The sequence below is a fragment of the Lepisma saccharinum genome, chromosome 2 (assembly GCF_977018435.1).
Source record: "Lepisma saccharinum chromosome 2, izLepSacc3.1, whole genome shotgun sequence".
NCBI lineage: Eukaryota > Metazoa > Arthropoda > Insecta > Zygentoma > Lepismatidae > Lepisma > Lepisma saccharinum.
The window spans coordinates 195,687,506-195,831,684 of NC_139230.1; the positions used below are offsets into that span (position 1 = coordinate 195,687,506).

The 144,179-nt window shown below is 37.6% G+C and overlaps 2 protein-coding genes across 5 annotated transcripts; one reads left to right on the plus strand and one right to left on the minus strand.

The window, feature by feature from the left end:
• Positions 1-12,683: 12,683 nt before the first annotated feature.
• LOC145984247 (uncharacterized) lies at positions 12,684-44,953 on the minus strand. Its single transcript, XM_083117840.1, has 4 exons — positions 44,562-44,953; positions 37,317-37,437; positions 34,860-35,000; positions 12,684-17,330 (listed from the first exon to the last, which is right to left on the minus strand). The coding sequence occupies exons 1-4, from the start codon at positions 44,917-44,919 to the stop codon at positions 16,502-16,504; spliced, it is 1,449 nt and encodes a 482-aa protein (XP_082973966.1). The 5' UTR covers positions 44,920-44,953; the 3' UTR covers positions 12,684-16,501.
• Positions 44,954-45,432: 479 nt separating this feature from the next.
• LOC145984248 (intracellular hyaluronan-binding protein 4.S-like) lies at positions 45,433-95,966 on the plus strand. Of its 4 annotated transcripts, none has more exons than XM_083117841.1 (9): positions 45,433-45,806; positions 59,954-60,089; positions 67,252-67,401; positions 70,571-70,642; positions 77,432-77,527; positions 86,953-87,178; positions 90,078-90,263; positions 93,275-93,367; positions 94,066-95,966. In XM_083117841.1, exons 1-9 carry the CDS (start codon positions 45,554-45,556, stop codon positions 94,129-94,131), a joined length of 1,278 nt encoding a protein of 425 aa, XP_082973967.1. In that variant the 5' UTR covers positions 45,433-45,553; the 3' UTR covers positions 94,132-95,966. The 4 variants fall into 4 exon arrangements, with proteins under 4 accessions (XP_082973967.1, XP_082973968.1, XP_082973970.1 ...); XM_083117842.1 differs by having other exon boundaries at positions 59,957-60,089; XM_083117844.1 differs by lacking the exon at positions 93,275-93,367.
• The last annotated feature ends 48,213 nt before the right edge of the window (positions 95,967-144,179 follow it).

Below are 144,179 nucleotides of genomic sequence, written 5' to 3' on the forward strand. Positions count from 1 at the left end.
ATTTGCCTACAAGAATACAGTTTCCAGGGTTAGTGGCGTGCCCAGGATGTTTGAAAGGGAGGGGTTATGTACAGATTTGCTGGTAGTCAGCTCTTATTTTGACATCTTTTCCATTGACATTCCTTTTTTTAGGTATACTGGGCCAAAGGGGGGGGGGGGTTATAAACCCCACCAAGCCCACCTTGGGCACGCCACTGTCCACTGTCCACTGTTGACATTTGAGTGTGTTCGAAAAGGTCACACTTACAGCCCAAATGATCTGTAAAAAATATATGGTGATTAGGTTTGATGAATTTCTTGTATCCAAATAGCTTTCTACACAAGGTAAGAGGGAAATCTCGAGTGAGAGAAAAGGGGGGGCATACGTGTTAGTCAAACTCACTTAATGCCTTACGTTTGTACTGCCCACCCTAATTTATCAATATGCAGCTTCTGCCCACCCGGTCGAAAAATTCTGGCGCTGCCCCTGGGATCAACCCCAGGTCCCTCGCATGGTAGTCAGACACCCTAATGACTGAGTTTCATTATTTCCCGCTCAACAAATGCCGATGGTGCGCACTTAGCTTGGTAATTCAAAACACATCTCGCGCGACAAATACTGAAGATATGTGATGGTAGATATGCACTCCATCTCCTGTTAGAACCCTGCCACTTTGCTCTGTGATGCAAATTGTTTTCATAGAAGTTGAAAAAATCGTGGGAAATACATGATTTAATGTGGCTGTCAGAAGTATTCTGTGTATAACAAGCATTATAGTTTACTCTTGAATAAAATGTTAGAAAACTTGCAAGTTCTATGTACACAAATATGGCACATTTAGGTTCTTTAACCCTAGAAAAGACAAGAATGTTGGATTTCACAGAATTTTTCATTGTTTTAGGACATTTTTAAAAAAAAAATCGCTAAAAAGCCAACAATTCGCATTTTATGCCAAATTTGCTTTATATCGATATTTCGAACGGGCGAAAAATGTGTTCAGACATCACTGCACATTCATAAACACAACTTCGCAGCAATTAACATTTTTCACAGTTTTCACGTTTGTGAAAAATCAAGGTCCCTACTATGTTTGGTCCAAAAAAATCACCACCAAAAAGTTTTATTGAAATCACATGAGAATGAAAACTAACCTAATTCTATTTAAAACAAGGACACAGTATTTTATTATTGGATTAAAACATCTTATTATACACTAGTTTTATAACATATCAGATAGAGGGTGCGGAAGAAAATTAAGGGGTGAGCAAGCAACCGTTCGTGCACCCCTGGCACCGCTCCTGGTTGACATTACTCTGTGCCATGAAGCACATAGGAGATGTTATGACTATAATAGCACCACTGTTGAGCAACTTTTACCCTTAGCGGTTTCCCCCATTTATGAAAGGCTGTGTGTGTGTGTCCCAGATCGACTTATGTAGGGATATAGATGGGAAAAATCCCACCTAAGGTTAACGACCCTGAGAGTCGAACCCGGGCTCCTGTCTTGTGGTCACAGGCTCTTATAGAACACAAAATGTGAGAAATTTCACAACAATTGAAAAATATAATGGATAGTAGAAGAAAATTGATGATAAATAGTGTAGAAAAATACTACCTTGTTTTCAATAGAATTAGGTTAGTTTTCACTCTCATGTGCTTTCAATAAAACCTTTGGGTGGGGATATTTTTTTGGACCAAACTGTAATTGGAAATTACTTTCTGGGCACCCGTCATATAAATCAGTAGATGAAAAGTGAAAATTTAGCAGGGCTGGCAGAGAAAAGTCAAATCTTGAAGAAAGTGATGTGCTTTTATGATTGAATGATTCGAGTAAATATGATATTAGAATATTTACGTATTTATTATTATTTTATTTCATATTATTGGACATTAACTTCACTCAGTGAGAGATTAATGACCATCTCTCACGTGTTTAAACAGACAGGACAGAGAGTGGCGTTAATTTCATTGCAATACTAGTGTTGCAGTAAATTTGAGGTTGGGAGCATGCACTTGCCAAATTTTTATAACGTTTCACTTTTTCGTGATAATATTCAATATACTATATCCAGTTTTGTTGGATTCTCCTTGATATCCAAGAATAGCGCAATGTCATTGTAAATGTATGTTAACTTGTGCGAAACCAGTAATACATCAGGATGATGAAAGAGAACCTTCGTAAGCACTGCTACATTAAATAAGGCGAAGTGAGCCAGAAGAGTAATAAAATTCCATCAGCATATTTGCAGTCTAAAGTTCTTGTTTATGCATGTGATTTTTGTTGGATGTTGCAGTTCAAAGACATCCAACAAAAACCAATATAAGTGTGCCATGCATGCAATTTCTGTCACATGTTGTAGTGAGATACTTTGTCGGGTGGCGATATTTGACAAAAATCGTATGGAGCCTATTTGTTTCCATGTTCCTTCAGTTTGTGCAACAAAATACCTTACTACCACATCTGACAACTATCAGACACAATCCACTCCAATCCCCTCCATCTGTTGACAGTTGTCCCCCATTACTACTCCCATATGGACAAGTTGCATATCTCACATACGTCTCCAATTTAACCCTGCTTTAGGCATGTCTCTGTAACACATTTAGGCACCAAACACTATCTATCTTTAAGGTATGAAATACACCATGAATTATACTGTCCATGTGGGCTAAGGTGCTTTCTTCTAAGATCAGATGCAAATTTCTGCTACTCTGACAAAATAAAAAGTCAACGTCAGTTGATCCCCATGTACCTAAATACGTAACGAAGCAGGGTCATGTTCACTTGTCACTAACACATACCTACGTGTCCTCCCCTACCTCACTAACCCACTTCCCTATAACATCTGAATCTGATCTCTTTCCACGCTTTCATATTTTTCATTATGTATTTAGGAACGTGGGGACCAAGTGTCTCCTAATCATGCGACTGATGTTAACTTTATATTACGTGGCTTAGAAGTGCAAGACACCAACACAGCAGAACTTAGAACAAGGATAGAGAGAGAACATTCAGCCACACAAAAGCATCCATGTGCAGTATAGTTCACAGTGTTACAATCTCACAATAGCTGCATTTGGCAAGCCAAACAACTGCAAGATACATCTGAGAGGAAAGACGTAAGTACTAACTTCCGGCTTAATATCATCTTAGCTGAATTGCTGAAAGATAAAACAAGTCACATGCGGTCTGTGGATGAAACTAGTCAATGCAACATCTAACATACAATCTGTAAAGGGGAAAATTACGGAGATTAAAGGAAAGGATGAAAAAAGTAGCTATGCTACCACGTTAGGTCTCATTCGATATATATATATATATATACAGGGTGTTTCTAAAGGTCGTTTACAACGCTTGGGAGGTGATTCCTCACACGAAAACAAGCAAAAAGTCTAAGTTCCATTTTTACGACTGAGGCTTCGTTTCCGAGATAGGAGCCTCGCAAAAGGTGACAAAGTGAACGTCACACCTAACTGGGACGAATACTATCACAGATAGAGAGGCGGTTCCAAGGGAATCATAAAGGAATCGTATGTGCTCAGTCCGGAAGTCACTATGAAAAGTTCACTGCACGCATGCGCAATGGAGTCCTCAAAGGAATTGGGGATTTCCAGCAACAACAATGCATGGAAAAGGTATGTAACGCAGCAAGAAGGACCGTGACAATGAGAAATGCGTTCAAGACAACACATCCCGACCTCAAACATCAAAACATGACCACCGAACACAAAATTCGAAAAGTTGAGCACGGTTGCATACCCCAGTTACACGCGAGGAATGAACGAATCATGTCATGTGGCATACGAGAGACAGGAGGAGGGAAAGAAAAACACAATATCAGATGATTGCGACAACGTGTATTTTTACACGCGACAACTACGTAATATCCCCCCCCCACACACACACACAACAAACAACAAATGCTACAATATCTTACGCACAGACAGTCCGTGTCACTGTACACCAACTGAAGATGTCACTTTCACCACACAAAGGGGGTGGGGAGCAATACCAAAAGTGTTCGCACGCGATCATTGTGACGTAAAAGAGACCAGTTTTGGAAGCGCTGCACAGGCAAGTCTGGCTCTCGTAGTCTACGTTTGACCTTCATGACTGCTGTTCCCGCGAGAGGAGCTCGAAGGGTTGGTTCTCTCCGGCAGTCGTCCCAATCGTGTTGCAGGTGCTGGGATATGATCAGCAGTTCGCTCTAGGTTGTCATACGCATTGAAGAGTACTAGTATGTTGCATTGAAAGAAGTTGACATGGTGGAGTGGGCAAGTCAAGTATCGCAACAATTGGTCTGTGGTGTTTGTACGGTGATACGGCCAATTTGTGCAGTGTGCCAGTGTTAAACAAAAACAATACTTTGCAGTTCCAGCTCCCTATTACACAGATGGCTGCGTATACGACCCAGCAGCTAGCAGACATGCATCTCATGTATGGGGAGGCACGTGGTAATAGTCGTGAGGCAAGGCGTCTTTATGGAGAACGCTTTCCACATAGACGTTTACCGTCTCACACCTTCTTTCAGGTAGTGGACAGTCGACTGCGTGAAACAGGGTCAGTGTTACCACCGCGACAAGAAGTTGGAAGACCCCGAAGTGTACGCACACATCAGTTTGCAGAAGATGTGTTAAGAGCGGTCGCAGAACATCCTGGCACCAGTACGCGAGTGCTCGCTCGGGCACGAAACACGTCTCATGTGAATGTTTGGCGAGTGTTGTCAGATGAAGGAATGCACCCTTTTAAACTGCAGAAAGTACAAGAACTGTTACCTCATGACTTTCGCCCTCGTATGGAGTTTTGCCAATGGTTGTTGCATCAGCTGGACACAAACCCTCACTTCGGGGCAAACGTATTGTGGACAGATGAAGCCATTTTCACCAGGATGGATGTCTTCAATAGTAGAAACAGTCATGTATGGGACTTTGACAACCCACATGCACTTTTTGTGGCCCATCACCAGCACAGGTTTTCAGTGAATGTGTGGTGCGGGATAGTACATGATCATTTAATTGGACCATACATTCTCCCTGTTCGCCTGAATGGTCGCACGTATCATGCATTTCTTAGTGAGGTTCTGCCTGAACTGTTGGAGACCGTACCTTTGGCACTGCGGCAAGAAATGTGGTACCAACACGATGGTGCACCAGCTCATTTCGATCGTAATGTACGACATTTCCTGCATGACGTGTTTCGCAATAGGTTCATTGGTAGGGATGAGCCTGTGCCTTGGCCACCGAGGTCGCCAGATCTCAACCCTCTCGATTTTTTCTTCTGGGGAGAAATGAAAACCCTCGTATATGACACACCTGTCACATCAGCTGAGGACCTCGTTGCTCGCATCAACGTCGCCGCTGCGACGGTAGCAGATACACCTGGCTTGTTTGCTCGTACTCGACAATCCTTGATTCGTCGCTATCATCTCTGCGTAGAAGTAAACGGCAAAGATTTTGAAAACCGTCTGTGATTATTGCCCTCGGCAAATACCAGTGAGAACACTTTTGGTATTGCTCCCCACTCCCTTTGTGTGGTGAAAGTGACATCTTCAGTTGGTGTACAGTGACACGGACTGTCTGTGCGTAAGATATTGTAGCATTTGTTGTTTGTTGTGTGTGTGTGTGGGGGGGGGGGGGGATATTACGCAGTTGTCGCGTGTAAAAATACACGTTGTCGCAATCATCTGATATTGTGTTTTTCTTTCCCTCCTCCTGTCTCTCGTATGCCACATGACATGATTCGTTCATTCCTCGCGTGTAACTGGGGTATGCAACCGTGCTCAACTTTTCGGATTTTGTGTTCGGTGGTCATGTTTTGATGTTTGAGGTCGGGATGTGTTGTCTTGAACGCATTTCTCATTGTCACGGTCCTTCTTGCTGCGTTACATACCTTTTCCATGCATTGTTGTTGCTGGAAATCCCCAATTCCTTTGAGGACTCCATTGCGCATGCGTGCAGTGAACTTTTCATAGTGACTTCCGGACTGAGCACATACGATTCCTTTATGATTCCCTTGGAACCGCCTCTCTATCTGTGATAGTATTCGTCCCAGTTAGGTGTGACGTTCACTTTGTCACCTTTTGCGAGGCTCCTATCTCGGAAACGAAGCCTCAGTCGTAAAAATGGAACTTAGACTTTTTGCTTGTTTTCGTGTGAGGAATCACCTCCCAAGCGTTGTAAACGACCTTTAGAAACACCCTGTATATACAGGGTGTCATTTTAATGGCGCCCACAGACCACGGAAACGTATAGAGAACATCAAAACAAACAACTTTTCTCAGTAACATTTTTCTCATTGGTGCGTAGTTCCGGCGCTACAGTCGTTCAAAAAAGCCTGTTTTGCCACCTGAATGCTGTCAACCACACACAACATTTGATTGCATTTGTGACGTCATATCCCATCGTGAAGTGATGCATTCCAGGGTTGCCACCAACACACATATTCTATGAAAAATGACAGCTACAATCAGCCACATTATGTACCATAAAACAAAATGAGAAAACACATTCTGTAACCTAACAAAAAGTTGACAAACGATACGAAAAATTGTGGAAAGAAAATAGAATTCAAGTGGAAGTGGTCATATCGAATTTTGTCTCAGCTTACAGGTCAAATATTTGTAAATCTAGTTACCAAGTTGGCATCTACAATTTAGTCTATCCACTTCATCCTTCTGATACTAGTTGTCTGTGACACGCTGAACAGATGACAAAATAGAAATGAAAGAACTCAAAATTCCAAAGGTAAGCAACACACAATATAATGTATATAAGTTACTGATTCATAGAGGCACACATTTTTGGTAAATAAAAAAGCAAAATTTTGGTACAAAAACTGAGTCAATTTCAGGTTCAAAAGTGGTAAATAAAATAGAATATCGGTGTTATAGCGGTGTAAAATTGGATGAAAAGTGGTATATAAAAAGACATATTGGTTTTAAAATTGTGAAAATAATCCTAAATTTGATTTAAAATCTACACTTATTCCACAGAATTAACATTTCACTTCTAATAGCACATTACCAGAGTATTAAGTTTATTTCTGTGTAAAGGAGTCCATTTTTGCTTCTCCAATATTAACAGCAGAATTAATCAATTTTCTGTGAATTGCATAACTCTCAGGATAATTCAGACCTCAGAAGGTGTCGTGCCGGTGAATAAACCCTAAATTTCGTGTTTAAGACTTAATTTCGCTTTTTGCAGTTGATTTCGCATTATACATAAACATGGTCACAAAATGCATCTCACACCTTTCAAAAACATGAAAAATTAACACTACAATGTGTTTTTTCATATTTCGTTTTTTCGTCAAAAATGAAATATGCATGCCCCTACTGATTCATCATTACATTGCTACTGCGGTTGTATGTGTTTTAGTCATAATGTAACAATGTGAACTTCGGATACTTCCGTTATCAGCACAAAAGTACCACAAGGCATCTGGACACAAACCTGTAGATATCAAATTTGCAAATATTTGACATGTAGCTGGGCGTAAACAGCCACATGTAAGCTGCAAGGCCAATAAAATTTATTGTTGTTGATATTTGACATGTAGGCTGAGACAAAATCTGATATTGACACTTCATTTTGAATACTTTTTTACCATTTCTCATATCGTTGGTTCACTTCCCCCTTCCCTTGAGATGACTGCTCATCTTCTAGCTGGTACGCTATGATGTTCGGTCTACTGAACGAGTTTCTCACTTCGTTTTACAGTTAATAATATGGTTGGTAGTTTGTAATTTTTCACAAAATTTGTGTGTTCCTTGCAACCCTGCCATGTCCCGTTTCGCCGCAGGAAATAACGTCACAGATACGATAAAATGTTGTGTTGGGTTGCCAGCATCCAGGTGCGAAACGGTCTTTTTTGAATGGCTGTAGCGTCGAATCGACGCACCAATGAGAAAAATGTTACCGAGAAAAGTTGTTTGTTTTGATGTCCTCTATACAAATCTGTGGTCCGTGGGTGCCATTATAATGACACCCTGTATATATATATATATATATACTTAGCGTTCATTAGATTGTATTGTACATCGAAGTCACGCTCTTTGTTGTTTAAAGCAGAGGAGATATTCAGTGAACGTGGTCCTGATATAAAACAATGACCTTCTCCCTTCTAAAACTTCAAACCAACATTTAAACAATTTAAAGTATAATTTATCTTGAATACAAAGAATGTTGTCAGACATCGCCAAGTATAGTGTCATGCCTGCAATAACTATCCCAAACTGCAAAAATCTCCACGGATGTTGCCATCTTGCAAGATCTTGTGCAGATGAAACAAGGCAACTTTTCCTTGACTTGCTCTGGCTGCAAGATGACTGGAAGCCATCTGAATCCCCGGATGCTCTTAGTGTGTAAAATGTGACTTCAACTTCTGGCCGCCAGACTCTAAACGTGCAAGATCTTTGATGACTTGAAGTTGTCTGGGTAGCCGAACAAGGCTAATGAATATCAGTGGGGGACAATGGTACCCCACATACCTAATGGAGGGCTAATACAATGTTTGGCATGGTTGAGAAGTTCCTTGAAGAGAGTGCAATAAGCATAAAATGTAAAGCCAGGGCTAATTGGGTAGAGCAGTGGAATACTACATCAGAGACTAGTTTAATCCAGAGGGTGCCCCCCCCCCCCAAAGTATTTTTTTTCTCTCATAGCATGCGGCTCCCCCACTCCTTTTTGCTGGCCTTGAGATGCAGTGTGGAAGCTCACATTACATTGAGTGCTTGCTTGCCTCCACAAGTACAAGCCAGTTGCCCAAACCTGGTTTAACCCATTTTTTTACAACTTAATTTAGAGAGACTGGAAGATCCCATACACTCATTACTTCTAATAAAATGCATTTTTTTTATTATTTAGATATAAGTGCTTTTGTGACAATGTTAGTCCTCAGAGATATAAAAATTAGGGCTGAACAATACCTATAGCAGTGCTGGTACTCTTACAGATTCCCACCGATACAGATACTTGAAAATTGTAATTAAAAGTTGTTCAAAATCAGGGGCGGCGCCAGAAATTTTCGACTGGGTGGGTAGAACCTCCGTATTGATAGATTAGGGTGGGCAGTATAATTGTAAGACAATATATAGTATATATGTGTATGTAAGACGTATGTATCCCCCTCTCTTACACTCCCGATTTTCCTCTTCTTGTTTTCCTCTTTATTATTTTCTAATCTATTGTCGCATCTTGTTCCATTTCCTTGCACTTTGTCTCTAATGGACACAATTATTTCAAGGAAGTGTTTACCCATGAGCAGCAGGTTTAAGCTTGTGTTGCAAATACAAGTCACATACTTGATTTTATGTATTCGGCGACAGTGATAGAAAGAGCGACGGTAGACAATCGTGATGTTTCTCGTAATTTAAATGCATGTTCCTGAGCATAGTATTTTCATCGTATGAGTTTTTGACTGAAAGAGTTTTCTTACTCCTTGGGGGTCACTTTTCTTAGCTTACAAGGTTTGTACAACTGAGAAATCTATCTGAATGTTTGTAGTAGCAGCGATTGGGTGCCAACATTTGAGGGGCAAGGACAATATACTTTTTCTTGGTAGAAAAGGCTTCGTATAAGGAGGCCATAGTGCGGGGGCAAAAAGTGGCAAAATTTAGCGAGGGAACTGCACCCCCCACTTCCCGCTCCTCCTAATCGCCGCCACTGCATGTTTGGATTAAAATAAACGTCTTATTAGGAATGATTTAAAACACACGTGGAAATCAAATTCTTTGTTCATTGTCCATGAAGTATTCCTAGGCTAATGAAAGGCTATTTTGACAAAATATCACTCACAAACAGGTAAGATCCAAAAATCTGTTCAGAATTGAAAAGATTATTAGCTAAGTTGCTATTCGTTTTCTGAACTCTCATGTTACTAATGCGGGAGAAGCAACACACGTATGGATGCTTACATGAACATATTTTTTGAGGTAACAAAATGATTTAGGACACAAGGAATTCATCGAAGTTGATCACCGTGCCAGTAATAATTCATATATTTTTCATAATGATATGGGTTGCATGGCGTGACCATTTCGAACACACTATCCTGTGCAGCACACCCTGGAAACTTGATTCTTTCAGGCAATGAGTCCCTGGTGCTTGGAACCACTGTCAAAGTAATAAATTATGAGGGTTTGTATTTTGAATGTCAGCTTGTGTTTGTTTTCGCCCCTTCGTTACTTTCATCTAATCACCATTCAACCTTATTGCGTCATATTTCAGCTTGTATGAGAACTAGAACTTGAAACATGTTTCACTGTGTTGCAAAAGGTCTACTCTTTGAAAACAATGCAAAGGTTTGGGCCCTTTTTCCAAAATAACGGGAGAAGAGGGGGCGAACGCCACATTTTTTTTTCATTGAAATTTGGGGACTTGGCCTCTCCCAACCCCATTTTTCTCAGTTGGGCTTTCTGAATTGTACACGGTCGCGTGATCCGTTTTTGTTTTCAAACAAAAGTTATCCGTAGTAGATTGCTCAAATAATCTGAGAGATATAACATTTTTCTGAAATAAGTGTAAAAATTTAGAAATCGCACGCAAAGGCCGCGGCGAGAGAGGGGTTACTTTCGAAAACCGGCTCCGCTGTTTAAAAACTTACTCTTCCAAAAATGGAGTTGCATTAGTTCATACCTCTTAGAAAGTTGAGATGGTAGTTTCAATTGCACAGCGTTTCATTAGTGGATCAAGTCAAGGCAGCTAATTCCGTGAACAATGATGTTGTTTTCTGAAAGTCTCAAATATTTGTCTCAGGCAATCACCCTCCTAAAATGGACGCATCTTCTGAGGTGATAAAATGCCACATTTGGTGCGAGTTCTTTCTGTATATTTTTCCCCAAAGGCGTAACGCTGTCGCATTATAATGAAGACGTCCCGTGTTCAACTCCACCCTCCTCTGGTGGAAGCACAATGCACACTGGTTCCACGTAAGCTGTAGGTTTAGTCCCGATTAGCGTATCTGAACATAAAAGTGGATTTAAAAACAAACTAATAAAATCGTCTTCTGGATACTTCGTGACATAACTGTTTTCTTTACTTCAGCTGCATCTACAGATTCTGTTGACATTTTCGGCTGATTCATGTGGCAAAATTTATGTATGGAACGAGGATTTCTAAATAGGATAAGCCACTCATTAGCAATTGAATAATTCTGTAGCTTTTTCCTTACATAACTGGTTTATTAAAATTTATTCAGTATCGTAGTGATTCCTTCTTATTAGTAAAATGAATATAAAGTTGATATTTCGCATACCATATTGATATTTGAAGATAACAAGTATATAAAAATTGTAATGAAATAATAAAAGGGACACTTCTGGAATTTTAATGCAGACATAATTAAAACTATATTATACTCTCTGGCATAATTTAACCCGAAGGTTTATGGCTTCAGCAACAGAAACCTTTCATCTGTCCCTATTCGGGGCAAGATCAATCCAATCTTTTCGATCCTTGCCGATTTCTTTTAGGTCCATCTCAACGTTATCCCTCCATCCCCGTCTTGGCCTTCCTACTGGTCTTTTACCATCAGGTTTCCCAACAAAAATCCTGTAAACTATTTTTTCCTCTGCCATTCATGTTACATGGCCTGCCCATCTAAGTCGTCTTGATTAAATTATTCCAATAATAATAATAATAATAATTAAAAAGTCGAAATAATGTATTGTGTTGCCGGAGGAAGTAACGCTAAGATGATGATTTTTATTTGTTTATTTAGATTACATTTTAACCATACCCAGGCCGGAATTTATATGCGTATGTGGAGGCCCGGAGCTGCAGTCCTGAAATTCACCCTAAATTCTGATCTAATCTTGATCATACCCTGTATAATTTTGAGCCTTCTAAGCCTACTAACTGCTTTTAATCATGGAAGTATTCATTTGATCACAGTTTTTGTTTCAATAGCTCTAGTATTTACTTTCACTTTCTAATGACAAAATTGGCTTTTTATGGGTTGATAATATGTGAATATTTCTAGCTTAGATAATATTCACAAGTAAAATATACATGTTATGAACACCAGAATACACTTATTTATCTAATTATTCATATATCCCCAAGTATATGTACTTATTGAATTTTATTGGGTGGGCACAGGAATGTTTTGGTGGGCGCTTGCCACCCCTGGTGTCGTCCCTGTTCAAAATATTGATTAATATATTAGTGGGTGAGCATTCAATTCCAATTATAAGCATCAGAGTTTTGCTTAAAAAAATTTCAATAATTACATTAGAATATTAAAATACCTGTTATGTAATCACAAAATATAGTTTTTAATACAATATCGGGCAAAATAAATGGAAACTTTGAATGAATAATAACCAGCATTGTGCAGCATTTTAGCAGACCCAATGAAAGACCAAAACTCTGGGCAAGTATCGGCCCAGCCCTACTAAAAATACTACAAAATGTTCAATATCAGATGAGTTTCTGAAGAACACTTAGGGAGAAGTAACATTTAATGTGAATAATCCCGAGAATTCAGGACCCCTCCATTACTAAAAATTCTGGCTCACAAATGCTAACTGATCTTAGGAATTAAAATAGCTTTGTTCAACCACTTCCGACACTTGCAAGTGTAATCACATCACCCAAACACCTAATTTATCCATTTTGTTAAAGTGCTACAATGCTAATGTGAAAAAATTGTAAGTGTAGCAGGAAATGGACTTGTTAAAAGAAAAGCTACAGTTGAGGTGCTGTAAAAAACTTTATTTTGAAAAATATAGCTGTACAAGAAAGCAACCCTGAGAATATCCCACACCACTGACAAGGAAGAAGGGTTATCTTTACACAATGTACAAGTCCAATTTACAATTAAAGCTCTTAATGGAATTCATAGAGAATATTAGTTATATACAAGCTCTCGTACATTTTTATATAATCTAAAATTTATCTTTAACAGGTACAAAGATGACTATCAACTTGTTATAAAATAAGCTATGGTAACTAATTTTAAACTGCTGCAGCTACTAACAAAAAAAAAAAAATAGCATCACATTACAAAGCTAGTACACAGCAGTGCGTCACGAAGAAGGCTACGTGAAAACAGACTACATGAGACACAAAATGTATATCATTACATTGGAAATATTTTATAATCACAAGTACATTCCTCAACTAGCCTGCAAAATGTGCCAATGGCATTGTAATACATATTTCTTTCATTCATATTGTCAGTTTTATGTCATAAAGGACTATGCTGCATACAGGCATTTAAAATTCAGGCAACAGCTGGTATACACACACACACACACACAATTTGTAAAGACTGTTTATAGAAATATATTGATACAAAATTTACGTATTCTTGGTTAACACATTGATATAAAATTACAAGACTCGCAGCTATGTTTTCAACAATCAACTTTGGACCCTACAAGATTGTAAACTCCCAGCTTTCATCAACTGACATGTGTTAAATTTTGAATATTAAATTTCCTTTACAGAACACTACAAAACAAGAATGTATGGGAGTGGAAAGTCTGAAGTAATGCTAACATGTGCAACAGGAAAGGTGTATCATAAATCATTGGAAAACAATAGCTGCCATGTACTTATATTCTCTCACACAGGGAGAAACCTAATTCATTAAATACACGTTTATTGTAGAAGAGTTCAATTCATATATTAATACAAGAGAAGAAGAATCACATTAAACTAGAAAAGTAATCACAAATATCAAGTACATAAAGTAAAATCTGATGTTACCTAAACATTGAAAAGTAAAAATAATAGCAAAACTAAAATTACAAAAAAAAAAGTGAATGTTTTCAAACAATACTTAATGTAATGATTTTCAAATCTCTTTGAAATACCGTACATATAAAACAACTTGGTAAAAATTACGGCTGAGTCACTTTCAGTCTGTGCACTGCACTCTGGGTAGTCTCATGTTCTCAATCTCTGCCATAGTGGGGTTGGTGTGATCAACACCAAGCTCCAACAGCTTTATCACCTCTAGTCCTAGAAGACCATCTTAACAACTTGTAAGTATGTGTATTATGTGCATGTGGTGAGCCAATACCACTTTGAATCAACCGCTATACCAATGCTTGAACATTACAACAATTAAAAATGGTTCAAAATTTTGATTAATATTAGTGGGTACACTGATTGTAAGCATACATTTACAAGAGTTTTGCTATGCACAGTTTTGGTGCAAAATAAATGGGAAATTCAAATTTTACATTATTTCCAGAATAATTACACTCCAGTAAGCATTTTTGCGAATCCGACAAAAGACCAAATTCCAACCAATACTTTCCAATTGTCTCAGCTGTAATTGTATTTATAAATGTGTATATGGATAAAAGGAATATATTTCTTAGTATTACAAAACTGAAAAATAATGTTTTATCTCATTTATACATGGGCATTTAGCCATTATTAATATAAGTATAGTTTGACAACTAGGTTTGATGCATTAGGAGCCGAATAGCACCTAAGTGTCAGGTCCAGATACAAACTATGCTCTGTGGGATGCCTGAAATCCAGAAAATATTGGCTGGTATAGGTGATTAAATTCAAACAGATATCAATATCATTGGTATCGGCTCAACCTTAGTACTAAATCCCTTATCTATTTTATTCATCTTAAATAGAACTGATGTTTATACAGATATTGTTGTATTTAAATTGGTGTATATCAGTACTATATAGAATCATAGTTTACAATCATCACAGTAAAGGTGAGTTGAAATACACACACACAAAATATTTGAATCAATGTGAATTTTGTGTTCCAATGGGTCAAATTCAACATCTTTTCATTGTAAATATCTTTACATAAAGGGTGCATACTTGACAACCACTTACATATGTAGCGATATACTTGACTCAACCTCTTGGAGAATGCAAATAATTTATTGTACTTAAATTTACACTGAATAAGAACAATCTGTAAAAGTTAGTTACTGAGTGCAAAGTTGTCATGGAAAAATTTGTGATGCTATCATTATTGATCATTTCATTAGGCATTAACTTCATATACTTTTCACTGTTTAATATATATACATATATCAAATTTCTTAAAACACAACATTAAATACAGAAAACAACACTAGAATATTCTTTGAGACATCATCTTGATGCAATAGAATGGCATAGATCTTCCATGCATTTGTCCTCTCGTCTTTTTCATCTAATCATTAATGAATGCTCTTGAAATTATTTTGTTATTTCAAAAACAGATGCAAGAGAATAGTTTGAAATTAAATCAAGGAATGATTTTGAAATCCTAGAAGTTCAAGACTGCACTGTAATTTTGAACAGATACAAGCTAGTGAAGGTTGAATTGTTGGGGCTTTTAACCACTGCACTTTGTTTATTATATACAGTGGAACATACTGTTTTCAGGGGACCAAGTTGGAAAAACTGCAAATGTAGGAAAATGTAAAATCGAGGAAAATTTTATAACATTTTTCAATGTTGAGAGCATCAATATTGAATGTACACTCCTCACAAAAAGTTTTGAATATTGTTTTATTAGTCAATAGGTGATAGACATGGGCTTGGATTGATTGAATTCGTGTTCCAAGTCCACTATTGAACCAGAGACCCTTGATTAGAAGCTTGGCCATTGCTGGACGTTCTAGTGTTTTTGCCAACATATGCCACAGTGTCTATCACCCATTGCCTAATATAACAACATTCCAAACTTTTTGTGAGGAGTGTATAATGCAGGAAAAAGTAAACTCTGGGAAAGTGAAAGTGTTTACACCAATGTTTCAGTTGGAAAATAAATTATATATATCACCAGCATTACTTATCATCATTCATCCTCATAATTACAATTAACTTAAAGAATTACAGACAGACAAATAACTAAGAATGCAATACACAAAACCATAAAATGGTAAAAAAAAAAAAAAGATTCTTACATCTCTAGTAACTGACATTGTACAAATACAGATCATTCTATGCATTTTTTAACTATTTAAATTGAAGATTCATAATTCATATATGCATGAAATAAAAGGCCAATAACAAAGCAATATCAAAATATAGTTGTCATGTACACAAAATAAGTGTGTATTTCATGAATTTTGTAAAAAAAAAAAAAACACCTGGTGACATAAAATATACATGAGTAACAAGTTTATAACAAATGCGTGTATACAACTGATTTGCAGGAAAAGCCAGGAGCATCAATCATTAATTAGAAAGATGAAAATGATTTAAGATTTCAAAGAAACACAGGCATCATGTTTATAAAATAAGGACAATGTACTTATGCATAATGCATTATCTATGATTCTATCATGCAGGAAAATAGGTCAATAAAGCTATCTGAGCCTAGCAAACAAAAAAACTAAAAAAGTTTCATTATAAAAAAATTGTGGTAATTACTTGCTCACCTGGATCAAGAAATTTGCAATGATCGTAACTCAAGTGACGCACCATTCATCTCACAATAAAATTCATCCATCCAACAATAGTATTTTTGCAATCATTAATACTTATAAAAATCAACATTTTCCAACATTACAATTCATTTAACAGAGCCTTAAAAACATTTCACAATTCAGTGTATTTTGGGGTTGAAAGATTCAAGGGTGCAAACATACTTTTGGATGGGGACTCATCCTCTGTCTCAGCCAGCTGCATAAGGGCCATGGCACCCATCCACTTTTCATTGCAATCCTCCTGGGGAAAAGATTGTGCAGAAGGCACAGGCAAAGACTTTTGCTCAATAACATTCACCTTGTCATCCTCTTTATTGGCCAGCATAAGAACGGACGGCCGTGCCTGATTGGCAGATGTTATCGTGATTGATTTTGTGGCACCGGATCGAACGTGATCATCAAATTCGACAGGTTTCAATTCAGTATATGTAGAATGCTCAAATTCGTCTCCATCATCTTTATCTACCCACCGAAGAGGCTGCGCGAGCTCTTGCTTATCTTCCCACAATGCCTGGTCTTGCGATGCTTCTCTCAGCCATCTTTTCTTTGGCTGTTCCAGCTTATAAATATCTGGCCTCCTACTTTTCAATGACTGCCTGTTCGTCGAACAACTAAATCGCAAAGCACCACCTGTATTGATCCGGTTATTATTTGCCACAGAATCATCATCATCAGGAGTCAGGGGAAGATATTTGAAGGAATTGTTTTCGTTGCTTGGTGTGTGCCACTGTGTATTTCTGGAGTTATGAGTCAATTGAGACTTACTTGGAGACAAGTTTCTGTTCTCCTGCTGTTCCATTTCACTCATCAGACCTTTCCTGACTTTTAACTTTTTAACTGGGCTCTGACCGTCTGAGTTATTCTCCACCTCATCCTTCCTTGCCTTAGATTTCCTTTCTGGCTTTTTGCATGGTGTTCTCTCTTCTCGCTCTCTCTTGTATCTGAAAAAAAAAAGAGGTAAGATTACACTAAATATAGAGAAAAGGTGTTGTATTAGTGAATCAGACAACACAGTGCATGTGGAAGTTTTTCACTAAGATTTTCAAACTTACACCGGAAAATGTATTGCTCATCAATTAATAAAAAAGTTAACCTACTTTTAACTGTCCTATTTCAGCAAGTGGAAATTCAAATTTTCACTTTTGCCTAAAAACCATCATGCACTTAAGGAAGCTTTCATATTAACCCATGATCTGTCATGGTGGGTGCCATGGTCATTTTCAATTTTAATTAAGTGCCATTTAACAGTATTTAAAATATTGACCTGTGGTGCTCTCTAGTTGAGACTCTCAGTGTGCCATGACCCATGAGTGACCTGATAACATTTTAATGAGATGACATAAACAGCAGTAAGAGACCATTGTTGTGAAAGGAGTGTTATCAGAGTGAGAACAGAGCCCACATGCAAATGATTGTTAATTTTTTTATTTAGATTTGTGCATAATTTAGTCAATAAGTCTATACACTGTTTCTAGTGAGTTTTCATCAAATCCTGTCATGAACATGGGTGTTCTTTGCATTGCAATCAGTCAAAAGTGGGAGAAAAGTGACATTAAATAAGAAAAATCTAACGAAACCAAATCCTGGATGAGCCTGCATTTTTCACTTAAATTTCTCCCACAATATATGCATTAAGGTTTTCACATGGAAATTTTGTCATTTAATATTAGTTTAGTGGGATATGAGTTTTCAGTTTGGTAAATTTTATACCAGGCCACCCTAAATATATCAGCTTTATCTTTTTTCCTATAGGAAAAGGACAATTTATTATGTGTAATTATAATAATCAAGTTTGGATCGATTCTCAAGAAATAAAGGCAGTAAAGTAATTTTAGGGCTTGGAAGCTGATGAAAAATCATTTTTCCCCTGAACCTTGGAAACAATCCAAAATCTGATTTCAGTCAATTTCCCTTCAGTTAGAACCAGAAAGTAACGTTCTTAATTTGCATTTTGAGTCTTTTAGGTCATTTTTCAGTATTTGTTGCCATCTCTCTTCATTTTTGAGGTATATTTTTATTCTCATGAATTTTAAATACATTTGCTACCATAACTTACATTTTCAACTGAAATGTTTGACAATGGATTAAATAATTAATTGTGGTGAATTTATTTTCCCCTCTTCACTTTGTGTGAAGCCCACTCTGAGGTTCCCTTGCTGGCCACTATTATCACTTTAATCTGTGGTTTTAAAGTAAAATTAGTCACAATATTAATAAAAATATAATATGATATACACAAAAAAAAATATTTTCAGATACTGACCGACTACTGTATTATGCAAGGTGCACTCTGAAAGGAGGTGAATGACATAGAAAAACATTGTGGTATATATCATGTAACCTCGAAGTTTAAAAAAAAAATACTTAAGGTGCCTAATTGCTTCTTTCCCTTAGTTTCAGAAGTTTAAACAACCCAACAATGGATTTTATTGAATTATTCAATATACTCTCTTGTAGTTTATGAAAAAAATTGAGCTTTGATTCCAAGAGCAAAATTATTTTTAGGTCATTTTTTTAATAATGGGTGAATTCGAGGCTTGTTCGATGCACACATGGCAACACACAGCATCTGCTTGGCAGGGGAAAAAATCTCCCAAACCTGCTTCAAATATTAAATTATTAAAACAGGAACATGCTGTTGATAATAGCTTCCTGAAGCTTTTTAGGAGAGTGCTAGGAGAAAGATGGCAGCTTTCATGTATAATCACCTGCCAACTGCAAGTTATGGTAATAATATTTTTACACGCTCAAGAGTGGATGCCGGTAGAGAGCCACTGTGTGAGGCATATGGACCGGACATCATGAACAACAGTATGGTCAGACGATAGTGCAGACAACTCATGGGAGGCCCTTCCAATGTGTACAACCTCATATAGCCGAGTGCATGTGGGCTTCTTTCCATCACTTCAAGTGAGAGATCTTGGACCACCACATGTTCATCCTCAACCTTTCACATGCAGATTTTAGTCTCTTTCTTCGGCTGAATCGATTTCAGGCAGGGCAACATATTGACAGCAACATGCAGCATAGGCGGTCCAAAGTCTTTGGTGTCAGACATACATGACACGGGGTTTACAATATTTAGTACCACTGGTAAATACATTGAAAAGTATGTTAAGAGTCACTGTAACTAATGCAATAAATGTCAATTACTACTGATGTTCATGTTTTATTTATGGCTAATTGGTAGGGACCTCGACTTTTTGTCATTTTTTTCCCAAATCGATGTTAATTTTTCTTACCATTTGGTATTATTGCCCCCCAAATTCACATTTTTATTTTAGTGCATCTTCTGGCAAAATGCACTATTCCCAAAATCAGCTCTTTTTTTTTTTTTTTTAGCACACCTTTCTGCCAAATATACCAAAACTTATTTTAACTTGTAGGTCACATGGCATACGTATGTTCATGACAGTTTAATACGTTGGAACTGATTTTTGAGTAAGTTATTTTTGCTTGTTAACGCAAAACATTTCTCGAGCAACAAATTCCAATGTTACAGTTCTTGTCTAGGTGAGCACCCAATCTTCACTACAACTGAACCACTTCACCCTGTAATGCAAAACACTTCTAATGCTGCAAATACCTATGATACAGTCCTTTGTGACAGTCTATGCATACTTCATCCCTTGTCAGAACCTTGCCACTTTGCTCTGTGATGCAAAGTGTTCAGAGAGAAGGTGAAAAATCATGGGAACAGTGGCGTATGCTGGTTTTAACTAGTGGGTAATCTCAGACACTTGATTCATCCACCCACTCCTGAAGTCTCCCTGCAAATTTACCTCAACATCCATACAGGATTTATGAATATATATGTGAAAAATTTTACCTTATTGTTGTGACCACTGTCGAATAATTGTTGTGATTGCACTTGCAGTTAATCTACGTTTAGAATTTCAAATGATAAAACAAGAGAATATAATAAATCTATAAGAAAAAACCTGTAACAAAGAATATGAAAGGAATGCGGTAGTGAAATAAAAACCCTCAATATTAATTGAAGTGTAAAATTCAAGTTACCCCAGTACCCAGTCACTTGTGCATTCCCGATTTTTGTTTTTATACAAGGAAGTTTAAGTTCAAGATCTATGGTACAAGAGATGCTACTGACCTACCTACATTAACTATTTGAAATTTCTCCGGAAAAGATCCCGTTCCAAACATTTTCGCACGCAAATATTGTATTATATCCATTCATTGCCTTTAACTTCAGTGAACACAGCACTAGCACAAATACTAAACCACTAACAGCTAAACAAATATTAAATTCTCGAATCGCTACAACACGCATTCAATTCCCTGCCCCAATCTTCTATTGTGGTTCCTTCCTGCTTGACACAGAATTAAATTCCCTATGGATGTTGAAAAATTCCCTTTCCCAGCTTTATATTCCCTGCGATGCGCGAGGTTCTATGAGTTGGAATCATTGCGTTTTTTGTTTATATATTTTACATTCAAACATCTTTTATCATTATGATCATTGTTAATCTAAAGAGGGGGGAAAAGCAACTTAAATTACCTAATATATGTGTACGTATATATATATAATTTATTTCTGATAGCCACCCAGCGTCGAATAACATGGGTACCTGGGGGAAACCCTGGGGGGTAAAGGTGGTCAGGGGCGTGATGCTGATCACATCACCCCCACTCATGACCGGATCAAGAAAGTGTGGGGCGTTACCCCCACATGGTGTAGCGTCAAATCATCGCCGTCAAAACATCGCCAACAAAACATCGACGGTACAAAACATCGACGGTACAAAACATCGACGGTACAAAACATCGACGCCAAAAACATCGACGCCAAAAACATCGACGGCATAAAACATCGACGCCAAAAACATCGACGGCAAAAACATCGACAGTACAAAACATCGACGGCAAAAACATCGACGCCAAAAACATCGACAGCAAAAACATCGACGGCAAAAACATCGACGACAAAAACATCGACACCAAAAACATCGACGACAAAAACATCGACACCAAAAACATCGACAGTACATAATATCAACAGTACATAATATCGACGCCAAAAACATCGACACCAAAAACATCGACGGCAAAAACATCGACGGCAAAAACATCGACAGTACAAAACATCGACGCCAAAAACATCGACACCAAAAACATCGACGGCAAAAACATCGACGGCAAAAACATCGACAGTACAAAACATCGACCCCAAAAACATCGACAGTACGAAACATCGACGGCAAAAACATCGACGGCAAAAACATCGACGGCAAAAACATCGACAGCAAAAACATCGACGACAAAAACATCGACGACAAAAACATCGACAGTACAAAACATCGACGCCAAAAACATCGACACCAAAAACATCGACGGCAAAAACATCGACAGTACAAAACATCGACGAAAAAACATCGACACCAAAAACATCGACGGCAAAAACATCGACAGTACAAAATATCGACAGTACAAAACATCGACCCCAAAAACATCGACGGCAAAAATATCGACAGTACAAACCATCGACGGCAAAAACATCGACACCAAAAACATCGACGCCAAAAACATCGACGGCAAGAACATCGACAGTACAAAACATCGACGGCAAAAACATCGACGGTAAAAACATCGATTGTACAAAACATCGACGGCAAAATCATCGACGCCAAAAACATCGACGGCAAAATCATCGACGCCAAAAACATCCACTGCAAAAACATCAACAGCAAAAACATCGACGGGAAAATCATTTTTTTACAAAGTTTTCCACACTAAGGAATTGAAATCTAATCCCGAATATTTTGAGATGGCTGCCCTAAATTATAAAGTGAAACGAACAATGCGTAATGAGCGAACTTAAGTTGCCAACTTACAGTGCTACCGTGCTACCAATGTACAATGGTCATTGTTGTAAGAACGGCCCGCGAGGTCGAAACACGCCCTCTCAATAAAGACGTTATTGTTATTATTATTATTATTGATAAAATTACAAACAATGAGATTGCGCAGTGAACGTGATTGTTTAGTTTCTGGTAACCATTTATGACTTCTCGCCGGCAGCGTTTGTTGTCGGGGGAAAGGGAAAGAAAGGCTCCTCCGTGTGAAAGATGAAAAGACCACCGACTATTGTTATTCCTTGTTTATTAGATGCAGGAGACTGAAAGGACCAATATACAACTTGACTTCTCCGTAGAGACTTTCTTTCGGTTCATGCACTAGTATAAAACGTGTGCAAGTAATATAACTGCCCCCTTGCAATATTGTCTTGCCCCCTTCCCCTCCAGACATTTTCCCTGGTTGCCGCACCACGAAGCGCCGTCACTGTGTATCGATACCGCTGTTGTATTTGAATCAAGGGGTCCGAAGTTCGATTCCCGGTGGAGGATAGTTGCATAGTGGTATGGATTCTTTAAACTATCGGTTCAGTTCCGATTAACCCTTCGTGGGTCACACGAGAAAAAATTAGCTTGTTTATCGCTCTCGGTGCCAGAGACCGGGCTCTTAATATATGTTAAATTAAAGGTCTAAAACGCCAAATCCTCAATTATTACGGTTAAATATATATTGTTTTTTGTTATAAATATATTTGCAAACAATTGAGATTGTATAAAACTACGAATTGCATGTTTCAGTTTTAAAAAAAATAAATAGGCTATACAGTACAAAATAAATAATAGGCTATTCCAAATACCGAAAATTTCAATGTTACATGTGCACCCATAAAATAATAATAATCGTTTAAGTACTCCTTATGCACAGGGAAGTTAATCGGGACTGGACCCACAGTTTAAAATAGGATCTGAACCACCAAGTGCTTTCACTGGGTATCAAACCCGGGACCCATTGATTACAGGGTAACACTGTGTTTATTGCAGAGACAATTGGAAAAATTAGTTTATTTTGGAAATAAAGTAACTGGTGATTGAAAGTATTTTTAAATTTTTAACTGCACTCTTACAAATGTTACAGTGATGGGTATCAATGACCATCTGAATGAAACTGTCCATCTAGTGAGTCACTTCCCCTCAGAATATTTGCTCTTATTCCCTTATGTCCACCTTATCAGGAACGGCGTTCCAGGCGGGCTAGGGGACTGAAGCCCCACAAAACATCTCTGGCTCCCTTCTCCCCAAGATTATTATAGTAGGTTAGACGCATTTCGACCAAAAATTGGAAAAACTAGAAAATTTCTCACTCAATATTTTCCATTAAAAAACTTCCATTTGGCCAATCATAATTCACCAAACTTGCTACAAAAATTGAATCACTATTTTTAGGAATAGGTCTATAAGGTGCGAAAATATTTTTTTAATAAGTAGGAGGACGTTCAACACCTAACGAACCTTTAAGCTTCATTTTCATAGACGTGCGCACGGGGAGGCAAGGGTGGCAGACTGTCCCACCCCTAATCCTTTACTTAGAAATGCAATATAATCTTATTGCAGTTATAATATTATACTCTAAAAGAATGTTACCTATTTTTAAGCCAATACATGTCCAAGCAACTACGGGAGAGGGGGTTGCTTGTATTACTTTGTATATAATTGAACTATTCCAGTCCTTTTTGTAGGAAATTTCTTGTTATTAACACTCACTCATACTTTATTCGTTAGCTGTGAGTTGTGATCTGTGTTGATTAATGTGGCTGGCGAATGAATGGCTCATACTTGGAAATTAATAAATTATGTGTACTTGTTTTGAATCTGAACCTGAGAGATTAATTTAAAGTCACATATAATTTAAACAGTGTGATCTTTTTTTTAATAATGCAATACATATATAGCTTAATTCCAAGTAGTCCAACAAGGCATGGTATCTTCGAAAGCATCTTAAGAGATGCAGGATAGAAACTTATTCCTTTAAAGATCCTTTCTGTAACAAGATGGGCTTGCTGTGTGAATGCTACGACAATCATAAATTCTTTCCGTAAATATTTGACAACAGGAAATAGTCTCAAATACAAAAGAAACTGAAGTCAAGGCAATAGAAGAGGACTGCTTTCGGAAATGAGAATGACGGAAGCAAGGGTAGCATTGACAGTCTAAAATTTTCAGGTTTATTAAAATTTACAAGTCAATGGTACTTTATTGACCTCTTCGGACCAGAGGAGCAATTTTTATGATTTCACAAATGTGACAGTTGTTTCACAAAATAAAAATAACCTTAAAGCTATTTTTATGGCCTAGAAAACTTTTGAATCCTCCCCAAAAAAGTTAAGCGGCAAGTTCGATTGTGACCCCCTAAAGTTAGATTGCAAGTTACGCCCATGAACTTGGATAGAGAAATTCCTCGTGAAACAAAAAAAAAGATAATACGTGGCAAAATGATGTCTAAAAGTGGCGGCGATTGGTTTCCAAAACTGGGGGGGGGGGGGAGGACGAGGACAGTTTACTTTCCCTTGGTACATAAGGTTTAGCATAGTGCGAAAGATAATGTGGCAAAATGTATGGGGGTGCAACTGCCCCCTCCCACGCTCCCATAATCTCCGCCACTACTTAAATGTGAAAGAACATTTTTCTACTTTGCAGCAAATCATGGGTTACCTTCGTAATGGGATTGGTAACTAGAGGTTGAGTGCTGTATTTATTCCTTCAAATGTAACAGTAATTTAACAAAATAGTCCTGGATAATATTTTTATGGGATGGAAAAACTTTTTGATTATCGATTAGTGCAGTGGCGCAGGGACGGCGACAGGGGTGGGCACGGGTGGGCAAGCGCCTACCCAAAAATTCCTGTGCCCACCCGATTGCCCACCCAATCAAATTCAATAAGTACATATACTTGAGGATATATGAATGATTCAATAAATGAGTGTATTCTGGTGTTCATAACATGTATATTTTACTTGTGAATATTATCTATGCTGAAATGTTTATATATTATCAACCCATAAAAAGCCAATTTTGTCATTAAAAGTGAAAGTAATTACTATAGCTATTGAAACAAAAACTGTGACCAAATGAATACTTCCATGATTAAAAGCCGCTAGTAGGCTTAGGAGGCTCAAAATTAAGCAGGGTATGATCAAAATTAGATCAGAATTTAGGGTGAACTTGAGGACTGCAGCTCCGGGCCTCCACATACGTATATAAATCGCGGCCTGGGTATGGTTAATAAATCTCCAAATAAACAAATAAAAACATCATCTTAGCGTAACTTCCTCCAGCACCACAATAAATTATTTCTACTTTTTAATTATTATTAGAATAATTTAATCAAGAAGACTTGTATGGGCAGGCCATGTGACGTGAATGGCAGAGGAAAGAATAGTTTTCAAGATTCTTGTTGGGAAACCTGATTGTAAGAGACCAGTAGGAAGACCAAGACGAGGATGGAGGGACAACGTTGGGATGGACCTGAAAGAAATCGGTAAGGATGGGAAAGATTAGATTGATCTTGCCCCGGATTGGGACAGATGGAAGGCTTGTGTTGCTGTTGCGATAAACCTTCGGGTATGCTAGAGAGTATAATAAAAAGTAATGTAAAGTGCTTCCCTGTGCTCTGCACCACGCCATGAAGGCGTATAGGGTGTGTGGAGTTAGGGCCCCATACTTTCTTGGTCTCGGCCGAATCTGGAGGTGATGTGTTTTAATTAGCTCTGCATTGAAGTGTCCCATTTTTATTTCTTTATTTATTTCATTACAATTTTTATATACCTGTCATCTTCATATATCAACTTTATATTCGTACTACTAATATGTAGGAATCACAATAATCACTACAATAGCTAAGTAAATAAATTTTAATAAACCAATTATGTGTGGAAAAAGGTGTCACGAAGTATCCATTAAAATTTTTGTTTTTAAGCCCACTTTTATGCTCAGATAGGCTAATCGGGACTAACCCTACAGTTCAACGTGTTGTCCGAACCAGTGTGCATTGTGCTTCCACCAGAGGAGGAGGAGTCGAACACAGGACCTCTCTATTATAACGACAGCGTTATGCAATTGGGGAAAAATATATACAGAAAGAACTCGCACCAAACGTGGCATTTTATCACCACAGAAGATGCGTTCATTTTAAGAGGGTGATTGCCTGAGACAAATATTTGACGCTTTCGGAAAACAATGTCATTGTTCACGTAATTAGCTGCCTTGATCCACTAATGAAACGCTGTGCAATTGAAATGACCACCTCAACTTTCTAAGAGGTATGAACTAATGAAACTCCATTTTTTGGAAGAGTAAGTTGTGGTTGATTTGTTTTATTTTAAGTAATTTCTCTGCTAATTTTGATAATGACGACGGTAAGGTTCAATGGTGATTAGATGAAAGTAACGAAGGGGCGAAAACAACCACACGCTGACACTCAAAGTACAAACCCTCAAAAATTATTACTTTGACAGTGGTTCCAGGCCCCAGGGACTCGTTGCCCTGAAATAATTAAGTTTCCAGGGTATGCTGCACAGGATAGAGGTTGACATTCTAGTGTGTTCGAAATGGTCATGCCATACAACCAAAGACATCTATGAAAAATAGATGAATTATTACTGGTACGGTGATCAACTTCAATGAATTCCTTGTGTCCTAAATCATTTTGTTACCTCAAAAAATATGTTCATGTAATCATACGTATATTATTTCTCCAGCATTACTAACATGACTGTTCAGAAAACGAATAGCAAGTTAGCTAATAATCTCTTCAATTCTGAACAATTTTTTCAATCTTACTTGTTTATTAATTATGAATGATATTTTGTCAAAATAGCCTTTCATTAGCCTAGGAATACTTCATGGACAATGCGTACCATACCCTGTTCGATTAAGAAATATTGACCCTGGCAGACCTTGTCAGCTCCTGTTCAGAAATGTGATGGATAAGCTTTCTACAGGAAATGGTAAGAACACTGGCCTTTGGCAAGAGGTGACGAGAGGCCAAGCGAGGGTTTAAATAGGTGCGCATGAGAGCGACACGAGGTCTTTTAATCTGGAATCATCGGAGAAGCAGGAGCTACTGGTCTTATTTCTAAACCGAACAGGGTAAGCTAGTCTACACCCATTCTGCCATTTGCATTGCTCACTTCAGTCTAGAAACGAATCATGAGTCTATTTTAATGAATAGTTAGATATTTGTACCTGCCCGTTCAGGGCTGTCTCTACCATCAACTAGTACTAATCGGGAGGGGCAAGTTACATCCCTATTTAAGATCCCCGCGTTCAGAGGAACGCTACGAATGAACAAAGAATTGGTTTTCCGTGTGTGTGTGTTAAATCATTCCTAATAAGACGTTCATTTTAATCCAAACATTCAGTGGCGGCGATTAGGAGGAGCGGGAAGTGGGGGATGCAGTTCCCCCATCACATTTGCCACTTTTTGCCCCGGCACTATGGCTTTTTTATGCTAAGCCTTTGTTACCAATAAAAAGTATATTGTCCTTGCCCCTCAAATGTTGGCACCCAATCGCCGCTACTGCAAACATTCAGATAGATTTCTCAGTTGTACAAACCTTATGTGCTAAGAAAAGTGACCCCCAAGGAGTAAGAAAACTCTTTCAGTCAAAAACTCATACTATGAAAATACTATGCTCAGGAACATGCATTTAAATTACGAGAATCTTCACGATTATCTACCATCGCACTTTCTATCATTGTCGCCGAATACATAAAATCAAGTATGTGCCTTTTATTTGCAACACAAGTTTAAACCTAATTCACATTTATTTCACTGTATTAACATGCATGAAAGAATGTAATTAGAATGTATGGCTGCGCATGTGTAAACACTTCCTTGAAATAATTGTGTCCATCAGAGACAAAGCGAAAGGAAATGGAACAAGATGCGAGAATAGATTAGAAAAGACAAAGAGGAAAACAAGAAAAGGAAAGGGAAAAGAAGTAAGAGGAAAATCGGGAGTGTAAGAGAGAGGGGGATACATACGTCTTACATACATATACGTATATACTATATATTGTCTTACATTTTACTGCCCACCCTAATTTATCAATACTTTTTTCCGCTTTTGCCCCCGCATTATGCTAAACTGTATGTACGAGTAGAAAGTAAATTGTTCTTGCCCCCCCCCCCCCCCCCCAAGTTTTGGAACCCAATCGCCTCCACTGCATTTAACTGTTGATGAATAACACAAAGTTTATAAAGTTCGTTAAAGGCAATTTCGAACGTTTCAACCATTGCAGGCAGTTGCTAAAGGGTTCTTATTTCTAATTCCCTTCCATATCACAACAGTAGTGAGCGGCGGAAGATTGTAGTTTTCCATAGTTCATAAATTCGGAACTTTCTGAATTTAAACGGCCAAATCCAATTAACACATCACTTACTGTCCTTAGTAAAGCTGTCCTTTAATTTAGAAATTAATAAATCATAATTTTAATATTCTCTTCACTTCTGCTTTCACATGCTGGAATCGAAATGGGCTACCATGACAGTGCACAAATTATTTTCTAACCTCAGAAATGAGGTTAATATACATCCAACCAACTAAATACTGCAATACGGTGCAAAAATCAGCACGCTTGGGGAATGTAGGCATACTCCTAAGACTCCGAAGAGCATTAACTTGCCCAAGCGTGCTGACGTTTGCACAAATTGCAGTATTTTATAGTGGAATTCGAGTCACTTAATGAAATGTACCCCCACCAGGGATCGAACTCGGGATCACTTGGTTACAAGGCAGAAGTCTTATTGCCAGACTATCTGGGTCTGGAACTCAATTTTAATATTTCTAATTCATAGTTTGTTAACTCCTTGATTTCATAACGTTGTATTTCTCGCTCTCGGAATTTTTAGCGATAAGGATATACGTATGTATACGGTGCCTTTCACGGCCGAGGTGGCCGTTGGACGGCGGCTAGCGCGTCGGAAAGTAAGAGCACATCTACCGGCATTTAAACCCACAACTGTACGCTGACCTTGGCATTAGACACGTATGTGCTTCAGTATCCAGACAGCTGTTGTCCAGTTTGCACGTGTTTGTGAAGTGTTAAATTGTTAACAAGTGTTTTAGATTGTTTTGTTTTAGTTTACGTATTGCCAGTTTTTTTCTGCAGTCTAATAATACCACGCTATCCGTAAAATTTTAAACAACGAATTTTTATATACGACTCTTACGTCATTACGAATTCTTGTAGGGAAGTTAGAATGCGTTTCGAAGTAGAATTCCCAGATGTTCCTGTTTCACACAGAGACATTGTTCTGTTACTTGGGAACAAATTTAGGAAAATAGGGTCTGCTCTTGTTAAGGTAAAATGGCATGTGCTTACTGAGGATAAACTAGACGACGTTGGAACACGATTGAAACATACTCCTCAGAAATCTCTCCGGCGCCTTGCAGAAGAAACGGACATATTTCTAACGTCATCGTGGCGAGCTAAAAAGCTTTTACACCGGACGCCATATATCAGAAGAATTGAAAGAAAATATGAAGAAATAAATTGAAGCAATTTCGGAAGAGGAACTGATACGTGTTAGTGAAAATTTCCTATAAATAGGAAATGTGTTCTTTAGATGTTGAACGTCCTCCTGCTTATAAAAAAATATTTTCTCACCTGTTAGACCTATTCTAAAAATAGCGATTAGATTTTTAGGGGAATTATACACACTTAGCTGTATGCACATATTCTTCGTCACCGTTTGAACCTTCAACAAAAGAACAACCCCACAACCACCAAATACATCCAACTATTAAAAAATAGTACCAGTATATAAATATATGTGTTAAGGAATCACAAAATATAGTTTTCTCACTCAATATTGGCACAAAATCAATGGAAACTTAAATTTTCCTGAACACCCAAGAAACTTAGACTCTGTGAAATTGTCGCGTGGTATTTTTATGGACCCGCCAACTCTCAAAACGCAGGAAAAATATCGGCCAGTATCTGAAAGTAAAATCCAGCCAGTGGTGGCGATTAAGGGGGAGAGCGAGGGGGGCAGTTGCCAACGCCACTTTTGCTCCCGCACTATACTGAATTCTATCTACAAATGGAAATATACTGTCTCCCCCCCTCCCGTTTTGGCACCTTGCCCAACGGTTTTGGAACCCAATCGCCGCCACTGAATCCAGCGGATACTTTCCGATGTCGATACTATTGTTATCAGCCGATACTGATACAACGACATTCGGTATAGTCTCAGCCCTAATAGGTATATATTGTTTTTGTTAATTAGTTTCACTTTTTTGCCACATTTGGTTAATCGTGACAATGAGGATGAGAGATATAATGAAATTGAAGGACACCCACAAAGAATACACATGGCCAGTATATATATATATATATATATTGTGTGCCATTCCCAGAAACAAATTCTAGTTCCGCCTAAGTGTATTTATGTCCAACACAAACTAATACCAAAAATTACAGCTAAATAAATTCCAATGGACGGAATTCCTTAAATTATTCTCCTTATTTTCTTATGTTCATATAAGGCTGTGTATTTTGAAAAAAAAAAACAAACACGTTGTTTGTTAAAAACACCTCATGCACAATCTACATTTGGGACAAAAAATTGTAGCAACCCTTCTGGTGTGCTGGCAGAATTGATATCAGTTGCAGATTAACAAAACCTGATGTTTGGGAGAGAGGCTTCTGTCCAGTGGCTATCACAAGGGGTCTACAGATACCGCTGCGTGAAGGTGGGCGGGGGAGGTAAAGCAAAGGGGCCCCTCAGTCGGTTTCGTACCATAGTCATCAAGGAACATATCTTCCACGTCCACAATATAACGAGCATACAACGATCCCGTCTATGAAGTTAAAAGCAGCTTGCTAGAAAGCAGAAGGAAACATGACACTTCGCATTGCTTACGATTCCTTTATTTGAGCTTTGGGGCAAGAATCAAGTGCTATTAATGATATTGTTTTGATGTCGGAAAGTGCGCATGCAGCGCGAAATTATCGAATCAATGAAAATGGCTGATAAGGAATCTAAAAACATATCGACCAATGTAGGCATGTTTGGTCGAAAGAAAGAAGAGCTGTAGCTTCATGATGCTATTATCACAACACTAAATCCAATTCATGGAACGAATCAAGATATAAATTTCACCTGGACGAGTTGGAGTTCTAGCGCCCCTCTACTTTCCACTCTGTTACTCACCCCAGTCTTTCTACCCTGCTCCTCCTACTTTCCGCCATCCTTCAATAATAATAAAACATGACTGCATTATAAATTAACTGTTTTAATGACAAAAAATAGCGATGTTTTTGGCGTCGATGTTTTTCGTGTCGATATATTTGTCGTCGATGTTTTTGCCGTCGATGTTTTTCGCGTCGATGTTTTTCGCGTCGATGTTTTTCGCGTCGATGTTTTTCGCGTCGATGTTTTTGCTGTCGATGTTTTTGGCGTCGATGTTTTTGCCGTCGATGTTTTTGGTGTCGATGTTTTTGCCGTCGATGTCTTTGCCGTCGATGTTTTTGCCGTCGATGTTTTTGGTGTCGATGTTTTTGCACTCAATGTTTTTCGCGTCGATGTTCTGGGCGTCGATGCTTTTGCCGTCGATGTTTTTGCTGTCGATGTTTTGCCGTCGATGTTTTTGCCGTCGATGTTTTCGGTGTCGATGTTTTTGGCATCGATGTTTTTGGCGTCGATGTTTTTGCCGTCGATGTTTTTGGTGTCGATGTTTTTGGTGTCGATGTTTTTGCCGTCGATGTTTTTGCCGTCGATGTTTTTGTCGTCGATGTTTTTGCCGTCGATGTTTTTGCTGTCGATGTTTTTGGTGTCGATGTTTTTGCCGTCGATGTTTTTGGCGTCGATGTTTTTGGCGTTGATGTTTTTGCCGTCGATGTTTTGTACTGTCGATGTTTTGTGCTGTCGATGTTTTGTACTGTCGATGAAATGTAGGCGATGTTTTTGTTGTCGATGTTTTTGCGTCGATGTTTTGACGTATAACCCCCCACACCCCCTATACGCCTCCATGGCGTGGTGCTAAGCACAGGGGAACACTTTACTTTTTTTTTTTTTTTTTTTTTTTTTTTAGCTTTCCCTTTTAAAAATTATTCATTTCTGTGAAAGAAGTACTCTCACTGGTTTTGAAGGCTACAAAGAAAGTAATCACGCATTTTAAAATACAAAAATGAAAAAAGTAAGCATATAAATAGTTTAATTACTTCATTAATCGATTGATTAAATTGTTATTTGACGTCGCTTTTCTGTCACTTTCGGCTAATCTCTACGAGTGATGATATGACATTGATGAAGGGACATTTACAAAGAACACCCATGCCTAGACCGGTATTCGAACCCTGAAGATCTGGCGTCGAAGGGAGCTGTGCTAACACTCCGCAACGGAGGTCGGTGTAATAGTTTTTTTTTTCCTTTGACAATATCTATTGAAATAGCAGAGATCAGGAAGACAGAAGCAAACGTAAAATGAGAATTTTCATAGAATTGGTTCGCAAATGTTGTTCAGATTTCTCTGTTTCTCGCGCATTTTCAGATGTATTTTCTCTTCTTTCCTTTTCAGTACGTAATTTGTGAACCCAGAAACCTGTTTCCTGATAAATTTCCCTGTCGTAAACAACACAGCTCCTAGGATACAAAGGCCATCGGGGAAGAATGGCAGAAGAGGGTGCCAGCCAAGGGAACGGCAAAGGCTCTGGGGTGGAGAGTGCGACCGATGGACTCTTTCCAGAAGGAGCTTACCCTTGCCACGGAATAACCGCGCCTGAGAAGCAGTGTTTCCTTCCCCTCCCGTCAAGGGTTTTAAAGGGAGCCGGTGGAATCTCACCCTGACGTCACCAGATTCCACCAGCTGGAGAAAAAGCCTCACGGACATTCCGCGGCAAACGGTTGAAAACATTCGCGCGCTGGAAGCAAAGAAATATGTGAATCAAAGATTGGTTCGGAAGAATATTGCGAAGAAATAAAAAATAACTTTTTAAAAAATTATAACCGGGTCATCTCCGATTACCTAGGTGACCCAGAGTATACGCCGCTGCATGGGAAACATCCACTTACACATGCTTTCATATAGCTGTTGGAACAACACACATTGAAGTTTTCTCTTGCATAAAATGTTGGAAAATGTGCATACATATGGTACATTTTGTTGCTTTAAGCCTAAAACACAATAATGTTGAATTTTCATCGTTAAAGCACAAAATGATTTAAATTTGCGAACAATGCCACAATTTCACATTCATTTTATACCAAATTCACATTATTTTGAATGGGTGGAAATGTGATTGTAAACACATGTTAAAGATAACCCATGTGAAAGCAGAATTATGCTGGGAGACGAGAAAAAACCCTTCCTAAGCATTGCTACATTAAATAAGGTAAAGTGAACCAGACAAGTAATAAAATTCCAGCAGCATCTTTGCAGTGGTGCAGCTGTCTAAGGCTCTGCTTATACATGTGATTTTTGTCAGATGCCGCATCTGACAAACATTGTACATGAGTAAAAATGCTATACTGGGAGGAATATTGGATTCATGAGTGCAATGCATGTGATTTTTCGTGGATGTCACAGAATGACAAATGCCAAACTGCTACATCTGGTAAACATTGCATGCATAAACAGAACCTAAAAGTTTGTCCAATAAAGTGTTATACCACATCGAACTTGAAATTATAAGGCTCCATTTATGCATATGATTCTTGTCTGATGTTGCAGTCCAAAGATATCCAACAAAAATTGGTTCCCTGGCATATGTCGCATATCAATATATGACAAAAAGCAGATGGGAGCTTCTTGTTTTTCTGACAAAATGTTGTACATCAGACAAAAAATTGCGTTGCATAAAGGCCCTCATTTGTTTCCAGGTTTCTTCAGAATGTCTGACAAAATGGTGTACTATGATGTCCTACAACTATCGGATGGCGCCAGAGTGGTGGTGCACTGTTACAACTGGCCTCAGAACAAAATCATTGCAGCTCCAGAAACTTCCCTTCCTCCCTCCCCACCTACAATCACTTGTTTCTGATACCGTGGTTGTGTCGTGCATAAAAGGGGCCTAAAAGTTGACACCGAGACTTTGACCGTAAGGTGTGTAGTACATGTAAATTCCGCCATTGTTAGGGCAGCACTGTCAAGTGGCAACAGCGGACCGGTGGGGTCAAATGATTCACATCAGATACTTGCTGTACAGACTGCGAGCGGTGCACGATGTTTGTGTGCAATCCGTGTTTCGAAGTGGGCTGGCTGTTGGCACTTGTAAAGCTGTAGTATTCGTGTACTATGTTTTCTTTTTATTTCCTTTTGTGAAATAAATCTGTAGTTCAGCACAGGAGCTTTCTGTGCAGTGTGGCGATAAGACTTAGCAACAAGATTTCCCATTCCCGTGCAGCACTTCATAATGACCTCTTTCAAAGCAAATGCCTGGTACATTCATTTCATTGCATTAACAATTCAAATAAATTAAATTAAAAAAAAATCCCTGACCCCTCAAGTTCACTGGCTTTTCCTAGTTTGTCGCCACCCTGAAAGTTAAATTAGTACTTAAATGGTATCAGCAAAAATTCCATACTAGTCCATTTCTACTACACATACACACAAATATGATACATTTACAAGACAATTTTATATTAAACTTACCGTTCTAACCACTTAAGAACGTCATGTGAATGTTCAGGATTTGTTACAACTGGCCTCAGAACAAAATCATTGCAACGACGAAGAGTTGCATATGGGTGATCAGGACAATGTCTGTTGGCATGAGTAAATCTACTGTTACACCTATGGAAGAAAAGAATGACCTGTTGTAAAAACTTGAAAAACAATGAACAAAAATTCAAGACATTTTATTATGGAATCAATCTATACATGTCCAAAAATTTGATGATGATAATTTAATACAGTTACCTACAGATAATTAACGTTGGTCCTTGATATGTATGTAAAAGTCAATCAACCAAGGATGATCAAAAATTTCAAGTGTAACAAGATGGTTAACAAAACCAAACTATTACAAGGTTTAGTTGAGAATAGTTAAGAACATTGGAAAGAATTAAGCTACTGGGACTTGACACATCTCAAAGCATGAAAAATTGTGACAATTATGGTGCAATCACATACACACAAGCATAGACAAAACTACAGATAGAGAGCTGTTAGTGGAATGTTGTAGCTGGACCAACATAATGCCACATAGATTAAACACATATACAATCATTGATGTTATACTTTTTATGTACACCATGCATCCATTTTTTTTCCATTTTAAATCAGAACGCTGGGCATTATATAATGCCATGTTCTGTCCAGGATGTACTGCGTGGAAGAGAGGTTGACTTGGGAGAAAGACATATAGGTGTATCAATCAAAAAATATGTACATTGCAGAAGAAGAGTAACAGATTCTTTCAGTTCACAAAATGTAAACTTTGTATCTTTAGCAGCTGAAGCTAAAAATACATGGTGTTCAGTGAATTGTGACCACATCGATATTGAAGGTAGTCAAAAGTAATCTGGGCTCCCTTTCCAGAACTCCAAAACCCATTTCAATGGTAGTAGATATTGTTGACTTAGTCTAACTACTGAATGTTCAAAGTTTATGTTCCAGCCCAGGAATGTATTTAAGTACATCCTTTCATGATTATTACTTAATCATCAACCATCTCAATCACCAAGATTAGCCAAACTAGAAACTGATGACAAATAAAATGCAAATAGTATCACCCTTGAGTGATCTTTTGTTATTTAGCATAGATTTTCTGCCACTTTTGGCAAATTGAGACAACGAAGATGAATTTAAAGAAGGGACACTAAAGAACACCCTGCACAGACCCAAGACTCCTTGCCTTTCACCCTTGAGAGAGGCTGGGGAATATACATACAAGGGTTGTTCAAAGCTGACAGGCCTAATTTTGGGGGGAAAAAATGGAAAATCTTACAAGTACCAAACTATGTGAGTTTTTCAAAGGAAACTGCCGAGCATCCAGATACTGCTGCCATCATAGTGTCTGTTCCCCGAGTCCTTTGGCATAGAAGAAAGTTGACTGTTGTTGTAGACACTGCAGGACATATTTTGTCGATGCTTCATTTTTTCTTCTTCTTCAGAGTTCTTGCTGTCAAATTGACCATGTGGGGCTGTGTATTTTCATGATGAAGAATGGCATCTCTGGTCTATTGTATTATGTACGGCACCCTTCATTAATGTGTAGGAATACTGGGCATTAATAATGACCCACCTCCTCCCCAATCGACATACAGAACACCTTGCATGTCCCAGTTGGACAAATGTGTCCATGTGGTTCATTTGTCAGCAACTAGCATTCTTCGCCAAACTGTTGATATTGTTCGCACACTCTTGCCTGTGGCACTATTTCTTCCCAACACTGTGCTTGCAATCTCAAAATTTCAGCTGGCTTCAGGTTCTCCTACTGTGCATGTGTCAACTACATCAGGGCAAATGTGCAATACTCGCAAAGGATGAAGGTACATCCTCTGGCAGTTTACCTCCAACTATTTACAACTTTTTTAATTCACAAATGTGTCTGTCAATGTTGAACCACCCTTGCACATGTATTGCACCCCTAAACGCACAGCTATGAAAATAGATGGACAAGCAGAATTGCACTGGTGCCACATATGAAAAGCAAAGCAATAGCAACACAAAAGTCGCAGGCTCCTGCATAGTTCTAGCATCAGACAGACTTCTCTCCGGGGTACTGTCGGGTCCCATTTGATACAGAGCTGGTGATTGTGTGAATTGAAAGTTCGTTACACGCCCCAGAAATGGAGTCTCATATCTTCAACTAAACAAAGATATCTTTCATTCTCTTAACCCCCGAACACTCTGGTCTGTTCTCTAGAAGTGGTAACAGCACGAACTTCTTGACACTCACCTAATTTCATGGTCATGCATTTAGATTCAATATCTGTGTGCTGCCTGTGGATGATGACAAGGGAGGTTCAGGCTGTTCTTGGGGAAAATGGTGGATTCAGGAAATATTAAGGGGTTGGTCACAATTCAGTAAACCCTTTTTTCCTAACAACTTACAGAAAAAATGGGCATGTGCGACAAGTAGAAAATAAATTAATTTTTACGAACCCTGGCTCTGAACAAATAAATGGCTTCTCTCCAGTGTGCAGGCGCTGATGTGTTTTCAATTGACCACTTTGGGTGAAAGCTTTAGTACAGCCAGGATAATCACATAGGTATGGACGTTCACCTGAAACATAGATAATATATTTTAAATTTGCTACATTATTCTGTTCTAAATATACAACAGCACATAGAAAGACATCTATAATAAAAAAAGACCTTACAGCCAGTGATGGATGTGATTAAATTTTATTCAAAGTTTACAGCAAGTAGTGCTTACCTGAGTATTTTACATTGTGAGATAGTAAGATCTTCTCTCCTATCCATCCATGACTAAATTACATATTTAGGTGCATGTTACAAATGGTTCTTCTGGCTCTTGCTTTCTGCACAGTTGAGAATTATATTGTGACAATCCCACTGAGAGCAAATGGTAGTGTTACAACCAAGAGCATTGGGAGTGGAATACATACATACTAGACAAAGTCATGAAAGTGTCTGTCTACTCCAAGACAGTAAAGAGTTCAAGCTGTACATATCTACATATATGCTTACAATGATTATTTTTCTACCATAAACTCTTCCTTTTGTTAGATTAGGCCAGTAAGCTTCAAATGTGATAGCATTTCTGTGTGCTAACAAACTGTACAGTGACACAGCATAGACTGTAGCACATGCTCTAGCATCCCAGGAGATTGACGCAAATCTTCAACAGCTGAATTGACAATAGATATGTCAGCGACGTTTCAGACAAGTAGCTACCTGATGCATGGGAGTGTCGACTGGAGACTCGTACACTAAGCTCTTCACATGACCCCAGAAGTCCATCGGCATCATATCTGGCCATGGAACAGGAGAGCACCCCGATCAATCCATCTTTGACCAAAGAGTGCACCAAGGTGTCCTCGAACAGTGACTGCAAAGTGTGCCGGTGCCCCACCATGTTGAAACGACATGTGCCTGCAAATTATCAGCGGCACGTCTTCCAGCAACTCTGGGAGGACATGTACAAGGAAAGTTTTGTAGACAATTCCATTCAGTCTGTCGGGAAGTAAATAAGGTCCAATCACAAAATCCTCTACAATACATGCCCATACATTCACAGCAAACATCTGTTGGAAGGCCCAAGACACCATGTGGGTTCTCATAATCCCAGATATGGCTATTCCGACTGTCGAACATGCAATCTCTCACGAACATTGCTTTGTCTGTATAGCAGGAAGGAAGAAGAAAAAAAGGCAGGAAAATGCCGTTGCTGGCTGAACAGCTATACATAGCATCGTTGAGCAGCTCTTCCATTGCATGCCGCTGCACCATACATGAGGTGCCTATCGGCTAACGTGGCACATGAAAAACTCTCCATACTTTTACTAGCCACGATGAACTGCAGGAAACTAAACCTGAGACAGGACTGAGCACTGTGTCCATCTTAAGACTCTTAGTAGAGGTCATGCCTAGTGGAGAGATTGCGAACTGCAATGTAAACACTACACACAATAACATATACCTCAATGAGTCAAATGGTACTGCACAGAGTAAACGTACACAAAGGTAGTTTAGCTCAAGAAACGAAAATGATTCCTTGTAAACATACACAAAGGTAGTGGAGTTTGTGTGTGTGTGTGTGTGCATACAACAATATTTCATTAAAAATGCTCTGGGATATGATTATACCTGTATAGTCGGTGTTCTTTGAGACACATTTCATGAATGCAAACAGAGTGGGAAATGCATGTTTTCAAGGTATGCGTGTACATTTCTTGACTACGGTTTCCTTTTAAAGATGACCAGTTTCATTTAGTCAGGAGTGTTAAGTATAATGGCATTATTAATTTTATGTCTTTTGTTAGGAGTGCCTGGTTTAGTAATGTTAGCATTTTTTTGCATACAACCAGATTTTACAAATAAAAAAAGGGTGAAAGTATTCTGGGATATGAGAATTCTCAGTAACTGTTCCGAAAGTTTAATGATTTTTTGAAAGTTTCATAGGAGAAAGATAAAGTACTGTAGAGATGGTTGTTACAGTAAATTTGAACCTTTGTGGAACTTTTCACAGTTCCGAAAAGTGGAAATGATTTATACATACATATAATGGATAAAAGCAAGGAGGGCCAAAAGGGCTAAGTAAAAATCAAAGAAGGTAAAAGGAAACACTCACCGGACAGTAGAAAAATTGAAAATTTTCACTAACTTCGTAGCATCATCGGTGTGAGGAGAAGGAGACAACTTCCGGTTCAGTCTCCTTCTCCTCACACTGATGATGCTACGAAGTTAGCGAAAATTTTCAATTTTTCTACTGTCCGGTGAGTGTTTTCTTTTACCTTCTTTGATTTATATATATATGGAACGACTCAAGATCACCGGACCCCTCTCCAATTTTCTTATTTGGCATACTCACTAATTGAGGCCTCCTAATGATGAATCTGAAGTTAAAAGTTGTCGGAAACATCTAGAAATTGCAAAATAAGCTAAAATAAGGCATTAGTTTTCAGAATGGAAACAGTCTATTTTCACATTTTTTTTGTTTCACAAGCACATATATATATTCCTGATACTACCACGACACCAAATTTTAACTATGTTTGCCTAACCTAACCACATGTCAATGGTTCGTGGGGCTAGCGTCAATGATCTGCAATTATTTTGCAATTTCTAGAAGTTTCTGACAAAGTTTAACTTCAGATTCGTCATTAGCAGCCATCAATTAGTAAGTATGCCAAATATGAAGAAAATCGGAGAGGTGTCCAATCATCTTCAGTCATACCATATATATATATATATATATATCAAAGAAGGTAAAAGGAAACACTCACCGGACAGTAGAAAGATTCAAAATTTTCGCTAATTTATAGCATCATCGGTGTGAGAAGAAATAGACGTCTATTTCTTCTCACACCGATGATGCTATAAATTAGCGAAAATTTTGAATCTTTCTACTGTCCGGTGAGTGTTTCCTTTTACCTTCTTTGATTTTTACTTAGCCCTTTTGGCCCTCCTTGCTTTTATCCATTATATATATATATATATATATATATATATATATATATATATATATATATATATATATATATATATACGTATATACTGAAGCTGATACTTGTAAATTCCAGCATAAAATAACAAAAGGAATTTTTTGTTCATAGAACAAAGAAAGTATCACAGAATAGTGGAAATAATTGTGAAAGTAAATTTGAAGCTTTCCGAAAGTAATTGGCACTGCACTTCCAAAAAGTCCTATTTATCAGTGAAAGGAAGATGTAAAAGGTATCCTACTCAAATATCCCTGCTTCCCATCGACAAGGTGCTCCACTGACTATTGCCGACAAAAGGCTTGAAGGGGTCTCATGCTTGAGACCAGCAACAACATACGTTGAAATCATTTAGAGAAATTATTGTAATGCTGCAAGCCCTTAACCTGGCCCACCTAACCTAACAATGAAAGCAGACATTATCTTTATACTACGAGCCCTAAACCAGATTTGTCTAACCTAACTACAAAACCCCTCTATATCACACACACACATGACCTAGATGGCAGCCGCAAGCAGTCTAACCAAGATGACAGTCGCCGGTTGTAAGAGAAGAATTACAAAGCTGTATAAAGAATTGAAAAAACATTCTTCAACAAACATGCAGTAAGTCATCGATATAACTCCGAAGCATGTGTTAATAGACACAAATAGAAATTGAGCCATCAAAAAAATGCCTGCGTAGCATGATGGAATTGGTATTGCATGATCGGAACTTGACCTAAAATCTCTCTTAAGTGGACCACATTTCTCAACCAAATATTAATATCTCTATAATTTTGGTATAATTTAACAATACAGGGAATTTATCCAATTTGTTTGAAATTTGGGCCTCAAAATCACGAATCTGCACTTAAAATTTGGCACTTAATTGGGGGCAGGTGAATCCGGCCAATTTCTAACATGCCTTTAACTCTATAGAGAAAGCTGGGGAGCCGGAGTGGAGGCAGGGCCACGTTAGCGGTTGGGGGCGGTAGGTCAATAACCCCAGGGGTGGAGCCCGGAATCGGTGGGAAAATTTGAAATTGAGGGTGTAGAAATAAGAACTTAATTTAGATTATTTTGCTATTTCCACGTGTCAGCGCCAAATTTTAACTGCAGATTCGTGATTAGGGGGCCAAAATTAGTGAGCATGCCGAATTTCAAACAAAATGGAGAAATTCCCGGTATTGTAAAATCGCTCCCAAATTTTAAGTTACAAAGAACAGAAATTATTATTAGGAAAAAAAATTTAACATTATTTTCAAGGGGTACACTAGTTCACTGGGAAGAGAAAGGTAACTGTTCAGATTGTTTTATGATTTTCTTCAAATTCTCCTAGCAGGAAGACTAACTATCGTACAATTTTGGCAATCTTGTCACACAAAATTTGAACCTTCCTTAAAGTAACGAGCACTGTTTGGATTTCGAAAAAAAAGTTATTTATGTTGAAAAAAAACAACTTACAAATTACCTTAAACAAGCATGCGTGCTTCTCATAAAAGACGAATTTTCCGCTGACAAGCGACCGTTAGTATTGTAGACTAGTGGGAATTAATGTAGAAATAAATCAGAACCTAGTACCGTCGACCCTCTGTACCCCCGGAATAAGGTGATGATTTTTGTGTCATTTATGAAGATTATGTTCTATACGAACGATTTGTGTTGTTTTTAGCTTTAGATGTATTATAGTGGAGTAATGCGTTTTTTGATGGGACAATTTATGACCTCATTTTCATTGTTGCCATCTGCATGTGATATGAAGGAACGTGTTGTTACATTATTTGTGTTTTGTAACTTGGAGCCATGTTGGAAATATCTGAGATTGAAGGTTGGCAATCCTGGTGTTACATCAGGCCGCACAAGATTTACTGCAGACGATGTTTCAGTTCATGTCACATGGTACTGGGATTTTGTTTGCAACGTGGGCGTGCATTTTTAGTGTGGTAAGTGCTATTCATTGAAAATGCATATTGGGGAGTGTATCAACATTTTCAGTATCGTGGCATTCTTCGACCAGGCAACCACGTACCAGAAAGTGCTTTGTTTTAAGGTTAGTACTTTTTAAAATTATATATTCTTATTGGAAATGGTTGTGGCATGATTTTACAATACTGGATGGGTCCCCAATTTCTTTCATTTTTCGCAGTCAATAATTTAGGCCTCGTAATCATGAATCTGCAATTAAAATTTGGCACTGACATCAAGCAAGGGTAGCCCCATAAACCATTCACAGATAGCCTCACGAACCATGCAGGGTAAGGTTAGGTTAGGCAAACACAGTTAAAATTTAGGGTCATAGTAATGTCAGGATATGCCAGGAGTGTTAGTTTTGCAGGAAAATGAGTGATAGTAGTCCGGAATAGGAGTTTCTTGTGCTTACGCAAGTCATACTTTGCGATCAAATATCTCTTTTTTTTTTGTGGTTTTCTAATGCTGGAACCACTTTTATATTATGTAAAACGTTGAAATTTGTCGATTAATAAAAAAATCGATGTAATTCTCGAGGGGGTACAGTGGGTCGACGGCCCCCAGAACCTTAGTTGAATTCATTGAGGGACTTTATTTTAATGCTAAGAGAACCAAACATGGCCTGCCTAACCTACCTACGAAAGCATATATTGAACAAAATCTTGGGTCAAGAGAAATTCAAAAACCATAAAAACTTAGATATATACATCTTCCCCCACAAAAGAAAATGTCCATTGCTGATTATGGTCAAGGATTTAATCTTAAAAATTGTTCAGATGTATGTCTTTAACCACCTGTCACATTGTAATCAAAGGGTCCCAGTTTCGATATCAGGTGGAGCACATAGAGGTTCAGATCAGGGATGACCAAAAGATCCATTTGGAACTGGATCAGAAATTCCGGATCATAACTTAAACCTACTGCAACAGGAGAAACATTGTCCCACAGGACCACAAATGGTTAACATTCCTTTTATAATCACACAAATGTTTCTCCTAAAGAAACAAATCTCTTTTTTTGTACAGAACATCATTATTTTTCTGAAAGAGATGTAATATCTGTACATCTTACTGCAATAATACAGATAGGTTAGAGCATTACTATTTTAACAGTTAATATAATCAAATTTCCTGAACGTGTACTTTGCCCACTGTTAATGTACAAGCAGTGCATAATATAATTCACCACATACACACGGAGGTGCTTCAAATTAGAAAATATATAAAAACTAAAGTTGTAACTCTTTTAGCCATAAATGTTTCATGGGTGCAATAATTCTCACAATACTTCTAAATTACAAGTTACTTATATTACACTGTACCTGTGAAAATGCTTCTCAAACTTAGAACTGTTTAGATATTCCAAATAACATCTGAATAGTGGATAAATAAGACCCTCTAAACACCAATGTATATGGAGTAATAAAATTCAAATTCAAGATGATTTTGTTAATCGATTGGTAAAGAAAAAAATATCATTAATCCACACCAAATTCTGCGGTACCAGAGAGAAATAACTAGAACAAAAATATTACCGCACACTTCAAGATTCAACAGATTGGGAAGAGTTCAATTTGGTGCACAGAAAATTCTACTACCAATGAAAACTTTTCCCAGATCGTAGGCATAAATGTATTTATTACAGCAAAATTATATATATAAAAAAATAAGTTTTTATTAAGGAATTGAAACCTATTTTCAGAAAGTGTAACTAACCAATGAAGTGTACAAAACATTTCATAGCAACTACTATTACTTAAATTTGTTGACATTCAAGACAAGCTTCATTCATAAGGGACCATTTAAATTCGATATGCTTATGTTTATATGTTCACATCGAGTATAATTAAATTAATTATTTGAACAAATGCACTGCTGGGCAAGGATATGCTAACACGATATGATCCATAAGTGTGTGAGGGAACGATGCAATTTTTTCTAGTTGTGCATACATATCGCGAATGATATTTGTAAAAGGGGAAAACAATCTAATCGCTGGCATTAAGAGGTTTAAAATAACTTAGTAGATAAATGAGAATTAATAAATTTAGTTCGCTCAATAATGTTAGACTTACAAGCAACAGTAATGCACTTGTATGCAAGTATGATTTGATGAACCAGTTCTAGAAATCATCGTAATCTACGTCAATTATCTCGGAACTACTTACATCAGTTCAGACACATAATTTTATGTTCAATTAAATATATTATAATAATGTATTTAAAAATGGCGGGTTTAATTAAATGGCCATGTAGTAAGAAACTAACAATACCTGTATGCGTTCGAAGGTGTGCTTGTAGTGATTTTTCTCGCGGAAATACTCGATTGCAATAACGACACTTAATAGCACTGGGAGATGTAGATCCTTCCAATATAAGGTTTGTTATGGCATCCGCTCGTGGTCGACCACGTCTGGCTTCTTGTCTTATGGCTATCTCTGGAGAGCTGCATGAACTGGCTGGACTTAATTCTATTTTTCTCGCTTCGTCACCCCAGTTCCAGGGATATAACATCGCGTCGTTCATCGGAGGACTACCAGGAAAGTTTCCTGTAATGTTACCTCTTGTTCTGGGCCGTTTAGGTGTTGTTAAGGCCATTTCAGTGTAGGAATCTTCTGTATCACTCTCCATCGACCTGCACCTCGTTTCGCGGTACACAGTTAAGCACTTGCCGCCAAGAAATATTTACGAAAATTCCCGCGCATTGTGCGGCCGCCTTATAGGTTGAAAGCACAGTGTAGGCTGAACAGACGGCATCTACATCGAAAGGCTTTTTAATATTGCTATGTCTGCATGTGCTTGATATTCAAAATAATGAGACAATAAATGATAAAATTACCGGAGAAATTTTATTAGACGTATGTGTAAACACATTACGTAATAGACACATTGAACACACAATTGCCTTTTTGATCTGAAAATTTCCCGCCAACAACACCGTCTGCCATATGTAGTATGAGGAGCACTGCATGACGTTTTTATTAAATAATAGATAATCATGTAGCTGTTATTTTTATTTTGAAAAATAGGTTAACCATGCAAGAAAATTATTTATAAATGTATTTTTAAGTAATTGAAATTAAATGTATTTGTAGATTGTAAACCAACAAAAAAAATCTGACAGTCAACTCATGAGAAGCCTGTGTGGGTATAAACGCTTGTTACCTCGTGCAGAAAACGCCATATTGAATGACTGAAACAAAATAGGCTCGGAGCAGCCAAATTTATCGTAAGCATCCTCTTCAAAAAGGGGATTTCTTAAAGAATGGAGAACTCTTATGGAATTGGTGTTACGAATAGGTACGCTTTATTCTTGAATGACGAAGAAGATCCGCTAGAAATATTAAAGGCTCAGGAACAGGAGAAGGAAGCAAGACGGAAAACTAAGCTATCCGAAAAGGAAAATGCCAACAATAAAACCAAACCTGTGGCGAAGGGAAAACAGGCACCCGTAGTGAGGAAAGGAATAAAGGACTCGCAAAGTGTAAAAACAGTGGAAATAACGAAACCGAAGGAAGGTATGTGAAAAGTAAAAAATGTGTGAAGTGATATATAGTTTCTTATACATGATCGTTCTCACTTCATGTATTTTGCCCATAATTGGAAGTATCAGCTAAGTATGCAGCTGGTTGGTGTAACATATGTGGTGTATATCCTGAGTTAAGTTTTAAGGCAGTACTGTGTATTAGCATAGATTACTTTCATGTCCATTGTTCAAAACAAATGGACACCATGTTGCAGTAATTTCCCCAACGTGCCTTACATGGAGATTGTTGTTTTGTTTGAGTTCCATGGAGGTCCATAGACCTATAGTTCCGCAATATACATTGTGTACCTGCATTAACGATATAATGAGAGGAATCGGAAAATAAACTATTCCTAATACTAGCAGACAAAAATACTGCGTAATGCATGTGCACATTGTTCAGGTTGACGAGGCTCTGGTGTCCGGACTCCACAGCCAGGACAATGTTTTTTTTTGGCAAGGGGGGGGGGGATTGTTGTATGGTGGGTGCCCCTGCTCGCCTCGTTTCTTTGTAGATCTGGAGATTTTAGTTCTGATGTATTTAATTTTTTGTTGGCAAGAGCGTCATGAATTGTAATAAAGTTGCAAACAGTTTCAATCAAGATACATTTTGACTTAATTCCTATATTTCGTTGTTCAGGGACTTTTCATATAACATGATGGGTGATGTAATTTTATTTTCAATCTGAAAATTGTGCACAGACCTATATGCAATTACTTGGTTACCCAGAGGACATGTATGTGCAAGATATTTATTTAATTTCCTATCATTACCATTACAATTGAATTAGATGAGAATAATAATAAAATTGATTTCCTACTAAGAGAGGTGCAGATTGTAGTTAAAACATATATTTGACCTTTAGCATCGTGTCATACATTTTCAGACTGAATTCCCGACCTGGATATGGGTGTTTTAAATCAGTACCATCTAGTTCGCTGCACTTTTTGAATTCTCTGCACTTGCACATCTAGTTGGTTACCTGGTGCAGACTCATCTACTTCATTGATTTGGCGTTTCCACTATGTTCTGGAGCAGCGTGTGGTGGTCACGTGGTGCGTTCTAACTAATGAAATGAACCTTTAAAGCAGCGGATAGGCATTTGTGAATATTCTGAACTTTGGAACACCGCTTTTCATGTACTTGGTTGAAGGTCATTTCCTTGCTTCAGCCTGACCCCGGGATACACCTGCACTACACCTAGTGTCAAGAAGTGCAGGGCACTGGATGCCCTATTTATCCTCATTGTCATGTTCAACTTATAGGGCAGAATAGCTATGTGAAATACAAAATTCGTGATGGGTCTTGATTCATTTTTTTTTAAATATCTTTATTTCTGCTGTTGATTAATGGTTCATGTAACTTTACGAGAAATTTTACATGGTCTGTGTAGTCTGTTGTGTTCACAACATGATACATGTATAGATGCAAAGATGACAAACTGCCTTGGTGACTGGGTACATGAATGGCTGAATCACATGGAGCTATATTCCGGCCGTCCTAGCAACTGGTGTCCATTCACAGCGCAGGATGGTTATTTTGACAAAATCTTGTTTCCCTGCTGGCTGCTTTGGGGAGGGTATTTGTAATGTTGCTGCTTCTTGCCCAAACATAAGGGCCTAATTGGTGGTTTGACCGCAAGTGCCTTCGTAGGTAAATGTGGAAACAGAGGGTTACTGCCATAAAGGTGGTCTCCGCACTGGATATAAGGATGGCGGGACTAGATTTGCTAGTGGAATGCCTTTGGTGGTGGACCGTCTACCAAGCTGGAAATGATGACTACCAACATGTGAAAAATGGTTGGGTATGACGTATGAGCATGGTCATAACCGCAAGCTCCTTTTCACAACAAAATAGTTTCTCCAAACAAACAACGGCCCTAGTTCCTTTTGTTTTATTGTGATTTCTTCCGCAAGGAAGAAAACCTTGGATGAAAAGTCCCTGTGCAGCATTCTCTTTGGTATAATTTAACAATACAGGGAATTTCTCCAATTTGTTTGAAATTTTGGATACTTACTAATTTGGGTCTCCTAATCACGAATCTGCACTTAAAATTTGGCACTCAAGTATAGAAATTCCTGAATTATGGCTAGCCCCACGAACCATTGGCACGTGGTTAGGTTAGGTTAGGAAACATAGTTAAATTTTAGGGTCGTAGTTATATCAGGAATATATATATTTCGTTCTTTAAGTATTCGAAATGGAAAATCTTGCGATAATGAGCAATTGTGCATTGGCGGTAGCGATGACTGACCCTCTTATTTTGCAAGTTTGACACGTGAGCGCCAAATTTCAACTTCAGATTTGTGATTAGGAGCCCTAATTTAGTGAGTATGCCGAATTTCGAACAAAATGGAGAAATTCCCGGTATTGTAAAATCGCTCCTTCTCTTCTTCCATTCAGCTCTGGCCATAAGGAAGCATGGTCCACTCTCCTTCTCTATGTGGGACTTAGGTTCACAGGAGTCGTGGGTCTGCGCAGGTTGCTTTGCTTGTGGTTCCACAATACAAATACAATTTTTACTTGGTTCGATTTCGATTTAACTCTTAACACACACTGCGGAGTTTTAGCGATTACTTAAGGTTTTGCTATATGCTTTCAAGGTTAGGTTCTTTTAGCATTAAAATAAAGTCCCTAAATTCATTCTTCTAAGGTTCTGATTTACTTCTACATTAATTCCCACTACAGTCACTTGTCAAGAGAATACCTTGTCCATGAGAAGCGCGCATGCTTGCGTGAGGTAATTTTTTATTTTTTCCCCCCCTCGAATCCAAACTGTGCCCTTTACTTTAAGGAAGGTTGAAATTTCGTGTGACAATGATTTCCAAAATTCTATGATAATTAGTCTTTCTGCTAGGAGAATTTGAGAAGAATTGTAATACAATCGGAACAGTTACCCAAACAATTTATTTATACACCCATTACAGCATTGTAAATGCATACCTCATCCTTGTGTGCTTGTGAAAAATCGTTACACAATTGGAACTGAACAATGACTTGTTAAACTTGTATGTATAAGAAGAAAATAGCATTTCTTGGATGTCCCACTGTACAATATTGAAATAGAAGAAATATCAATTGAAAATTATATAAGAAATTATTCCATAGCTACATACCGTGAAGTCTCATATTTTACTGAACAAAAGTATGTTGTGCAAATTCTGCATGAAGCCAATTTGCAACATTTTCCCTTGGCCATGTGTTTGTTTTATATGCACATAGACTAGTCAGATTTTTCAAGTATTGACTCAAAATTTCTTGTTTTGGGATACATGGAATCAACTAACATAGGCCCGCATCTAGTTTGCTGCACTTGTTGATGCTTGGTGTAGTGCAGGTGTATCTTGGTGTCTGGCTGGTGCAAGGAAATTACATTCAACCAAGTAGATGAAAAGCAGTGTTCAAGTTCCTGTGGTAGATGGGTCTGTAGAAAGCTAGTGAATATTTGCTATGTTTTTGTCCAGTTCTGATTGTGTAATTATTTTTGCAAGTTGTACTGAGGAGTTAGGAATGATTTTTGAACATTAGAAATGGTTGTGGAAGCATGATTAACATTCAGGTAAACTGATTTTCTTATTTGAATGATGCAGGAGGTATTAATTGGTTATTACTCATGTTAAAGCAAGTTGCACAAGTGACCACTCTCTCTTCACATGGACACTGGGCGGTATTCATAAGAGGGCATGAAGGGAAGCATGGAAATATTGAGGCAACCAAATGCAACAATCTTAACCTTCTCAAAATATAAAAAAATAATAGAGTAACGATGCAGGAGTGTAATTAAAGATTTAAGAGCACCAAATAACCTTTTAACCCACTCTGGTAAGCATATTGGATGGTATGTAAAAATTGTTCTGCACCAATATTGCAGAAGGCTATCAGAAAACCAGTTCATTACATGCTTATCGATATTAACAAAATTCATGTAGAAAACTTGCATGCTAAATTAGTCATGCTTGACCTACTCTAACCCCTTGAGAAAGTGAAATATTTTGCATGGTTTACGAAGATATTGTTATGTACGTTTTCCGTTGTTTTTAGCACATGGAGATGTTATTGTGAAGAAAGGTATGTCTGTTGCCTTAATGTTAAGCAGAACAATCTGAAGGCTTCAGCCAAGTGAACATAGCACACAACACAACATTCCACAACAGCAGCAGACAGGATGTTGCCTTCCGTTTCATAAATGTATTATAAATAAAGTAAAATCAAACATGAAGGAATGAAAACTTATGAAACCAAAATAGTGAAATTATTGTTAGGGAGTGTGTGAGATTGGTGTTTATAATTTTTTGTCAGGGTTTAGGTAGGTTAGGGTAGGAGTGTCAGGTTTGGTGCTGATGGCAATTTTAGACATTTTTGTTTAGTTAGGAGTGCTAAGTTTGATGGTGTGATCTCTTGCATGTGTTGTTTAACTATTTGAGTGTGCATATAACTTGGTTTTTACTAATAAATAGTGGCTAAAGTACTCGGAGATGTCAGGTTTTTACTTATGCAGGCTACTTTGGGATCAACTATCTCAGTTATTTGTGTTTTTCACATGCTGGAACCAATTTTATATTTTGTAAAACATGAAAATCTGTCTAAAAGAGAGGGTAAAGTGGACCAATTGTCCCATGATTTATATCACAATTATGAAATCAGTACCTGGGTGTGACTTTATCTTTGTTCTCTGTGTTAGGCCACCATTAGAAATACTTCTGCAGATAATTGATACTATACAGCGTCTCAACCTTAGAAGTCAGTATGGGTTAAATGGAGCACAGTGTTGCCAGATCAACAAACGGAGGAGCATAGTCACTGTTAGTCGCTAATGATTGTGACAAATTTACTTCCTTAATATCGTATAGGAAATCTTCAAAATCTGTGTATTTGATGCATTTTGAAAAAACAAACTATTTTACATTTGCATTATATGTGTAATACATGTAACTATTGTTTCTTCTTTCGTTGAATGTTGTATCTTTTACATAAACAGAATTGAAACATTAAGATATTTTTTTCCGGAAAATAAAGCACACTTTACTTTCTACGAACCGGGGAACATGCCTGCAACTGAATTGTAACCTTCGTGGTGCACAATGAATTTGATACGTGAGGCAGCCCGTATAAACAAACTACAATTGCAGAATAAATAACAGTGCTGTGGAGTAACATTGCATTCTAAAAATAACTTCAAACAATTGTCAACATTTTTCTCGCTTGGTCTGCATGTGAATCGCGACAAACTGAAAAGTTTCTCGCTAACGAACTTTTTCGTGTTACGGTCTGATGATTTATACAAAATATATAATGTGTGTGTGTGTGTGTCTATATATATATATATATATATATATATATATATATATATATATATATATATATATCCTCATAAGCAAATTAATTTACTCTTGCAAGTGTTTTGCAAAATTGCTTAATTATGGAAATTTCAGATCACATGAATTTATGACAGGTTATATAATGCCGTTATTAAATAGAGCATAAAAAACTCTACAGGATAATGATTTCACTGTTTGAAATTTATGACTTCTACATTTTGTAAATTTTGTAACATCTGGTGATGCAGCGGTGGTAGAGAAGGACGGAGCTATTGGCAAAAGTCATGTATTAGAGAGAGAGGGAAGTACTCCATTTACTTACGTACTGAATTTTAAGGTTGAGAGACACTATAGGATGTCATGCACAATCATTATAAAATTGCCGTTTCAAATTTAAACTTGTTCTTTATCCTGCAAAATGACCAGTCATTGCTTCTCGATTTTTACCATTATGGCATGCCTGCCAAATATATAAGTGTAGGAATTTAGGGGTTGTTTTAATAATTTCAAGAATTTTCTCCAGACTGCCAAATGTAACTTTTCAAGCAGCTTGCCTGGAAAATCATGCTTTTCTCTAATTTGGGTATATTATCATTGCATTGTACCTATTGCATATTCACTAAATACTTTCATGATGGTAAAATTTGCGTCGTTGTGGCCGGAAAGGTATGTAGCAGGAAAGTGTACAATCTGGGAAGGTTAAATTGGGGTTCCACCATAGTAAAATACGTGTGTTTTTAAGCGATTGTCACTGGCAGCAACTAAGCTCAAGCTATTTTTTGTTAGGAAATTTTTTTTTTTTTTTGTTGAGAAATTTCACAAGAAGAAATGTCAGTTTCTTTTCCATATTTTTAATCGTTACATTATTCCTGATTATTTGGTTTCATGCTGAATTCATTGAGTGCTTTGCATTTTTCACCTCCATAAAATTTCAATCATGTACACCCTAATGTAGCATGTAAATGTGGCAAATTTCTTCCATAAGCATGTGCGAACTTATTGCAGTTGTCATTTTACTCTTGTTTTAAAGTATATAGCTTCCATTGCATAGTGCAGGGATCGTGAAACTTGCTGAACACAACCAGTAGCTCATGGTAATATTTCCTGAGGCTTGTGAATGGTTGGTTACATGGGGGGCAGGGGGGGCGGCTGGCAGTGATGTTGAGGGAAACTTTTGCACTGTCACTCCTTTGTGCTGCTTGCACCTTTTGTGATCTTCTCTTATTACTAGAAACTTTGCTATGTATATCCTCACCAGATAATGAATTTCATCATTATTGCCTGTGCACATCCAGATTTTCTTGAATACTACATTTTTTTAAGCAAATGTTGCAGTTTGTATCAGCCGCGTGTAACTTTAAATAGAATTTTTTAGAACCTCAAGGGAGTAATCAATACATTTTCACTCTTGCTGTAATTTTAGTATTGTGTTTAAAAAAAAGTGGGGATTGACTAGCTTGCAATTATTTAAAGTATTTTCTTGATATTTGCAATGTGCTATGCACCATCCCGTAGATTAAAACTGAAATAAGTTTATTTTTTATGGATGCATAGTAGGCCTATTCAGGATGTTTTGATACTATTGCATGTTGTTCATCTGGTGCCAAATTATATCTGTATGGTAACATTAGCATGCATTAGCTCACTATTCTTAGTTCCATCCAGAAAGTAGGCTGCATTCAGGTAAGTAGAAGGGTAAGATTTATTACTGCTTTTGGGTCTTGTGTACAAGCTAACACTAACAGTGATTGATTAATGGATATCTTCTGTTTACAATTGTGAATCATAAATCTAGAATTCTCTTTCCTTCCACATTTAATTAATTATATAACATCTTTATTATTTGTAGATATGTTCAATGGACATATAGTATTTGCTGGAATGTCCGATTTTTGTTGGATGTATGATATGTGATGGTACGTTCAACATTTTTTTCACATCTCTAAATATTTGCGATTTGGTCATTTCAGATTTGATGCTACTATTGTGTTCAAATTTACCTTCTTGCCTAGACTTGTGAACTATTAGTGCATCTGGTGCTGGTGTACAGTTCAATTGCCACAATTGAGTGTTAGTTATAAAGAGGCCAGGAAAACTCATTACTACCATGAAGTTATCATGACTAGCTATGGGTATTTAATGTTGTTTGTTTAAAATGCCTGTTGGGAGTCAACGGAAACTTGAGTTATGGTTATATTTTATTAATTTTTTTGTTTGCCATTCTGCGCGAGTCCTAAGGAAATTAAATAGTGGGAAAATCTGGTTTAAAAATGGTCGCATATGTGGGAATATAAGAATTTAGTATTTTGTGTGGTGTTTTTCATACCATTATTCCCCATATTTTTTTCAATCAACAGTATATTGTAAGTTTTCATTTCAGTGATATTTCCGTAGAACTTGATTCAAGAACTTCTTATTTTTTGTGATCAGCAATTTACAATTTGCATCTGTAACACCTTTTCGTGAGTTGCCATGTAGCTAAGTTGGTATGGATGAAGAAGAGTTCCCCATTGTGAATGTTGCTCTTGATGTGTGAAAATTATTGCTTTCACTACTGTTAGTCTCATCTTTGCAGCTAATTAAATAATAGCATGATCTCATTAAAATGGAATTTCTTATTTTTTTTATTAAAGAGGATGTAATCTCAACATTTTTTGCATCTAGTCTACGTATAGAATGAACAACTTTTTTACTGTGCGTACCAGGTAGTGCTGGATGAGTAAAACATTATAGGGTAATCAATTTCAATATTATATAGAAGTTTTCTTGTGGACTTTTTTTTTCCACTTTTCATAGTCTACAGCACTTTTAACCTTTAGCCGCCTGATGGCTGAAATTTTGACTGCCACATGTATACCCTTTAACCGCCCATCATTGTGTGGCAGCAATTAACGTGCCATTTGGAAAACTATACAATATGTTTCAGTTCTGTCTTTTTCGATCTTTAGTATACATATGAAGGTATGATGTACTCAAATTACAAAACAATATATCTACTGTTACTACTTTTAACATGTGAAGTTTGAAAAAATATCTTTGTTCCATCATATTGTTATGGGATAATTTGTAAAAGTGGCTGTATGTTCAGAACTACTGCATCTTAACAAAAAAATTAAATTCTACAAGCAAGTGTGAGTAAATAGCAACTTTCTAAGTAATGTCTGACAATTAAGGATTCAGGGGGAGGGGGGGGGTTCAAAAACCCAATTGTCGAATTTTGCCCCAACTATGTGTTAGCACACGGCAGCATTTAACATGCAATTTTTTGAAAATTATAAAGTTCTTTCTGTTTTGGTCGTTAGTTTATGCCTAAAGGTATTATATACTTGAATTACAAAACAATACATGCTATTATTAACAAGCACCATTCAGAAAAGCCCTTTGTTTCCCTTTTGTTAATATGGGTTAAGTTGAAGGTAAAAGGCTATAACTGCTGAACTACTGCATCTTTTTGAACAATTTAACATCTTAATTTTAAATGTAAGAATGAGTAAAAAGCAAAATTTAAGGAACATCCGACAATGAAGGGACCAGGGGGGTAAGTGGGGGCAATGGCTTACTTTTTTTTTTAAAAAAAAATACATTACATATTCTCTTTTGTCGTGCTTCCATCGAGCATCCATAGGGATGATGCTAGAAGCTAAATTGTGGACATTGTCACAAAGCTGGCAACAGTGCTGCTTTGTACATATAATGTTATTTTTTACTCAAGAATCATGTCTGATTTCAATGAAACTTTGCGTGGTTGGTGCTACATACTAAAATTTATTCATTAACTCAACTTTCTTCTTCCTTTAATACTAATTATTGGGAGGCACAATGTATAAACTTTACCTCTGCTAAAAGCCCTGTCTGTAGGAAAAGAAAGAACCAGTTTCATCTGCCTACGTCAGTAGTTCTCATGTTACTTTTCTTGTTGTACTTTGCGGCAAGTTTGAAAAGCGTGTGCTTGAAATGGCTCTGGCGTAAGTGAAAATATAAATGCATGAGAGGTCCGACAGATAAGGGTTTAAAAGTATAATTCCCTGAATACATGAATAACCTAGAGGTTAGCAGATGAGAACCAAATGTAAAATGTTTTTGTAATTAATCTTTTCCAACCTTAGAAAACAAAACTATTTTTGGACATTTACTTTACAAGACCCAATGTGTCAATTTTACTCCCTCAAGAAAGTGACAAATTGACAGAATTTTGTACTCTGTCTATTTATGGGCATCAGAGAGAATAATTTTTAAGGCTCTTGTCAATACATCAAAAAACGTCTATATTGACTGGCACCACGAAACCAATTAATGTGTCCCACTCCTAATATTTTATGCCAAAACAAGTACTGGATTCTGTGCAATGTAATATGCAGTTGGTTTTTGACATATTTTGGGCTCGTTTAATGTACTACTGCATTATATGTAGTATCGGATCTTGTCCTCTAGAGGATGAGAACTTTTCAGGCATGCACTTTTCAAACTCACGGCAATGGGAAATACAATTTCCCCATAATTGTAGGGCTCTTAGCAGAGGTAAAATTTATACATTTTGCCTCCCAGTTATGAAAGTTTAAAAAAAAGAATAAAAATTGAAATGTTACACAATAATTCATATTAAAAGCTCCCCTATTACCACCACAATAGAATGAATGCATGAAAAGTGCATGTGGTAGTGGTATACAACCATGCAAAGTCATATTGAGAGTAGGCAATAACTTATAAGTGTGTAACAAAAGCAACATTGTAATATTTCAGAAAGTAATTCTGGAAAATTGATTCTAGTGTCGGTCCCATATTTCAGAAAGTAATTCTGGAAAATTGATTCTAGTGTCGGTCCCATGAATACTGGTTGGATCATACTTTCAGGGAAGCATGGCAATGTACCATGCTTTGAAGTCATGCAATCCCCATCCCCCAATTAAAAAAAAAAAAATGGGAAAGGAAAATTATAATTTTGGGGTAATAGGTCTCATGCTGGACCTGTATTGTTGCCTATTGGGAATAAATTAAAAGAAAAGAAAGACAAAACTGAATTATAGTCTGTAGTTTTCAAGTAATGATTTACGTGCTGTCATGTGCTGGTTTCATTTGAAATTGGCTGCCAACTAGAGATTGAAGTTGATAATTTATTGACTGTCATAGTTAAGATGTTATTTATTACATCATATGAATCCAGTAATATTAACTAGGTATGGTATAAATCAATGTGTAATCTTCTGGCATAAACAAATATATACATTCCAAATTTTAAATTACCACCCAGGTTAAATCGAATAACTTGCCTGGTACCAAGAACGAGATTTAACCTGGCTGGTAACTCAAGAACACTTGTTCAAATTGTCACCAGGAAAGTTACAAAATATGTACATATGACTTTCAGTCAATTTGCTAATCTGATCCTTCTTAAAAACAATTTAATTGGGTGCAGAATTGAGCAACTTTTTTAATGAATATAAAAATACACAGAATTTAAGTGCATAACTGTGAAATAGTTTACTTCATTCAATTAATTCATTGACCATTTTGTCTAATTAGGGTGATTTTCTAATACATGTGAAAACAAACCAACTCCCAAAATCTATGGGCTTGGGTATTCTTTGCCCCTTTTCCTTCTTTCTTGCTGAAACTACAACTGCAGTTGACAATGAACACTGTTTTAGTTAAAATGATTATTTTGACTATTAACCCCTTTGCATGTACATAGAACAAAGGCCATATGCCTACCCATGCCATTCTTCTGGTACAGCCTTTCTTTGTCAGTAGTAATAAAACTTCTTGTGATTTCCGCTAACAGAAGGAAGTTGGAAGTCATGAAACTCTGCCCGAGATTAGATTACCAGAGATACCTGGAGATTTTTCCAATGAGAGCTGTATTCAGCTGTTGAAAAAAAATGGTCAAGTGTAACCTTTGGCATACGGGTGAGTTTTCCCAGGATATGGGGATCAAGTTGACATGTTTCAAGCAAAACCATATAAGCAGAAATTACAATTGAGGATGTATGTAATGCAGTGTTACATTGTCATGTTGACTATTGTATAAAAAAGTGACATGAAGCTGATCAAATGAACAGGACTAGATATATAATTGTGTGTGTTACTCGCAAAGATTTGAAGTTGAATGTAAATATGTAGGAGCTAACTTGATTTTTAATCCCCTTTAAATTAAAAATGAATGTGTGTGTGTGTGTGTGTGTGTGTGTGTGTGTGAGTCTGAAACAAGATGGTTTGATTTGAATCAGGGTTATTTAAATCACTTTAAATAATTTATAGAATAATGTACATAAGAATATCTTAGATATCACAATCACTTTTGGTGAAAGTACATTAATCTTGTAATCATTTAATGGTGTTTATTAGGCTTTAAGAAAGGATAGAAAATATATGTACTGAGGGGGGTGAAGCTCATACAAAAGGAAATGTAATATCTAAACTGTGAGCATACTTAAATTTATATTTATTTAAAATTCAATAATTTTTATAGGCAAAAATTGCAAACATTAGTGTAGAAAAATTTACAAAATACTTATGTTAAATCATAAATAGTGTCATTATTATTTAAAAAATTGCCAAGTTTCAGACATAGACTATAAAATATATTTTAAGTTAGAATTATAGAGTACATCCAGAACGTCTTATTTTCACTGGAAGAAAAGTTACTGACATGTTTGTAGTTTTATTAACACACTCAACAAACATTTCCACAGTATCTGAAACAGAAATGTACATTTACAAATAATTTTATATTTGCTTTAATCAAACTATTTAAATATTTTACGGGATAGTTTACTAGAAAAAGCCTTTCTATAATAAAAAAACATATATCTATATGTATGGTGCCAAAAGACATACAAACAATTTTAAGCATTTTTTTTTTAAAGAAAATGATTTTTATCTAACCTGGTGTGAAATATACATAATAAATTCCGGAATTTAGTGACTGAACTTTTAATGACTTTTTCCTTAAATTTTATTCGGTACTTTTGAACTTACTCTAATTCAGGAATTTTAGTGTACTTATTTCAATATTTGTTCTTATTTGTGTTAGCAGCTTAACCCATATTTTTTATTGAAGGCTCTGGATTTGAGTTCTTGGCACGTCAGTGTGTTTAATCTATAGTTAATCCTCATAGTTACAACTAACCTACAAGTGGTAAAGTAAATTTAAGTAACTACATACTAAAGAATTACTTTTGCTTCTGAAATGGACACTCCAGTACCCTTGACCCTCTATACCCCTTTGAGAAAGTGAATATTGTCCATGGTTAGTGATTGTTGTTGCACGTTTTCCATTGATTGAAAATGTGTTATTGTCTAGTTAAGTATGGTATGTCTGTTACTTTAGCATGAAGCAAAACAGCCCAAAGGCTTCATGCAACAGCAGCAGAGGGACATTGCCTACCAGTTCATAAATGTATTACAAAATAAATCAAACGTGAAGGACTGAAAGCTTATGAAACCAAAATAGAAGTAAAATTATCATTAGAGGTGTTATTGTTTTATTGGCGTTTATAATTTTAGGTCATTGGGTGGGGTGCTGAGAGCAATTTATAGACATTTTTGTCAAGTTAGGAGTGCTAAGTTTGATGGTGTGATCTTTTGTACGTGTTTAGCTATTTGAGTGTGCATACAACATGTTTTTTAATACTAAAAAGCAGCAAAAGTACTGAAAGATGGTAGCTTTTTACTTGCGTGGAATATACTTTTGGGATCAAATATCTGTTTTGTGTTTTCCACGTACTGGAATGAACTTAATATTATGTAAAACATCTAAATCTATTGATTAAAAGAAATAACAATTCTTGAAGGGGTACAGTAGGTCAACGGCCCTGAAACTCCCTACAAGTGAGATAGAACTTAATGCTCTGTGCAGTTCTGATTTGTAATGACATCCTTTGTGGTCCATTGTGTAAGACACCTGACTGCCACTTGGGACACCCAGGTTCAATTCCTTTTGAGGTGATCCCTGGTAAGAAGTTGTCCACTAATGCATCTGCATAAATGGCTTGGGGCTCACCCTGCCTATCAATAGAGCGTACTTGTGAAAAATTAAAGGTTGGATGAGTGTGGTGCTGATCACATCACCTCAACTGCACCTGGGATCCAGGATGTGTGGAGCCTTACCACCATACCCCTCATGCTGCTTCAGGGCATGGTTAAGAAAAACCAAGCATGGCTTTGCATTAGCTTATTTTCTTAACTATTTTTGTATTCCCAAGTGCCCCTGTAATTTCCCAATTACTTAATGAGCAGCTGTAGAAGTATTGCTGATAATATTGTTGAGAATAAAGAAATGCTTGAATCATGACTCACATCCTTGTACTTAATAGCATCGCTGAGAGTGGGCGAAACCTTTGTTCCATGGTATGGGAATGAAAATAATGTAGCATGAGTCATTGACCGGGCATTCTGTTGGATTGAGTATTATCATTGTTTTAGCAACTTTGATTCACAACATTGGTGAAACTTCCTGCAAGTGCACACACAAAACAGTCTGTTACTTGCATGAGCTTTTTGAAATGCGATTCTTGTTACGTGACTGAATAGCAATGTTACAGAGTGAAGTACATTATCAATATTTGATACTGTAATTTTTGTTGACCTTTGACAACCTGATTTCATCTGCCAAAGAAAGGGAATGCAGTTCGACCACAAGATTTTTGGGCACAATTTTAATTGCACAAAGATTCACTTTCTTAAATTTATATGTGTTAATAAATAACATTGAATACATTACATAAGTAATTTTTATGGTATTCAATTCTTTGTTATTTTTAGTGAAATGACACATTGCATAATTACGTTAAATCATTATTTATTAATCTTATTTTTCCTTAGCAGAAGGAGGAAATAAGACTAAACTTACTAGGACACCATCTGACCGTAATGTCAAGTTTGTTGGCGGGGAAACAAGGGAGGAGAGGAACAACCGTCGCAACAGGGAAGATCGACCACCACCACCTGCTGAATTTAGGTATGTATTTTGAAAGTGTTCTGGTATGATGCATGAAATTTCCATTTAGCATTTTAGAATATCTTTGTCCATTCTTGCATGGGCATAAGAGGATCGGAACTTAATTCAAAATTTTCAAGCCTGGAAATGATGTAAAAGGATATTTTTTTTTTACCCAGATAGAAATCTGGAAATAGTTGTCATTTGTGTATGAGGGAAATTATAATTATAAAACCTTAATTGAGAGTTTGTCATTTAACCCCTGTTTGAAAATGTCATGTTGGAAATGAGGAAGAAAAATATGTATTTGTAATGAACTCCTATTTATAATACAAGGTGTCCGAAAAAGAATGTATCCTTTTCAAAACAATTATTCTCAACCCCATGAGGTGTTATGAGCATGCTTTCTACCACAAACTAAAGATAATCTCTCTTAAGTTTTTTTAACAATGTTACAAGTTTACACATTTATTTTCATGTGACCTCATGGCTGAGTGGTTATTCCTGCATGTTCACACTGAAGACCAAGTGAAGTGCGTTGGTTCAGTGAGTACATGCACAAGTTGCATCTTGTAAGTCTTCAGTTGCATTCACTTATAAAGCTCACCCCGTACTGCAGAGTGCATCATTTTGATGTCTCAGCTTGCTTTTCTACAGAGTTCCTGGGATTGCACTGGAAGACTTGCTGAACTCGATCCACTGCCGTCACCACATGATGGGCGACCAGTTGTACAAGGTTGTCCTTTATTATTGGTCAATACATTTCAGTTTAGTGGGAAAATTACTAATAATTTATCATATCAATTTTTCTTTAAGTAGACTTTGGAATTCTGTATTTTTTCAATGAATGTGAAGGTAAGATTTAGAAACATGGTTTTATAATGTAAATATTTATTATCAGGATGGATACTCACCTGGAATTCCTTGAATTCTGGGAATTATGCTTGAATTTTCTGCATGAATGTTTCTCCTTAGATGTGAAAAATTGCAACTTTTATTAATCCAAATCTTATTGAACTTATACATATTTATAAATGCCCGGAGGCCAGTTTTTCACAGTTTAGATTTTATATTTATCCAGGAAGGAAAATAAATCTGTGTGGAAATTGAAACTGAATTCTCTCAATCCGTTAACTTTTTTAGTGTCCTTTGCAGAACAAGCTATCTGACAGATGGAAGATTATTGCAAGATATAAAAGTTGATTATGTAAATTTGAGTTTGAAATTATTGTACAAGTGACATTTTTCGTACATTAGTGTATCATTAACTTTTGTGACTTGTGTTTGTAGATGTATTTCGAATCTGAGTATGTGAAATAGCAAATGTAAACTACGCGCCGTAAATATTTTAAATATACATGCAGTTTAATTGAATTGAATCTGAATTTTAGGATACATTGGAATCTCGCAGACCCCTTTATATTGTTAATATATTTTTTGTGTGACAAATGTGGGTGGTGAGAGGCTGTAATCCATAAGGTTGAAATAGAGAATACATCTGCTTGTACCCTTCAATTTTTGGAAACTTCACCTTGACGGGAATTATACTCGAATTTTATCATAGTCTTAGTGTGACAATCCTGATTAACCTCTTGGGTTGGGATGGACACATGCTTTTCAAAAGTGTATTGCTGCACAAATAAATTCACAGAATTAAAACTACTTACCTAATACAGTTAGCTGCACGGTGTGTTTAGAAGATATTTATTGAATAATTTACCTTTTTTTCCTACCTCTAATTGCATGTGTATTGATATGGAATGTCATCATTTTAGGTAGCTCCTGCGAAAGCTCTAGACACTTTGTCCAAAATAAAACAAACTTAAACTCTCTATGACCAATATTCCTCATTTTATGAATTTTAAATACGCATAATTGTCATGCATGATTTTTGAGAAAGAAATTTTTTTTAAAAAACTTCCAATATTTGCTTTAAGTTGAAATTCAACATATCTTGATACATATACAGTACCTTTCACGGCAGTCTTCCGCAGAGTGGTGGCTATTACACCGGGCAGCCAGAGCGCATCTGCTAGCAAACTGTATGCTACATTCGCGTAAATGGAACAGATAGCTATGTAATGAAATGAGCTTGTACAATTACACTGACAGTTAAAATTAAAAGGAGCACGTACCTTGTTACAAGAGGTGTTGGAAATGATGTCCTCTTGCTTCCACACATTTACTGCATTTTTTTAAGGAAATTTTCACTAACACGTATCGGTTCCTCTTCTGAAATTGCTTCAGTTACTCTGCTGATGTTTCCTTTCAATTCTTCTAATGTATGGCTTCAGGTTTAAAAGCTTGGTAGCTCGCCATGCAGACGTCATGCAAATGTCTGTTTCTTGTTCAAGGTGCTGCTGGGATTTTTGAAAAGTGGGTTCTAACCCCCTCTAGTTTCTCCCCAGTAAAAACACATTTCCCCTTAGTTTCTTATCAAGAACAGACCCTGTTTCCCTAAATTTGCTCACATGTTCTTGAACATTGTCTCTGTGTGGAACAGGAACATCTGGAAATTCTGCTGTCAAATGCCTTCTGAATTTGTAATGACGTAAGTGTCTTACATAAAAATACATTGTTTTTAATTGTACGTGGCATTATTAGACAGCAGAAAAGCACCAGTAATACATAAACTAAAACAAAACGATCTAAAACACTTGTTAACACCTTAAAAATTCACAAACACAAGCAAACTGGACACCAGCTATCTGGATGCTGAAGCACTGACGCCGTCCCAGCATCCAGCGTGTTAGCTGCCGCTTCACGGAAGACTTGACAGTGAAAGGCACTGGATATGAATGAACAACTTAAAAAAAAACTGAAATATCATCTGGTTTTCAAGAAATGGATGTGTTAATATCATCATGAGTTATTGGTTACTGTGGTGACCAGCCCTCCTGAAAGGGATGACCAGTCACTTAAAGGCATTAAATGAGCCATTCTGGTCTCTTGTCGAACGTTTGCAATTTTATGTAATCTCTGTTAATATTCATTGCAGTTGTGTTTTTATTGGTACTGGGCCATGCTTAGTATTTTTGTATGTATATTTTGGTTATGTAACCTTAGTTCTCTGCCTTTTTAGGTTAATTGCGATATTGAAAATAAAGGATGAATACATAAAAAAGGTGAGGAAAAGTACATGTCCTCAAGAGGAATTGAACCCAGGGCCATTGAGGTGAAATTGTGACTAGACCAATCAACATTCTTGTGTACTGAGGTAGCATACTAGTTAATAGGTAAGATTGATGGCTAATGTTGCTTTGAAGCTGTCACCATTTGGCCTCCAAAGAAGGTGGTATTTATAGTCAGCGGCGCGCAAGGTTAATCATCTAGGGGTGCGGAATGAAATTTTGGGGATGCGATGATGAAAACATGAAATATGCATGCATGCTTTAACCATTACATCAAATACCAATCAACTTTTAGTAGGGTTCTATGAAAATATGCAAATGAAACTGAACACTTCTAGTGATGCTTCATTTTTGCTTGCTTTGCCCACAACAACCACGTGTTTTGCATTTTGAAATGAACAAAGCTTGTTTGAGTTTTAAGTCCACTTCAAAGATAGGCGAGTTGTGTCTGGACCTACTGTTTTAAGTGGGATCTGAACCACGATTTGTCTCCACCAGTCTTCGAACTCGAGACACCTTGATTATAAGATGACGACGTTACCACTACACAATCGGAAACACACAAACAAAGCTTGTTTAGGCAGGCTAATGACACACATGTCTTACAAAAGACTGAATAATTCTTAACAACAATAATGATTTTTGAAAGACAACAACTGCTGACCATTGTAGAGATGCCCCCCAGTGGATGAAGTAAATGTGGCTACTCTTTCAGATAAGGATCAATGGCTTTCCTATTGTATACAATGACCTGGGATCTCACTTCAATACAAAACAGTGTATGCTCAATATGATGGCATGGTATTAATAAGTGATAAAATAATATGACATTGCAAGAGTTTAGTGTTTTCGGTAATAATAGGTTTTGAAAACTGGTGCGGAAGAAAATTAAGGGGTGCACATGCATCCCTTTACACCCTCTGGTGCCACCTCCATTTGTAGATGTGTTTCTATTTTATTTGTGTGTTAACTTTTTATATACAGGGTGTCTCATCTAACATTGCGACCTGAAATATTTCGTGAACAACAACAAATATTGAAAAACTTGCTTTTGCAGATATATAGGTATGAGAGGGGCTCATAAAATTAGTGGGCACAATATGTTCAACTACGTAAGGAATTTTGATTTTCAACACAAACTTAGTTCTTTGTAATGGAAACCCCATTTTATTTTCAGCTCATTTGAAAGTCCGGAAAAAAATTATTGAGAATGGCGTTGTTACATTGAAATACGTTAAGTAGTTCTGAAGTAATTGTAACCTGAAGTTGAAGCTTGAAATAAACATTCTCACAAGTTGATCCGTGTATCGTAACATACATACCCCCTTTTTGACACCATTCGTGTATCGTAACAAATATGTTACTCTTCTGCATACTATGCATTGTGCTTAGGAAAGTTGTTACGTTCCAACAACTGCAGGTTACGTGTATTTTGTACATAAGTAAGCTTAGACAAATTATCTAAAAGGTTCTGATACATCTTTCTGAGTTAACAAATAACTGTTAATTAAAAAGATAAATTTGAAACATTCCGCCATCAGTTACATACATAAATGTTAGTCCATTAACATCTTTCTAATTTGCGTTTATTTATTTACGTCGTAATTTTTAGTACGTTGGAACAATCAACTCTTCTCGTTTAGTCATGACAAATCTTGAAGTTTTCAACTTGGAAACTTTGCAGCTTATACATTTTTTTCTTCAAATTGATTTATCAAATAAAGCAAGGGCGTAATAAAGTGCACTAATTAACAATATGTTTGTGATAGTGTACGTACATCAGAACTATTGCTGAGAAAATAGTGTTTTCAGACTCTGAAAAGTCCCGGGATGATACTTATCTGTGGCGAGTGTAGGTAAAATGCAGCACATGCCTGCAGGCTGTATGCGGGACTGCATTTGCCCTCGGCTCTGCCGACAGGCATAGTGAAGGATGCACCTTCACGCTCAACTTCAGGCTACAATTACTTGTGAACTACTTGATGTATTACAGTGTAACAAACGCCATTCTTAATGATTTTTTTTTCCATACTTTCAAATGAGCTGAAGATAAAATGGGGTTTCCATTAAAGAAAACTTAAGTTTGTGTTGAAAATCGTACTTCCTTACGTAGTTGAACGTATTGTGTCCACTAATTTCATGAGCCCCTCTCATACCTATATATCTGTGAAAGCAGTTTTTCAATATTTGTTGTTCACGAAATATTTCAGGTTGCAATGTTAGATGAGACTCCCTGGATATGAGATGTGAAAACCACATAGTGGAGGTGATGGTACCTGCATAATATATAACCACTTTACCTCCCCCCACCATTCCTGTGGGTTGCCTCCACTATCTATTGAAGGAAGGCTAGTGGATTCACTCTACTAAGTTCAAGTTTCATTTTTTTTCTTTCTGATGGATTTTGCCACCTGTCTGGTGGCTTAGTCAGGCATGTCCAAGTGGTGAAATTGATTGTGAACAAAAACCACATGGAAAAATGAAACAAAATTATTAGAGTGAATTTGCTATCTCCGTGTAACCACTAGATAGATATCTTTAGGCTAGAGGCTTGTTCAGACCAGATTGGCACAAACCTGAAATATGGCATTCCTCCAGCTTGTATCTGGCTATGAAGTTGCTACCCTTGGAATTAAGCTTGAAAAATATCAACCTTTTTTTTCACTTTGTTCAGGTCTGCAGATGGTGTCACTATCAAAGTAGGAACGTATTTTTAGCAATGTCAAGATAAAGTTGATGGAAGTACAAAGTTTACAATGAAAATTTTGCTGCACATCTCATAAAGCTGAAGCTCATACCCATAAATAAATGGCATAATGTTGAAACTGATAATTTAGGAAATTAGGTTATGAATGATTCTGCCAGTATTGCTTTTAATCTTCTAGTGATTAACTTTAATTTTTATCCACTTTACTATTGATTAAAATGAGAAAATGCAAAAGTAAATCTTTTGTATTTTGGGGAAAAGATGGTTCAAACAACCAACCCTGTTTTCAAGATACAGTATTTAAAGTTTAATAATATTAGAAGACATTTCAAAATAATTTTTATTATCGGTATGCACTAATTTTTGTTTGTGTAGTAGAGGTATGTGTCTTTCTGTTTTTACTTGTTTGCTTTAACGCTTTGAGTGTCACAATAGAAAAACAAATCACTGGGGTCATGTTTTATTATGAGAATATATTGGAAACACTGAAAGCAAAATGTTTCTTGATTGGATGAATTTTTTAAAATTATTTTGTGTGTAGGAGTCACGTGTAACTCACGTGGTGCTTGAATCAATTATGCTGCACACCATGTGATATATATTTGGGTCGCAAAATATTTATTGTTCTTTTTCAAGCATTGTTATTGCTTTTTCTGAGCATTGTTATTGTTTTTTGGTATTTGTAACATGGCTGCCATATACCACTGTATCGATGTCATTCAAGGAGCAGGCCAGCAATACTTCAAGGCCAAATGCACAATTGGAGAAACTTTAAAGCAGTTTGAGTGGAAATGTTTTTTGTTTTTTTTTGTATACTTGTCAGATTCAAGTGACATTTAAAGGCAAAAATAAATATAAAAGAAGTTAAGGTACTACTATTCATCCATGCTTTTTTAATTGTTTGTATTAATTGTAACAATAACAGCATCATTAAATAAGATTTTCATGAACCATCTGCAAAATTTTGTCCACAGGGCCACTCTTCACGCAACATGTATGTTATAGCATAGTAGCACGAGTTGCCGGTGTGCCACGAGGCTCTCAAGGTAAAGAGATGTGAGAGTTAAATATGCTTCCCGAGGCTCCGGGTGTAAAACTAGCATGAGTTATAAATACAACTCGCATGGCAGTTAATATGCTTGTACAGTCTGACACTTTTGGGTTGTAATGACTCTTATTTATTTTCAATAGAATCACTACAACCTGAGAGTGTCCATGACTGTACATAGATAATTTTTTTTTAAATAAAGTTAATATGTTTAGTATATAAGCAAATTACTTGTCTCGCCCCTGTAAATATTAGTAAGTTATTTTTAGATCTAAGTTTATTCCTTCTACCTTAAAGGGAACCCACAAGGTTTGAATCTGGTGATGCACAGCGTGCTAGAGGCAGAGGAACTGGACGTGGAGCTGGCCGTGGCCGAGGAAGAGGCAGAGGTGGCTATGACATCCGTGGCAAGAGGGAATTTGATCGTCAATCTGGCTCAGACAAGAGGTATGAAATTAAAAAGTAATGAATTGTTTTTGACGTACTGTGTTCAAATTTCATACAGGAAGAATTTGGTGACAAGAAACAATTTTCAAGTTGTTCTTGCATGATTATTGGTGGTTGAGATATATATATCGTAATGTTTGTGATGTAATTTACGAGAACAGTAATAAGAGTATGATATTTATATTTAGGTACACGCGTGTGTGTGTGTGTGTGTGTGCATATGTATATATATATATATATATATATATATATATATATATTTCAGAAGCATGCTTTAAGGTTCAATTTTCATGGTTTTGACATGTGTCATTTACAAAATGATGGGAAATGAACTTCAAAATGTGAAATAAACGTTTGAAACATGAAATACAGTTATTTACCAACACAACACTTTCAGAAGCCTGAATTATCCTGCTTTAGGTCCCAAAGTGTACACAGTTTTTGTACTGAAATTTTGCTCTTTTATTCATCATTAGTATGTGGCCCTAAAAATGGCTTTCAATGTTAAAATGGTGAATAAAATCCCCAATTGGATTTGAAAACTATACTAATTACAAACATTTTCTTTATAATCGCACATTTATGTAGTTATCAGTGTGTCAAGTTTATTCTTGTTTAGTCCAATTTTGCTTCTCAAATTTTTACAGCAAAATTATTCAGTTTTCCATGATTTTGCATAACACTCAGGATAATTCAGATTTCAGAAAGTCTTGTTGGTAAATAAACTCAAAATTCATGTTATAGTTATTTCACATTTTTGCAGTTCATTTTTTATTATTTCATGACTGCCTGGTAGGAGAACGTCAAAAGTATGAAAAACCAACATTACAGCATCCATTCACATTTTATGTTTCCATTAAAAACAAAATATGCGTATCTGTAGTCATTTTGCATGGTGTTTTAGGTTCTAAAATGTGCCCAGTTTTTGTTCCAAAATCCTGATCTTTTATTCACCACAAATATGGGGCCCTGTTGATACTATATGGATAGACTAAATATGAAGAAATCAACTTTGAAAATAATGCACTGATATGTACGAGGGCTATTTTTTTTTTCAACCTCCGATAGGGCTGACATCAAAATCACAGTGAATAGCAAAATGGGTTTATTGACAAAAGTTACGTACACGTATATTCCACTTTTTCCAACGTAATCACCAAGAAGATTCAGACATTTGACGTACCGATACACAGCTTTCCAATACCATCTGCAAAAAAAGGTTCCACCTGTCTGTTGAGCCAGGTCTGCACGGTGTCTCGAAGTTCCTCATTGGTGTGGTGCGCCATCATTCCAACCACATCTTCATCACCATCCACTCGGTCTAGGTTGCAAGAAGGGTGATCAAACACTTCCCAGTGGAATCGTTGAAGAAAGTCTTGGGTTAGCACAGCAACATGCAGCTGGGCATTGTCATGAAGCAAAGCAATACCTAAAGACATCATGCCTCTCTGTTCTGCGTTGTCTGCGCATATATGCAGCCACATTGATTGTGCCCCTCTGCCTGTAGAAATCGTATCACACTATGCACCTCAAACTTGGCGGGAGAGTTGATTGTAGCAGACATCTCTACGCACTCATCGCTCAGCTTCAACCAAAGCGTTGGCCTTGGTAGCGGCAGGGGGGGATGCCAATAATGCTGCATCATGCCCCGCTTCCTAGCATGTCACGGGCCACCTGGCAGTGCCATCGGAGGTTGAAAAAATATAGCCCTCGTACTAGTACTAGTGAATCACCTGATTATGTACATTAAGAGCTCATTCCAACCACAAGCACAAAATTTTTGTGCTAGTTTCCTATTTGAATGCTATTGATTTTTTTTAAAAAAATGTTTTAAGCCCACTTTATGCAGAGATAGACTATTTGGGACTAGACCTATGGTTTAAAGTGGTCTAGACCTTGGTCTCTTCCCAACTATGGCTGAGATCAAGAATATGTGGAGCTCTATACCTCCACATCACCCCACATGCCTTCATCACTCGCAGGGATACCATTACTTTTACTTACTTAATTGCACCTTTTGTTGAGGCACATTTGATGTAGCCTCGGAACTGCCATGTTTTATGCACACATGTAGGTCAGGCAGTTTGAAAAGAGATTTAATTTTTGTAAGAGGTATTCAGTTTGATGCATTTTAATTTTGTGTTATTGCTCTGAAATATATTTTGCAAATTTGTAGTCGCCTTTGCATCAACACTTGCATTTCTTTTAATTTTCATGTAGAAATTTGATGCATGAAGATAAATGTTAAAAACTTGGTCTATTAAAATTTCTCACTCCAAAATTTATTGAAATTCATTTGTACTGCTATACTTTTTATATTTTTGGAAAATTATACATCTTGGAATAAAATTCTTGATGACCTCTGGCAGGGTGGATATGTAATGTGTTAAAAAGGTAGGTATGTAGGTTCAAATTGTGGACTATGACAGTTTGTCTCATCTGTTTCATCACTTCACTGTTCATTTTCATAATTGCAATTAATCCAAGGGCTAGAAAAATGATATAACGTAAGATAGAATTAAATTCCATTTTCCTCATACCAGTCTTTGAATTTTTCTAATAGTTTCATTCCCTAGAATAGCATACATTTTGGAAAATTTCTTTTTATAGGCATTTTCATTCCCTAAACTGCTTTATTTTAAATCCTTGAAGTATAGCAACCACAGAGTATGCAAATTATAAGTAATTTGCTTGTATTTATTATACTACCACATCTTCATTCCCCATTCTGAATGGAAAGGAAAACTAGTTTTACTGAAAGTTCATAATCATTACAACTGTTTTTAAGAAGAGAAGTTTGTTCACAAGTTTATAATGAACTGGGATACTTCATTTAATATTCTGAGTAGGTAGGGGGTTGATTTGAATCAGTGAAAATTATTACATTTTCATTTCCCCCAAAACGTGATTTGACTTTTATTGAAATACATGGAAACATACTGCATGTAAATTTTGTAATTAGTCATGCGCAATGGAGTGAGAGGGTTGCATGCAGTCATGTACGCAAGTGAAGTTGCAAGAACTTCCTCAGCAGCGTGGCTTCCTTCCTGCACCCTGTGATAGTAAAACAACATTACACAATTTTTGTGTTCCACAGTTATGAAGGTACCTACACTACTTTTATTAGTAAACTTTGCAGAAAGAAACTTTACAGCATTGTTTATTGCAGTGGAGTGAAACCTGTTGACAAACGAGAGGGAGGTGGTGCTCATAATTGGGGAAACTACAAAGATGATATTGAGTAAGTAGATTTTTCAAAAGAAAACCATTTCTAAATTTTTGCTGCAAATTCTTTCTTTCTCGTATCAAGTAATTCGTATATGTGGTTACAGATTAGTTCTAGTGAGGATTTCCATTCCAATATTCTGAAGTTCATAATATTTTTTCTCTTTTATATTATATTAGTGAAAACCGTGCATTGTTATATTAAGTGCATGGCTATTCAGATAATTTCTAACAGTAATTCACTATCCTTGTAGATTTCAAACTTGCTTAGCATGTATATTTAATATAATCTTTAGATGTTTTTTCTGGGTCTGGATTTTCGGTAGTAGTTTGTGTGTCGGAGAGATGGAAATTCTGATTACATCAATTCACCTTTGGTGTTACTAAACCAAATCATATCAAAGTTTGTTGGTACAACAGAAGCCTTCCTTCTGTTCCCATCCTGGGTCATAAAACCTGTTTTCTTTATCCATTTGCAAGTTTTCTTGAAACCTTTTTCCTTCAAAAGCCCCTTACAGCCCTAAAGAGCATGTTTCTTTTTGTGCATTTCTGAAATGTATGTGTAGTGTGTCAGCCTTGTAGATTCATATTTTCCAGTGGGAATTTTGGGAGAGAGCAAGCATAGATGTGATTTGTAGGAGTTTTTTGAATTTTTTCACAGGTTTTTTTATGTTGTATAGTTTTTATTTATCTGGCAAATGCACTACCATCTCTTTCCATTGTCTTGAACTGCAATGCTTTTGTGAGAATTTTTGTTCTGCTGTATTTTACTTAGAATGCTTCTGATAATATAGCAAGAGGTGACTTGGGGTGAAAGCAATGTAGGACAGTGCAAGGGAAACATATTACATCTTTCTATGGGTATCATCAAGAATTTGGTCTTAAATGTAGCGTTCTTTTAAGCCCAGAAGAGTTGAATATCTGTTTATTGCAAAATATTCAGGCTCTTAATTTCTCTGGCCAGTAACTTGGTAAAATTACTAAGATTGTTATGATAGTTCACTAGTGGCCAGTCCCAGTTGTCAGGAAAGTGTGATTAAATTTCATTTATTCTAGGTTGTCAGTGTAGTAGGTGTGATCATTTAAGTGGCAAAGGGCAGGCAGTAAAATCTGTTGTTAAAAAATTGTTCAATTATGCCTTTTTCATATTTGGCAAAAGAGAGATGTGGTAATATAGAAATATGGAGAAACTAGTACTCACTTTTATCCGCGAAGCTGTTTTTTCTTTTTCGATTAATTTCGGTGGCCACTGCCACCATCCTCGTTGGAGGTTAGTAGAAATTAATCGAAAAATTAAAAAAAAGCTTCGTGGATAAAAGTGAGTACTAGTTCTCCATATTTATGTGCCTTTTTGTTAACTTCTATGAATACAAAAATGCTCACTTACTGGATGTAGGAAAACACTGTTTCAAAAATTGTTTATCGTTGAAGCTAATGAAGGTACAGCTGGATAAGGCTCAGTTGGACCTTTTGCTGTCGCGAGGGCAGATTTTTTTCAAATTTTCCTCACCTTTTGAAAAACCACTGATATATTCCTAAATCTGAAATATACATCAGCTTGGATTTCCTTCTAGAACATTGACTTGATTTTTCGTGTGGTTTGCTTTCGCTGTTATCTAGATATAATCAAGAGTTTAATAGAATTACATAATCACAATCCTAGGGATGTGCCGAAGCCGATTACAGATGTATGAAAATCGGCCGAAATTGACATATCGGCATCGGTATCGGAATCTGCAAATATCCGATATTTAAACCAGTACAGATTATACTAGAGTTTTACCTTCTAATAAGTTTTATATTTTAGTTTTGTAAGATATATTGAAAATTAGGTTATGATTCATCATTATTGTAGAGTTTTTGTAATAAAATTATTGCAAACTCTCATTCAGAGGATCAACCTAACTCAAAATCTGAAATAAAACCGTACATTGCTGATCCAGGATCTGCTGTTGTATTGGAAATTCAGAAGTGAATATTCAAACCTGAAGCAAGTGCTGAGAAAATACTTGGGCATACCTGCTGCATCAGTATTCAGTGATTGAGTGTTCAGTGTTGCTGAACAGTTTTGCAATAAGAGAAAAAGTAGGTTACTTCATGAAGTGTTTCCAAAATTCGTGTTTCTGAAGTTGAATCTGGCAGCAGTAAATTTCCAACATTAAGAACAGGAATTCATTTTGCATTTCAAAGAGCTGCTTTTGTACTAATGTTAAATCTCTTGAGAATCCATGTTGTTCTTAAAGGTTCACATAACCACCTTTTGTAGATGCAAATGTACATTCGCATCTCTTGAGAATATATATGTATATACATATGATATTCAATAGAAATATACATAGCAAATTTATTTTTGTCATGCTGAAAATAACGTCCCATTTGTGTTTAATAACCTTATGTATTGGAATCGGTTAAATATCGGTATCGGTTCCAAAAATTATCGTTGAGTACATCGGCATCGGTGAATTTTCAGCTTCGTCACATCCCTACACAAACCTATTAATAATGTCTAGATCAGGGGTTTCCAACTGGCGGCCCGCGATGCCTTTTTTTGCGGCCCGCGAAGCCAGTTTGCAAAATACATTAATTTTATGTATTTTTATTAAAATACGTTCTATTTTTACTGAACAACTGGCGTTTATAACAGATATCACAGGTCATCTGAACGAACTGAACTTGAAACTGCAGGGAAGAAACCAACTGGTGTCAGATTTAATGGGAAACATAGATGGGTTTCGTAATAAACTGAAGATTTTCAACGTTACTTTGGAGAGGTATAATCTGGTCCATTTTCCAAGCTGTCTGCGGCTAGCAGATGATGAAGAAACACTGGACATTTTTTAATTCAGTGCAAATATTAAATAAATAATGGATGAGTTTGACTCCAGATTAAATATTTTGAAGAACTTAAAGCAGCATCCAGCTATTTAGCAATCCTCTTGGCGTTAACATCGAAGAACAAGAAGCTTCTCTCCAACTTGAATTGTGTGATTTGCAAGGCGATGTGTTCCTTCAAACTAGCCAAGAAAAGGGGCCAGAGTTTTTCAAATACCTTTCAAACGAACGCTTTCCAAACCTTCGTAGTTTTGGACAAAGAATGACATGGATGTTCGGCAGCACATACACGTGTGAAAGTGTTTTTTCTTCAATGAAGTTCATCAAGAACCGCTACAGAAGTCGATTGGTAGATTCTTCACTGCTTCACCTTCTGAGACTTTCAAATACAGAAATTGAAGTGGACATTCCAACTTTAATAAAAGAAGGAGTTCGGCCTCAATTTTCACATTGAACACTTACTATGAAGGATTCTTATTTGTATGGTGTGTTTTTCATTTCTTTCAATTCATTCATAAGTATTGGGTTTTTGTGAAATAAATTGTAATTATACAATTTTGATTTGTGATTCCATTGTTTTTAATGCCTCATTTTAGAAATTTAGTTCATGCGAAAGTAAGTACTACATTCTCAGTTCAGTACTTACAATTTTTAATCCCCCGCCCCACCTCCCACCCCCCCCCCCCAAAAAAAAATGCGGCCCGCCAATCAACTGCTGGATATAATTTTGGCCCTCGGACCTTTTGAAGTTGGAAACCACTGGTCTAGATAACAGTGAAAGCAGACCACATGAAAAATCACGTCTATGTTCTAGAAGGAATTCCAAACTATAATGTTTCAGATGTTGGAATATATCTGTGGTTTTCAAAAGTTGAGGAAAATTTGAAAAATATCTGCCCTGGTGGCTGAGTATAAATCATTCTTACAGAGGGTAACTTGCCAAAGCAATGCAGTGACTTCAGGGTTGAAAATTGTAAAATATTATCTTGAAGACTGAGGACCTTGCCCTTTCATTGCCAAAAGGACTTCTTCAGCAGGAGAAATAAAAGATGAAAGCTGCTACATGGTTAAGTCTGTCATAATAATGGTGTAATGCTTTTCCCAAGGACAGATCAGACCATAACACTTGCTGATATCTAAAATAGGCTTACATACACAATTACTGACAATGGCATGGTTTCCTTGAAGCTTCTATGGTATGTCGATGAGGTCAATTTATCCTCCACATTGCTTGCAGATATCAATCTCTCTGATCTCCATGGTAGAGCTGTTAGCAGAGCACACTATGACACAAGGTGTCCTAGGTTTATACTATGGCCTGGCCATGTGGTTTCTTTGTGAATGTCCCTTCGTCAATTTGACCTATCCTCATCTTCACAATTAGCAGAAAAGTGAAGTAAAATAAACCAGAACAGTCAATCAGATATTAATTTTAGAAAATGTGTCACCATGCCATAATATTTGCCACAGTGCTACTTGTCAACTCTTTCATCCACGAAGGCTCTGAAATTTTTGGCATCACCACATTTGTTTTGTGAGAGTTGTTCAGTGGTATCGGTATTGGAAAGTATCGGTTGGAATTTATTTGCTGATACCTGCCGATACTTTTCCGGCATTTTGATCTTTCACGGAGTCCTCAAAAATGCTGTGCGACAATTTGGCGGAGTGTAAATATCCTGGAAATTATGCAAATTAGTTTTTTAATTTTGCACCAGTTTTGTGTAAAGAAAACAACTTAATTTTATGATAAAATATGTAATTTAATATTCTACTTCTCAAATATTTTAAGCAAAAAAAATCTTTGTAAATTGATGCATATAATTTAGGGATGGGATATCGGTATCGGCCGATATAGCCATATTGGTTTATCGGTAAATTTACCGATTCGATATATCGATAAATATCTGATAATTTAGTGCAAAATTTTGCCATTTTCTTATAATTTTTATGGATAATCTCCATTCCCTAATTTCTAAAAAAGTAAATGTCTAAATATGCAACTTCTCTTTAACTGCAGTCACCTCAAAAAACACATTTATTAAGGAGGTCAATGAACCTTTCAGGTTCTTCAAGGACCATTTCTAATTTTATATCGGTACTTTATCGGTATTGGCCAAAATTTCATATTGGCCCATCCCTAATATAATTACAATTAGACTGGGCTACTTACACACTAAGATTAAAATATATTTTGAACAACTTAATTATTATAGTTTTCAAGCATCTGTATTGGCGAGAGTATCAGCATCGGTTGAAAGTGGTATCGGCTCAGCCCTACAAAATATCAAAAATCTTAGTGTACTTGTAGTAGAAAGAAAATAACACCTTGATGTTTTGACTCAATACATCAAAGTTCTTCAGGACAGGAGTTTAAAATATGATGATAGGCAGGTTAGGTGAGTGGGCAGCGGGCAAGCAGTTTTTCTCCAGAATACTTCTTTTCCCTAGTGATAGCAAAACCTTCTAACAAGAAGTGACCCGTGTATGACTGGGGGTTGTTAATTAGCATAAATTTCTTCATGTGGCTGCAGGAATATTACAGGGATGATTAAATTTGAGGGGTGAATTTTGGGCATATTTTGAAACCACCCCCTCTAGTTACCTGAATGTGATGCACTACTTTTATTCAACTAAGCTGCAATACACAATGACTGTAATGTAGATATTTTGTATTTGATAGTTACCACTTTTATCCCAACCTTTTGGGAATACATGTTGAAATGAAACTGCCATTTATTCAATTTTGTAGGGCATGCAGTAAATTATTCTGAAGTTAACTTGGAAAATGTTCAGTCAAACTGGTAGGTTGTTGCAAAAATGAGCTGGAAAAAGTAAATGATCCAGATGAATAACTTACAAAATTTCTGGCCTACATGGTTGGAATTAATTGAATCATACATCCTAATTTTAAGTGTTATAAACAAATGGTATGCTGAGTGGTTGACTTTCATACCACAGAAGTTCCCAGGTTTGCGTACCAGCCTGGGCATGAGCATTCTTTGCTAGTGTCCCTTCATTAATTTCTTTTTATCACTCATTCTCATCATCATGATTAGCTAAAAGTGGCAGAAATGCAATTATGAATAACAAAATTACAAGTAAGTTAACAACTTTGTGCCAAAAGTATTTATAAGTAGTAGTTCACCTGGCTCCTTTTGAAAAGTTGCAACAGAACTTTGGTCTTTCATAATTTCAAAATCTCTCTTTAAAAAAAGTAGCTTTGAGAAATGTAGTTATTTCCACCCACCCGTTTTGCTCTATGATGTTAGGATTTGTAAGGATGCTGCTGATAGAAGAAGATATTAGAGCTGGGCCTGAGCCAATGCATCATTGACCGATACCAGTGGTATCAGTATCGGAAAGTTTGTTTTAATTTATTTACCAATACCGGCCGAAAATTTCACGGCTTTTTGATCTTTCATGGGTTCCACAAAAAGCCACGGGATATTTTCGCAGAGTCTAATTATCCTGGAAATTATACAAAATTCAGGTTATTTTTATTTTGCACCAGTTTTCTATGAAAAAAATATTTTTTTGATAACATAACATGTAATTTAATATCCTGGTGTAATTCTTGGAATATTTAGAAGCAAAACTCTTGGCCAATTGATGCATATAGTTTGAGTGGAATACTTAACGCACAAATATTAATCAGTATTTTGAACAACTTTTAATTATTACAATTTTCAAGTATAGTTATCTGTGGGAATCTGTGCGAGTATCAGTATTGGCTCAGGCCTAGAAAATATCATGCATTTTGAGTTTGGATGATTTGCTAAGCAGCCTTGTTGTACTTTCTACTAGTGAGTGAAAAGGAGAATTTAAAGGACCTGAGATTGACACTAGGATCATATGTGCACACAAGTTCAGTGCATTTGTGACTTGCTTGTTCCATGGATAAGTGCTGTTTAAATACATTAATGTTTTGTGTCAGTGTTTCAATTCTCATGTATATTTGCTTCTTTATTTGTAGTGAACAGATGAACACTAGCAACCTATCCAATGAGAATACTGATTGGGCTGAGAAATCGGAAGGCGAAGTGGCTCCACCTGAACCAACTGAAGTGAAGTGAGTAATTTATAAAAAGTTAGAAATGTTTTTTGCTATGGTACATGCTTCTATGAAATAATTTCATATTTGGTATGTTAAGCAGCATTTGGGTGGTAATCGCCCAAGAATAAAGGCAGTTTCATAAAAAAAAAAAATGTGAAGAAACCTGTGCTTGTGTACTAGAGTATTTGTTTCAGGTTGGCTACTCACCAGGATTTCCTTGAATTCCTGAAATTATGCCTAAATTATTGGCTCTGGGAATTGTGCATGAATTAAGTTAACTAGCTAAATTTGAAATTCTTATAAAATTAACAATTTTTTGTAGATTACTATATCCTGTAACATTTGTGACTTGTGTTTGTAGATGTATTTTTAGTCTGAATATGCGAAATGGCAAATGTAAATCTGGACCTTAAATTAAATATTTACATATACCGTTCAAATGAATTAGAATTTTTGGATACATTGGAATCTTACAGACTCCATATTAATGTGTGTTTGTGGGTGGGTGGTGAGAGGCCATAATATGTAAGGTTGAAATAGAGCAAATATTTGCTTGTATAGAGCGATCAAAAGGAAAAAGCAGATGGAGGGGTGCTTGTGCAAATTGGAATGCTTTACTCAAATTGTGGCTTTACAAATCGAGAAACACAATTCAGAATCTCTATTTGCAAAGTTCTACTAATGATTCCGTGCTTTTCTACTTAAGAACTTACATTGTTGTTTCAAGGTCTAACGGTGCATTTGTTTCAGAAAATTGGGATTTGTAAATTATCTTCCCCTTTATTGTACTCTGATCATGAGGTAAAGCCATGACAACTTGAACTATAACCAGTAGAGCTGTGTGTGAAATGTTTTATATTGTTTTCTCATTTTTTTGTACTCTGCATTGTTATTGTTACAGTGTTCAGATCTGTCATCTATCTTTAACTTTAGTCTTTGTCTTTAGATTTGCTTACTAGAAGTTACATTCATAGTAAATTGTGTATTTTACCGTGGCTGTGTAGTTGTATTGTACGACACAAATGCCCACCACCAAATGTTGACTTTACCATGTAGAATCACAACAAATGAGCCAAATTTTTGTACTGTGCGTTAAAAAAAATCCCCTTGGCATTCTTTCTGTCTTTGCTTAAAGTAAATGAAGTCTTTATTACATAATGTAACTCACAGGTAAAGTAGTTACTAGACATTAATCATTTCACAGCAACTTTTACAAATATCATCAGGCAACAAGTAGTTTATTTCTGTTCCCACAGGAGGAAACTATGAGTTGACTGGGAAAGGATAAAATGCAGAACACTAAAATCATATGATATTTTCATGTTCTTCATTTCATCCAAGGAATAAATTGTTCAATTAGAAAGTTTTTCAAATTTCAAACAATTGAGATTTCTATGTGAGAGGTCACACAAACATTGTGACTAAAATTCTCCATTAAATCATTGTCAATGTTTTTAGAAAAATAGTAATGCTCCTGCTATCTGGGTCTTGAGAAATAGTAATGTTCCTGTTATCTGTGTCTCGTGCACAACGAAATCTTGACACTGGAGGTTGCATTAAAACAAAATTAAAAGGCAGGTTTATGCATGTTGCCTTGTAACCATGGAAGAGGTGGAGGGAGACTGGTCAGCTTGGGGCCTTCTGTGTCCCCCACCCCTCTTTCAATTGGTGCCAGCACTGATTTGCAAGGTGCCCATATAGCTATGTATAAAGACTAGGGAGTCAGTGGTAATTCCAAGTTTCGATGCATTTTATTTCCCGAATGTCACCTAAACACATGGCCATGAAATTAGGTGGGCGGCAGAAGTTTGCACTGTTGCCACGTCGGAGCACAACCCCTGGTGTTTAGAGGTTTAACCTTTTGAGTCTCAAAGCCATTTTCACATGTAACCCCCTTGGTCCCGAGCCGATTTTGAGCAAAATGCAGAGCTTCAATTAAATGAGTGTAGATTGAAGGCTAATTGCTAGAGGCATGCAAATTTCGTTTTTGACTAAAACACGAAATATGAAATAATATGCTGTAATGTTCAATTTTCATGTTTCTGAATGGTGTGAGTTGCATTTTTCTACCCTGTTTTGTCACGAAATAATGCGAAATTTACTGCAAAATGCGAAATATACTCTCAAACACGAAATTTACCGTTTATATACCGACGCAACACTTTCTGAAGTCTGAAGTATCCTGTTAGTTATGCAATTCACGGAAAATTGATTAATTCTGCTGTAAATATTTGAGAACCAAAAATGGACCCCTTTACACAGGAATAAACTTAATAATCTGGTAACTACGTAAATGTGCTATTAGAAGGGATAAGTTTATTTTGTGTAATAAGTGCAGTTTTAAATCAAATTTAGGATTATATTCACAATTTTAAAACCAAAATGTCATTTTATATAGCACTATTGATGTGATTATTCACCGCTATAACACCGAAATTTTATTTTATTTACCACTTTTGAACCCGAAATCGACTCGTTTTTGTACCAAAATTTTGCTTTTTTATTTACCAAAAATATGTGCCTCTACTAATTGCCCCTAGAGAGATGAGTGATATACCGTTGTATGCGGAATGATCCAGAGATTCAGACTATATGAAATTTATGCAAATTCAGCATACATGTGGCGGGGGGAGGGGGCTAACTCGCAAAATTCCAAAATTTTGGGGGAAAAAATGGGGCCCCCTCTCCCCAAGAAAAAAGTACATGACCGTGTCGACATGCACATGGAAATGATCGCTAACATGTAAGGAACACAAAAATATTTGCATTATTATCATATGACCAATGTAACGTGAGTTGTACCCCCAAAAGAAATGGTCGGCATGCCACTGATTCATGCTTCAAAATGCAGCGGTACCTTGAAATGACTTTAGCTGAGAGACTATTTGCCCTGGAGATATGAACGATATACCGTTGTACACAGAAGGAATCACAGATTCAGACGATATATAATTTATGCACATTCGGCGTACATATGGTGGGGGAAAGGGGGAAAATCCCCTGAAAAATACTTTTTTAAAAATACGGGGGTTCCCCCCCTCCCAAAAGGATATGAAAAGTTCAAAATGCACATAGAAATTATCGCTGGCATGTAAGAAACAGAAAAATATTTGCATCATTGTCATATGACCAATGTAATGCATCGTCAATGTGTCGAACCTTAAGTCCAGTCTGTCCTAGGAAAGGTTGTGGGTTGGAGCAGTTCTACGAGTTTGGGAAGGGGGTTGCCAGTTGGATGGAGCAGGAGGAGGGGAAGGGGAATGTCTTTGTGACATATCATCAGAATCAGATTCTGAATATATATGTCAATCTCTTCTTCATCCCACTCGGAGTCTGTATCCATATCCTCCAGCTTATCTCGGATTTCATCAGAACTGAGATCACTGGGTGCAGCCATGGTCGACTATAAGCCTTTTGGGGACACAGCAGGCACAAACGACACTAGCACACTTTTCACACCACAAGAAAAACACGTAGATGACAAAGTCCTTGGAAGTCTGTCACTTCACTCAAAAAATATCCTCACACTTGGGCACAAAACAACACACACCTACGCACAACTTTCACGGATGAAAAGCTTGAACACAGTGAAAAATGAGCACCGATTCTTGCAGCTGCTTGAAATTCTATTTTTAGACATTGCAGGGTAACCTGTGTTGCAACTTGTGGAACACTTGTGCTCAAAAACAAAGGTTTCCTTCAGCATGCCTTGGAATTCCATTCTCACAATGCAGATTCAACAACCAGCCTTCCCCCTCCCCCCACCCCCACCCCCTGTTGCGCCCGCACGGAGAACTTTCATTTTGACATCGGATACTGATAAACAAGCTTCCTTCAAATGCAGTTACCAGGCGGGAGTGAAAAACATTGCTTTAGAACAACAAAGCCGGTCTTCCTTTTTCGGCAAAAATTTTCCCTTGAAAAGAGATGCAAAAGAGAAGTCCCCTTTCCCGCCTTTCCCCTCAATTTTCATGAAGAAAAAAAAGTGCAAGAAACATTTCTGTTAAATACATGTGTTAGGAACAATATAAAAAAATCGAAATTCTAGCCAAAAATAGAAAAGTTATAACTAGAAGCACATATTTTTGGTAAATAAAAAAGCAAAATTTCGGTACAAAAACAGAGTTGATTTCGGGATCAAAAGCGGTAAATAAAATAAAATTTCGGTGTTATAGCGGTGAATAATCACATGAAAAGTGCTATGTAAGATGACATTTTGGTTTTAAAATTGTGAATATAATCCTAAATTTGATTTAAAAACAGCACTTATTACACAAAATAAACTTATCCCTTCTAATAGCACATTTATGTAGTTACCAGAGTATTAAGTTTATTCCTGTGTAAAGGGGTCCATTTTTACTTCTCAAATATTTACAGAAGAATTAATCAATTTTACGTGAATTGCATAACTCACAGTATACTTCAGACTTCAGAAAGTGGCGCGTCGGTATATAAACAGTAAATTTCGTGTTTAAAAGTCAATTTCGCATTTTGCAGTTCATTTCGCATTATTTCGTGAGAAAACAGGGTAGAAAAATGCACCTCGGACCTTTCAGAAACATGATAAAAGAACATTACAGCATGTTATTTCATATTTCATGTTTTCGGCAAAAACGAAATTTGCATGCCTCTAGTTATAACGTAAAAACTACGACCTTGACATAGCGTCTCGATCGAGATTCTTTGGACTGTGAGGGTTACATTTGGGTATCTCGACCAAGATGCTTGGGACCCAAAAGGTTAAGAGAGTGAGATATCTCATTGTAGAGTTGGTCTATGTATTGCATGTCATACAAACTTCACATTTTTACTCGAAAGGTCAGGGATGAGACAAAGTACCCTGTAGAGAGGTCAGTCTGACGCTTGAACTAGTCAACACAGCCTGGTTGATGTTGCCACACAGTGTGCGGGAACCAGCAACTTTTGTCTTGCTCTCACTTTGTTTTTGCCATATTTGGCACCAGTGCAATTCTGCTCAACCACCTATTTTCATAGCCATGCATTTAGTAATTTGCTGAACTCCATGGCAGAGTGGTTAGCACAGTTTGATATGATTCCAGGGGTCCTCGGTTTGAATCTCAGCAGATTTTTTGTGAATGTCCCTTCATCAATTTCATGTCACCACTAGAGGCATGCATATTTAGTTTTTGACGAAAACCCGAAATAACACGTCCTAATGTTAATTTTTCATGTTTCTGAAAGGTTTGAGGTGCTTTTCCTACCCTGTTTTGTCACGAAATAATGCAAAATGAATTGCAAAATGCAAAATAGACTCTTAAACACGAAACTTGAATTTATTTATCGACGTGACACTTTCTGAAGTCAGAATTATCCTCTTGAGTTATGCAATTCACGGAAAATTTATTAATTCTGCTGTAAATATTTGAGAACCAAAAATGGATATCTCTATACAGGAATAAACTTAATATTCTGGTAACGACATAAATGTGCTATTAGAAGGGTTATGTTTATTTTGTAATAAGTGCAGTTTTTAAATCCACATTTTCACCGCTATAACAGCGAAATTTCATTTTATTTACCGCTTTTGAACCCGAAATTGACTTGGTTTTTGTACTGAAATTTTAGTCATCACTCATCTTTATCTTCAGGATTAACCAAAAGTGGAAGAAAAGCAACATAATATGACCTAATTCATTCAGTCACCTAACTAGTTACCTAGTTTCTGGTAATAAACAGGTGGTCTAGTTAGTAGGTTGTCTGACTTCCATGCAGGAGACCCGGGTTTGATTTTTAGGGTGGGTAACCAAAGATCAGAATTTTTCTGGCGTCGTCTCTACATAAAGTGACTCTGGGGCTCACCCAGCATCAAATCAATGGGTACCTGTGGGCAACCCAGAGGGGTAAAGCAGCCAGAGCATGGTGCTGATTACATCACGTCCAAAATGGCAGGTAAATGTGCCTTCATGGCATGGTGCTGTATACATGTAGACCTTTACCTTGCCTACCAAGGCATCTTCTTTTCTTATCCATCTTCAGTCAGCAGCTGTGCCTGTGAAAGAAACTTTTCAGTGTACCATGAGGGGTAATCTCATGCAATTCTAAATCACATTATACTCAATTATACAGTTATATTTTACCAAATATTAACTTTGCCCTAGCGTTTCCCTAGACAACATAAGAAGTTTAGAGTTGGAATTGGTACCTAGATGTTAACTGCTATATCCTTCAAGGAATTCCTAAGCTGAACACGTGTTTCCACTTGCAGGTCTGCTGATATTGATAAGAATAGCCGTGTAGTTAAAATGCCATGCAGAGAACCGTGCAATTGATTGATTGGGCTCTTAACTGTCACTTATTACATTGCTACCTGCTAGGGCAATATGCCCAGCTTTGTATTTTAGGGTAAAACCAAAATTACATATTACGTGATTTCACAATAAAATGTAACCCTGTTAATATTCAAAATTGAATACCTAATCATAACAATAATATTAAAAAAGGTAATAAGAAATGTATAAGGAAATATGGAGCCACCTTTAAATTTTCAATTGACCAACTCTGTTGCTGAATGCATCTCACTATCGTGTCTTACAAAGATTCTGGTTTAAAGATGTGGCTACATCATTGTTAGCGCTTTCATCTATTTGATCTGATCATTGAGATTAACCTCAATAGAGGAAAGTAACATTAAGATATACAGGGTGACTGGTATTCCCTGAAAGGGGTTAAAGTAGAGACAAATTGCAATAAATTTGACCATATCATACCCCGTCCGAAAATTAGTAGTTTTCGAGATAATCGAGTTTCAATTGTTTTTTAAAAAATGACAATTTTCCACAAAAAGATGAATTGAGAAAAAACTGCTCATTGTATGGAACTTACTTCAGCGTTTTCTGATAGCTAACAAATAAGTGGTTCGTTGAAAAAAAAAGTTTATCCCAAATAACAATCACATGTAAGTAACGGGTGGATCTAAACTTACAAGTGATGACAAAAAAATGCACTCTTAGTTTACTTGGCAACGTATTAATAACAAAAATGGTATGACACGAAGCGTACAAATTATGTAAATTACTTCCTTGTGTCATCAGCTATCCAACAAGGTGCAAATGTTGCTAACATACACATTTGTGTACAAGAAATAATACTTCATTCATCTTCTTGTGAATGGAATCAATGAACAATACAATTAAGGAATATTACACACCATGCTCAAAGTGGGCACCTCCGTTACGAATGCAGGCACCCAGGTTTTTACGGAGATTTGTTCTCTTAACTCGTGATGTGATGGTGTCCTTGGTGTGTTGACCAGCTGTTAAGATCCTCTCCCTGAGATCTTCTTGCGAGTTTACCGGTGTCTTGTCATGTGGCTCCAAATGTAAAAGTCGCAAGGCTCCAAATTGGGGGATCGAGCCGGCCAGGGAATCGAGCTGCCTCGGCCAATCCATTTTTTGGGTAATTTTCATCCAGCCACTGTCGCACGCCCAGGCAGAAGTATGGATGGGCGTAATCAACAATCATTTGATCGAGCCATTTTTCCTGCCCCAAATCTTAAATGGCATCACTTATGAACATTTTTTGAGGAACGGGATGGCAATGTTGTTGGAGGATGTGCCTCTAGCTACAAGACGTGACATGATTTATCAGCTTGATGACTGCCCAGCTTGATCCCCCGATCGATTTGACGCCTTGCGACTTTTACATTTGGAGCCACATGACAAGACACCGGTAAACTCGCAAGAAGAGCTCAGGGAGAGGATCTTAACAGCTGGTCAACACACCAAGGACACCATCACATCACGAGTTAAGAGAACAAATGTCCGTAAAAACCTGCGTGCCTGCATTCGTAACGGAGTTGCCCACTTTGAGCAAGGTGTGTAATGTTCTTTAAATGTTCATTGATTCCATTCACATGAAGATGAATGAAGTATTATTTCTTGTACACAAATGTGTATGTTAGCAACATTTGTACCTTGTTGGATAGCTGATGACACAAGGAAGTAATTTACGTAATTTGTATGCTTCGTGTCATACCATTTTTGTTATTAATACGTTGCCAAGTAAACTAAGGGTGCATTTTTTTGTCATCACTTGTAAGTTTAGACCCACCCGTTACTTACATGTGATTGTTATTTGGGATAAACTTTTTTTTCAACGAACCACTTATTTGTTAGCTATCAGAAAATGCTGAAATAAGTTCTATACAATGAGCAGTTTTTTCTCAATTCATCTTTTTATGTGGAAAATTGTCATTTTTTTAAAAAACAATTGAAACTCTATTATCTCGAACTACTAATTTTCGGACGGGGTATGATATGGTCAAATTTATTGCAATTTGTCTCTACTTTAACCCCTTTCAGGGAATACATCTAATTACCAGTCACCCTGTATAACAAACTTGCAACATGAGCATTTTTCATTACCGGATGTTTCATAAATACTTGGAGAGGTTACAAATATTTATTGCAAGTGAAATATTAAACTTACATTAATGAAACCAGTCCAGGATGAATGAGAAACGCATAAACAGTTTTTTTATCACCTACAAATGTTCAATGTATGCACCACAGGTGGCAGAATAGTGTACTTGCAACACTCTCATCAACATGTGCCTGTCTATCACAGCGATCATATGCTCCCTTAGGGCTGTGAAAACCCGTGGCATTGGTGAGATATATACCCTGTCTTTGATGAAACCCCACAAAAAGAATTTGCACGGTGTTAGGTCCGAAGATCTTGAGGACCAAGACATTGCACAATACACTGTGAGTGATGTTGCCAATTTGAGTGTCACCTAGTGGCAGGGATATGAACTCTTTAACAAAACATGCATGCACAAACTGTTTGCATTTCTATCATGTTGATGCATACCATGTCACCCTGATGCATACATTGAACATCTGTAGGTGTTAAAGAAAAAACTTGAGTTTTTTAATCATTCTGGACTGGTTTCATTAACGAAAGTTCAGTAGTTTATTTTCAATAAATTTTTGTAACCCCTCAATTATTTATGAAACACCTGGTTTATTTATCACCAGGAGAATCAGAAAAACCATCCTGTTTATTGGTTTTAGTTGAAAACCCAGTGATAGTGAGACATTGGTGTACTAAAGAGGCAGCTTGCACAACTTTGGTTCATTGGTGCTGGAATGTATTCTACTTATGAAGATAAGATTTTACAAACAATTTACAGAATTTATTTTGGATGGCGAGATTTCATATTTTCGTGCATTATACAGTGGAACCTCAATTTTATGTTTTTCAGGGGACCAAGCTGAATAAACTTTAAGATCAAAGAAAAATTTATAACATTTTGCAATGATGGGACCAAGATTGAATGTATTATGCAGGAAAATGTAAAATCTGGAAACTTAAAATTTGGGTTCCACTGTAAATATTTTTCATAGTTTCCAGTGTCATGTAAATGGATTAAAATGAATACAAGAGTGGTCAAAAGCTGACACTGTGATTCTCTGCAGGGTAACTGAAAGCAGTGGAGAAGAGGCTGAAGTTGCTGCACCAACTGAAGAGGGACCACGCGAACTGACTTTGGATGAGTGGAAGGCTATGCGCGGGAACAGGCAGAAACCAACTTTCAATATTCGCAAGGCTGGAGAAGGAGAAGACCCAACCCAGTGGAAGAAGATGTATGCTTTGAAGAAAAAGGAAGGCGAAGAGGAGGATGAAGAAGATGAGGTTAATTTTGTAAGACCTTTTTATCTTTTAAATTATCTAATGACTTGGCTTACATGCATGTTAAAAATAGAATTTTGGGGAGGATCTCAATGAGTTCGAAAGTTAAATTCAGCATAACAAAAGGATCAAGATGGCAATAGGAAATATAAGTTAGAGGCATACATATTTCATTTTTGATGGAAACATGAAGTGTGAAATAAACAATTAATTTTTCATGTTTTTTTAAAGGGGTGATGTGCATTTTCCTACCATGTTTGTCATGAAACACTGCAAAATGAACTGGAAAATGTGAAATAAACTTATTCAACATGAAATTTAGAGTTTATTTAGACAACACTTTCTGATGTATAAATTATCCGGTCATTTATGCAAATCACAGAAAATTGATTCTGTCGTAAATATTGGAGAAACAAAAATGGACTTGTTTATACAGGAATAAACTTAATGCTCTGATAACTACATAAATGTACTATTAGAAGGGAAATCTTTATTTTGTGTGATAAGTGAAGTTTTTAAAATCAAATTTAGGGTTATGTATTCACCATTTTAACACAAATTCTATTTTGTATACTGTTTTTTATCCTGAAATGTGTCCAATTTTTGTACAGAAATCTTTTATTCACCATAAATTTGTAGTGGCGCTATTGATTAGCAGTAAACAGAAATTCGAAACGAGCACTGCCATGTTGATTCTTTTTAGAGGTTTAGGATGTTATCATTTCCTAGTAGCCTTTATTATGTAAACACAGTGCAAGCTCAATTTTGTTTTTTAGGGGACCAACATGAAAGGAAGTTCATTGTGAGGAAAATGTAAAACCTTGGGAAATTTGTTACACTGTGCTCTATTTGCACCATGAGGATTGAATTTTTGCAATCTGGAAAAATGTGCAATCCCTGAACATAAAATCTAGGCTCCTCAGCTATAAATGTTCTGTGTTACATTGAAAATAGTTTTTGCTCCAGAGTTATAGAATAAGAAAGTACAGCGTAAGATATTTATTGGCTTAAGAATACACCCATATTGCTCTCTGTGTTCTTCGTAGCACACTGTTCATAATTATAGTGAACGACAACTGTTATGTGAGGAAATCGCGAATGGAATTCGGACGGAGGAGCATTTACATCATTCGCATCACCCATCTTGGACCCAGATGGTATGGATCTGTAACATTAGGTATTTTTGCCAACACCAGGCTTGTACATATTTGTGACAAACAGTGTCATTGTGTGGTATGCGACTTTTGGAACTGACTGTGACTCATATCATTTTACTTGCATTTTGTTATTACCATGGAACTGATTTATATATAGTAAAAATGTGCTAAATATGTAAATACATATTTAGTTATTTTCACCAAAATATGGAGTTAAATGTGGATTTAAAATTGTAAAAATTTTACAATTACTAGTAGCGAGGGTAGGGTTAGCAATGGGCTGCTCAACTTTGTACTCTTCCAACATTGCGAAAATAATGTTAGTAACAACAGGAGCTGATGCTTGAGCCCTCATTCCCTATTGTTGACAACAATTGTAAATAAAGAGGAATTTCAAGTGTTTTACAATAGCAAAAGCAAGTTCAGATGACAGAAAACTTGTAATTAACTCAATTGAAGGGTATAAAAAAGGCTGTAAATTTTTGTTTAACATCACTACAGACTTTTGTCAGTTATTTGCAAGAAATTCACTCAACTCTTTTGGTCTCGCAGGGACATGTAGTTATTGTGTGAATATGGAGTATATGTTGAGAAATGTTCTGAAATATGGAAATAATGCAAGGGCTGTTAAAAAAGAAACCAAACTTTTACACAATTGAGAAAATGATAATATTCACCAGCTATTTGGCCTGTCTCCTTCGAAGTACTCCCCTCCACTGTGCACACACTGCTCCCAATGTTTCTTCCAGTTTTGGAATGGCCTGTAGACTCTGTAGCAAATTCCTCATGATCTCTTCTATTGTCTGGAATCTGAGACTTTTGAGGGTTCATTTCAACTAGGGGAAGGGGAAGAGGTCTGCTGGTGCCAAATCAGTGGAGTAGGCCGGTTGTGGGACAACAAGTGTCTGGCGCTTTGCCAAAAACTCCCAGGTAACGAGTGAGGAATGAGCACATGCATTATTGTGATGAACCATCCAGGACTTGTTCTACCACATTTGTGGCCTATTGCACTGCACATTTTCTTGTAATTGTTGCATGACATTAACGTTGAACGATGCATTCACTGTAGAACCATGCAACACAAACTCAGATTCTCTAGCAGTTTAAGAACATGATTAACATCATTTTAATATGGGATCTACTCATTCATCGTCCTTGATGGAGGTTCAATCTGATGTTAAATGTCTGTACCAATCGTAACACTGTGTTGATCTGAAACATTCCTCGCCATAGGTTTCATGTAACACTACGTAAGTCTCTTTTAAAGTTTTATTCAATTTCACGCAGAATTTCACACATACTCGCTGCTCTTCCCTTCCAGTTACTTCATAGTAGGGTAACTGAAAATTACAGTAGGCACTCAAGCTGATCTGCATTACTGTGATTAGCAACGACTTTGAAACTGGGCCAAGTTAATAACTACGGACACTATTAGGTACCACCACTGTTGGTTCTCCTCAACAAATTCATATATAAACTTTATAAAAGGAGTTCAGTTTCTTTTTGAACAGGCCATGTATGTAAGAATAACTAAATAAGAATCTTAACCTAATATATGTACAAATATGGAAAATAAAAACTGAATATTTCGAGTCTACATGCCATGATGCGCAAAGATAATACATAATATAATTCATTTCAATTTCATACATAAATATGTATTTACATATAAATCCGTTCCTGGATATTAGTTTGTGACCATTTTTTCCAGTAATTGTCACTGGTTCATCCTTTTTTATATATATATATTCTAGGAATATGATGCAGCTGAATACCCTCAACGTGTAGGCAGGCAGAAGCATGTTTTGGACATTGATATCCATTTTGCTGATTCACGCCGTGGAGCTCGTGGACGTGGTCGTGGAGTGCGTGGAGCTGGGCGTGGTGGTCCTCGAGGAACACCTAGAGCTGGTGGAAGAGGTGGTGGCCAAGTTAACTCGGTAAGTTTAAATTGATGTATTTATTTTTAAGGGTGAAAGTTCACATAAATTAATTATTGCCTGTAATTCTATTTGGGAAATAGAGAAACAAGGAATTTTCATGAAACATGCCCAGATGATATGTGTTCAAGCAAAATGATATACAGTGGAACCTCTATTTTACGTTTCTCAGGGGACCAAGCTGAAATAACTTAAAATGTGGGAAAATGTAAAATCGAGGAAAATTGCATAACATTTTTCCTATGTTGGGATCATCAAGATTGAATGCATAATGTGGGAAAATTTAAAATCCAGGAACGTAAAATTGAGGTTTTACTGCATTGGTTTTATCCATCCATCTCTCTATTGTTGTGGTGTTAGGAATATTTAAAGTTTAAGGTGTCGTTGGATGACAACAGGTAGAGTGCCACATGTCACATCAGGTTGCCTGGCCAAATTCTGAGAAATTATGTCCATTTAGAATTCCTTGTGGTGTGTTCCAATGAATCTTTGTATGGTGTGCTGTTGGTGTTGTCTAGATACCTGCAATAGTTTAGTGGCACAGTGAGTATACTCTTATCATAGATATCTAGACAGCAATAGTGAAAGCAAACCACATGAAAATTCAATCCCCTCCCCCCTTTTTTTTTGGAAGTACTGTAATGTTTTTTGAAACTAGATTTTCAAGAATTCCTTTGCTGACATAGGCCAAAGATTGAGCACCATGTTAATTTTCATATCTGCTTTGATGTAAATGCCCCAGGAACACTTTAACTCCCAATACTTACATTATTTCTCCAACACAACTGTTGATATTACATCCTGTTTTTTTCTTTCTTATTCATTTATACTCATGATGAAGATATGACATGTTTGAAGAGTTTTTGGTTTTGTAGCTAACTATAAGACCAGAGTGTTTGCTGATGAGTGTTTCCTTGAATTCTGGGAATTGTGTAACCTGTAATTGCTAACTGCTGCATGAATTTTCTTTAGACTTTACAAATTGCAGTACTTAGTGATCTATATCCTGTGCAGTCTAAACATTCAAAAAGTTTTCTGATAAAAGATTCATCTGTTACTTGCTTTTATTTTTACATAGCAAGCTCCATGTTGTTAGACATGCAGTAGCATTCATAGTGAAAAAGAAAAGTAAATACACACCAATCCTTATTCTGTCACTTGCAGAACAGTGTCTTTTTTTCATTGTCTAGCAGTGACAATGTGTGCAATGGTGCCTGTTGATAGCTGCCCTGATCATGTAGGTTTCATTGCTGAAGTTTCACTCTGCAATGCAAGTTCATGTAAAGCTTTGACTTCAGTTTGCAATATAATGATTTAAGAAGAATCTCTCGCCACATGCAGGAAGCATATTTCTTACCTTAAAAATTGTCTAAACTATGACAAAATTAAAAACAAACACTGCACAACACATCACACATATTTCTCAGTGTTGTTTTGCCTTAGCCGCTCCTTCTTACCTGTTTGGTGGTTTACCTGATCATGTATGAATGTCGTGTAAAACATCATTTTTAGTGCATGATGTGTTGTGCAGTGTTAGTTTTTAATTTTGCCGCCTCCTAGACAATTTTTTTAATTTTGCAGACTCCTAGACAATTTGTAAGGTAAGAAAAATGTTTTGCAATATAGATAAGACATTACTTAACACCACATGCAATCATTTCACTAAGTAGATGAATTCCAGTAGGTAAGCATGTACTTACTTTTCACTCAAGCTTTCATCACATCATGTGGCTTCTTCAGAAGTTAAGACAAGAATAGTTAAAGGTGTTGGGTAACCCATCTGCTTACCATTTAAATTTGGCCATCTCCCGTGATGGTTGCACAAGAAGACAAGATGTCAAATATTGTAAAAACCATCAAGCAATTTATGTGAAAATTTTATATATTGAAGTGAAAGTACAGTAATAAGTATTAACATACGCAGTTTATTTGAAAAATAAATAGAAACTCACCTAATAGTTTTGATCACACACATCTGTCCATTTCCATTCCTTAACCTTTCGTTTTTTTCCTGCCACAGCCACCTCTTCCTCACTTTCAGTACATTCTTCACTTTCACTAACACAAAATGAATTGCTGTGTTCATCTCCACTTCCAAAATCCACATTTTCCTCTTCATCGCTATCGAAAAGCAACTTTTAAATCATAGGATCTTCTATAGAGCGACCACAAGGAAAGAAACCTTGACCAAAAAGTCCCCATGCAATTTTCCCTTCTTCCGTTCAGCTTGGACCATAAGGGATCATGGTCCACTCTCCCCCTCCCCTCCACGTGGGAGTATGGTGCACAGGAGTTGCAGATCTGCGGAGGTTTCTTTGCTTGCGGTTCCAATATACAACATTCTTACGGGACATGTTTGCAAGACGTAACAAATGAAAGTTTTGTTTACATGAGAAATTACTGAACAAAACTCACTTGAAATGGTATGAAAATCTTAGCAGCACAAACATACATGTCATAGATTCGAAAGACCATACCCTCTGCCATCTATTGGCAGAAAAAGAAACTACGTGATGAAAATCTGGAACCCGTAGATTCGACGACTATGTATGCAGATGGGTTAAATAGTTTAAAATTGACAGAGAATTTTGCCCTGTCACTACTTCCTACTCCACCATCAATTTTAACCAAACTTACTTTTCCCATGTCACTTTCACCACATGACGTGAAAGCTTCAGTGAAGCATAAGTACATGCCAAAACTGGACTTCATCTACGTAGGAACATAATATATTTGTGAATTCATTACTACAATTCTGCTGAACTTCCTTGTCCAGGAATTCGTTTCTTCCAGTTTACCTTGTGAAATGATTGATGTATGCATGTTTTTAGATTGCAGTTAATTCTTGAAAGAATATTTTATTTTGAACAAGAATTTCAATGTTCTTTGTTAATTAAACTTGTTACTTTATGTTTATCATTTATTATTTCAAAATTGAATGATGTGCATGGGGAGTCAATATTTCATTTAATTCAATTTTCTTTTTTTTGTGTTTTACTTCAATTCAATAGACTTCCATGGTCTTGCATGCTCCAAAACCAGGTGTCCAAAGTTTGAATATTAGGACATCAGCACAAAGAGCAGCCCAATTATCACATGAAGAGGTGAGGATGAAATTAAATGTTTTTCTTGTACTTTGTCAATACTCAAGCAAGAATGTACTAGTTTGTTTGAGTTTTATTTTTAAGCCCATTTTATGCACAGAAAGGCTAATTAGGGCAGGGCCTACAGTTTGTAGTGGGATCTGAACCACTGTGCCTTCACCAGGTATCAAACCCAGGACTCCTTGATTACAAGGCAACAATGTTACTACTTTAACATCGGTGAGGTTTCAAGCAATAACATACAATGGTAGTGTGTGGATGGTTGTGGTGGTATATTTTTCATGGTTGTGATACTAATCCTAAGCTCAGTAGTCATTAGCTTATTTTGTGATGGTGTCAGGTGTGACATATAGTGTGAAGGGGTCTTGTGGTATGAATGACAGAGCTTTCATGCTAATCTGATGTGGTTACCTGAGAGCAAATGAAATCCATGTGCATCACATTAACCAACATCCTGCACAGAAGCATGTGTGTTCCACTTTTGGATCAACTTTTATGTTAAAGAGAAGATGATATGCCCACGAAACAAAAGCACATGGAATAACATCCACTCTGTCTGGTGCTCCCTGATTCATTCAATTTTGATATTTACCCTTCTAGCTTTTCTTTCCTTTTTATGTACATGTGCAACTTTAATTTTGTCATCTTTTCAGTTTGCTTGTATATATTTTATAGTAATTTCAAAACTTTTTTTGCAGGCACGGGGAGCTCGTCAGAGTGCTCCGAAAGTTGATGATGAAAATGATTTCCCATCTCTGGGCTAAGTTTTTCAGTGAACCAGTCTTTATGTTATTCCTCAGATGCCCATTCTTACTTCATAAATTATTGTGGAAAATAAATTACTTGCATGACGTCAATGGAAATACCATCAAATAAGATGAACCGCAAGAACACAAAAGTTCACTTTACTATAGAAAATTGTGGACTAAGTACAAGTGTTGAAATTTTGTGATGGTGATGTAAACATGCTACAGTGGCCTGGTGACCTGCTCGCTGCACCAGATCTAGTCTTTGAATGCAGTGGATAATTAAATTTCATACCAGGAGTTCATCAAAATTAGTGGAGTGTAAAGAAAACAGGTGTTAAAAAAAAAGAGAACTGCAGCAGTGTTTCTGGTAAAGAACTTTTTACCAAAATTTATGTACCTTCTGTTCATATAACAGTTGATTGGGACTAGCATCCAGAATAAATTTGACTTTTCTATGTGAACTGACATGTTGGTATGTGCCCTTCGAAGGTAGTTTTAATGCACTGATAGGTAACTTGATTTATTGGAAGAGTTGTTGCTCATACAAACATATTGCATCTGTCTTGACAAAAACTTTAGATCTCAATATAGATTATATATATATATATGTTACATATATATATATATATTATTATATATAAATAACTTTCCTCAATGTGTGGAATTCTTGTTGAATAAGATGGGTATATCATTGCTTCGTATGACGTAATCTCCCTTATATTGATTTCTAACTCTTCTGGGAAGATAATAAACGTGTGACTGAGCTTTAGCACTATACTAGTGGTAAGTTGACAAATTTATAAAGTTGCTCTTTAATTTATGTAGTCTGCACTTAATTCCACCACCTTAAATTGATTGTTTCAGTTGCTAAGGAGTTGATAAACTTAGGTCCTGCATAATACATGTATATAAATATATCAAGCGATGCAAATCAGTATTTGTAATGGTTAATAACCTATGGATAGGTGATGACAGTATAGGTGCTAGTTTAGCATGAATTCACATTCAGCTTTCAACAGGAAATTGTTCAGGGGCAATGCAGGTTTGCAAGTGTTGAATATCGAGGCTGCATCTGCTCTCCAATCATGTGTTAATGGATTTTGAAGAAATTATGGCTATTACTGGATGAAACTTGTTAGCAACTAGAAACTGCTAGCTGGTAAATACTATTTTTATAATATTGGATTTCCTAATGATTTGTAACGTTGTTTTCTTTATACACTCTACCCAAAAAAAAATTATTTTGAAAAATTTTTTTTTTGAACACTGAAGTTTAATGTAATGATTCTTTTTCACGATACTTTTTAATGAATTTTGTTTTCTGTTTTGATGGTTTTCCTGTTACAACATGTAGTTATTGCATTGAAATTCACTCCAATAATACTATTTTTGGAGTGCAGTGTCTGTTATATGTACATATAATTTTGGTGCATTCTAAATAAAAAGCTGTTTTTCTCTAGATAAGATGAGCTAGTTTTGAAGTATTGAAGTACTTCATACCATGACGTGAAAAAAGGAGTGGTTTCTTTACGTGGATCTTTTGTTTTTCTGTGCATCAGAGTAAGAAATTATTTAAACTGCACCAGTAAATAGAATTAAAATCACATTTCTGGGGGTACGGTGCAACAATTGGTACATTCGTAGAAGAAAATTTGTACTATTATTTGTAGTTTTGTTTAGGAGAGGTTTTTTTTTCTTTTGTTCTCTACTCTGAAGCACAGTGTTGTTGGCCGAAGGGCCTGATTTTCAAATTCAGTCATTAAGTAAGTACAGTGGAGACTGATTTTGTTTGTGAAACTTCCTGTGGAAATGTCACAGCCGATGTACTTCAATAAATTTGATGCCTCCAATTGAAACATATTTTATTTCTTAACCTGACATGAATTGCCATAGTTTTAACTAACTTGGAATTAGTTTAAAGCCAAACATTCCATTGAATTCCACACAACTTAAATATGTTGACTATCTTCTTTCTGCTAATTAAACATTAATGGACAAAATTTTTTGTTACTACTAGTGTCCAGGTAATTATGTAAATTGAGGTTTTTCTGTTAACTGTTTTAGATCAAATTGGTGAAATGTTGGTATTTCGTGTTAAATTGAGCCTAAAAACTTGCATCTTAAAATACACATTTACATATTTTACACCGTAAGTAGATATATTTACATATTTCCTTAAGTTTTCATATTTAATACATATATTTACTATGAAATTCTCATATTTTACACACGCAATGCACAATGGAATGTATGGATCAGAACAGAGAGAGTTGAAATTATTTGCTGAACATATGTGAATCTGGAAAGTGAAATTACCTGGGGATGCAATGAAGGAAAAGATGTAGTCTTTTTGGAGCAAAAACAGGGTACATATAATTTAACTGTTAACTGTGCTAAGTGGAAATGCCTTGGAGAGAGAGAGTACGCACCAGAAGATTTGTGTAAGTTTAAATTGCCTCATGCAAAATGGAAATTTTGTTTAGTCAATTCAGGTCTTTTTGCACAATAACGAGGGAAATTTCATATTTGAAAATGTTTTTTTCTTATGGTTTTGGGAATCTTGTATTGGAAAAACCACAGGAATATGTTAGTTATATATCTGTTGGTCTGTGTCACATGTTTTTTGTTGCATATTTCTTTTTGAAAGGTTTCAGTATATATTTTTGGGTTTTTAAATACATTATATGCATGTATTTTAGCACATGGTAGAAACTTGATTTATACGGTGAACCTTAATTTTATGTTCCAGAATTTTAAGTTTTTCTGTAATATACATTCAATTTTTATGGACGTAATGGACCATAATATTATAAGGTTTTTGTGCATTTTAAATTTTTTCATCTTTGTTCCATGAAGACAAAATTGAGGTTCCACTGTATATTTACTAGGTGTGTAATTTGTGAGTATGCCACCTAATAAAATAATATAAATATTTAAATTTTGTGACATGGTGTCTTTGAGTGAGGTACCAGTTTCACTTTAGCAATTGTCATTATCAAATATATTAGGGATGGGCCAATATGAAATTTTGGCCGATACCTATAAAGTACCGATATAAAATTTACCGATATTCTACCGATCCGATATAAAATTAGAAATTGTCTTTGAAGAACCTGAAAGGTTCATTGACCTCCTTAATAAATTGTCAAGGTGACTGCAGTGCAAAAGAAGTTTCATATTTAGACATTTACTTTTTTTTAGAAAGTAGAGCATGGAGATTATCCATAAAAATTACAACAAAATGGTAGAATTTTGCACTAATTTGTTTATTGATATATTGGATCGGTAAAATATTCGGTAATTTTACCGATAAACTGATACACCGATATGCCTATATTGGCCGATACCGATAGAGTACTGATTAATCGGTCCCATCCCTAAAATATATTGAATTGGAAATGGAAAATTGGCACTTACCAAATTAATTGGATTATATGGGCGAGTGGAAACTAAAAGTTTGCATTAGATCCAGATGTCAACAAATTTAAACCAAATTTTATATTTGTCAACAAGCCTAGACTTAATCGAACTAATACCCCTGGGATTATGCCATAATTTGTTAATATTGAATTTCAAGGGGTACATATTAACATGTGAAGTTAAAAAAAAAATTGAAAGCTATTTAAGAGTAACATTGTCAAAATCAGGCATTGACTTCTAAAAAAGGAATTTACCAGTAACAGGCTCACGAAGGTTAGACACACTGCCATAGAAGTATATGCATGAAAACTTGTGCTCTTAGTGTTTTGTGGAAGAGTGAAGAGAAATGTGTCATCATACATTGCGAGCAAAAATAGTATGAGAATATGATAGTTTTGTGATCAAGATTTACCAGAAAATAATTCTTGCTGCCTTTTTCAGAAAATGTGTCTACAACTATAGGTTTTCTTGAAGTAACTAATAAATCCTCCCTTGTGGTACACCCTGGATTTGCTTGACACTGTGAGACTTCTTTCAGGAATCTTGTCCTGCATGTTACTGAAGGTCTTGTACTGTGGGTCTCATTTATCGCGCACCATATTGAGTTCGTTCGTCCAGTGATGTCAGCATGGATAGTTTTCTCTTTTAGGTTTAGATATCTTAGCATAAACACACTGCAATTTTTCAGTGCTACACCTAAAAGGTATTATTTATGTTCAGAGAACTAATCCTAACAATGAAATCATTTATCATGACTAGAGACTGGATGTTTAGGCACTAAAAACATATAAAATAAGCAGGCAAATAAGCACTTATAATTTTCAAAATAGGCATTAAAATAAAAGGCAATGAAATTTAACTCAAAATAATGAAGATAGACATACAAAAAGAAATAGGTGTTTTAAAAATATAGAAACATACCTGTACATTCTTTATAGTTGCTTAAAATAAACCAGGAGCTCATCATTAGAGACAAGGAGTCCAATATTGTACTTAATAAATCACTGCAAACAGGAGTCACGTCAGACCAAAATTTTCCATCTGACAAAAGAAATTGTTGACTACTTCCAACCAGTACGCAAACTATTTAAATATACACTTTATCACTGCACACAGGGTTATTTCAGTTTTAAAAAAAATTACACTATATTCCACACAGCAGATCGAACTAAGAAACTGTTTAAATGCATTTCAAGTTTGTACTGTATGGTTTGGCAGTCTGAATAAGAAGCACTAATTGTGGTTGCACATCACAACAAGGTATTTCTTCAGGTGATAACCGACAAGTTATGTCTGCGATCGGACAACACATTTTTTTTAAATTGAAGATCTTTCAACCTCCACAGATGTTACCGGAGAATACTTAAGGCACGCGAGAACGTGGATCTAACTCAGTTTGTATATTTTCACCTTTCAGAACTTGTTAAATTGCCCTTAATTTGTCCAAGTCCTTATTAGCTGCAATTACTCGCTGTTATTTTTAAATTTCTTGGAAGAATCGGAAACTAATTCTGGGAACAGGAAATTGTATGCACAGAGTTCAGTCATGTCCCAAGAAAATGCCTAAAACAGGCAATATCTGGCATTTATGAAAAATGATAGGCAATATCGTGTGAAACAGGCAAAATTAAATTGCCTTTAAATGAAGCTAATCCTTCGTCCCTGGCCTTCGCAACATTCGTTTTCATCATATCTCTAACAGGAAAGAATAGGCATTTTGCCTAACATCCGGTCTCTAATCATGACATCAGTAGATGAAAGAGCTCAATACTGTGTGCGATAAATGAGACCCTTGTACCAGGGTTGCCAGTTTGCTATTTTTTTTTTTTTTTTTTAGAACCAACCCAGGTGGGTTTTTCAGATAAAACCCAGCCAAAACTGGGTTTTATTGTGTTTTCTTTTCAGGTGGTTTAAAAATGAAATACATTTTTCCCCTAGTAGTAATGTATTGTAACATTCATTTTGTATTGCTTTATACCCTGTCCCAACTATCTCTGGAGCAAGCAAATGAAAACAAGTCTCTGCGCAAGTAGTAATGTGAGATGGCTCCACCAATGAACACTGGAGAGAGAAATGGATTGCCTGGAGGGGATAAGCGACTGCAGTTACGAGCCTTTACAGCAGCATGTACTGCTTCACTCTGCCCACTATTTCCTTCCCTTTGATGCTATGTGCTCCCTTGCTTCTGTTCTAAAATATTTGTTCAACAGTTGGGAGTGTACTCTTCCAGGAATTCCAGGAGGGTGTAATAGTTAATGCTGTTGTTTTGTGATCAGTTTTCAGGGTTGCATTCCCCGGGGAGACTCATACTTTGGTGTATCTAAGAATCAGAATACCGGGAAAGGGGGGGGGGTACAAAGTATGATATGACCAGTGTGTCTTTTTATCTGGTAGTCAACAATGATACTCTGTACTGGCACCTTATTATAGGTGAGGACTAATAACATTTTATTCTAACGAGAAATGCCAGAAGTCCTGGGCATGGGTATTCTTTGTGTTCATCATATCATCACTCGTTCTCATCTTTGCGTTTAGCCAAATGTGGCAGAAAAGAGGAGTGAAATAAAGCAAATCAATCAACCAGAGAAATGCATGCGTGTGTGTGTGCTTGGATGCATCATCGTTTATGAACATAACAATTTTGAGTAGTTGTTATGATGAACACATTAACAAACACTGTAACATAACACATCAACTTGAATAGTGCCGGAACCTTTCTTCCTAAAAAAAAAAGCAATAACTAACTTTGTACAGACTTAATTTTATCAATCAGGTTTGCTACCTTCTTCCTACATAATGATACTCAAATTTAGGCATGTTAAAGTATTATGTTTTTTCAAGCACATTTTTAGTTAATACTATTGGTGAATATTCCATTCTGATCTTTGCCAAACCCCGTGGCGAGTGGTTAGCACATAGTGTTACAATGCCAGGGGTCCTGGGTTCGAATCCCGGCCTGGGCATGGATATTTGGGAGTGGCCATTCATCAATTTCATCACTCATCCCCATCTTCGCAAATTAGCCAAAAGTGGCACAAAAAACAAAGTAAAATATAGAAAATCAATGAAAACCATTCTGAACTTCAGTTTATGAAAAATTATTTTACAAATGCAGTGTTGTGCATGTGTTGGAATGATTTATGCTACAACTACAAACACATTTTTATCTCATTTATTTCATGTGCCATAGATCATTAAATAATCCAAAAATACTATGTTTGTTCAGTTTATCACAGTTCTGTTTTCCCATTATTTTTCTGAATGTTTCAAGCAAAAATACCTCCTCCATGTATTAACCATGGCAAATTATAAGTTTGCCGTATTTAATTGTCTGGCTGATATTATCCAAATGGAATGAATACCTTATACATCTTCCAAAATATCTGGCTGCTATGAGAATGGCAATTCCCATGGCCAAAACATTTATTGTCAAATTATAGCTTAAGCGAAGCCCTAAAAGTATATTTTCTTAATCACCAAAAATGTAGTTTAGGCAGAGATTTGAAAGTGTCATCAGAATTTGGAATCTCTTTTTTATCTACAATCTTGAAATACTTTGAACAAATACAAATTCAAAACTGAATCATTCCCGAGGTGTATCTAGTTGTGATTAATTTAAGCTAAAAATCTCTAAATTTGCTTCAGTTATTGTGGTCTCAAAATTGGTGACTTACCCCCAACCTTCCTAAGACACACTACATTACAGAGTTTTTATTTAAAAACTCAAGTGATGTCATAACATTGCTGAGTCTTGTGTTTCTTAATCTACAAAAATACAGGGTGTTTGAAAAAGAATTCCCTAGTTTTAAGTATAAATTTAATAGGGAAAGTAATGAAAACTTACATCAATGAGTACATATGAAAGAGGATTCCTTCAAATTTGTTCATTGTTAGTACACCTCAACGTGGGATCCATTTGTTGCCCTGCACACGTCGAGACGATATTCCACTTCTCGCCACATATTCACCAACATTTCAGGTGTAACTGTCCCAACTGCAGCGTAAATGATTGATGTCTCTGATCCTAGTACTGTACACAACATTTTTTATGTGGCCACAAAAGAAAAAGTCCAGTGGGGTTAAGTCTGGGCTTCGTGGTGGCCAAGGTATTGGGCCAGCCCTGCCTATCCACCTTCCTGGAAAGCGAGTGTTAAGAACCGCACACACCTGTTTACTGTAACGAGGTGGGGCGCCATCTTGTTGGAAAAACACAAGCCCCTTTTCCACCTCAATATCGTCCATTTGGGGAAAGACGTACTCTGTCAACATGTCATGGTAAACATCCCCGTTTATTGTTTTTTCTACGAAAATGAAAGGACCAACCACACGATCTTCCATCAAACCGCACCAGACATTAAGTTTGCGAGAGTCACGTTGATGCTGAATAACTTCATGTGGATGCTCTGCCCCCCAAATTCTACAATTATGACGATTAACTGTTCCACTGACATGAAATGTAGCCTCCTCAGAAAAGAGAATGTTTGGTAAAAAATTGTCATCATCATCAATTCTGCGTAGAAAGTCAACAGCAAACTCATACCTTTGGATTTTATCAGTAGGTTTCACTTCATGTAACAGTTGCAATTTGTAGGCTCGCAACTTTAGTCTTTTACGAACAACATCATACACTGTACCTTTAGGCACTCCTAATTGTAGACTACGTCTAGCCAATGACTTCTTCAGGCTCCGAACACACGAAACACGGATCTGTTCAACAACATCTTCGGAAGTTCTCGGTCTACCTGGTGATTTACCTTTTAAAACACTACCGGTTTCCTTGAAAGACTTTAGCCAATGACGGATAGTTTTTGCTGTAGGTGGTTCACCACCATATTGACGTCTAAAATTACATTGCACTGTTATAACTGACTCAGTTTTCACAAACCAAATAACACACTGCGCTTTCTGTTGCGGAGTACACATTGTTGCTGAGTTGCTCTGCACTACACGAACGCTGGAACTGAACTGAGGGAACAAAGGAAAAAAAAACAGCACTGGTGCCGTCTCAAGGTCAAGCAGACCTACCAACTGCAAGGGTGCCAAACTTGGAGAGTTGATGAATCAAACACCACAAACTAGAATACTGTATGTCACTTTGTACAGATTCTAGGACACATTAAAACTAGGGAGTTCTTTTTCAAACACGCTGTATAACCTAGTCAAATATGAGCATAATTTAAAGTTCTTGCAAGACATGTTAAACCAGTCTGTCTTCTACTATCTTTAAACATGATGACCAATTTTTCTCAAATACAATGTGAGACCAATCCTTCAAGTTATCTTGCAACTCAAAAGCTTTGCATTTATGGTGGTTATCAAAAATGGAACGTGTGTCTATTTTACCTTTTACCACCACTTCTCTCCTAAGCTATTTTAAAAGTGTTAGTGCAAAATTGCGGACCAATTAAATCTCTAAAATGACTCTGTATTTCCTTATACTCAGAAAATGTATTCTAGACCATTTTCAGAAAAAAAAAAAAAAAAATGTAGAGCATAGCATAGAGCCTGCAACATGTGGAAAATATTTTTTTCATCCACCATCTTGAAAACATTGTTCAATTTTGTTCACAACTTTAGCTGCAGAAATAATTTTACCTAAATGATTCTAAATTTACAGCAGTTATCAAGGTCACTAAATAGATGACTTATCCCACTGCCCATCCACCCTAAATCATGCACCATATTTTGATAATTTTATTGTCAAATTATAGTGCAAGTACATAATGCTCCTGTTAAGTTTCGTGCACAAAGCTGAAATTGTGGTAATTATAAAGATGCACGACTTACATGGGTATAGAGCTCCTAACCAGACATAAATAACATTTTACTGCATAGGCAAGCAACCCATTAGGATGAGAAATGACAAAAATCATTTAAAGAGTGTTCCAATTTAATTATATAATGTAATGTAATCTTTAAACATACAAAAATTTCTTGTGTCAATTGATCATCACAGTTGAAACTACAATGTACCACTATAGTTTCCCCCACATAAGGAAGTGACTGATAACCAAAGTGCTACCACATTATAAGCTTTGTACAACTATGCTGCATCAATCAATGCAAACGTTTTGTCTAAAAATGTCTGATACTTTTTCTTTTTTGTTTCTTGGATCCATATTTTTTAATTTCTGTTAAAATTCCATTTCTAGCATGATTTGAGGAAAATAGCCTGATAAAACCCACTACGACTTCTACTACATTCACTATTTTCAGTATTATAACCTCTGATAAGCCTTTTCTTTACAAGTTTTCCAAAAAATTTGACAATCATAGAACTTTACAAATATTTAAAGCAATAATTTACAACCCTGCCTTGCACTACATTATAGAATAAATATTCATTTTTCTTATGTCTAAAATATGTGTCTGGACATATTCAATTTCATTCCAATGCTCTGGTTGTAATAACCAGGCTAATATATTAAGTCAAATCAATCAAGAAATATGAACATACCACATTTGTTTGTTCCTCACATAAAACCAAAAGTCCCTTTTGATCACGACAACAATTGATCAGTCTGTAGGTTTACTTAGGAACATACACTATATCCTGTGCTCTAAGGCTGTGTCCAAAAAGTACAAAACAGATTTAAAGTATGGTCTTGTCAGAAGTGATGTCACCTAGTGCAGTTTGAAGGCGCCAATTAAACGAGCAATTGAGACCACAGCACGAAGCATGCATTGTTGCAGGCTTGAGTACTTGAATTGTAATCACATAGGTAGAAAGTCAGTAAGTTCTTGGTAGAAGTCTAATGTGTGGAAATGTATGTATGAGACCATTTTAAAATGCTATGTGAAAGAAGGGTTTGAAACGTGGGAAGAACAACATGTCCTCAGTTTTATATACTGATCGTATTTGGCGCTGCTGTCAAAGTGCAATTCGAAAGACTTTCACTTCCAGTCCACAACTTCAATACTGAACTGCGAGACCATTCTCAGAGGATGTTTGCTTTAAGTATGGGCTTGCACCTTTCAGACACGGCCCAAATCTTATCTTAGAGTGGTGAAAACTTGCTGGTGGAGCAAAGCTTTCTTGATTGTCAAGTAGCTGAACGACGGCAATTTTATTAGTGTGCATGCCAATGCCCTTGTTGCTTACCCTGCTCCCATCTACCAGTCATGATTTTTTCAACTCTCTGAAATGTACACATAACCTGTTGTGTTATTATTATAAGGGCCTCCCTCAGGGCCGTATCAACGTTTGTGGACGCCCCTGGGCAAAACGTTCGGTGGGGGCCCCAATTTTTTTATTTTTATTTATTTATTTCTTTACTAGGAGCTTTATTAGCTCAATATGTTAACCACCAATTTTCAGCAGTTTAAATGGTAGTCCTGATTTTAGAATCAGTAGTCATTCACAATCGAACATATCGCAGATAGGTTTGCAGGGAGAATAGCACAATAAAATAAAGTTACAGGACAAAAATTATAGCACTATAGCAGCTATTCTGTGTCTAAATGTCTACAGTATATTATGAAGAGTGAACACCGTAACTACAATATGTAGTAAATACTAAGGGGGTTCAGACGGAAACAGAGAACTGAGCAGTAGACTGTACTTATGTACATAATTTATTACAAATGATATTATTTACAATTAAGAGTAAATATGTCACTACATATGCACAGTCCATCTACTGGACAATTACCGACAGGTTCATTGTTGAAATTGTAGTAACTACACTTTCTTCAAGAAAATTCCGTAAGTCTTATAGTAGACACACTTTTCTTGCCTTTTTCGCCAAAAATTCATCTACTGTATCATCAAAGTCCAATTCACGAAGAAGTTCGTGTTCAATGTTTAATAAACAAAGATTGGATAAGCGATCCTGTCCCATGGCAGCACGAAGTTGTTTTTTTTTCATTAATTTCATTTTTGAGAAAGATCTTTCTTCACTGCAGTTTGTTGCCATTAAGACCAAATAAATTCTAAATAGAATTTCGACATTGGGAAATGTACTGCGAAACTGGTCCTTACATACAATAGTATACATAGACAGTTCCATTGGGATGTCTTCCTGATGTTTGACATTGCTACTGCTTACTAGGTGTGCAAACTGGATCAGCTCATTCTCTGGCGAGAGTTCCAGATCCTCCTGGTAGATGCTCGCCAGCTGCAGATGTAATTTGTAATGGAGTTGCCACTGCAAGTTCATTTAGAATACTGAACTTCTTTGCGACAGTTTCATAGGGAAAAATCCTGTCTGCAAGTGATGAGGTGTTTTGATCAATCACTGGTAGAAAAGTTTCCACTCTGAAATGTTCACTAGGCGAGAGGTGGATTTGAGGTTCATTTTGATAGTTAAGAGGATTCAGTCGGACGTTTCTCACCCGCTGACGTGAGTGTTCCTCATTGTACTCTTCTGGCTATCTCCTTATATTCAGAAAACGAGTTCCTTTTTGATTCTACGAACTTCTTTAAAGATCTCAAAATATCAATGGCAGACTGAAGAACTCACCTTGGATCCTAGTGTTTTTTGCTCGTAGCATGAAATCTCTAAAATGTCATTCCAGAATGCTATTTCCAGGGATGACATCTGCCGTGAGAGCTCATTCGCTTCACTTCTTACAATACCAGGCCCGTAGCCAGGCAGGGGCCAGGGGGGGCTCAGCCCCCCTTGGACGTGCCGTCAGCATTCCCTGGCACTGCCATCAGCCCCCATTGTCATTGGGTAAAACTATTTTGTGTAATGTGTTTCCAGTGAAGAGTGAGAATGTAGACAGCTCACAATTTTAAAGATAAATCCACAGAACATGAACAGCAGCTATTACATTCGCTCATCTTGTTTATGAGCAGAAGTCTAAGTAGCTGCAAATATTTTGAAGATTATCTAGACTTTGTAAGTTCTTTCATAAGGGGTCTTCTTTATCTGTACCTTCACTGTCCCTGTTGTGACCTCCCGTTTAGACAGAAATCTGTGACTTTGATGTCGTCATGAAAATTCCCTTCGCATCTGCATCAAAGGTCAACAGCTCTCAAGATTTGGGAACGAAGGGGAGTGTCATTGCTTTGGCCGCACGTGAAATGTACTGTAGGCAATGTGATTGAATATTGTGCGTTCTTTTGTGTGTGATATACATGTCTATATCATCTGTAGTAAAGAGTGTGCAGTGGTCCCCAAAGTGTGCACCGCGGCACCCTGGTGCGACGTAGCTGGGTTTTAGGGTTGCCGCGAAATGTTACATTATTTTCACTGAAATGATTATATTGTTCCAAATATTTGCTCATTTAGTACTTTTTACATGTAAAATGTTTCTGAATTTGAAAACTGTGTATAATTCTTTTTTAACTAAGGCAAGCAACCTAACCACACTAATTGGGCGTTGCAAGTGCTAGATAGGCTTACATTCTGACCAGTGCACCGCGGAAAAATTTTGAAACACTAGGGGCGCCGTGAAACGAAAAAGTTTGGGAACCTCTATTGTAAGGGATGATATCAGTTTCAATCAATTAACACTCCAAGAGATGGTTTAAAAGATGTTGAAAAATGTAGTATCTATATGATATTTATAAATTTTATATAAGTTAATGACACCCCCCACCACACACACACACACACACATCTTCATTTAATACTTCTAACCTTGGTTTAGACTTGGTTTACAAAGCCCCCCCTGATAACCCGCGAGCCCCCCCCCCCCCGAGATCAATTCTAGCTACGGGCCTGTACAATACCCTTCCTCTTCTTTGTCATTGCGTATTTCGACAAGAGCTTCCTTAAATTTTTCGTAACCTTGGACTATGACTTTTGTGGCATCTGCTCTACATGCCCACCGAGTCTCACTTAAACTCTTGGGGACATAGTATTTCCCTTCTGCTTGTCTTAACTCATCCACCAATGTTTGATAACAGTGAGGTGATGCTGCGAAGAACACATAAAGCCGTTGTACAAAATCGAAGAAATGAACAACTGCATGACATGCATTAGCCTCTGCTTTCCCTGCCCGATTCAAAGAGTGGGCACAACATGGTACTAGCTCTGCTTGTTTATTTAGCCGAGAGGAAACAATCAACTCATTCCACCGTCCGTTAGCTTATGTTAGCGCGGTTCACAAAAGCGCTGCTTAAAGTTAGGTGTCCCGTAGTTCACTTATGCACCGAGAGAGAGTGCTAGTATCTCCACAAATTTTTTCCCTAGAAAAACTCACAGTTCTAAAACGATGTTATTAACGAAAGAAAGTTATGTACTTCTATTATCTTAATCGTGTCTGAGAATTGATTGTTTGAATAAGTGTGCCTTATTTCCACACCACATCCAAATTAATCCATGGTATAAAGTATACTGAGCTTCAGATATCTACAAACAGGTCGACTGAGAGCTGTGCAACAATTGGATCCAGAAGAGTGTAGACATACGACAATATTGAAGTTTTTTTTATTTTTAAAATACAACTTCTTATGTAATTTTTCATAAGCATAGCCAGCTGGTTAAAATATTTTTTTGGTGGAGGCCCTTCACAGCTTCCTTTTGGTGGGGGCCCTGGGGCAATTGTCAAAGTTGCCCATAGGTTAATCCGGCCCTGGCCTCCCTGATGGTGCAGTGATAGCATCGTCCCCTTGTAATCAAGGGGTTTTATACCTGGTGGAGGCACATAGTGGTTCGGATCCCACTTTTAACTGGAGGTCCGGTCCCGATTAGCCTTTCTGTGCATAAAGTGGACTAAACAATAAATCAATCAATATTATTATGCTAATTATTTCATGATTACTATACCTACTATTGTTACTATGATTATATTCACTACTACATCTTTTTCCAATTTAAAATCAGTATTCATGGCGCAACAGCCGTCTAAGGACCAGGGCCTGCCAAGCAACTTTTTCACTGGGTGACATCTAGTCAGCACATTTGAGTCCCATCGCAGCTGTTTTCTTGCTTATGAGACTGGAGCCCCCACTACGTCTTTTCAACAAGGTCCTCAATTGACCTCACCGTGCTGGGTCAACACTGAAATTTTGGGGGCTCCCACCAGGATCAAACCAAGGACTGTTTGCACCAAAGGCGAGAGCACTAACCTTTTGGAATTTTTATTTGATTTCGCATCTGGTTGTTTAATATCTTTTCTACCTCTGCAAGTCAATCTATGGCTCTTTGTATTTGTATTTACATTGGCACAGTGGTAAAAAATGGAAAAATGTAAACTGTTGTTATTCAGTGGCGTACCCAGGATTTTCGAAAAGGTGGGGGGGGGTTACATACTTATTTTTGTAAGCCCTCAATTTGCCATATTTTCCTGCATTTGACGTTCTTTTTGTTTAGGAATACTAAACCCCCACCTTTGGGCATGCCACTGCCCTCAATGCAATAGCGTGATGCAGTCGGTGATAAAGCAAGCATCTTTCACATTCTCTCGGTAACAACCAATTGGGGAATATTCAATGCAGAAGCGGAGACCCAGGAGCATAATTAAATGCTCGCTTGATTGCCCCACATGACTGTAATTTGCTTTGCACGCCATCTGTCATAGGGACCGCAATTGCACACATTCTGGTTTAGAAACGTAAGGGTTGGGGAATACACTTTGTCGTTTTTAGTTCTGATCTTGCCCAATGGGAAAACAAATACAAGAACTTGAATTAATTTTCCAGTTTTGATGCTTCTTCATTTGTCCATTAACCGAGGACCGTTTTTATTTCTTAAAGTCAGGGAGCCGATCTTCTTGGCGTAGTGGTTAGTACAGCGCGCTACGACGCCAGGTTCGAATTCAGGCCTGGGCATGCGTGTTCTCTGTAAGTGCCTCTTCATCAATTTCATCACTCATCCTCATCTTCGCGATTAGCCCAAAATTGCAGAAAAGCGACGCGAAATAACAGAAATCAAATCAAATGATAGGAACGTCGAGGTGCTGGAGGTGGAGGGTCCTGCCCCTTAATGATACATGTGTCTCTCCACGATGACAATGAGTTTTTAGAATAAAAAATGTAATGCATTTTCCAAACCCTCAAGGTGTGTAAGGTGTGACTTTCGATGAAGGCATCTCTATAACTGCTTTGTGCAGGCCAACGAGGTTCTGGCGCCCAGTGGCGACTCGTGCCTTTTTTTTTTAGGCGTAGGAAGTTATAGTAAGCAGACCGAGGATAGGGTTCGAAATTGCGTTCAATTAAACAGGCCCACGGGTCACTTGTACTATCCCTTGATTTAGAATATTAGCTACAACCCTGTAACCAAGGGGGCCATGCACCTCTAAAATGAAATATATTTATATGCGATCCTAAAAATACATACGAAAATAACATTGACAATTTTTCTGATTGTGATAGAATTTCGATTTTTCTCTTTCGTGAATGAATGGGTTGTCTGTGGAGATAGGCAAGCTCCAGAAGTGTGCAGTCTGCAATATTTGGTCGTTTTAATTTTATGACCAGTGGGGGCGAGTTGGGCTGTTACTCCCTACTTTTTGCCACTTTTGCCCCCGCACTATGCTAAACCTTATCTACAAAGGGAAATATAATGTCTTTGCCACCCCCCGAAGTTTTGGCACCTCTTGTCCCCCTTGGTTTTGGAACCCAATCGCCGCCACTGTTTATAAGCATTGACGGGAGGCTACCAGACGTCCCGGTACCCGAATTTTCATGGGTGTTCAATGATAAGAAAATTATAGGAATTTTGAAAACATGGTAATTTGCGGAATACCGCACTATTCGGATACTTCCGAGAATTGAGTGTAAATAAGAAGCACCAAACTGTACTCTGTGTGACAACCTTTGTCTGTAAGCCATTGTGTTCAAAGGGCTGCATTGTGTGCCTTTTACCTACCCACGCCCGCTTGCTCGCGAGGACAGGTATACCTGCTCGCCTGCCCACGGCAACGAGTCGACTTGCGTCTTTACCCGGGTTCTTGGGCTTCAAGGCGCTCTGCGCTTACAAGGTAACTGGGCATTTAACAAGACCCGGGCGCCTGCAAAACCTGCTGGAAGGAAACAGCCCTCCGGCAGCGTGTCGCTCCAGGTGTTTCATCACCACGTGGACGGCTGCAGCCAGTGTTGCCTACTTACGTAGCTCCTAAATCCTACGAAGTCCTAGGAGGAGCTCTCTGTTTTAAGGAGAATTTACAGTATATACTTAGTGATTTCAGTTCATTGTAAGCAGTTTTTATCTTATTGCCAGGAAATGCACGCAATATTACAGCTTCATTTATTTAAATGAATGATCGAGCAAACAAAAATCTTTTCACTGAAAACTAATTGTTTTTTATTGCATGGTGCCTTAACCAGGCACGCAGTGGCGCAACCAGAGGGGGGGCAGGGGGCATTGCTCACAACCTTGGACGGAAATTAAGTCTAGCGGAGGGGTCAGGGTGGGGGTCAAACATTAAAGCACAAGAAAAAACAGGCTAGCAGAATTAAAGAGTAGCAGGGCTAAAGGGTACTCAAGATGGAATTAAATTTCATATTTTTCTTGCATTTTCCTTCCAGACGGCCAAGGGCACCTGCAGAGGGGGAATGGAGAGGTAATTGCAACCCCTTGATTTCAAATTTTATGAAAGTAGAAATATATTATAAATATTATCCAGTCTCATCAAGTTCAATGCCGTAGCAAAGGGGTAGCGGGAGTCGGCCCTGAGCGCCGAACGATCTAAGTGAGAAAAGTTTTAAAACAGAGAATGCTATGGCGGCCCGTGATATTATTTGCTATTAATGTTGGTTTGTTACGAGTTGGATGAATTGATTATGTAATACGTCGCTCCATGTGAAAAGAAAATATTGTAGATGGAAATTTTACATGCCATATGTATGTACATTCGGAATGCATTTATCATGCACTTTCTTTCTTTCAAAAACAGTTTGTGTGCTTGTTTTCCATTATTAACTAACAATCCTCTGTTTCAACACAAATGCGTGAGAACCGACTTCTACCCCCTTTTTGCATGATTTATGAAGATAATAATGCCTTTCATGCTACTTTATTACTATTATTGTGATTGTTGTTGTTGGCACGTTTATCCAAGTACTTGCCCCCGCCCCCCACCCCAAACGAGGGTAACGGCAATGCCCCTGGCTGGCTACGACCCTGGTGTTCGCAGTAGAAGAGTGTGTTGTTCGACTCGCGACCTCAGCGTCGAACGTGACATGTTTCAGTCCTGCCCTATATCACTATATACACGTATATTGGTTGTTTACGACATATACTTATGGATCCTGTGCCACGGAAAACCTATTTCAATGTGTGTGTGTGTGGGGGGGGGGTAGCAACAATCGTCGTAAATCTCATTTCATTGGTGATGTGGCTTACGAAGCTTTGAGTTCCCTATTTTAAGTAGTGAAAATCTATTGCAGTTGGCAACACTGCAGAACGGTGTGGGTCCGGTGCAGTTTCTACTCGAAGTAACTACGTCACGCAGAGGGAGGGGCCTGCAGTTGATGGAAAGAACTAACTGAGACCTACTAGAGTCGACGAGCCATATGAAAGCGGCTGACCTTGAACAAGCCTCGATGCGCAGTAGCAAAAGGAGGTGGTGGAGACTGCCGTGCAAAACGCGCGATGTCGTTCTTTTGTTTTACGAGCGGCAAGAATCGGTTTGGTTTTCGTTGTGACTGTTCGTGTTTCTTCAGTGTGATCACAAAAATTTGTCAATATACGTGTGCAAGATGGCTACAGAAACACCTAAGCGTCGTATTCTACACAAACAAGCGCGAGATATGGTGTACAAAGTGTATCAGTTCTTCCAAAGTGAATCTCGCAGTGCAGACAGTGCCTCGTGTTCGTCAGGGAGCAGTGTTGCCAAATGTCGTAGAGAGAGAGGAAAAGGAGAGAGAGGAGCGTACAGCGGCTGCATGTGGGATAGGTCTGCGTACAGTTCAGACGATTGCGAAGGAAGCCAGGTCGTCGATCGGCGATACAGGGTCGGTTTCTTTTCGCTCACCTGGCAAACGTCGTAATCGGCGAAAGAATGTTACGCACTTGGACGATTTTGATAAAGGGGTATTGCGTAATATTATATTTGATATGCACGCAAATGGCGGATTTCCTACTGCAGTGAAACTTAGGGCTAAATTGAAGGAAGCTATCGGGTTTGCAGGCAGTACGTGGTCAGTGTTAAAAATTTTGAAAAACATGGGGTTCAGATATAGGAAAGGCAACGACGGGAGGAAATTTTTAATGGAGAGGGGTGATGTTGTAGCTGCGAGAGTGATCTTCCTCAGAACCATGCACGAAATCAGGAAAGCTGGTACTGCAAATATATACTATTTAGATGAAACCTGGGTCAACCAGAATCACACGAAGACGAGCTGCTGGAGAATGAGTGATGGTTCTGGTGGGTTAAAGGTGCCATTAGGAAAAGGTGCTCGTCTTATAGTATGTCATGCTGGTTCAGCTGCTACAGGCTTTGTGCCCCAAAGTAAATTGGTTTTCCGCTCCAAAACAAACAGTACTGACTATCATTCAGAAATGACGTCTGCCGTGTTTCGAAAGTGGTTTTGCGAGCAGTTCTTGCCGTTTCTCGATCCCGAATCTGTGATTGTAATGGACAACGCGAGCATACATTCCTTGCAAGTGGAAGGCGGATATTATGGCATAGCTCTGTAACAAGAACATTCCCCACACAAGCACGCAAACCCGAGCAGAATTGTTGCAGTTGGTGAAACATCATACACCAACTCACAAAAGTTACGAAATCGATATAATAGCAAGAGAATATAGTCACAGAGTTGTTCGTCTCCCACCTTATCATTGTCAGTACAACCCGATTGAAATGATTTTGGCCCAGGTGAAGGGGTACGTGGCTGACAAGAACAAGACTTTCAAAATTGCCGACGTACAGAAACTGACTCACGAAGCAATAGACAGAATAGGTGTTTCCGAGTGGGCAGATTGTGTGGCTCACGCAGAAAAAATACAAGAAGATGACTTCCAGCGTGAAATAGTCAGAGATGATGTCATCGAGAAGGTCATTATAAATTTGCAAGACACGGATTCCGAAGAACTTGAATCAAGTGACGAGGTTGACAGCAGTACGGAATGAGCGTTATGTAAGTAAATGGCATTTTATTTTTTATTTTCAGTTGATGTTATGCATGCCAGACAGTTATTTTGTTATTGCGAGTGGCACAAGACTGGCGCATGATATCTGCGGCAAACGAAGTTGCCTTTGCCGCGCCGCGAAAGAATGAATCAAGTTCTTCTCTCGTTTTCTCTAGAGTCGACGAGCGATATGAAAGCGGCTGACCTTGACAAGTCCGCGCAGAGAGAGAGGGAGATACATTTCCGCTGTTGCCACCTACTCACCGTTCAAGTTTCTCGCCATTCTTTCAAAATAAAAAGAACAATGGCTTACATTCGAACAATTGTAAATTGCCGCTGCACGGCTATTATTGCAACAATCGATACCAATCCTGCACGAGTATTATCAGAAAGATTTAGACAATCATATTGTGCTGTAAATTAAATGTGTAGAATCTTGAAAGTAAGTGAAAGAAATTAAATATTTTATTGACCATTATTATATAGAGAAAAAGTTCTCTTGCGAGCCGATTTTTATTAAATTAGATTTGAAATAACTTCCAGTGAGAAAGTTACAAAGAAAACTCCAAATTTTAAGTTCGTATAATATTTTCAGCGATATGTTATTTGGTTACTGAGAAAACGAGAGAAGAACTTGATTCATTCTTTCGCGGCGCGGCAAAGGCAACTTCGTTTGCCGCAGATATCATGCGCCAGTCTTGTGCCACTCGCAATAACAAAATAACTGTCTGGCATGCATAACATCAACTGAAAATAAAAAATAAAATGCCATTTACTTACATAACGCTCATTCCGTACTGCTGTCAACCTCGTCACTTGATTCAAGTTCTTCGGAATCCGTGTCTTGCAAATTTATAATGACCTTCTCGATGACATCATCTCTGACTATTTCACGCTGGAAGTCATCTTCTTGTATTTTTTCTGCGTGAGCCACACAATCTGCCCACTCGGAAACACCTATTCTGTCTATTGCTTCGTGAGTCAGTTTCTGTACGTCGGCAATTTTGAAAGTCTTGTTCTTGTCAGCCACGTACCCCTTCACCTGGGCCAAAATCATTTCAATCGGGTTGTACTGACAATGATAAGGTGGGAGACGAACAACTCTGTGACTATATTCTCTTGCTATTATATCGATTTCGTAACTTTTGTGAGTTGGTGTATGATGTTTCACCAACTGCAACAATTCTGCTCGGGTTTGCGTGCTTGTGTGGGGAATGTTCTTGTTACAGAGCTATGCCATAATATCCGCCTTCCACTTGCAAGGAATGTATGCTCGCGTTGTCCATTACAATCACAGATTCGGGATCGAGAAACGGCAAGAACTGCTCGCAAAACCACTTTCGAAACACGGCAGACGTCATTTCTGAATGATAGTCAGTACTGTTTGTTTTGGAGCGGAAAACCAATTTACTTTGGGGCACAAAGCCTGTAGCAGCTGAACCAGCATGACATACTATAAGACGAGCACCTTTTCCTAATGGCACCTTTAACCCACCAGAACCATCACTCATTCTCCAGCAGCTCGTCTTCGTGTGATTCTGGTTGACCCAGGTTTCATCTAAATAGTATATATTTGCAGTACCAGCTTTCCTGATTTCGTGCATGGTTCTGAGGAAGATCACTCTCGCAGCTACAACATCACCCCTCTCCATTAAAAATTTCCTCCCGTCGTTGCCTTTCCTATATCTGAACCCCATGTTTTTCAAAATTTTTAACACTGACCACGTACTGCCTGCAAACCCGATAGCTTCCTTCAATTTAGCCCTAAGTTTCACTGCAGTAGGAAATCCGCCATTTGCGTGCATATCAAATATAATATTACGCAATACCCCTTTATCAAAATCGTCCAAGTGCGTAACATTCTTTCGCCGATTACGACGTTTGCCAGGTGAGCGAAAAGAAACCGACCCTGTATCGCCGATCGACGACCTGGCTTCCTTCGCAATCGTCTGAACTGTACGCAGACCTATCCCACATGCAGCCGCTGTACGCTCCTCTCTCTCCTTTTCCTCTCTCTCTACGACATTTGGCAACACTGCTCCCTGACGAACACGAGGCACTGTCTGCACTGCGAGATTCACTTTGGAAGAACTGATACACTTTGTACACCATATCTCGCGCTTGTTTGTGTAGAATACGACGCTTAGGTGTTTCTGTAGCCATCTTGCACACGTATATTGACAAATTTTTGTGATCACACTGAAGAAACACGAACAGTCACAACGAAAACCAAACCGATTCTTGCCGCTCGTAAAACAAAAGAACGACATCGCGCGTTTTGCACGGCAGTCTCCACCACCTCCTTTTGCTACTGCGCATCGAGGCTTGTTCAAGGTCAGCCGCTTTCATATGGCTCGTCGACTCTAGGTATCGTAAGACTGTGGGTACCCGGCGGGTCTACAATGCCTGCCAGGAACGATCTGGGCAGGTGGCCAGACAAGCTGCTCAAGCGAGGGTGTTGCGCAGGTTGCATGGTATTTTAGGAGCGATGTCTCGCGAACGGGTCTGCTCCAGGTCTTGTGCAGGCCTCTGATTGTGTTGCTGATTGTTTGACTGGTTGGGAAAGAGGGGCTGTATGAATGAAATTGGTTCAGTATTATGTGCTTGAAAAAGTTGGAGAATGTTCGGCTATTGGGAACGGCGACTAGTATGTTTTATTTGTGACCTCCAACTTTCTACCGATTTCCTTTCATAAAATGTTCATTTCATAATCGGGGAGGATAAAGAAAAGATTAAAACAAGAGGAAGGACCGGCATGTGATTTTAAAGGTTGTCCTTAAGTCGGCACTCTCTCTTGTTTGAAACAAGTCCGCTAGAGAAGTACAAATAATATATAAAATATATTTGCTCTTTCCTCAAAGTATCTTCCTTTGAATTAAATTTATCTGTCTCCCAAGGACGTGCGTTAGGAGCACTTACCAAACACAGTTACTATATTCCTTTCCCGGATTCTCTGGAGTAAGAGAACGCGAACGCGTTCTGTGCACATGTTGAAGGGTGTGCGCCTCGTCCAATGAACGCGCGGAGGGGGCTCATTCGCGGTCCAGTAGTTCCGTAGTAAACATGTCAGCTCGCAAGTGTAGGGGAACTCTGCATTCAGGAGAGCGCCTCATAGTGTTGAATGTGTTCGAGAACAACTTGTTTGAAAAGTTTAAAACACATGGCTTTTTGTTTTTTACAAATGTCTAAAACAAAGTGTTTGAAACATGTTTTTCAGACTTGTTTAAAACACATTTTGATACATGATGTTTCATAGTTTGTGGTTATTTGCATGTTTTTTGAAAATGTATGTTTAAATTTGTTTTAATTTTTTTCTGTTCTTCGTAGCATCAAAAGACAAATAAACGTGCAATATTATTTGTTCTTTGTGTGAAACAATACACTGGCCATTGTTAAGAATAAAAGATGAAATTGGCAGCAGAAAGCGTTTTGCTTTACGGCCGTCACACCGCGCAGCACTTCGTTGCTTTCATCCCGCACCCTTCCCCACCTAGTCTGGCCCCGCCCAAAAGCTTTCCCCTCTGCGCGTCGCTACTCAAGAGAATCCGGAAAAGCAGTATAGATGCCCACGAAGTTCAAATTATGCTAGGTTGGTATCACTGATGAGGAAACTCTCGATCATTCCTCGCTGTCCATTTAACCTAGCAACCCCCTCCCGCTCCCTTCAACACCCCTCGCCCATCCCGCTGTAGGTGGAAGATCGAGGTTCTTATCCTCAGCAGCAGGGAAGACTGCCGTTTTTGGCTGTCAGCTGGAGCAAGCGAGCGGTAGCGAACCTAGTCAAATGTACGCACATTGCGCTCATAATTTTATAACGCACATTAAACTCCCAAAAAAGTAGAAGACTGGAAATAAGTGTAAACGAGCTGTAGGAAGTTCCTCACTTCCTACATGGAGGAATCTCCCCTGCTAGCGCCTGGATCCACGGATAGGATAATCCTCTGTGGAGTCGTGTTGTCCTGTGTTTGTCTTTGTGTGTGCTGACTGCCCCTTTACAGCTTCAGCTTTTAACCTAGACAGGAAGATTGATTGAATTGTTGTTTTATGTCCACTTTATGCACAGAAAGGCTAATCGGGACTGGACCTACAGTTTAAAGTGGGATCAGAACTGCACTGTGCCATGTATCGAACCCGGGACCTCTTGATTTCAAGGCAACAACGCTACCATTGCGCTATCGGGGAAGCCAGTCCTCAGAGACAGTAAAGTTTTATGTAAGTAATGAATGAATGAACTAATGTCAAGAATTGAGTTAGGAAGTTTTTAACACCTATTTCATTTTATTATACGAGTCCTATCCTCAATTTTGTTTTGTACTCTGTCCCTGGAGCGAGCGAACGAAAATTAGTCTCTGTGCAAGTAGTGACGCGAGACGGCTCGACCAGTGAATACGTGCGAGTGGATGGGATTGGGGGTGTGGGGAGAGGGACTGCACTTACCAGCCTTTCAGCAACGTGCACTGCTTCAGCTCCGCCAATTCGCTCTCTCCCCTTCTCTGCCCTTGTGCGCGGCCTTGCTCCAGAGATAAAACATAGTTAAGGGGCTTATCCCCTTATTACGGACTGGCAAAAATAGCCGATGTGCTCGTGTGCCCATGATATGAAAATTTATCAAAACCAAATCTTGAAAATCCTGCTCATTCCCAAACCGAGAGAGGTCATTTTGAAGCACCAAATTGCAATCTCGTGGAATCAATTGCCAACCATTCCAATTTGTGTTGATTTTCCAAAATAGCTTGTTTCTCCAAAGTTTTCCTCCAACCCTCGTGAAAATGACTTGGGATGAACTGGTTCTTATGGGACAGGATAGGGTCAAATGACGGCCCCTCGAGGTTCTCGTGCAGCTTGTTTCGTGGTAAACAAGTCGGCCACGTCCACACTCCTTTGTTCCACTCTATTGCCTCTTCAACTGTAGCCCAGGACGAGAGCCACCCACCTTAACCTCCATGCACAAAGACATCGGATGGAAAGTAAATTGGTTTTGAAATCGAGTTAGCTGAGGAAATGGATGACGTCAGACTGACACATTCACCTGGGAAACCACTTGAAAGCTTCAAGGGCTAGGTTTTTTCTTCACTGGATTGGACAAGGAGACCAGTGGCGGTCCAGAAATGAAACTTAGGAATCAGATCAGTTCCATCTGCATTCCCATTGTTTCATACAAACACATGCCCAAACTACCCACTAACAATGCTCCAAAATATTTACCTTGTATCCACTAAATTATCCTTACATCAGGGTTGTTAAAGGTCCAGGAATTTTAAATAAATTCAATTCCGGTCCAGGAGAGAAAATCAGCAAGCGTAAATGGGTTCTGGACCGGAAAGAACCTTTTTATCTGTAAAGTGTTTCAATTCGGTACAGGAACCCTTTTTCCGGATGAATTTAAATACTGTCCAGGTACCTTTTTTCCGGATCAATTTTAATACTGTCTAGGAACCGTTTTTGCGGAACAATTTAAATGCGGTCCAGGAACCGTTTTTGCGGAACAATTTAAATCCGGTCCAAGTTCCGTGTTGAATTAAACAGTACACAACTTGGACGGAATTTAAATTGTGTGAGAAGAAGGTTCCCATCCTGTTGAGGAACACATTAGAACTTCTGTGTTCCTGGACCATTAGCAACCTTGCCTAACACCCTCTAGATGGAAAATTGTGGATAAATCTCTGTATATAAACAATATATAGTACTATAATTTGATTATTGTTATTTAGCGTCGCTTTTCTTACACTCTTGACTAATAGCGACGATAAGGATGAGTGACGATATGATGAAATTTATGTAGGGACACTCACAAAGAATACCTATGCCAGGTCTGGATTCGAACCCTGGACCCTTGCGTCGTAGCGCGCTGATAACAACTCCACCACGGAGGTCGGTTATAAACATGGGCCGAATTGGTCTTAACGGTAGAGTAGCATACTGCACCGTGAAAATAAAGAGTCCTTTGTTCGAATTTCGGATATCATGTGGACGGTAAAGATTTTCTTTTTCATTTAGAAAGAGAGAGGGAGAGAGAAAGTGAAAAATGAACATGTTTTGGGGAGCCATGGAAACGCAGTTAGCAGCAGAACTTGGGGGAATGGGTACAAGGCAGTTTCTGCCCCCAAATTCCTCAATATGACACTACATTGCTACAAAAAAAAATCAATTTTTGTCAGTCTTGCCCTTCTCTGTTATTCATTACGATGTTGTTTTTATAGTTAAAAAACTTAAACTAAGTAGCTGCATAATTATAAGTGACGCAATAAAATAAGAAGATTACATATCATTATGTTATTTTTTAAAAACAAATATGTCAGTTTGAGTATTATTTTCAGATTTAGAATTTATAGCTATAAAACGCTGGAAATATACTCGCTCACATACACCAAAGGATCCACCACCGCCAATGGTGAACTTGTTTGTAATCAACTTACTATTATGAGAAAGTAACTTAGAGTTACTTTTATAGTAAGACAACACTAAAATCTAATGACAGTAAATGAGTTACGATATTCAACGTGTCTGTGAACATGCTGCTTAAATCCAACTTCTTACTAACAAATAACTACTAGATTTGATTTTTTTGCACAGATAGGCTAATTGGGACTGGGTCTACAGTTTAAAGTGGGATTCGAACCACTTTGTACCTCCACCGACTATCGAACCCGGGGACCTCTTGATTACAAGGCGAAGACATTACCACTACGCACCATCGGGGAGCAACTACTAACGTGAGTGATGACAGTTTAGTAATTTTTGATTATTTATGATCCTCTTTAAAAATTCTTCCTGGAGATATGGCCTGTTGGAACAACCTCACGGGCACTGCACTGCATAAATTTGAAGTTATGAAGTTGAATATCAGGATGGTTAGGTCCTTGACTCTATGAAAACTGTGTAAAGTGTGTAATACGGGACTCGGATGTGCTTGAAAATATCTTTGATTATTCACAAAGAGTCTCGGAGACTCTTTTACAAAAAGTACCCTACAATTTCGATCCTCGATCGCATTCCTGACTAGCACGTTTTTTTTTTTGTTGTTGTTTTTTTTGCTAGTGTTAACCCGTTGAGAGGGTTATGCCCTCACTTCGGTAAGTGATTTCATTGTAAGTTATGTGTCTTTCATCATTTTGGATGGTCTAAGTGCTTTTTTATATTGCAGAATATTTTTCTTATTAAGATTGGTGATTCGTATGTGTTATCTTACTTTTGAGCATGGTTGAGAAGATTATAAATATGGATTTCGATATTTGGAGTCCAAGTATTGTTGGTACTGCTTAGGTTATAGTGGTGGGATAAATATGGCGTGATAACTGCGATGGATGATATATATCGTATTCGTGTTTCTGTGGGTCTAGATCATCTAGATAACATGAATACATGGTGAGCAGGTGTTGTAATGGCGTATAAATATGTGTAGGTGCTGCATCATGTCGGATATCAAGATGAATGGTATTCCAGAATACTGGGTTTTCGGATATCATGGCTTTGTTTATGTATCGTTGGCGAAGGCTCTCGACGTGATACAAAATGGTCGGGAAGGAAATTCTGTCATACAGTAGTGCTGTGGGATAAGGTAATTTAATCCGGAAAGCCAATCTAAATGCGTGCCGTTCAAAGATTTCCAGTTGGTCGTAGAAGGAGGCAGAAGCGTCAATCCAAGCAATATGCCCGTGAGTGATGGCTGGGCGCAAGAACATTTTGTAGGTGGTTAGGACTGTTGTCGGGTGTAATCCCCAAGATGTACCCACCAGTTTCCACAATAGGTTTAGGCGGTTCTTTACCTTCTTCTTTATCCTTTCTAAGTGTGGACGCCAGGTCAGTTTTTCATCTATGGTAACCCCAAGGTATGTTACGTGATTTGAAGGTAAGATGCGTCTCCCCTCTATTTTAATCTCCAAGAGTTTGGGGTTTCGGTGTACTTTAGAGCGACAGTGGGGAGGTAGGAAAACTACTGCCTGAGTTTTTGAAGAGTTTATTGATAGTTTCCATTGGTTGCACCAGCGAATAAAGGAGTCTACGGCCTTTTGGAGTGTTTTATTAATGGATTGAACTGTTTTCCCAAGAGTTAGGAAAGCAGTGTCATCTGCAAATTGGAATATGTGTGTGCTGGTATCCATGGTCGGCATATCTGTTACATACATTAAATATAACAGCGGTGACAAAACAGACCCCTGCGGGACTCCTGTGTGCAAGAAGATGGGATAGGATGTTGCCGAGTTCAGAGAGATGTATGCCATGCGGCCTGCCAGGAACGAATGGATAAGGCGAATGTAGCATTGAGGAAGTTGGAATTTGTGGAGTTTATATATTAATCCGGAATGCCATACTTTGTCAAACGCCTTTTCGAGATCGAATAAAAGAAGACACGATGGCAAGGACTTGTTATAGTGGTTTGTTATAGTTGTTATCAATCTCAGAAGTTGGTCGTTGAGGCTGATGGATGGTCGGAAGCCTGCTTGATGTGCAGGTAGGAGCTTCTTGGATGAAAGGTGTTGGTGCAATCTGCGTACAAGTACTTTTTCAAAGATTTTGCTGAGGGTCGATGTGAGCTGTATTGGTCTGTAAGAGGATACTTCGCGAACAGGTTTCCCGGGTTTGGCGAACAGCAGCATTTTGGAAACTTTCCATTCTGTCGGGAAGTAGCCTGTTCGTAGTATATGGGTATATATGGTGGCTAGGATTAGCAGAAAGGTTCGTGGAGCCTCTTTGACGAGTCGGTAGGTTACCGAGTCGAAGCCTGGAGCAGTGTTTCTTTTCCGAGATATGGCGCATGCGATGTCTTCTGGTGTTATAGGTGAGGTTAGAGGTTCGTTTTCATCCATACTATGGTCATTGTTAGGTTTGAGAGCTCGGTTATGTGGGTTTGAGACACGTTGTACTGTACGTGATTGGGTTGTTTTGTGTAATAGTTCAGTTTGTGGTGTGAAGATACCTTGGAAGTGGTGCGCAAAGGCGTTTGCTTTCTCCACTAGCACGTGCTCCTTCTTTCAATATGTAGCAATTACTATAAATTATTCCTGTGATTGTTTAGAAACACCTGCAGAATTTTACATGAAACCGACAGGATTATTACTACACTGTTCAAATTATAATTTACTGTAATATTGTACAAATTCTACATTGTACTTTGGCAAAAATACTACTTACGGGGCACGTGAAATTAAAGAAAACTGCTCAGAGGCAAGTGACCTGCCATCTACTGTCAGTCATGTGAATGAATTTTCTGAGACCAGAATTTTAATTCAGGAGTGGTTTACAAATTAAAATTTCCGCTTTAAAGAAGCTACAATATTGCCTGATTCAGGGCTAATGTTGATAGGAAATTATTATGCAAAATATCACGGAGGGGCGGGGGAGAGGGGATCGGTCTCTCGAATCCAGAAACATGTCTTAATGGTGTATTTCTTTCGGTAGGTCATTAATGACGACCCTCTGTATTCTGTCTCCGAGTGTTATTCCATTCGGTTTTTCTATAATCACCTCCTACAAGTCTTGAAACAAAACCTGAAAAACAGTCGAAGCTTATAAAATACATATTTGCTGTATTAATTCGCTCCTTGAATGAAATAATTTTAATAACTTTAAAGAGTTCTGTAATTAAACTAAAAGGGAATAATCTAACGAAATGTTAAAAGATTCTAATCTTATAATAATTTTATGTACATTGCACTTGCTAGATACTCAAGACTTAAAATATTAACTATAAAATTGTGTTGTTTTAAAATTAATTTAGTGTAGTATTTCTCCTCAATATTTTCCGATGGCATAAACCTATAGAAGAGCATGAAAATGTATGTTCGATTTTACATTTACTTATTGACACTAGAGTTTTCTTTTCACAAAAAATGGTACTGCACTGATTTATACAACCTGCAGATTCTTCCTCAACATTAACTGAAAATCAGTCTGGTGCAAGATGATATTCCCATACTTATACGTACACAGTGCTTCTTTCTGGCGGTACGCAACGGTGCACCATACCGGCACCTTTTTACAGGTGAGAATAAAAACTAATTACGATTTATTTTAACAAAAGAAATGTGTCTGCGTGGAACCACATGAATGCACAATCATTTAATATCATACTACAATATTTTTAGCAGTTCTTGCATGGGCGCCTGCACAAAGTTCCCATTGTTTAGTTAGATATATTGACATCATGTTTACATGTCATCTTAAGAAAGGAGTGTTTTAAGAGAGAAAAAAGAGTGATGAAAGATTGATTTGGTTTCTTTTTCTTCGCTTCTCTGCCACTTTTGGCTAATCCCAAAGATGAGGATGAGGAATCTCTTGGAAGAGATAAAACCATTTAAGATGTAATGAATAAATCCACTTCAGCCTCGAGAAGCAGTAATTATTCAATTTGGCTGAATTTTAGTCAAAAATTGAATAAACCCACTTCAGGATTCAGAAGTAGTAATTATTCAATTTTGACTAAATTTTAGTCAAAAAATGAATAAATCCACCTCAGCCTCGAGAAGCAGTAATTATTCAATTTTGACTAAATTTTAGTAAAAAAAAAATGAATAAATTGATTTCTCTCTTTTGACGATATAACACACTAAAATGAAATTACTAAATGCATGTAGTAACTTTTGATTAAAATCGCGTCGGTGCTATTTTGAGTACTGGATTTAGTCAAAAGTGACTAAATTTTGCTCGATTTTGACTAAGTTGTTTTTACAGTGTAATAAGAAAGTCTTTCATTAAGGGTTCCTTCTGCAAGACGCATTGAAAGTATGAATATTTTTTTCATATTTTCGTTCAAAAAGTGACATATTTAAGGATGGCGATTGGTCTACCATCTGCTGTCCTTTTCTAAAAAGAAATCCTCATGACGTCTAACCTCGAGAGATATACGAGACAAGCGAGGGATGTGTCTGAAAAATAGAAAATTCCTAAACCTATACGTGATTGATTTATTGAAATTCACAGTTGACACTCGAATTCGAAGAAGGTCTATGACGTTGACAGGTCTTCTCTTTCACCCACTTGTGGGAAGCTGGGGAGAAAGGGTGACAAATGACGGGCCATAAGCGTGCTTATCGATCCCGCGAGAGCCTTTTTTAAGCGTCAAAACTAGGGTATTGCAAATCAACCTGCGTCCCTCAAGACCTTGACCTTCCGCCTTCAAATATTCTAGATCTTTTCTACGCTTTCTTTACGTATTTTTCTATTGTTTTCCTTCAAGGTGTTCCCATTTAAACCGTAGGTCATTTCTCTTAGCGGGAGGCACGGTCGATTGCGTCCCAGCAGTGAAAACTTCACATATGGCTCATTAGATAAGACCTGATATTTTTCCTTATGATTTGCCTTATGATTTATAATGAAATATGTTTGTGATTGAGTTTAATTCTATCTGAAATTGCAACAATTTAATTTTACATTTATTGGTATAAAAATTACGACATATAACCGCGGTATCACATTCAGTAGGGTGTTTGACTGCTTCGTAGGAGACCCGGGTTCAATTCCCAGGCTAAGTGATCTCAGGTGGAAGAAAATCAACAATAATCCTGCATAACAGGCTCTATGGAAAGCCCGACCTCTCATCAATAGGTAACTAGAGACAACTCTGGGAGTCAAGGCGGCCAGAGCGTGGTACTTATCACATCAACTCTACTATAACCGAGATCGAGAATGTGTGGGACCTTACTTCCCACCCTTTCCCGTATGCCTTCCTTGCAAGGTGCAATTCACATGGGAGAGTTTTTTTAATTGTATAATCCTGCTGAGATAGAGAATATGTGAATGTCTACCTTCATGCCTCGTATGTGCTTATCACAGGGCTAGATTGTGGTAGACTTTAATTGTATAAATAAGGAAATGTGATATAACATTATATGTATTTCATTATTTTACGTCGCCTTTCTGCCACTTTTGGATAATCGCGCCGATGAGGATGAGTGAGGATTACATGAAATTGACGAAGAGACAATAACAAAGAACACTATGCCCAGTCCGGGATTCGAACTCTGGACCCCAGACGTCTCAGCACTCTGTGCTAACTACTTTGCCACGGAGATCGGCTCGGGGCTGTAGCATGTCAAATGTATCGTTGAAGTTGAAACAAGTAGTAAAAGCATTATCTTTTATCCCGTTGTACTATATTTGCGACAGTTGACAAATATGATTTATGTGCACCTACTATTACGAACTGGAAATAACTGATTTTGTTGTTTTAGACTTGTTATTCGTACCATCCTTTTGGTGAATATTTTTCCTAATATTCAAGGCTTTGTGGAAATTAAGACATTTTTGCCTTCCGTCGTTTGAACCCACATATAACCCGGACCACAAGCACAAAAAATATCTTCTTTTTGAGAATGACATCCGAACTGTTGGGCTTTTACGTGATTTTCGTAGAAAGAGACTCAATTCATAAAAAAATCTTTTGGCTTCGGCATTACCCTCCCTCTCAACTAACCGTGGAGGGAAGCAAAGTTTGCATAAATACATAAACTACCTACGTAATTTAAACTGTCAGTGACTTGATCTCGGGGCCTGCCGGATTTTACTGGCACCGAGGCCCGTTTGACAAGAAAATCTGCCTTGATGCACCACCTCTTCAGCCATGTGACGCTTGCGTATATACATAAGAGAATTTAATACATTATTCATGCAGAGGATAGCATTTGGTTTTGTTCTTTAAAAGTGTCTCCTTCGTTACTTTGGCTTCTTTATTTTTTGTGAGAGAAGGATCCGAGAGAAACAGGTACTGGAGATAGAGAAATCGATCTTTGTCCTCAGAGCTGAAGTCTCAGTTTTATGTACTTTTCTTCTTTTCTCACATGTGACAGTATTGGAAAATATGGGATTGAATGGCGCGTTAACATTTATTCATTCCTCTTTGGTATCGCTTGGTTGGAGGACGTTTAACTGCCATCTTTACCGGCACCAGGACGCACATATCCTGGCATGTCCGCATTTATACAGTTTGCTTGTTTGATTTGATTTAATTTGCGTTTGTTTCAAAATTCACTTTATGCACAGAAAGGCTAATCGGGATTGGAGCTACAGTTTTAAGTTGATCCAAACCATTGTGCCCTCTGAGTTAGGTGGTAGAGCAGCCCTACGCTGAACCTCACTCAGTAGAAAATGAAAAGACTATTCTATTCTATTCTATTCTATTCTATTCTATTTACCTCCACCGGGTATTGAACCCGCGACCCCTTGTTAACAAGACTTTGTTTGTTTGAGTTACGTTTCAAGTCCACTTCATGCACAGATAGGCTAATCGAGACTGAACCTACAGTTTAAAGTGGGATCCTAACCACTGTATGCCTCCGCTGGGCATCGAGCTCGGGACCCCTTGGGTAGAAAAGCAGGTTAAGGCAATTTACGAACTGAAAAGTAAATCCATCAGCTGAAACAAGAAAAAATGCACAGAGTCTGTAGCTCAGACCAAATGTTTAGGTGCATCATCTAGAAAGATTCAGGGAGGTGCATAAAAAAACACACCAAGTGATGATTTAAGTACAGTTCAGCATAGAAAAAATACTCACTTGTCGTTACCTTTACAAATGATACATAAACATGCATCAAACTGTAAACCTGATTCTTGGCAAAGAGCAAAAATACACTTTAGTGTATCAATCGAAGCTTTTCTGGTGCATCAAATAAATTTGATTCATTTAACTTTCTCACTTTCCTTGTGTAGAACTAATCCCTGCATCATACACACACACACACACACACACACACATACACACCCACACACACACACACACACACACACACACACACCCACACACACACACAGTGCTTTTTTTGGGAAGAAACGTAACGGTACCTCTTCAACTTCGTTTATTGTTGTGTTCATCATGAGAACTTACGTGAACCTACGACCCCCTTTGAAATAAGGAAAATTGCTTACTTCTCCTTCCTTCTCTCTCTCTCTATTTCTGCCTGTTTTTCTTCTATATTCCTCTTTCCTTTCCGTCTCTCTCTCACTCTTTCTCGCTCATCTATTTCCTTGTCTCACACTTTCTTTTCTTTCTTTATTTCTTTCTCTCTCTCTCTTCTCTATTCTTTCTCTCTTCTCTTTTCCTCTTTCGCTTTTCTATATCCTTTACTCCCTCTTTTGCTTCCCCAACACTATCTATATCAGTAGCTTCCCTATTCCTCTCTCTCTTTCTCTCTCCCTCTCTCTTCCTGTATCTACTTTAATTCTCTTATTTTCTCTCGTTCTCTGCCTCTTCTTTCATCTCTTTTATCTCTATCCCTTAAGCACTGGTATTTATGATGAAATATACAGCCACGGACACTTATGTATTGAAATGATCTCACTGTAAGTCAATGAGGTTGTTACAATCCAGAAGTGTCCGTGACTGTACATATTATGTCAATATATCTACCTTAAAGAATGCAGTTTTCGACTTTGACACCCATTTCATAAAATTTTCTTCCAATGCCCATGTAAGAAATACTCAAAATATATATATATATATATGCACACCACACATACATATGTATCTACGTATGTTTAAAGGATTAAAATAATGTTTATTTGTCCCATTAGGCTACTCGCAACTAAGAAGCGATACGATAACAGAAGGTAAGGAACAAGGCAATTGGAGAAAACGTCCATGGCCTCTGAGATGGGTTCATGCCAGCATTCGCCTGGAGTGACTGAGCGAAAGAAAACTGGATCATATGTGGTTTTGTTTTTAGACGTAAAATTGAAATACCCCTGAAAACTGACGTTTCGTATTATTTCTAGTCGAGTTCTTTTCTCTTAGAATCCGATCCAATTTTTAAATTTTCTTCACTTTGTGCTTGGCTTTAGAGAAGAGAACAAGAGAGTGACGATTGAAATTGAAAATTGAGCCCGGAAGTCTAAAGGCTTACACACAAAAGAACAGGAACTATTAAAAACTTCGTTAATGGCTTTGAATTTCTTCTTTCTTACACCATACGCATCTGGGATTCACCTTAGTCCTGTTACGAAAGTGAAGCTTTCTTCAAAGAGGTCAGTTCTAAAACATCTTAATTACACTTTTGAACCCCTGCTGTTTCTGATGTCTGGATGATTTGCCAACATTTCATTTTTTCCCTCTTTCTTCTGTACGCCCAATGAGCTCAGAAAATCCATTATCTTTCTCTCTGTATTTCACAGCTGGTTGTCTAGGCTAGAAAAACTGCTAGATGGAGTTGAGAACAAAGTCAAAGTGGCATTTCGTTTACAAATTACTATATCTTAGAAAAAAATGTTTATTTTCATGAGATTTGCTTTCATCACATTGAAGAAAAATAAAATACAAATAATTATACACAAAACTGCAATTGAATTTGTTCAGAAATTGTTGAATAGTTTCTGTTGCTATATCGACTGGGTGAGATCTGGTCAAGTTTTCTAGATTTTAAAGCTAACGCCACTCTCAACTTCATGGACTTCAGAAACTGAAATTATGGATGAAGTTAACTCTCAAACGCTTGGAAATTGGTCCACAACTCACCTGGTCGATAATCCAAGAGATGTTATTCATCATTCTTCGCCGCGTTGATCTTTTGGAAAGCAAAGTCGTTTTCGAAAATTCCTCTAATTTGTAAAAACAGTTATATAATTCCAAATTCTGAACAATTGCATCTGTTTGGAACTCCTTCTAAAGCATCCAAGTGAATCTTCTTGGGGTTTGCTTTCGGCTGTTGTCTCTCTCTATCTTTCTCTCTTTGTGTGCGTGCGTGTGTGTGTATATATACACATCGTGGCTCCCTAAGCCCATTTCCCATCACAGATATCTAGACAGCAGCGAAAGCAAATCCCACAATGCTAGTCTGTCTCTTTCCAATGATTTGCTACGAAAGGATTAGGTTAGGGCCTCCCCGATGGCGCAGTGGTAGCGTCATCGCCTTGTAATCAAGGGGTCCCGGGTTCGATACCCGGTTGAGGCACATAGTGGTTCGGATCCCACTTTAAACTGTAGGTCCAGTCCCGATTAGCCTTACTGTGCATAAAGTGGACTTAAAACACCAAATCAAAGAAAGGATTAGGTTAAATTATAACAGATAACAAGTTATATAGAGTTCAAGTAACTCAGCCCTTTTTCTACCAATTTTTCAATCTGCATGTCTGTGCGACTTGTACGTACAAATACATTTAAATCTGAATACAGAAGGATGAAAAATTTCACTTTATTGTCCACATAATCACATCCTTTTTTCATTGAGGTTTAAAATTGTTAAGGTATTTTTTGGCCATTTTGAAATCGAGCTCAAGAATGTAGTTCGTGTCATTGATAGAAATTTGTCAATTTACTTATATCCACTTTTCAAAATAATGTTTTTATTTTAAAAATTTACGTCGGAAAAATGAAAATCATTGTATAAACTATACATAATATGGAAATATAATAAATTCCCCTTGGTAATTTATTTCAACCGGGCTTTTATTCAGAGCAAATGTATAATCCAAATTTTAGTCCTTAAAAGCAAACATGAAACTTCAGAGAACTATTACTTCGACATGTATTTTTCAACGAATTCCACGTATCCATAGTGATGGTAAGCATTTCATTGTTGGATAATGGAAATATAATATTGGTTCTATGTCTCATTCTCACAGCGCAACATTAATTAGCACAATGCATTTTCGAAGAATTGGAAGAATAGGCTTCATTGTTTCTGTACAAACTCTTTGTATCACTTTTTCTGAGGGGAACTGAACAATAGATGTGAAATGGAAACGCATTTTTATTGCGAAATAGTACGCAATTTGTTAAATCCACACCAATTATCGCAAACGTTTTGTTTGTAAATATCTCATTGCTACTCTAGGGAGTTATAAAATGTAGTCCAATTTAAATTCATAGAGTTTTGTCTTGTATTCATGTAAATTTGCCTTCAGAATCAACTTTCAACTTATCCAAAACTTGTATATTTGATACATGAAAACTTGTACAGTCAGGGTAAATGTAGCGCTATTATGGAATTATTAACAGGCTTTGACAACTCGAAAAAGGCATATATACTACATATATCACTCGTATAACGTACATGAATTTCAGTACATGTTTCGATAATATTCCATAGCAACACAACATTTTCTCCCCCTTTCTGTACAGTCACGGACACTTACGGATTCTTACAATTTTTTTGGCTTTCAATGGAATCGTTACAATCCGGAAGTGTCCGTGACTGTACAACTTCAGTGAAATCTAACTTACTGTGGAAGCAGCCTAGTCTGTATCTTTTACATTTTGTAGACAGAAGCAATTACTAGTGGTTGAAATGATTGTTGTAGAATGCCTGCCCTTCATAGGGACGGAAAGTAAAGAATACGCAGTTAGAAAGAGAGCATTAGGCGTATTTCATTTTCTTATCAAGAAGCAGTTTATAAGCAAATTTTATTCTTTATTAAATGTTATTCCTCGTTCGAAATAGGGAAATGTAAAACATTTGTATGTATCTATTTATTATATTTATTGTAATTTTCTGTCACTTCTGGTTAATCGTGAAGATGGAGATGAATAGAAAATACATGAAGTTAATAAAGGAACACTCACGATGCCCACGCCAGCACTCGAACCTGGGTCCTCCAGTGGCGAGAAATGGGTCACATACAGTAGCGCTCAACACGCTCGGCCACCGAGACGACGGAACTTTGGTGAGAGGAGAGCAATAACTTTATAAGCTGAGAAAGTTTGCCGGCGTTGTACGACAACATCCCGTGCGTGTATTCTATAAGACACGTGGTGTCGGAATTCGAACCCGGGACCCTTGGCGTCCACTTGCTAACCAGTCCACTACAGCACTGACAAAAAGACAGAGAAGAAACCTGGAGGCTTTCCCTTACGTGATTCCAGCTAGAAGTAAAACAAGCATGCGTTCGATTGCGAGCTCTCTGCCTCGCTGCTATGATGGTATCATACTCTAAGCTCCTCAGGGTCACGTGACATGATGAGAGTTGCGCAGCTTGTTGCAGGCGTAGAGACGCGTTGAAGCTGCTTTTCGACGGAGCGCAAACTTTAAATACGATTGAATGGGGGGAAATGTTGGAAATAGCAGCTCGTGTGGATATACGCTAATATCGTCATGTGTAAGTGTTGTGTTCTGTGCATCTTGGAGAGAGACAGTACGTAACCCGTATCCAAGATCATGGAGAGCAGAAAGGATGCAGGTCTTACCAACATGATGTTTCGATCATGGAAAAAGAGGTAAGTAATATAAATCTACGTATGTTGCGTATTTTTAAATAATGTGGCCGGCGATCTAAATGTAAAATAGGAGGAATAGTATGATTTATGAAGTTCCCCAAACACAGGTGTGTGTCCTTGCTTTAGCATGCATGTTCCTTTGTTGATGTTCCGTCATAATTTTCATCATCATTCATTCTCATCGTCGGGATTAGTGCAATAGGCAGAGGAACGGCGTAAACTAAGATAAATATAATCACGTCGTGTGGGATAAACGGGAGAAAGTTTTCGTGAAGACTTTGGGAGAGTAATTCCGGAACGCTTATTACCATTACGATTCTCTTCCGTTGCATAGTAAGCTCCTTACTGTAAGCAGCCAGTGCTCGAGTGCCTATCTGTTCAGTCCGAAATTTTCAAATGAAAGTTCGACATTGTGAGACAGCAGCTTAGTTCATTATGGTATAATTTTTTTGTTGTATAGTAAGCTCCTTACTGTAAGCAGCCAGTGCTCGAGTGCCTATCTGTTCAGTCCGAAATTTTCAAATGAAAGTTCGACATTGTGAGACAGCAGCTTAGTTCATTATGATATAATTTTTTTATTTGATTTGCTTTATTTTACTTCGCCTTTTGTGCCACTTTTGGCTAATTTGCGAAGGTGGGGATGGGTGATGATATGATGAAATTGATGAATGGACACTCACAAACTTCCATGGCCAGGCCGGGATTCGAACCCTGGACCCCTGACGTCGTAGATCGAAATGACATCAAGTTCTGTGTCAAGTGCAGTGCGGTGTTTACTGTAGACCATAGTGGTAGATCTGACACCACAAACCATGTTAGATCTAAAAAAACGTAAGGCAGTTCTTCAAGCTGCTATTACTTCGGAGAAGCTTACCAGCTTCTTTACAAATGATAAACGACCCGATAATGAGGAATATGAACTAACTGCAAGTGAGGCCACTTAAGTTCTTCATATCATAGTTTTAGGTATCGGCATCTTCATATATGTATATATTAATTATATTATATAAATTATGATAATAGTTTGTAGAATAATTTCCTACGTAAGAATAAATTTTTACTAATGGTTTCCTTGTTTGGATATTTTTTTACATTAGTTTGTGTATCCAGAACACACAAAAAATATATATCCTCATTTATACAGTTAACTTTGAATGTAAACATGTTGGGAATCTCCTTCCTTTGTTCCTTTGTTGACTTTAATATTGAATTGTTGTTTTAAGTCCACTTTATGCACAGAAGGCTAATTGGGACTAGACCTACAGTTTAAAGTGGGATCCGAACCACTATGTACCTCCACCGGGTACGAACCCGTGACTACTTGATTAGAAGGCGACGACGTTACTACTACGCCAGGGCGTATATATAGCTCACGTAAGGGGGGGGTTCAACTTTTGGTTCAATTAGGGTTCCTATATTTCATAAGTGAAAATCCGGGACACTACTGACCGGTAGCTTGTTAGGGAGCGGTGGGTGGGGGGGCTGGACCCGATAAAGTTGTATGTATGTACAACATAATTATCATTTACATATGGGTGCCATCGTGAAGTCAAAGATGTTTGAAGTACCGTCTGGCGTCTGTATCTCGGTAACTCTTGTATTATGGAGAGGGAATGGTTCAATGTAGAATTAGATTGTTTTGTAAAATGAGCATTTTAAAATTGTCTAATTTTACGTAACTAACTAACTCTCTAGCCTTCTTGAACCCAAAGGTTGATGGCTGCAGCAACACAGGCCTTCCATCTGTCCCTACCCAATTTCCTTTAGGTCCATCTCAACATTATTCCTCCATCTTCGTTTTGGTCTTCCTACTGTTCTCTTACCATCAGGTTTCCCAACAAGAATCCTGTAAAATGTCCTTTCCTCTCCCATTCGTGCCACCAATTTTACTTAAAATTTTAAAATTTAAATAAAGTTCAGGAAAGTATAGTCTTAATCATTTCTTCTTTCCCACCCGATTCCAGGACATTTGTAAATCCCGAAGAAACTATTCGCGACACCGGGACAAATGATAAAATTCGGGGATTGTCCCTGAAAATCCGGGACGTATAGCGTCCCTAGGTATGATCTGGCTATTAAAATTCACTCTGCCACTACATGAAAGGTCACACATTTATTAAATTAAGTCTATCTACTAACGTCTAACTTTTCTACATAAAATGAGCAGAAAATGTTTTGAAATAGCTAATCCCAGCTTCTCTTTAAAAAAGAATTACAATGTTAGAATTAGTCTCTTCCTCCTTGCTACAAAATTGAAAATAACATCATCGGTGTTATTTTAATATTCGTTTGTATGCACACTTAACAGTGCAGGGCCCATTAGTCGAGGATCTTCCGTTGAATTGCGAGGACATTATTTCAGCCTCCTTAATGTTAAACACGTCCTCTCGGGTGTTGAAGATGAAAGTGGCAGTGCAGCCAAGATCACCAACAATTTGTGCATATTTGAGTACAAGAGCTTGTCACAATTTTCTACTGCCTACAATGCAGACCCTGGACATGTCTTTTCAATTACTGTTTGCCTCATTTTTCATTCAGATGTAAAATTGTAAAAAATTTCAACCAGGCCGTCCAACATTTTGACTGTTCCAATGGAATAGGCATTTCATATTGGAATAAGTTGTTGCAAATTTTCAATGTGTTGACTTTGTTCAGAGAAACTTGGTTTCATTTCTACTACAAAATGGTCCAAGAATGGACAACAGTAAAGTTTCTACTATTAATGTATACGATTTAACAAGTCACCCTACTGAGTATTGATACTTTTCTGTCCATCTTGTGTCGAACAACTTGAGAACGTTACAGAACTTCCCTAGCTATCTTGCACTGCATTTTTACAACAAAATTACTTTGAGAAGATTGATTGATTTATTTGTATTATTTTACTTCGCTTTTTGTGCCACTTTTGGTTAATTTCCGAAGATCGGGATGAGTGATGACAAGATAAACCCCACAAACGCCCACAAACGCCCATGCTCATTCCGGGTTTCGAACCCGGGACCCACGATGTGCTAACCACGGGGGGCTGCTCCTTTGAGAAGACTCGAGGGGGAAAAATACAACTCATTTGACAGTCTCAATATCGCAGAAAATCAACAGAAATAGGCAATAGCCAGGGTTAAAATATGTGCTGAACAATGTACAAAAATTGCTTTTGGACACTTCTCTGAAATTATCTATCTGTCTCACCCCCTTAATTCTATCACCCATTACATCCGCACCATCATATTCTTCACCAACTATTTTTTTTTCTAAATCCACACCCACTCAACCCAGAGTAGAAGTACTAATAGCTGAAGCTAACCCAGATGCAGTTAAAATCTCCAATAGGGACAAGTTTCCATTCCGATCTAGAGTTTGGAAAATGGTTTATCGACTTTCGGGATTATCAAACAGTTGGGAAATTAGAAATTATCAAAAAATTAGAACCTGAGGAATACTTAAATTTTGAATGGTAACAAACCATATCGGGAACTTCTAATGAAATTATAATCTTCGTGCTATAAGTTTACAAGCAGCTGCTTCGGGTAGAAATTACATGTGGCATTACAGAACTTGTGAAATGTCAGGAGTTTTCCGAGTATTTTCCAGAGAAATTCCGAAACTATCAGGAAATTGCAGACATTTGCTTTGCAGTCCCATCTGGTGTGTGGAATTAATTTCTTTCCCATCCGTACCCGTTCTATACACTTGTCTCTGCGCATAGCGGATAGAACAGGAAATCTGGTAATTTTACTGAACCTAAAGGAAGGGGGGGGGGGGTTTGGACCCGTTGAACACCCCTTAAATACGCCCATGTCACTACGTCATCCTCGAGACTCATATAATATAGTGTATATCCTAATTAATGTTTGCAATTTTTTTTTAAAGTAAGAAAATCTGCATAAAATTTTACTAATTAATTGAGCAAAGGCATATAGATAACAAGATAATATTTGGAATAAATCTTGCAACTAATCCCTGTCTCTTTGTCTCCAATTACAAGCCCCTTTCCATTCCACCGTTCCCTCTTCAACATTGACCGCTAGTTTGGAAGCCAGCGTGCTGGTTTTCGTCCCTACAACTCACAGTACCTTTAACGTCGGACAACGTATGAAGCGCAGGACAGGAATTTCAATTGAGAAATTTCACGACTAACGTTGGAAAAACAGAACGACACGGCAGGACGGGGCCGGCGGGGGTTGGGGGCGGGGTGGCGCCTCGTTCCGCAGTCATCACTGTAGTTTCTCGGGAGCAAAGTGATGAAGCTTGTACAGTGGATAAAAATGAGGATACGCAAATTGAGGGGCCGTGTACAATGCCTACAAAAAGCAACCACCACAGCTGTGGAGATCCAAGCGCCAGATCGATGCTTAGCAACCGGAGGTAATAGGCTTAGCGTTGGGACAAGTTCCCACGCCTCCAGAGTTCCTCATCTTGTTTGGTTTCTCTCTGTATCCATCTTGAATACAAATGATGAGCTTTCCAAACAATATCATGTTTCTTTATATTTCCTCCCGTTACAGATGATGCTGTAGTCACTATGACTTTAGCGCATCTATAACTTACCTTTTCTATTTCACGTTGCTTCTCCATATCTCTAGGTTAATCTTGAGGAAGAGGATCCACGATTCGAAGTAACACACTAAACCGAGATCCGCATTCAAAGTATAGAATGTTGAAAATGAGCTGGTCTCACATTTAGAAGATTGTTGGTTCAGTTCCTGAACCCTATTGTGCTTTCCTAGATTTTTCCAAACGAGGTTTGAGCATATATGATTGCTGCATACCATCGCTTCTGTTTCTGAAGAATAAAATATGCTTAAAAATTTTAAAAAAAATATATTTATCTAAAAGTACGTTCTGTATTTAGTTTTTGCAACTTTTTCTCGTGGGGACAGAAGACTTGCTTTTTTGTTTCATTTGTGTCCTACCGAACTTGGAGTAACAAAATTTGTAGTGCTTCGGCTCACATTATGCCTCATAGCATGTTAGTTATTTTTATTAGAATTGAAATGAAATTGAATAAGTACAGCGTTCAGAAACAACGATACTCTCTGTTAATTGAAACTGCCATGGGAGTGTTCTCCCAATTTCCCTTTAATAGAAATACTCATCTTAATAACTTTAACGAACCTATTTAAGTTAATAGGGCACCGCGTAGCCCAAAAATGGTTAACCCTCTCGCATTTGGTGGGAATGGTTCCAGGTTCGAACCTACTTCTTTGTTAACCGCATTGTGGTGACGATTGGGAACTATTTGAAGGAGAATACATAGTAGCGGACTCCGATCTAGAAAGATCGGTGTCCGTTGCTATTACCATCACCTTTCGGAAAACCGCTTGGCCAGGTCTTCGCTCTCGAATTCTCGTTGCATCACGATTCAAATTTCTCATAACCATAACTTCGGTGGATAGGTAGGTAGGTAAGTCTCCCATTTACAAACGGGTGATTCGGGATCATTTCTTTGATTCGCCATAAATATTGTATTTTGATTTAGTTGATTTTACTTCGCTTCTCTGCCACTTTTGGCTAATCGCGAAGATGAGTATAAATGATGATATTGATGAAGGGACACTTACAAATAACAAACATGCCCAGGCTGGGATTCGAACCGGGGACCCCTGGCGTCGTACCGCTCTGTGCCAACCACAAATTTTAATGAAGTGCAATCATAACAGTACCGTATATAAAATATTGGCCTGCCGCGCTCTCTACCTGACTTTCAGAGTGTCACGAGTGACCTGATAACATTCTATTGAGGTGACGAAAAGAACAGTGTGAGAGAAACCATTGTTGTGGAAGGAGTGTTATCAGAGTGAGCGCAGAGCTCACCCGCAACCGATTACGTCACTTTTTTCTAATTTAGATTCGTACATTATTCAGTCAATAAGTCTACGTTCTTTCTAGTGACTTTCCGTACTTATATGTTTTAATCGTGTTAACAGAAACTACGAAACTTTCTAAGTTAATTTATATTATATCAAATTTGCGGAGCACAGATGGAACTGCCCTAGAGTTCTTCAGAGCAACTTTGAGGAATGTGTGAATTTCGTTAGCGATGAGAGCTGTTTGCTTCGACGATGTGTTACTCTCTTTGAAATAAAAGTGTAATAAAGAAGATATAATAAACAGATCACTAGAAGTACAGAAAATAATTTTAAAAAATATAGAACGCGGTGAAATATCCCTCAAAAGCAAGCGTGAGCGCCACTCTCACCCGCGACGGACGACGTGACTCAAGCGAGCGTGATCGATCATGTGTTAAGGAAATACAAAACAATTGCGTTCTCTTCTCGCAAATTAACAGGCAGACTGTTGAATTTTCAAGGTATAGAATATTGCCAATTTTGTGGTTACTTATAGCAGTGTAAGAAAAATGTAGCTGGCAGCTGATGGGATTAGACAACCTTGATAGTTGATCTAAATTTAGAATGTGTTTTAGGTGCTTAAGAAAATCAGTACTATAATTTTTCAGTTGTGTAATTGATCTTATTTTGTTAGTTTCTTGTAAGTGGAAATAGCTTTTTCTGAAGAAGAATGTACGCTACCATTCAACACCCATAGTTAATTAAACTGTTATGCCGTCCATCGTGAAGAGTGCTCAAGCAAAAACCTCCGATGCTCCCGTAAGGTGGGCGATGGAGATAACCCAGGAAGGCTGAAGCGAAATTGAGTATGAACCAGGTTAACGCAGAGAGCTTATTTTACGGTTCACGGGACGACAAAGGAACGTCTTTCCGTTAGAACAACCTCAAGGCAAAATTATTGGCACACGGCAATTATGCCGCTCGATGGGTTCCATGTTACAAAAAGGACAAGCTATTGCTTTACTGTCAACACGCAATATGTAGACATATTGGAACGTACAGTACGAAGAAATGAGGGACTGATTTCACATTATGTACAAATTTAACCAAGGCTCGAAGCCTTGTCTTCGGCAAACCTTGCCCAACTATTTGCTTCGTTATCCCTCAAAATATCTTTCTTTATTCACAAAGAGTCTTAGAGACTCCTTTGCAAAAATTTTGAACTCAAGTTGCGCTCTTGGTATTATTTGCACTTACCTCAGATGGTTGATTTTTTTAGCCGAGTAAATAAGAATAATGTAAACTTTTCTGCGACTATTTCGAAGCACCGCTAATGTTAATGGAGCTAAATCTCTAATTATAATTGACTATGTTTTTTTCAAAACATTGAAATGTCTTTCGGGCAAGAATTACCACTGAAAACACAATTGAAAGTGTATTGCTGCACTTACCACAAAACTTATCGAAAGATTATACACGCACACACATATACATACATACATACGTACATATACTATATACGTATATATGGTAATGTAAAGTTCTCCGTGCATAGAGTGCCGTTGCATGAAAGCACATTTAGGGGATGTGGATATAGGGTTCCCGAATATTCTCGATCGAGATGTGATCAGCACCACGCTCCGGCCGCCTTCACCTTTTTCCCCCAGGATTGCCCCCAGGTACCCACTGATTTGAGGCTGGGTGAGCCCCAGAATCGGTTTATGCCGATACAAGGCCGGAAAAATTCTGACCTCAGATCACCCACCTCGGGAATCGGACCCGGGTGTCCCGTGTAGCAGTCAGACGCTATACCGACTAGAGCGGTGCTTAATTGCAATAAATTATCCAGACTCACCGAAACCAAAGAATGTGATCTCGGCATTGAAGTGGAGACCAAAGACCAGAAATGAGTGATGGCCATTGTTTGTATTTCGTTAGGTTGAAGTGTTCAAATTAGTGCAAAGTCGAATGATATGTAGCGAGCGACAGTTATTCATAGGGTAAGTTGAATCTTTGTCTTGCTACGCAAGAGCATGCTGTTGTATTGAGCAGCAGGTAACATAATATTTGTGTTACCTCTGTCGATCTGTTCTTTGCTTTTTGTGCGACTCAGCACCAATATGTCGCATGCGGCGTCATACGACAGATTGTGACAATCACATGTTCTTTGTTGTGTCTCTGGAACATTAGGTGAGAATTAGCAGTTAGCAGTTATTTTCAGATATCTTTGTTTATTTACAAAGAGTCTTAGACTCTTTTCCAAAAAGAATTTACCTTACAACTTTGATCCTCGATCCCATTCCTAACACGGCAGGTTGGATAATAAACCTTTTTCGAGCAGGTCTCATTTCCAGGAAGCTATCAACTCGGGTCAAGCCCCGGCACCTAACGACCTGTTTGGTGAGATGAGTCAAGGCAAATGGATAATAAACCTTTTCCTGCTCCCACAAAAATAGGCAATAGTTAGGCTTGAGAGTTCAATGAACTAACCGATCTCTAACTACGCACTGGTAATCTGAAGTACTTCTCTTTAGAGATGTGTGTTCATCCTAACACGAATGAATTAATGAATTTTCCCGATTTTCTCGTTGTGAGGTGTTGTTTCCATGACTTCCATCTGATTTTGTTGGTTTGGTAGTGGCGTGTTACGGTGATTGTGACTCTAGTTACCTCTGCGACTGTCGCTCGAAGTTCGGTCGGTGATGGTGACTCTATGTAAAACTGGTATTTTGGTCCTTAGAAGAGTCGACTTGAGTTTTGGTTCTTAGAAGGGCCGTCTTTTGTTGTGAAAATTTCTGTTATTTTTCTTTTGTCTGTATTGTCTTGTCGTTTGTCTGTTTAGAAGACTCCTTCTGCGATGATCATGAAGAGGGTTTCTATGATGATTCGTAGTTTGTCTGTGTTGTCTTCCGTCTTTTGGAGTTGGTCTTTGGCGTTTTTGATACGTGTCATTAGTCTTTTGTCTTGTAGCTTTTTTGTTAGCCATTGGATGAATTCATCTGTCTCGTCTTAGTCTTTGCTTGAATCTTGTAGTTTCTGACTGTATGTTTGTGATGTGTCTGGCTCTGGGGCCATTTTCTGGTGTGATGTTTCTGGTTGTTGTTCTTTCTTCTCTTCTTTTCTGGAAGTGAAGTTTTGTCTTGTTTGTTTCGTCTGTTGGACTGACAGGAACATTCTGCATCCTCTGTAGTTGGCTGGATGATTTTCCCCACAGTTGCAGCATTTTACAGGGTCTTGTCTGTCTTGTTTCTGGCACTCAGAAGTGAGGTGGTTGGCTGCTGATTTCACGCAACTTGGTTGGGTCCTGCATTGTCCCTGGGAGTGCCCGATCCTCTGGCACTTATGACTGGTGAATTCCTGGTGACCTGTATGGTTCCACTCTCATCTTGTAGTGCATTAGGTATTCATGATTGTAAATGTTTGGCGTTGTCTCCCCTCTAAGTGCCACTAGGAATAGTGGCATTGGTATCTTGGCGTGTGTTTCTGGATTTCTCTTTTTCATCTGGCTAACTTGCTGCACGTTGTAGTTTTGTGCAAGCTCTGTCTTGATTTCTTCAATCGGCGTGTCAATTGGTAGCTTCCGTAGAACGACTTTGATTAGTCGGTCTCTTCTTGGTTTTTCTGTAGCGTAGCTGAGCGACTGTTCCTTGCAGTGGTTTATGAGCTTGTCGTACGCTTGTCTGGTGTTTAATTGTAGCTTCATGCAATCATGGAGTAGTCGGATTTTTACTTTTTGTTCTCCGATTGTTTTTATCACTGATGAGGTGAGTTCATGACTCCTACTTGCGTTGTAGATGTAGACAGCTGGTGGCTTCTTTGTCTTTTTGTCAATGATGTCTTCTTCATTGTCATTGTCATTGTCGGAAAGTGGGTGGAAAGTATTTGAGGTGTCAATAGGGTTGACTTTCTGGGGTAGTTGTGCACGGATTGGCTTTTTTTTCTGAGTAGGTGTAAGGATCGTCATACATGTCTTCCTCGTCCGAGGCGTTTCCTGTTGCTGTTCTCCAACAGAGTGTCTGGATAGTGTGGTTCTTCCTTGGACTGTGGGTTGAATGTGTTGTCCTTCTCACTGGGTGGTGGGCTTGTTGGTTTTTGTGCCCTCTCCTGTCTCATTCTCTCTTCTGAGTTCTTTATCTTCTTTTGTAAGTGTTGACTTCTTTCCTGGTCGGCTCCCGGCCGATGTAGCTGATTTGCGTTGATCGTACACAGTCTTCTCCATCTCGTATCTCTCCTTTTTCTTCTCGCTGGCCTCTTAGCAAACAATCGGTCTGCTAAGATCTAAGTCTCAACGAAGACACCCTAACACGGCAGGTTATGCATTAATAATGTAAAACTTCTGCTGTGATTATTTCGAAACAGTTGTAAAATTTACAAGACACTAATATCAATGGCGTTAAACTCTCAAATTTTAATACATCATATTATTGTTCAAATTTGTTAATATACTTAAAGCAGGAAATACCAAACAAAACAAAAACAAATACGTTTTAGCGTATGTAGTACAGTACTGCCACCTATCGTCAACGTCTTGTACTAAAAGTGTGAGCCACATGCTGTGGCTGTTACACACTGTCAAATTTTAAATAACCGACGGTTTTACAATATAATAAACATATAAACATACATAGTATTATTATTAGTGATGATAATAATAATAATTGTAGTTATAAAACATTGATGATAATGGAAGGGAAGAGCGCAAAATTTAAGTTCCTTAATTTTTGGTAGTAGTCTATAATGAAAGACATGCAATCGATAAAATTCGTCTACTGCTTGCTAGAAATAACTATATGTTTCACGGATTTAAGTGGCATAATGCGGGAATAGAATAAATTCAATTGTGCCAGTCTCCTGACAACATTTTCGATGTTCATTCAATAGCTCGACACTAGTGATAATTAATATTCATTTTCTTTGACCCATTGAACATCTGATTTTAACGTATCGAATATTACAAATCGTAAAATATGTCTCTTAGATCTTCGTACTGTAATGCATTATCTTCAACAGTATATACATTTTAAGAACATTTGCATTGTTTTTTCGAGAAAACCAATTGCATTAAAAGTAAGATCTCATTGAGTGGGGAAAAATCCGTTGTGAACATCTTTTACGGTTTTCATGGTATTTTGAACTTTTTAAGTCCACCATATGCACAGAAAGGCTAATCGTGACTGGACCAACAGTTTAAAGAGGGATCCGAACCATGGTGGCATGTGCCTCCACCGGGTATCGAACCCGGGACCCTTTGATTACAAGGCGATGACGTTACCACTACGCCATCGAGGAGGCCCCCATGGTATTAAGGGGTCAAATTTTCAATTTCTAGTTTTGACATTTCTTACCAGAAGATAATCGGCATTTAATTACATGTTAATTAATCAGCCTCACCGACACCAAAGTATGTGATACGGTCATTGATGTGGAGATCAAAGACGAAAAATGAGTAAAGGTCATTGCTTGCATTTCCTTATGTTTCGTGTGGATGGCTAATGTTCAAATTGCAAGAAAGAAAGTTGAAGCAATCTTAACTATCACGGGATTAATTTTTAATATGAATGACTGAAACCCCCGAGACAGGCGTGTAAAAGTCGAGACGAGAAAGAGATCCTTCAAGACTTGGTCTATACGATACCGAGAAAGAGGTAGACCTCTGTAAATCGAGCCGAGACCGAGAAGAAGGTAGACCTCTGTAAACCGAGACGAGACCGAGAAGGAGATGACCTCTGTAAATCGAGACGAGACCGAGAAGGAGGTAGACTAAGAGGTCTCGTTCGAGACTACGGGTGCCACTAAAAACGCGATTCCTTGAACGGCAGCATCACGCGTGAGTCAAATTAAGGGGCACAACTCGAATCAAAGGATTTAAGGGCTTACTATACCCCTCCTCAAAAGGTAAGGGGTTACAATGCACTCCTGTATCCCCCTTCCTGGTTCCTGCGACACTGCAGCAACGGAGGTCGACCGAGCTACCGAAACAGCCCTGTATTGACCTGGTTAAATTTCTTTGTAGTACAGCACTTGTGTGTGCCAAATCATTTAGCGGTTATGTATTGTTATGACTTCTGTACGTCTCTAGGTTAGACATCATGATCAAGACAATTGGATGAAACCATAGGCGTGCACACAGGAAGGGTGGGGGTCAAGAGGGGGTAGTTGCTCCCCTAATTCTCTCACTTAGAAATTTAGTGTAGATAAATTTTGTCACTGTTATTAAAAAATATTATGCTCTTTTTTTTTAAAAAAAAATAATATTTTCAAGCCGACAAAAGTTCCAAGCAACTACGGAGGGGGAGGAAGGTACATTATATCCTACGAAATTTAACTATCCCACTTCTTCCTTCAGCAAATTTCTTGTTATTAACACTTCCACACTTTATCCGTTAGTTGTGTTACCTCAATGTGTTTGCAGAATAAATTGCCTATACATTGGCAATCAGTAGCGGCAATTCGGTCACAGAAGTGGGGAGGGGGCCAAAGGACATTTTAGTTTTTCTTTGTAGGCAAAGCTTAGCATTAAGAGGCCATAGTGCGGGAGCAAAAAGTGACAAAAAGTGTGTGTGGGGGGGGGGGGTTGCCAGCCCCACGCCTCCCTAATCGCCGTGACTGTAGGAAATGAATAAATTACGTGTAGTTGTTTTGAATCTGCTGTACGAAATCTTGTTTATGTGTAAAATGATCTCTGAACATCAGAGAGGGGAAATGAAGGAGGGAGGCAAAGAACATTGGTGCCATGGATGTTTGAA

Excerpts from the sequence above, each read along its gene's own strand:
- LOC145984247 (XM_083117840.1), bottom strand. The coding sequence starts at position 44,919 with ATGGAGAGTGATACAGAAGATTCCTACACTGAAATGGCCTTAACAACA. Across the intron at positions 35,001-37,316 it reads TTTATTTGTTCAGAGCCAGG|GTGTAACAGTAGATTTACTC; the intron begins GTTCGTAAAAAT and ends TTTCTTCCATAG. Across the intron at positions 17,331-34,859 it reads GTTCTTAAGTGGTTAGAACG|ATACAAGAGAGAGCGAGAAG; the intron begins GTAAGTTTAATA and ends TTTTTTTTTCAG.
- LOC145984248 (XM_083117841.1), top strand. The coding sequence starts at position 45,554 with ATGGAGAACTCTTATGGAATTGGTGTTACGAATAGGTACGCTTTATTC. Across the intron at positions 90,264-93,274 it reads GTGGTGGCCAAGTTAACTCG|ACTTCCATGGTCTTGCATGC; the intron begins GTAAGTTTAAAT and ends TCAATTCAATAG. Across the intron at positions 93,368-94,065 it reads CCCAATTATCACATGAAGAG|GCACGGGGAGCTCGTCAGAG; the intron begins GTGAGGATGAAA and ends CTTTTTTTGCAG.